The sequence below is a fragment of the Mesoplodon densirostris genome, chromosome 2 (assembly GCF_025265405.1).
Source record: "Mesoplodon densirostris isolate mMesDen1 chromosome 2, mMesDen1 primary haplotype, whole genome shotgun sequence".
NCBI classification, from domain to species: Eukaryota; Metazoa; Chordata; class Mammalia; order Artiodactyla; family Ziphiidae; genus Mesoplodon; species Mesoplodon densirostris.
The window spans coordinates 111,756,270-111,860,509 of record NC_082662.1 but is presented as its reverse complement, the minus strand read 5'-3'; the positions used below and the strand labels follow the sequence as shown (position 1 = coordinate 111,860,509).

The 104,240-nt window shown below is 45.3% G+C and overlaps 2 protein-coding genes and 1 non-coding gene across 6 annotated transcripts; all 3 read right to left on the bottom strand.

Annotated features, from left to right (window-relative positions):
* Window positions 1-870: 870 nt before the first annotated feature.
* On the bottom strand, window positions 871-45,326 carry TUFT1 (tuftelin 1). 4 transcript variants are annotated; one of them, XM_060090539.1, is made up of 13 exons: window positions 45,181-45,326; window positions 22,105-22,179; window positions 21,590-21,691; window positions 18,017-18,103; window positions 17,004-17,093; window positions 15,054-15,119; window positions 11,820-11,933; window positions 7,668-7,796; window positions 6,989-7,083; window positions 3,928-4,033; window positions 2,974-3,057; window positions 1,736-1,836; window positions 871-1,148 (listed from the first exon to the last, which is right to left on the bottom strand). In XM_060090539.1, exons 1-13 carry the CDS (start codon window positions 45,238-45,240, stop codon window positions 1,085-1,087), a joined length of 1,173 nt encoding a protein of 390 aa, XP_059946522.1. In that variant the 5' UTR covers window positions 45,241-45,326; the 3' UTR covers window positions 871-1,084. The 4 variants fall into 4 exon arrangements, with proteins under 4 accessions (XP_059946522.1, XP_059946523.1, XP_059946524.1 ...); XM_060090540.1 differs by lacking the exon at window positions 15,054-15,119; XM_060090541.1 differs by lacking the exon at window positions 22,105-22,179.
* Window positions 42,579-42,701, bottom strand: LOC132484819 (small nucleolar RNA SNORA11). Its single transcript, XR_009531366.1, has one exon. It is a non-coding gene; the product is annotated as a small nucleolar RNA SNORA11 (small nucleolar RNA).
* Window positions 45,327-47,903: 2,577 nt separating the features above from the next.
* CGN (cingulin) lies at window positions 47,904-63,462 on the bottom strand. The gene is made up of 20 exons (XM_060087393.1): window positions 62,602-63,462; window positions 61,753-61,853; window positions 61,531-61,600; window positions 61,340-61,429; window positions 59,527-59,654; window positions 58,745-58,877; window positions 58,193-58,405; window positions 57,607-57,755; window positions 57,221-57,353; window positions 54,277-54,477; window positions 53,722-53,928; window positions 53,091-53,348; window positions 51,909-52,079; window positions 51,238-51,399; window positions 50,126-50,215; window positions 49,574-49,657; window positions 49,345-49,463; window positions 48,915-49,023; window positions 48,362-48,525; window positions 47,904-48,045 (listed from the first exon to the last, which is right to left on the bottom strand). The coding sequence occupies exons 1-20, from the start codon at window positions 63,460-63,462 to the stop codon at window positions 47,904-47,906; spliced, it is 3,585 nt and encodes a 1,194-aa protein (XP_059943376.1).
* Window positions 63,463-104,240: the final 40,778 nt, after the last annotated feature.

Below are 104,240 nucleotides of genomic sequence, written 5' to 3'. Positions count from 1 at the left end.
TGATTGCTCTCTTCCCTCAAACAACAGACACTCAGACCCCGATGCTTCAGGGCGAATATATCAATACTTGCCTTCCTGAGGTTTGGAGGAGGAAGGGAAAAGCAGCAGGAAAGAGAGAAAAAGACTATGACATCATTCTGAAATCAACAAGTCCACTGGGAACACTCTCTTCCCTCTGTCGAGCAAATCCAAACACCCCAAGAGAAGGCTGCAGAACTATGAACTCTGGTATTTAATCAGTTGTGAGTTGTAAGCAAAAACACCAATAACTTAGCAAAATAAATACCATGAGAGTTTCTTCACTGAGACTGATGTAACCGAGTGAAAACAGTTTCTAGGCTCTGAGTCGAGAAGAATGAGGTGTATCTTGCTCTGCAACTTAGGGGGAAACCCTAAGAGATTCTGGGAGTCTTCACAGCAGACAGAAGTCCCCCCCGTAACTGTCCGTGGCCTCACAGAACCTTTCTGCTAAGAGCTACTGCCTGAAGGACATTCCTCCTCCCCAAAAGACAAGTCCGTCCAGTCAAAGTTGAGGTTCACAGGCCATGACAGGTAGCCCCATTGTCTGTCTGCAGGAGGCCTGGGTCAGCATGGGCTGAGGGTGGAGCAATTAGAAAAAAGAAACAGTTTGTTGCTAAGAGCCGAGCTGTGTTTAAGGAAGGAACTTCATGCCCCCGGGACACTCTCCAATCACTGCTGACATCTGTGCCTCCACCCTCTAGGGCTGAGGTAGATCTTATCACCTCTCCTGACCTGCAGAGGGCCTGGCTTCTAGGGCAGAATAACCAGCCCGGGCTACAAACTCCAGTCTACAACAGAAGGGAGGCTCTGCTACAGAGAAAAATAGTAACTATGGGAATAAGGCTACTGCCCTGGGTCCTGTGGGCAGGATATCGCTGGCCTCCAGAGGCTGCAGTGTCCAGAGGGGGAGCTCATCCCCCGTCCGCCCAGCGTAGAGGACGGGCGTTCAGAACCATGAAGGGAGCTGTCAGGAACTCAAAGTCAGGGCCGGCAGCCTCCAGGGGTGGTGGGCTGCTCCTCAGGCCAGAGGCACCAGCAACAGCAGCATCTTGTCTCCTTCAGCTCATGTTTCCACCACTCGGATGAGAGGCATGGGCTTTGGGCTGGGGGGCCTGGCGATCCTAACGCTGAAAAGGAAGTCGGAAACGCTGAGTGCCCTGTTGTTGCCCACCCTTCACAGAGCCGCCCCTCCAGTTTGCCTCTGGATTCTACCCTGCAGGGCCCGCTGATCTCTTGGTTCTAATGCCTTGAAATAGTAATTGTCAGTGCTAAGAGATGAGGGGACTGGTACTTTTGTCTGGTGGCAGGGGTGGGGAAAAGAGAAGGTGCAGCCGAACACCTTAGGAGTGGGTATGGCTATGATTCTTGATTTTTTTTCAGTCTTGGACCTTTTTGTGCATCACCTGGAAACAAAAGGCCCTCTCTCTGGAAATATGCCCTTACTACACATTCACAATTTTTGCATACAACTTCAGGGGGTTCAGACGCCTCTAGCATTGTTCATGGGCCTCTTTGGGGTTCTGGTATCAGGCTCTACTCTAATCTGGTTAGAAAGTGGTTCAGGTGGAGAATGGATCAGATTCGAGACTGAGAGAACGAAGCTGGATTTAGAAGAGCCTCATCCTGGCCTTGGCACTAAAGGCCTCCTTCCCATGGCTCTGTCCCTCTTTCCTTCACTTCCTACCTGGGGCCCACTCCATTCATGCCCACTCACCTGTCCAGGTTCTCAGTCTTGGTCTGGTTCTGGGTGCTGAAGTTGCCATGACTGACTTGTTTCTCTATCAGGTGTTCCATCCGGTCGTGCATCTCTAAATTCTGTAACACAAGTTATGAGATTAGAATTGGGCTTCCTCTGCTTTGCCCCGTGCCACATGTCACCAGCTCATGCTGGTCTCCACCTCTGTGTGCTGCTGTCACCCCCACCCCCACCGTGTGTGCCACCAGGATGCCCTCTCCCTCCAGTATTTGCTCCAGCCTCCTTCCCTGAAGGCATGTTCTCTTAATAACTGTGCAGCACTGATCATCTCCTGTAAATCCTCTCTATACATTTCCTGCATATAATTTCCTATAATCTGCTGAGATATTTACTTATGTTTGTCCATATGCTTTTCTATAAAGTATTCTTAGGTATTTTTTAAATGTATTTTATCTATAAATCTAGACTGCAATCCCCCTGGAGATAAACAACCCTGTCTCCCATGTCTTTTTTTTTTTTTTTTTTTTTTTTTTTGCGGTATGCGGGCCTCTCACTGTTGTGGCCTCCCCCGTTGCGGAGCACAGGCTCCGGACGCGCAGGCTCCGGACGCGCAGGCTCAGCGGCCATGGCTCACGGGCCCAGCCGCTCCGCGGCATATGGGATCCTCCCAGACCGGGGCACGAACCCGTATCCCCTGCATCGGCAGGCGGACTCTCAACCACTTGCGCCACCAGGGAGGCCCTCCCATGTCTTTTTATCTCTCCCACTAGCTGGGACCCTCACACAATGTCTGCAAAGCAATCTCAGGTAGTCACTCAATGGACAGGAAGGGCCCTGAGGTATGGTAGAAATCAGACCAAGAACTCATTAGCTAATCGAGCCCATCGCCTTAGCCAAGGAGAAGACTCCACCCGTAGAAGGCATCCTCCTTCAAAGCTCAGCTCCACTGTCAGCTCCTCTGCCAAGCCCATAGAGTCAGAATGAAGGGCCGGCTTCCATGCTGCTATATGGCACAGGGCTTGCACCATGAGGATATATCCTTTCAGAGTGGGGACAGGTCTTACCATTGTTTGCAACTCCCTGAAGCGTTAGAAAATGTTCATTCAGCGGAACTGAAGATCATCCAACCACCCCAGCTACTCACTTGCGAGCAGCAGCTAGACAGGATCGAGACCCCCTCCAGAATCTCTCCCTCCCTATGTCCAGTTTTTTCTTCAAGAGTCTGCTCCCTTCCCAGGGCTGCCCAGAACACACACCTCGGCTTCCAGGTAGGCAATCTTCTCCTTGAGCTCCTGGATGGCAGTGTCCTTTGACTGTATCACAGCTTTTGAATTCTGGAGCTGCAAAGATGTGGCAGACACTGGAGCTCGTTCTGAAATGACTCATTACATACTCATCGCACTTCGCCCCGCTGTGGGGGGAGCCAGCAGAGACAAAGGGCAGAGTTTTGCACCTCTCACGTGGCTGGCTTAGCTTTTCTATAAAAGCCTTGTTTCAGTCAGTGTTAAACTCTTGATTACCCCAGGTGTGGGGCCAGGGGTTTGAGGGGAACACCACCCTGATAATCCAAAGTAATGGATGATTCAAAACCCATTCCATTTGACTTTGGGTAGTACAAATTATGTATTGGTTCAAGAGATATTTATTGAGTGCTTACCATATGACAGGCCCTGTTCTAGAGAATGGGCAACAGCAATGAACAAGACAGAAAAATCCTAGTCCTCATGGAGCTGACATGCAGCAACTATGCCCTCCCCATTAGGGTATCTTAAATTCTCAAAACGATTCTACAAAATGGCATATTCTGAGTGTGTTACCCTAGCTCAGGCAAGGGAAGACAGAAAATGTGCATGAGGTGCAAAGGCTGAAAATCTACACACAGATAAGTGAGTTTATTGGGACTTAATTACTCATTGACCAGCACTCTTCAAAGTGTGGGAGAGAATAATCTTTTCCTTCTTCTCCCATGGGAACGCACAAGGCAAATAACCAATAAAGTAGGGGAAAGATGGGAGAAAAGCAAATCCCAATCACCCTAACCTAGTAATCGGTTGCCATAAATGTTTTATGGGACACTTAATGAATATAAGCCAAGATACCCAAGAGAATAAATCAATAAAGGTGTAGACTTGACAGGAAAACAGGGCTAGACAATGTGGAAACTTCCAGAGGGGGTAACCCAGAGCAGGGTAAGATCTAACCCTGCTTACCTGCTCTATCATTTGCCGGACTTTCCGCTGCTGGCTCTTAAGCATGTCATCCAAGTGGTGGATCTTCTCCCGCAACCCAGCCACTTCCTTTTCCAGGTTAGCAGCTCTGGGGATTAAGACCAGAAGGCTGAGGCAAGGGGAAAAGATGCTTTCTCCACCCAGTCACAGTAAGGGCCTTGGGCTCAGGGCATTTCGATCAGGCATGATTCCCTCTGCCTGATTCCCCAGTGGTCTGCTGTAAGAAGGAGCTGGTGGGACACCTTAGAACAACACATCAGAAGCATCACTAGAGATCATCTAGTCCAAATAAGGGAACTGAGGCTTGGAAAGGTTAGAAAGGATAAGTCATTCTGGATAGTTCTACGGATAAAACTAGAGCCAATAGGTAGATGTTTCAAGGAACGAGTTCTTTTTTTTTTTTTTTTTTTTTTTGCAGTACGCGGGCCTCTCACTGCTGTGGCCTCTCCCACCGCAGAGCACAGGCTTTGGACGCGCAGGCTCAGCGGCCATGGCTCACAGGCCCAGCCTCTCCGTGGCATGTGGGATCCTCCCGGACCGGGGCATGAACCCACGTCCCCTGCATCGGCAGGCGGACTCTCAACCACTGCGCCACCAGGGAAGCCCAAGGAAGGAGCTCTTATATTAACACAGGAAAGACTTTTTCAGTATTAAAGTTGTCAGAAAGTGGACTGCCTCGTGTGTAATGAACTCCTCCTTCCTGGAAAGATTCAAGTACAAGCTGGGATTATGATATCGTAGACCATCAAGCTTTGGCAGGGATTTTATATCAAGAGGGAGATAAGATTTGAGGACCCTTAAAGCCTCTTCACACAAGTCCGTTTCTAAGTCTCCTGATTCCCAGACACTGCTGTTTCCTTTGCCTCTTCTAAGCAAACTGGGCCAAGATCTCCAAAGGTCAGGCGGCTGGGGAGAATGCCCAGGAGTTCAGAGCACTGAAGAATTGCTGGTACCCATTACTCTCTGGGTCTGCCTGAGGAAACAGACAAGCGCCCACTGCTAGAAGATGGGCAGTGCTCGGCATGGGGGACAGTGCAATCTGAGCCTCCAAACTCATCCTTCCTAAGCTTCAAACATTCTCAGTTGTCACCCTCAGTTCTCCAGTGCCCTATTACTCAGTCTCCTTTTATTTAGAAAATCAGCATTTATGATGCATAGCTGTCACTTGCCATCCCCAAGTCTCGGTTTTGGATTAGCTGGTCTTTTGTGTTTCTCCTGCTCCTTCCACTCGGTCTCCTGCCCATGAGCACCTCAACCATTGAGGAGGGAGTGCTGAGTAATTTAAAGCAATTCTGGGGCTTCCCTGGTGGCACAGTGGTTAAGAATCCACCTGCCAATGCAGGGGACTTGGGTTCGAGCCCTGGTCCAGGACGATCCCCCATGCCATGCAGCAACTAACTCCATGCACCACAACTACTGAGCCTGTGCTCTAGAGCCCACGAGCCACAACTACTGAGCCTGTGCACCACAACTACTGAGACCATGCGCCACAACTACTGAGCCTGCACTCTAGAGCCTGTGAGCCACAACTACTGAGCCCGCGTGCCTCAACTAATGAAGCCCGTGTGCCTAGAGTCCGTGCTCCGCAACAAGAGAAGCCACCACAATGAGAAGCCTGTACGCCGCAATGAAGAGTAGCCCCCTCTCGCCGCAACTAGAGAAAGCCCGCACACAGCAACGAAAACCCAATGCAGCCAGAAATAAATAAATAAATGTATACAAAAATAAAAAATTTTAAAAAAAATCAAGCAATTCTGCTGTGAAGTCTGAAAGAAGGCTACAATAAGATGCCTGCATTTTTCATGCCAGGCAGGCCTAGATCAAGGATATCCCAAAGGAGAGAAAAGGACCCCCCAGCAGACTGAGGAGTCCAAGAAGGCAAGGATTGTGTTGGTTCATCTTGGAATTCCTTAGAAGGCCCTTCAGGTAATGTCTATTGAACTTAGAAAGGTCCAACTTATACAATGAAGTCCAGACCAATATACTAATGTTAAATTTGATTTACCGGGACTTCCCTGGTGGTTAAGAATCCACCTGCCAATGCAGGGGACACAGGTTCGATCCCTGGTCCAGGAAGATCCCACATGCTGCAGAGCAACTAAGCCTGTGCGCCACAACTACTGAGCCCACGCTCTAGAGCCTGCGAGCCGCAACTACTGAGCCCGCCCGCCATAACTACTGAAGCCTGTGAGCCTGGAGACCATGCTCCGCCACAAGAGAAGCCACCACAATGAGAAGCCCACGTACTGCAATGACGAGTAGCCCCCACTTGCTGCAACTAGAGAAAGCCTGCGTGCAGCAATTAAGACCCAACACAGCCAAAAATAAATAAATTAAATAAATAAATTTATCTTAAAAAATTTGATTTACCATCTGAGATCTTCTATATTACTTGCCAACAGCGTAAAAAATTTCTAAATTCGTGAAGGTCCAAGGGTGGCTCAATCTTTGCCCTGTAGGTTTCACTGGTCTGGGGCCTCTGATCCCCTCTGATCAGAGGGAATTCACAAAATCCTCTAAGCCTGGAGTAGAAAGGATCCCAGAGATCCCCTAGATGCCACTGCTGACAGGTGGGTCTCAGTTTCTGAGATGGTTCAGATGAAAGAAGTTCAGTAGCTCTCCACGAAGCTGCTCATTGTATTTTCATCAGCACGACTTGTGAGGAAAGTATTCAATTTTACCCTCAGATAGTTTACAGTTGGTTTTTGTTTAGCGGGGGAGTAAGCTGTGGTGTAATAATACCACTTCCACATCCAGTGTGACAACCAAAGAATGATGTGCCACAACGGCAGACACTTTACCAGCTCCTGCTTGACCCTGGCTCTAAAACCCTAGAAGCCCTTTCTTCAGGTTATTACTCCCTGGAAAATGAGCTCCTTGGAGATGGCAGCCTCCCCAACAGTATCTCCCTGGGCAGGGCCCCACACTGAGCAGACACACGGTGAGTCAGAGCTGGAAGATCTGACATCAGCACCAGCTTCCTCCCCAGGTCTGTGCCCTCCCTTCCCTGCACCCCAACCTCATGGTGAACCAGAGTCCTTACTTTTCTTGTTCTGCTCGGCAGTCAACCTTCTTGCTCCGAAGTTCCTCCAGAGCTGTCTCCCCTTCCCTGACCTTTGCCAGTAAGGCCCGATGCTCCTGGATGGGCCAAAGGGAAGAAAATCTAAGATGAGGAGATGGCGACAGTTCCTGCGTTTGGGGTGAGATGGGCACTAGGGCTAGCAGTCAGCCCCTGCTGGGCCTGGGACAGCTGCCAAAGAGCAGCAGCCCAAGCTGGTTTGATGGGGCACTCTCCCCTGTCCAGGATAACCCTTCCCACCCCAGCACATAGAAACTTCTCAGCCTCACGCAGCTGCCCAGAGGGAGAGTCTGGCCCTGCATTCTCCAGGCCCCCCTGCCAACTATGGCTACCAGTCCCCAAGAAACCAGGCTGAGTGGCTTCTGAAGAACGATCTTCAAAGGCCAAAGGGCAGCTATACAAGAACCCACCTGAAATGGAAATGCGTTCAACTCTAGTTGTCAAGGGCTAAGTTAGACAGAGAAAGACCTTCCCATTCCTTAAGGGCTGAAAGGTCCTCAAAGGTATTTGCCAAAGGAAGCTATGAAATGTGATTTTCTGGAGCTGCTCAGAGAAGGACAGTCCCTGCGACCACCTCAGTCAATCTCCAGGTGCCTTCCGGCCCAGGAGTCTGAGTGCTGAAGAGCAAGACTCCAACAGTTACCGTCTCCATTCCCAGAAAGCATCTCTGCAGCTCCCCGACTTCCGCCTCCTTCTGTTCCACTCTGTCCTCTGCTCTCTGAAGGGCCACCTGATTCTGTTCTGCTTCTCTCTGGTACCGACTGAGTGTGACCTGTGACACAGGATGGGGATGTGTTAAGCATGCAGAGGGACAAACATGGATAAAAACCTTAGGAAAAAAAAACCCAGACGGGGACTGCCCTGGTGGTCCAGTGGCTAAGACTCCGTACCCCCAGTGCAGGGGGCCTGGGTTCAATCCCTAGTCAGGGAACTAGATCCCACATGCTGCAACTAAGCGTTCGTATGCTCCAACCAAAGATCCCGCACACCACAGCTAAAAATCCCACACGCCGCAACTAAGACCCAGCACAGCCAAATAAATAAATAAATATTAAAAACAAAAAAACAGGAATCTGGGTGCAGTGATGGGAGGAGGGAGGCAACCCTGATGATCACACTGCTGTCTCCCACTCACTGTTCCAGGACCACTCAGGAGACTAGCAGATTAACTCCACTTGCGGGGTTAATTGTCGCATAGTTGATCAAGCTCTACTTTAGAGTGACACCTGGAACCCACAAGTACCGTGTTCCAGATGGTTGACTTCGTCAACATCCCCACCAGCACTCCAGTGCCACCCAAGCTTAACCCAGTGTTTCAGCTTTCCTCCTCGTGCAAACACGAAAAATCCAGGGGAGGAGATCTCCATGTCCTGCCTTCTGTCTCCCACTCTTCCTCGTCCTCACTTCCAGCAATACTGGAAAGGACAAAATGGCACCCGGTAGGGCTACTAGCACCAGGAAGAATTCGCTCTTTGTCAAAGGTGAGAAGACAAGTTGGAGAGGAGAGAAGCAGAATTTGTAGTGAAAAGGTAAGAACTTGCCTCCTTTCCTCCCACGTGCATTTTGCCAACTCCAGTCATCCTTCAGATCTCAGCTTAGACACCTCTTCTTCTAGGGAGCTCTGAGCTCGGGTGAGGAGCCCTTCCTTGTTTGTCCACAGAAGACACACAGCCCTTCCCTCTTATAGCACTGACCAGATTTTGCCCAGTCACCTGTGTGCACCCCCCAGGAGACCATCAACTTCATGACGGCGGAGACCTTGGGCACCGCTACCTTTCCAGAGCCCAGCACAACACCGAGCACACAGCCACCGCTCCATAATATCATGAATGGAATTGATGGTCATCTAGTCCAACCCTCTCCTTTCATAACACAGCCAATGAATGACAGAACCCTGTTACTTCGTCATCCATTTCAATGCATCCCAGATACCGCATGTTGACTCCCCAGTCAGTTACTACAAAATAATCCAGGTAGCCTCTGGAAAGCCTAACCAGACCTGGTAAAACAGAACACCAGCAACCAGTCTGTCTGGCTCCTCCCAAGTCAGAATCAAGGAGGAGAAAGCAAAGCACAGGATGACGTGTGATGGGATGTGTCCATGTTGCACACAGCTCTGTCCAGAGCAAACTCACGGCAAATCCCTCCTAACGGCCAGGAGCCAGTATAACGGGAAACCATGAGGTTTTCCTCATGGTAATTGACAACCTTGCCCTTCCTACCCCGCATATTCAGAAAAGGAGACCAGAAAGTCTAATTCACCAGGAGAGACAGAGAAAAGCCTTCAAATGTCTCATATTAGCCTGGAACAGGCCAGCCCCATGGGCAGGAATGTAACAATAAGGCCTCTCATTTCTGTACACAAACATTGCACCCAGGTTGATGTGTGCTCGGAGTACAGCATTAACGGACCACAGATGATCCTCACACCCAGCTGTAGGATCACAAAGGAAAAAAACACACTCCTCTGCTACATCAGTCCCATAGCTCCAGCCAGCTCTGCCCTAAGGGAACCTCTTAATCATAAGAGGGTGTGGTGACCTACCCCAATAGTGGGAGAAACCCAAGGAGCATCTCCTTTCGCAGGTGGGTGCTGCATGCCTTGGGGTTAAAGGGCAGCTCCGTGTAAGAAGCCATGGGCGTGTGGTTAACAGCTGTCAGGGGTCTTCTAGCCTTGGGCTTTTACTCAGGACACTTTTGCTCAAGCTTTGAAACCCAGGGCCAGCAGAGTCCCCCATATGCTGCTAAAACCAACCAGTACTTCACAGTGTCTCTCAATGTAGAAATTTCTTTCTAAAACTCACAGTCTGGTCAGTGCTACAGCCTCGACCTCCCCTTCCTCCTGTTCTACTCCAATAAGGTAAGGAACAGCTGGTCATTGAACCAATTCATTGTCAACCAAATTATACAAATTGTGGAATCTGAAATAGATACAACAAACTCCTTTACTGCACAGCTACTCTGTTCTGAGACAAACTAATCTTAGTATTACCCTAAGCCCAAATTATTTAGGATAGGAAAACCCATGTGTTAACTTGATCACTATGAAAAATATAGGATATTTTTTATTTCTAAAACCCTTTTGAGTAATAAATATACTTACATATATTACCTCACTCAATCCATACATCAAACCTGTGAGGTATATTTCATGACCCCTTTTTACAAAAGTTGAAATTGATGGTTAGGGAGGTTAAACTACTCACTCAGGTAAGACTTCGATTACTCTTGAGGCAGTTGATCACTCTCACTGCCCTTTGTCCTCACCCTCAATACACCTCTCAAAATTCCCTCTTAGGGAATTCCCTGGCGGTCCAGTGGTTAGGACTCCACGCCTCCACTGCCAGGGGCCCGGGTTTGATCCCTGGTCAGGGAACTAAGGTTCCACAAGCCACGTGGTGTGGCCTAAAAAAAAAATTCTCTCTCTTAGTCCACAAAACAGAAGAGTTCAGGCTGGGATTCCTCTTTCCACCAGACCCTGGCAAGCCTGGGCAGGGCAGAATCCTATGATTACATATTTCTGACCTAAGAAGTACTTTACGTGTGGGTGAACAATAGCAGATAACAGAAGGTTACTCTCACATAGAGCAGCTAGGAAAACTGCTCTGTTTGCCCAGTGTCCCTCATCTTATACCCAAAGAATTGTCTGGAAAGCATGGAAGACATCACATACTTTTAATAGTGGGGGGCTTTCTCTATATAGAGATTTTTGTATTTTTTTAAATATTCTACAATAACCTCGTATTACTTTTTTTTTTATAAATTAATTTATTTATTTTTGGCTGTGTTGGGTCTTTGTTTCTGTGCGAGGGCTTTCTCTAGTTGTGGCGAGCAGGGGCCACTCTTCATCGTGGTGTGCGGGCCTCTCACTGTTGCAGCCTCTCTTGTTGCGGAGCACAGGCTCAGTAGTTGTGGCACACGGGCCCAGTTGCTCCGTGGCATGTGGGATCTTCCCGGACCAGGGCTTGAACCCGTGTCCCCTGCACTGTCAGGCGGATCCTTAACCACTGCGCCACCAGGGAAGCCCAACCTAGTATTACTTTTATAACAATAATTGAGATACTCACTCAAGATCACAGAGCTCTGGGCAGGAGTAGGGATAAATTGGGAATTTGGGATTAACCGATACTACTACTATATATACTGTAGATAAACAGCAAGGACCTACTGTATAGCCAGGGAACTATATTCAATACCTTGAAATAACCTATAATGGAAAAGAATCTGAAAAAGAATATATATATGTGCATATAACTGAATCACTTTGCTGTACACCTAAAAACATTGTAAATCAACTATACTTCAATTTAAAAAAAAAAGATCACAGAGCTCTGTGTTGTAAAGCCAAGTCTTGATCTAAAGTCCCCTGACTCCATGGGCACAGTTCTTCCTAAGACCACACCAATTCATCCACTCATCCTGTCCACACTTAAGAGGCACCCACCTGATGCCAAGTGTTGTCCCAGACACTGGGGATGCAGTGGTGAACTTGACAGCAACAATCCTTGCCTGCATGGTGCCTAGAGCCCAGCAGTCCTTATAGAAAGGACTTCTGAAGAACCTGCTCTCCCAGACCAGCATCACCACTCTGCTCCAGTAAAGCAGAGACTCAAGAGCTAGGCTTAGACAGCAAAAACTATAAATATCCAGGAAAGGGCAAAGCAGACAGGAAGTGCTCCAGGCCGCAGAGCCTAGCCTTTCCAGTTGATGGCACTCCAGCCAGGAAGACTTCATCTGCACCTGTAACCAGTGGCCCAACCCTTAGGGCACCTTCTCCCCAGATCCCAAATCTCACCTCAAAATCCACACGGTCTGACTGGTGCTGCCGCTCAGTCTCCTGCAGCTTGACAAGCAAGTCCTGCACGGTCCTCCTCAAGCTCTCGACATCTTCATCTATATAGGTGTCCACCTGCAGCCAGAGGAGGGAAGGGAAGGTGAAGTGACTATGTCTGTGACTTGGTAAGAGAAGGTCCCCCCAACAACGCACACTTGTTTGGACCATCTTGCTCAGACTACCCTCACAAAAGAATGCACATCGCACAAGGGGAGAGTTAGTCAGTCATAGGCACCAAGGAGTTCTGAGTCATTCATATGAAAACACTCTCATACCCTAAAGAACTCAACTAGTTTCCAATCACCTGATTATTTTAGGACACACTGTAGTAATTTTTATACATGTATCAACTGATTAATGAATAGGTATGTTTATGCCGTTCTCATGTGTCTGTCCTGCTTCCATCAGACTAGAGCTCTCTGAGAGCAGGGACCATGTTTCACTTTGGACTACAGTTCCCCAAGGGCAGGGAATGTGCCACACTCATCATGAGGGGCATGTCCCAAAGGCACGTCTTCTGTGGTTCTCTGCACTTAGCACAAAGATCAGCAGACAAAGGGTTACTGACAGATGGGCAGCTTAAGGCAAAAGCACCCAATAAGTCCAGGAATCTGATTTGATGGAGGAAAAGGTGTCTCACTGAGGTTACTGTGAATCTCTCCCTCAGGCACACCCAAACTGGCATGTACGCTCTCGTCCCCATCTCTGCTACACTTCAGTTACCAGCTCCCTTGAGTCTGACAGAAAAGTCCCTCCCGGTCTTGCACAGTGGGAAATAGCAGCACCTTCAAACCAGAGCACAGAGCTCAGCTGGGAGGAGGGGACAGGGTCCCTGGGTGGCTGTGTTATCACTGAGTCCTGTGGGCCTTGCTTCTCTATCTGGGAAGCAGGGAGAAGACTCCTTACCATGCCCTGCCTTACAGCCTGCCTCAAAACTAAGATAATATCCGGTAGGGCTTGGAGCTTGTGAGAAGAAAGGCTGAACAGATAGTGCCAGGTGTTATTATAACTTGTTGCCAACAGCATATTTGCCAAATATTGTGATTCGGGGAAGGAAAACATCCAAACTGCACATCTAAAGTAAGTGGCTAGAATCACAACATTCCAAATCCAGCCGTCAGTAAGTAATCTGGTCAGTTCTCCTATGTCTGCATCTATGCTGCTGGGCAGGTGAGAATGTCTGAAAAGGCTCCTCCAGGAGCACAACTGTCACGTGTTTATTTCAAATGGCGTTCTCATAAGACTCTCTGATGACATGGAAAAATTTAATGATACAGTATGCAGACAAAAAAAGGGAGTTATAAAACATTACATGCAGGAGCTAGAGACAACAAACCAGATTTTAACACAGCAACATAGATAGAGCCTAAAAACATGATGTTGGATAAAAAAGGAAAAAACAGAAATACAGCACAAGTCCATTATGAAAATTAAAAACGGGCTTCCCTGGTGGTGGAGTGGTTAAGAATCCGCCTGCCAATGCAGGGGCACGGGCTCAAGCCCTGGCCCGGGAAGATCCCACAGCCACGGAACAACTAAGCCCGTGCACCACAACTACTGAGCCTGCGCTCTAGAGCCCGCGAGCCACAACTACTGAGCCTGCATGCCACAACTACTAAGCCCGCGTGACTAGAGCCTGTGCTCCACAACAAGAGAAGCCACCTCAGTGAGAAGCCCGTGCACCGCAACAAAGAATAGCCCCTGCTCGCTGCAACTAGAGAAAGCCTGCACGCAACAAAGAAGACCCAACACAGCCAAAAATAAAAACAAATAAATAAATTAATTTAAAAAAACATATTTAATAGGCATATTTAAATCATATATTGAATATGTTAGAGTGAGTACCTTTTGGTGGGGGAGACAAAAAAAAAAAAGTGAAAGCAGTGAGAGGTCTTTATGGGACCAATGATGACAATGAGCCCTGAACTGATGGGAAGGTCTGATTCAGCTCTGCACTTGAGAGCCAAACAAACCTAATCCAAAACTATACCTGCCCAAGCAAAGAAACAAATGCAATGAAATGCAATATACAGTCTAATCTCAATATCATAAATATATATTTGCACTAAAGGAAAAACAAACGAAATTTTACCAAACTGGCTTTTCTCTGGGTAGATTACAATTGATATTTTTTTCTTCTTTCAACTTTTCTGTGTTTCTGAATTTCCCTAATTTTCTACAATATGTGTGTCTTAAATTATTATGTAATCACAAAAAATATAATAACAAATGTCATTTTAAAAAAAAGTACAACCAGGTTTATTTGTCAATTATACTTCAATAAAGTTGGGCGGGGGGAAGAAAGTACAGCTACGGAAGGAAATACTTTGTCGTTATTCAAAAGAATGAGATAGATTTACCCATACAAATATGGAAAGAAGCCTATATATACTTTTCAGCTTAAAAAAATAAAAAAGCAAGCAAGAAATAATGTATTTATCATGACTGGAATTGTGAAAAGTATGTGCATATTATATACATACATTTATCTGTGTATGTATATATGGTGCATGTGTATATATTAGTGTATACACACACACACATACATATGGCTTTTAAATATGGTTGTCTGTGTATAGAAAAACACTCTAGAACTTTAGACTAGAATATTAGAACTAATAGGCTAAATATCAGAATCACATGAAGAGCTTTTAAAAGTCCTGATGCATAGGCCACACTTCAGACCAGTTAAATTACAGTCTCTAGGGATGGCACGCAGATATTGCATCCTTTAAAGCTCCCAAGGCCATCCTAATGGGCAATGAAGGCTGAGAAGCACTGCTCTAAAAGGACCCACCCACGGGAATTCCCTGGTGGTCCAATTAGGACTCTGCGTTTTCACTGCCAAGGGTGTAGTTTCAGTCCCTGGTCAGGGAACTAAGACCCCACAAGCCACACAGCAAGGCCAAAAAAATAAAAATTAATTAATTAATTGATTGATTGATTGATTGATTGATTGATTAAATAAAAGGACCCACCCACTTCAATCTGTTAACCTTGAATACTTACAAGGAGTGGGATTGGGGAAGGAAAATTTCCGCTTTATATATTTCTCCTTTGTTTGAATTTTTACATCAAGTAAATATTACTCTCATATTTAGTGAGAGAGAGAAAGCAATAAACAAAAGGATCAGGAAGGATTATTTCCTGCCTCTTGGCCAAGCAGTAGTTACCACTATTTTCCCTGTTACCTACCTCGGGTGGGCTGCTATGTGGGGTCAGGGGACCTTGACTAAAGCCATTTGGCTTTTCTAGCACCACCTATTCAAAGAAAAATAAAATTGGTAGTGAAAACAGTCCCAAGCAATTAACTCTGAAACATTCTTCTCCTTGTTTTTTTTTTAATTGAAGTATAGTCGATTTACAATCTTGTGTTAGTTTCAGGTGTATAGCAAAGTGATTCAGTTATACATATATATATCTATTCCCTTATAGATTCCTTTATAGATTATTAAAAATATTGATTATAGTTCCCTGTGTTATACAGTAGGTCCTTGTTGGTTATCTATTTTATATATAGTAGTGTGTATATTTTCATCCTAAACTCCTAATTTATCCCTCCTCCCTGCTTTCCCCTTTGGTAACCATAGTTTGTTTTCTATGTCTGTGGGTCTATTTCTGTTTTGTATATAAGTTCATTTGTATCATTTTTTTTAGATTCCACATATAAGCAGTATCATATATTTTTGAAACATTATTCTTCTAAGAGTTCAAATCTTAGACAGAAAGAAAGAGGAGAGAGAGAGAGAGAAGGGGGGAGGAAGAGGAAGAAGAAAAAGAAGGAAGGAAGGAAGGGAGAAAAGAAAAGAAAAAAAGACATCTAGTGCTCTGTGGGAAAATGGAGAAAAGAGGGAGTGGAGAAACATGTGCAGCCTTGAGAGGGAATACTCTATCTAGCCTTGTTGGGAGGAGGAAAGAAACCCCAGGCTAAAAACTTTCATCAGACTGGAAAATGTGCAGGCACATTCCTCACAGCCCAGGAAATACAAGCAGCTGTCTGCCATAAACAAAGAGTTTCCTTTGCCCCTCAGGGGATCCTGACAAGGTCTGAAAAAACATAAATCAAAAGGGGAAGCAGCATTTGCTGCAGTTCTTTCCAACCCAAAGCCTGATTAGTCATCTTACGACTGCCGTTTTGTGTAAACAAGGTGCCTGGACTTCTGGGCTCTGAACACATTAGGTTCTTCAGTCACTAGACAAAGCACCTCCCACCAGCCAGATGTGAGCTCAGGCAGTGAAAGTCTTACCTCTGGCCAAGGCAAAATAAATTAGGAAGAATCTACCACACAAGCCTAGCACATGACCAAGACGAAATGTAATTTTGCTGGCACTAGCTGCTAGGTCACTCTTCCCCTTAGGAGAACGAGGGCAGGACCTACTGGAGAAGGACCACTGCAACCAAACCAAAAGCAAATGAAGGAGACACAGCTTGGAATCTAAGGGAAGATGAGGGTGAAGTCATGGAAGAGATAGTTCTGCTCTCCTGGGGACATTTCTATCCTCAAATTTTTGAAGAACTGAAAAAGAGGATCCCAGGATCATCCATCCCAAGAGGGATTCTCCAATCAGTGGTCTAACAAACATTTACTGATGACCTTGTGCATCCCAGACCCTGGGCTGAGGTGTGGGGACACAGAGACGAGGGTCGGGGGGTGAACCCTAACCTGGAGGAGCTTCCTGTCCCAGGGTAGAGATGGCTATAGACACAGACAGTAATAATAGACAAGGACCAAGACTTCCAATTTACACCACAAGCATAACCAAATTAAGCAAGATCGGTTTATGAGAAGTTTGGATTTATAGGTTAATTGTCTCTTTATAAGACTTTGTATTACAAGAAGATTGATCACAGAATCCTTATATATAAGATGGCCTGCCATTAACTTAATAATTTTATTGATATAAATTCAATTTTTGCACATGTTTTAGGAACAGGTGTGCTTGTATGTAGGCTGATTAGTGTGAATACAAGTGTCCATCTGCTGAAGAGCCCTAACAATGTTGTGAGTGCTCAGAGAAGCCAGCATCACTTGTATTCTCGCCTTTCCTGGCAGCGGCATTAGATTCGGCACCCACTGGGTGACTGGTAAATGGCACAACCCCACCTCCTCAGTGGGGACCCAACCATGGACCATTTCCTATTACCTGTATCTCCTGTTGATGGAGAGAATCTCCTGGATTTCTGTCGAGCTTCCTACTTATATCCTCCCGGAGCTTCTGCAGGCAGTTCCTGGCCTGGGAGGAGAGGGCAAGAGGCTTTAGCTTTGGGAAAGAGAGCACACCAACTCACCCACCTTTGTGCCTATCCACAACCCATAGTACTGTTCTTAGTACTGGCTGGGAAAGGAGAGATTCTAGTCAAGTGGGGCTGCAATGCAGTCCCTCCTACACAAGCAACAAGATAATAAAAACCGTGCCCTGGTGTATCTAACATTTTAGTCGTGGAGACACACAACCCAAAAGACAAATAAGTAAAACATGTAATATGTCATGGTGACAAGTGCCAAGGAGAAACATGAGCCAGAGCGAGGGTTAAGAAAAGTGGGGAGGGGACTTCCCTGGTGGCCCAGTGGTAAAGAATCCGCCTTCCAATGCAGGGGACACGGGTTTGATCCCTTGTTGGGGAACTAGGATCCCACATGCTGCAGGACCCGTGAGCCTCAACTGGAGAGCCTACGTGCCGCAAACTGCAGAGCCCACATGCTCTGGAGCCCACGCGCCACAACTAGAGAAGAGAAAACCTGCATGCCACAACTAGAGAGAAGCCCACGTGCCGCAACGAAAGATCCCGCGTGCCACAACGAGGGTCCCGTGTGTCGCAACTAAGACCCTACACAGCCAAAAAAATAAATAAAAGATAAATAAATAAATATGTTTAAAAAAAAAGAAAAGTAAGGAAGCAAGGCTGGCAACTTTAGTTAGGATGACTGGGGGGACAGTGCTAGGTGCATGGTGCTTAATAAGTATTTGTTGATTAGTGGATTGGTTGATTAATGGAAGGGTCAGAAATGATATTTACACATGAGGGGGCATGGTGCTTTGGAGATACGAAGGGAGCAGAAGGGAGAAAATCAGAACCTACAAAAGAAGGGAGCCAAAAAAATGTGAGGTTCAGAGAAATGACCTAGGTCATTTCCACAAATGGAAGGGGTGCCCACCTCCTGGATATACTGGACCTCACTCTTCAGCTGGTTAATATTCTTCTCATGGATCATCTTGTCTCCGGACTTCCCCTTCAAGTACACCTGAAATAAGGAAAACAACACTAATTAAGAGACCTCCAATGGAAGCAACCTAAATGTCCATTGACAGATGAATGGATAAAGAAGATGTGGTGTATACACACACACACACACACACACACACACACACAATAGAATATTGCTCAGCCATAAGAAAGAATGAAATAATGTCATTTGCAGCAACATGGATGGACCTAGAGATTATCTTACTAAGTGAAGTAAGCCAGACAAAGAAAGACAAATATCATATAATATTATTTATATGTGGAATTTAGAAAAATAAAATGATACAAATGAACTTATATATAAAACAGAAATAGACAGAAAACAAAATTATGGTTAGCAAAGGGAAGTAGGGGGGAGAGATAAATTAGGAGGTTGGGATTAACCAACCTATATACACTACTATATAAAATAGAGGACTTCCCTGGTGGCTCAGTGGTTAGGAATTCTCCTGCCAATGCAGGGGACATGAGTTCGAGCCCTGGTCAGGAAAGATCCCACATGCCAGGGAGCAACTAATCCTGTGTGCCACAACTGCTGAGCCTGTGCTCTTGAGCCCGCGAGCCGCAACTGCTGAGCCCACGTGCAGCAACTACTGAGGCTTGCGTGCCTAGAGCCCGTGCTCCACAACAAGAGAAGCCACCACAGTGAGAAGCCTACACACTGGAATGAGGAGTAGCCGCTGCTCATCGCAGCTACAGAAAAGCTGGCACACAGCAACAAAGACCCAACACAGACAAAATAAATAAATAAATAACCAACAAGGACCTACTGTATAGCACAGGGAACTATACTCAATACTTTGTAATAACCTATAAGGAAAAAGGATGTGAATCACTTTGCTGTACACCAGAAACTAACACAACATTGTAAATCAACTATACTTCAATAAAAAGAAATCTCCAGTTAAATTAACTCCACATAGGCAGCCTCATACACTGCTGGTGGAAGGGTAAATTGTCACCACCTTTCTGGGTGGCAATTTGGTAATTCCAATCAGAAGACTTAAAACTATATTTACTCTTTGGGGGCTTCCCTGGTGACGCAGTGGTTGAGAATCCACCTGCCAATACAGGGGACATGGGTTCGATCCCTGGTCCGGGAAGATCCCACGTGCCGTGGAGCAACTAAGCCCGTGCGCCACAACTACTGAGCCTCTGTGCCATAACTGAAGCCCATGCGCCTGGAGACCGTGCTCTGCAACAAGAGAAGCCACCACAATGAGAAGCCCGCTCACCGCAATGAAGAGTAGCCCCTGTTGACCGCAACTAGAGAAAGTCCGTGCAGCAACTGAGACCCAACTAAGCCAAAAATAAATAAATTAAATTAATATTTTTTTTAAAAAAAACTATATTTACTCTTTAACCTATCAAATCTATTTCTGGAAATTCATCCTAATGAAATAAATTTAGCTAAACTAGCATAAATACTCATGTACATGTATGCAAATTCATGGAAAGGGGGTTGTAAAAGGGGATTTACACATTTTTCTCTGTATACCATGCTTGAATCTTTAACAATTGAGAAAGTATTTCTTTATCACTTGTATTATAAAGCACATTCACAAATTAGTAACACATATGCTCGACAAAATATTGTTTATGGCTGCAAAACATGGAAATAGACAAAATGTTCAACAGTGGAGGATTAAAGAAATTATGGTATGTGTATACTAGAACACTAAGCACCAATTTATGGATACAAAGATGTTATAAACTACCATTAAAGGTGGGGCAAGGGCTTCCCTGGTGGCGCAGTGGTTGAGAGTCCGCCTGCCGATGCAGGGGATGCGGGTTCGTGCCCCGGTCCGGGAAGATCCCACATGCCACGGAGCGGCTAGGCCCGTGAACCATGGCCGCTGAGCCTGCGCGTCCGGAGCCTGTGCTCCACAACGGGTGAGGCCACAACAGTGAGAGGCCCACGTACAGAAAAAAAAAAAAAAAAGGTGAAAGGTGGGGCAAGCAGGGGACTGCTCTGGTAGTGCAGTGGTTAAAACTCCGTGCTCCCAACGCAGGGAGTCTGTGTTTGATCCCTGGTCAGGGAACTAGATCCCACAGGCATGCCACAACTCAGAGTTTGCATGCCACAACTAAGGAGCCGGTGAGCCGCTACTAAGGAGCCTGCCTGCCACAGCTAAGACCTGGTGCAACCAAATAAATAAATAAATATTTTTTTTAAAAAAGAAGAAGACGAAAGAAAAAGTAAAAAAAGAAGAAAAACCCACAGAATGGGAAAAAATTAAAGACATTTTTCGAAATCATATATCTGATAAGGGTCTATTATCCAGAATATATAAAAGAACCCTTAAATTTTAACAATTAAAACATAACTGGATTTTTAAATGAGAAAAGGATTTGCATAAATATTTCTCCAAAGGAGATATACAAATGGGCAATAAGCATAAGAAAAGATGTCATCAGGGAAATGCAAATTAAAACCACAAGATATCACTTCACATCCACTAGGATGGATATAATCAAAAAGGTGAAAAATAACAAGTGTTAATGAGGATGTACAGAAACTGGAACCCTCATACATCACTGATGGGAATATAAAATGGAGCAGATGCTTTGGGAAAAAGTCCGGTAGTTTCTCAAAAGATTAAATATAAATATAGAATTACCATATGAGCTAGCAATTTCACTACTGCTAGGTATATACCAAGAGAACTGAAAACATATGTTCACCCAAAACCCTGTACATGAATATTCAGAGCAGCATTATTCACAAAAGATAGTGGAAACAACCCAAATGTCCATCAGTTGATGAATGGGTAACAAAATGTGGTATATTCATTCAAGGGAACATGATTCAGCCGTTAAAAGCAGTGAGTACTGATGTATGTTACAATGTGGCTGAACCCTGAAAATACTGTGCTAAGTAAAAGAAGCCAGATACAAAAGGCCACATGTTGTGTGATTCCATTTATATGAGATGTCTAGAAGGGGCAAATCCATAGAGAAAGAAGGTAGATTGGTGATTGCCAGGAACTAGAAGGAGTGACTGAAAATGTTCTGAAATTAGTAGTGGTGGTGGTTGCACAACTCTGTGAATATACTAAAAACCAGTGTATTGTACACTTTAACCAAGTCAATTGTATGGTATGTGAATTACATCTCAAAAAGCTGTTTTTAAAAAAGAAATAACAAAAATTGTTTTAATTTTTAAAAATAAGTTCCATAAACACACTTCCCACCGGTCTCCACAACTTCCAGCAGCTAAACATGGACAGTGGATGAGCACCTAGAAAGGTCATTCCATCCATCCCCATGCCCGGGGCCGGGTAGCACCAAAGTCACTACAGACTGACTGTGGTCTCCTGGTGTTAATTAAGATCTTTCCAGGAGATGGCCAGGAGTTAGCATCGCAGGTCTGGTTCTTCCTAGTCAAAATACAAGGTCCCTTTGACGAAGTCAGCCGTTCCCTCTCCCGTGTCTATACGGAGAAAGAGAGGAGGGAGAAACAGTGGAGGTGAACTAAGCTTACCTTAATGATCTCTTCATGTCCATCGTTGGACTCCACTAGTTCTGAGGCCAGAGAATGACCAGTTGAGCGGCCAGACACCATGGCATAGGTCTTCCTGACGGCCTACCGGAGAGAGAGAGAAAAGTAGCTCAGAAACCATACGACAAGCACAGAACTTCTGCCCCTCAACCAATGCAGAAGAATTGCTCCTCAAAAGACTTGAAGGATTAGTCCGATTTTCCTCTCCAAAAATTCATTTCAGAACCTCTACCAGAAGCCAGAGGACGAACACAGCAGCAGCAAGAACACAGGACGGGGAAAATTAGTTGAAATTGCAGGTTAGTTTTAATTTTAATGGGGGTCTCTCCATCCGCCAAAGCAGTGCACAATGCTGAGGTCAGCTGGGTGTGTCTGAAAGGAGATGCTCCCGGGCAGCAGAGAAGATGGCTCCAGCCAGCACTGGGACGAGGGGTCAGCAGCAAGGAAGGAGAACTGGTGCAGGGGAGGAGGCCTTGCCCCACCAGAAACCTCAATACCTTCTGGGCTATGCGTTCAAGTTCATCTCCTGTCAGTTCACCCTGGAGAGTCAGCCTGAGAATGTCCACGCTGCCCTAATAATGACAATGACAGCAACAATAACCTCTTACCTTTATAGTCTACTACCAGTACACATGCACTTTTGCCAGACCTGTGGAATGGGCCTTATTATCACCATTTCACAGACAAGAAAAGCTGAGGTCCGGGGAGATGACATCAGCTTGTCCAAGGTCAGTTCGATCTTAGGTGATAAGGATGTCTCCGGGGACTTTGACAGTGCTCTTTACAATGCACAGAGACTACACAGCACACTGCTCTGTGTGGTTCCAGAGGGGCTACCCTGGTCCTTGGATTACAGGAAGCACATTGCATGCACTCTCCTTTCCCCAATGCTGAAGACGGCATCCCTGGATTGGTCATCCCCAATCCAGAATTTCTGCACATGACAGCCAACCAGGTAGTTATTGATATATAAGACTAAGATATCCTTCCTGAACCAAACCACAGGAAGGTACATCAATCCAAACCCCTATTTCTATGAGCCACACAGAAATTATCCAAATGAAAGCAGGCAATACAATAGATCAGCCTAACTTCAAAGGGAAAAGCAGATGTTCTTTCATAACTCAAAGAAGTTTTAAAAAACACATTGTGAGGAAGATAGAAAACCCAAGGGGGAAAGCATGCAATAAGAGGGAAAAGTGGAGGGCTGGAGATTTGGAGATAATAACATTGAGGGAGAATCAGCAAGGCAGAGTGGACCAAATCCTGCCAATAACCCACGTTATGTGTACAGGTGGACAAGAAGCTTAGCCACTCTGGGCCTCTGGATCTCACTGGAAAAATAATGGTTGGACTAAGTATCTCTAAGGCTCCTTCCAGCCTTGATATTATGGCAGCATAAAAGAGGAGTATATGCCTCTCCCATCCAACGATGGGAAGATGGGTGCTGAACTAGCCAAGATGAAAGTGACCTTGAGGTCATCTGGTCATACCCTGCCATAAGGTCCGGAAGTATAAATGCCATCTTACTCTTAACACATTTTAAGGAACCCTCCTAACCTTCCAACTGTCTGCTGGAGAGAAAGAAAGAAGAAAGAATGGACTCTGCCCAGAGAGCTGGGAGAAGCTTTTCTGGGTAGGCAATAGTCCTTCCTACAAAAGAAAGAGTGAACTGGTGGAGAAGTAATCAGTCTCTGTAGTCAGCTACTTAACTCTCAGTGCTCTCACTATAAAATGGGAATACCATCCAACTGAGGGCTTTTTGGTTGAAGATTAACTGAAAATGTATGGAGGTTGTTCTCTGCCACATAAGAGGGAGGTACTCAAATATTAGCCTCCTCCCACTTCTTGGAATGAACCCAAATTTAAGAAAAATGGAAGACACTTCCACATGGCCCTTAAGCCTTCCCAATCCTGGCAATGTAGCTAGTTTTACAAAAACACTTAATTCCTACCAAAGAAAAGCCAGACCCTTAGTGTGGCATTTAAGGCTCTCCACAGCCTGAGTCAACTCACATCTCCTGCTACTGCTCTTCATTGCCCCTGGTCCAATACATCCCATGCCCTCCCACTTCTGTAACTTTGCTCTCATCATTTCCTTTGCCTTAAATGTTCTTTCCAATGACTATACTACCCCAAACAATCTACAGATTCAATGCAATCCCTATCAAACTACCAATGGCATTTTTCACAGAACTAGAACAAAAAATTTTACAATTTGTATGGAAACACAAAAGACCCCGAATAGCCAAAGCAATCTTGCGAAAGAAAAATGGAGCTGGAGGAATCAGGCTCCCTGACTTCAGACTATACTACAAAGCTACAGTAATCAATATGGTATGGTACTGGCACAAAAACAGAAATATAGATCAATGGAACAGGATAGAAAGCCCAGAGATAAACGCATGCACATATGGTCACCTTATTTTTGAGAAAGAAGGCAAGAATATACAATGGAGAAAAGACAGCCTCTTCAATAAGCGGTGCTGGGAAAAGTAGAACACTCCCTAACACCATACACAAAAATAAACTCAAAATGGATTAAAGACCTAAATGTAAGGCCAGACACTATCAAACTCTTAGAGGAAAACATATGAAGAGCACTCTATGACATAAATCACAGCAAGATCCTTTTTGACCCACCTCTGAAAGAAGTGGAAATAAAAACAAAAATAAACAAATGGGACTTAATGAAACTTAAAAGCTTTTGCACAGCACAGGAAATCATAAACCAGACGACAAGACAGCCCTCAGAATGGGAGAAAATATTTGCAAATGAAGCAACTGACAAAGGATTAATCTCCAAAATTTATAAGCAGCTCATGCAGCTCAATATCAAAAAACAAACAACCCAATCCAAAAATGGGCAGGAGACCTAAATAGAGATTTCTCCAAAGAACATATACAGATTGCCAACAAACACATGAAAGAATGCTCAACATCACTAATCATTAGAGAAATGCAAATCAAAACCACAGTGAGGTATCACCTCACACCAGTCAGAATGGCCATCATCAAAAAATCTACAAACAATAAATGCTGGAGGGTTTCCCTGGTGGCGCAGTGGTTGAGAGTCCACCTGCCGATGCAGGGGACGCGGGTTCGTGCCCCGGTCCGGGAAGATGGAGCGGCTGGGCCCTTGAGCCATGGCTGCTAGCCTGCACGTCCGGAGCCTGTGCTCCGCAACGGGAGAGGCCACAACGGTGAGAGGCCTGCATACCGCAAAAAAAAAAAACCAACAATAAATGCTGGAGAGGGTGTGGAGAAAAGGGAACACTCTTGCACTGTGGGTGGGAATGTAAATTGCTACAGCCACTATGGAGAACAGTATGGAAGTTCCTTAAAAAACTAAAAATAGAACTACCATACGACCCAGCAATCCCACTTTTGGGCATATACCCTGAGAAAACCATAATTCAAAAAGAGTCATGTACCACAATGTTCATTGCAGCTCTATTTACGGTAGCCAGGCCATGGAAGCAACCTAAGTGTCCATCGACAGATGAATGGATAAAGAAGATGTGGCACATATATACGACGGAATATTGCTCAGCCATAAAGAGAAATGAAATTCAGCTATTTGTAGTGAGGTGGATGGACCAAGAGTCTGTCATACAGAGTGAAGTAAGTCAGAAAGAGAAAAACAAATACCGTATGCTAACACATATATATGGAATCTAAAAAAAAAAAAATGGTTATGAAGAACCTAGGGGAAGGACAGGAATAAAGATGCAGACGTAGAGAATGGACTTGAGGACACGGGGAGGGGGCAGGGTAAGCTGGGATGAAGTGAGAGAGTGGCATGGACTTATATATACACTACTAAATGTAAAATAGATAGCCAGTGGGAAGCAGCCACATAGCACAGGGAGATCAGCTCAGTGCTTTGTGACCACCTAGAGGGATGGGAGGGAAACACAAGAGGGAGGAGATATGGGGATATATGTATATGTACAGCTGATTCACTTTGTTATAAAGCAGAAACTAACACACCATTGTAAAGCAATTATACTCCAATAAAGATGTTAAAAAGAAAAAAAGTTCTTTCCTCCCATTTTCACCAGGGGCATCTGCAAGTCCCTCAAGAGCTTGCATTCAATTGCCACATCTTCCATGACACTTCCCTACATCCTGTGGGAAACACATGCTCCCTTCCCTGAGCTCCCTCTGTATCACAGGGCCTCCGGTGGCACGTGCCTCTCCCTTATTTGTGATCCATGAGGAATTACCCCTTCTAACTGTTAACTCCTTGTGGGCAGCTGTCTGCCACAGCCCCTAACAAAGGTAAGTATTTTCTGAATGCATAGTGAGTGTTCCATGACATCTAGGTCAAGAGAACACTACAAAAGAAAGAAGAAAAAATAATTTCAAAATAGCCAGAGTGGCTGCCGACTCCTTTTCCCCAGGACACAGGCATGCATTCTGATTAAAACACAATCTCAGGAGTTCCCTGGTGGTCTAGTGGTTAGGATTTGGCGCTTTCACTGCTGTGGCCTGGGTTCAACCATGGTATTCTAATTGGAAGAGCACAGACAACTAGGCTGGATTTGGGCCCTGAGAGGTCATCTCCTTGTTCATGTCATCAGAATCCCAGTTGGAGACAAGAAAGAGAGCAAGTTGAAGAAGTACTCAAGGAAATAATGGCTGAAGCTTCCCAAATTTGGCAAAAGACGAATCTGCAGATTCAAGGAGCTCAGCAAACATGATAAACCTAAAATTCATGCCAAGATATATTGTAATTAAACTTCTGATAACTAAAGACAAAGAAAAAATCTTGAAAGCAGCCAGAGAAAAATGACACCTTACCTATAGGGGGAAAACACTTTGAATAACAACAGATTTCTCATCAGAAACCATGAAGGCCAGAAGAAAATGGGACACTATTTTTCAAGTGCTGGGAAAAAAAAAACCCTCAATAAATTTTTTCCCAGGAAAAATATTCATCAGGAATGAGGGGGAAATCAAGACATTCTTAGGTAAAGGAAAATTACGAGAATTTCTTACCAGTAGACCTACACTAAAAGAATGGCTTTGAAAGTTCTCTAAACAGAAAGGAAACAATAAAAAAGGAATCTTGGAACATTAGGAAGACAGAAACAACATGGATAGCAAAAACGTGGGTTAATCCAATAGGCTTTCCCTCTCTCCTTGAGTTTTCTAAATTATGTTTGATGATTGAAGCTAAAAATTATAATTCCGTCTGATATTATTCTAAATGCATACACAGGAAATATTTAAATTAATTATAAATGGGAGAGGGTAAAGGAATGTAAAGGAAGGCAAGGTTTCTATACCTCACTTAAACTGGTAATATTAGAGCAATCACTACAAAGTCTATACAAAGAAATAATACTCAGAAACACTATAAATGAATCAAAATGAATCCTAAAAAGTGTTCAAGTAACCCACAGAAAGGCAGGGAAAGGAAAACAGAGAAATGAAGAACAGAGAGAACAAACAACAAACAAAAATAAAATAGCAGACTTACCATACCAATAATTACACTAAATGTACATGGTCTAAATACACCAATTAAAAAACAGATTGGCTGGAATTCCCTGGCAGTCCAGTGGTTAGGACTCCACACTTACACTGCAGGGGGCCCGGATTCAATCCCTGGTTGGGGAACTAAGGTCCCGCAAGCCACGTGGCCACGGCCAAAATAAATAAATAAATAAATAAAATAAAAATAAAAAACAGATGGGCAGAATGGATTAAAAAAACCATGACTCATTATATGCTGTCTATAAGAAAGATACTTTAAATATAAAAATATAGGCTGGTTGAAGTAAAAGAATGGGAAAAGATATATCATGCAAATATTAATCAAAGGAATGCAGGAGTGCTGTATTAATATCAGATAATTTAAGCTTTCACTAGAAGAATTTAGAAAAAGAACCAAACTCAAAGCAAGCAGGAGGAAGGAGTTAATAAAGATAAGAGCATGAATAAATAAAATTTAACACAGAACAACAATAGAGAAAAACCAATGAAACAAAGAGCAGTTCTTTGAAAAGATCGATGAAAAGCATAACCTCTAGCAAGACTGACAAAGAATAAAAGAGAGAGATATAAATACCAATATCAGGAATGAAATAGGATATTTCTACACACCCTGCAGGTATTGAAAGTATAAGGTAATACTATGAAAAACTCTATGAACATAAATTTGACAATTTAGACAAAATGAATCAATTCTTAAAAAAATACAAACTACCACAGTTCATCTAATATGACATAGGTAATATGAATAGCCTTATAACTATTAAGGAAATTAAAGTCATAATTTAAAACTTCTCGGGAGTTCCCTGGTGACCTAGGGGTTAGGATTCCAGGCTTTCACTGCCGTGGCCCGGGTTCAATCCCTGGTGGGGGAACTGAGATCTCACAAACGTGTGGTGAGGCCAAAAAAAAAATTCTCAAGAAGAACTATCCGGGCCCAGATGGCTCCACTGAGAATTCTACCAAATATTTAAAAAATTAACACCAATTCTATTTCTACATCATCTCATCCAGAAAATAAGAGGAGGGAACACCTCCAAATTCATTTCATGAATCTATTCTTATTGTGTGGCACCAAGACCAGACAAAGACAATTTTAAAAAGAAAAAAACAAACACACTACAAACCAACATCTCTCATGAATACAGAGATTTTACTCTCTAACATTTTGTTAGAACATGGGTAAAAGACATGAAAAGATACTTCACTGAAGAAGATATACAGATGGCAAATAAGCATATGAAAAAATGTTCAGCATCATTAGTCATCAGGGAAATGCAAATTAAAACCACAGTGAGATACCACTACACACCTATCAGAATGATTAAAACAAAAAATACACCAAATGCTGGCAAGAATGCAGAGAAACTGGATCACTCACACATTGCCTGTGGAAATAAAAAGTGACACAGCCACTCTGAAAAATAGTTTTCAATTTCTTTAAAAACTAAACATACAACTACCATATGACCCAGCAATTATACTCCTGGGCATTTATCCAAAAGAAATGAAGACTTATGTTCACACAAAAACTTGCACACTAATGTTTATAGAAGCTTTATTTGTAATACCCCAAAACTAGAAACAACCCAGATGCCCTTCAGTAGGTGAATGGTTAAACAAACTGTGGTACAGCCATACCATGGAATGCTTACCATTCAGCAATAAAAAGGAACAAATTATTGATGCATGCAACAACAATTTCCAAAGAATTATGCTAAATGAAAGAAGTCAATCACAAAAGGTTACATACTATACGATTCCATTTATGTATTGATACTAGTCTTGAAATAACAAAATTATACAAATGGAGAACAGATTAGGGGTTGCCAGGAGTTAAGGAGAAGATGGAGATGGGAAGGAAGTGGGTGTGACTCTAAAAGGGCAACGTGAAGTATCTTTGTGGTGATGGAAATATTCTGTCCCTTGACTGTACTTATGTCACTATCCTGATTGTGACAGTGCACTATGGTTTTGCAAGATGTTACCACTGAGGAATGCTAAGTAAAGGGTACAGAGATCTCTATTATTTCTTATAACTGCATGTGAATCTACAACTGTCTTTTTTTAAAAAAGTAATACTTCCAGAGATAAAAATTAAAGAATATAATGAAAATAATTACAATCCTGGACTTCCCTGGTGGCACAGTGGTTAAGAATCCGCCTGACAATACAGGGGACATGGGTTCGATCCCTGGTCCGGGAAGATCCCACAGGCTATGGAGCAATTAAGCCCATGCGCCACAACTACTGAGCCTGAGCTCTAGAGCCCACGAGCCACAACTACTGAGCCCGCAAGCCACAGCTACTGAAACCCATGTGCCTAGAGCCCATGCACCGCAACAAAGAGTAGCCCCCGCTTGCCACAACTAGAGAAAGCCTGCGCACAGCAATGAACTCAATGCAGCAAAAAATAAATTAATTAATTAAATAAATACATTTATTAAAAAAAATAATTATTATAGTCCTACTACTCCAAAATAGCCACTATTAAAATGTTAGTGTATTCCTTATAATTTTTCTATGTATATTTTTGAAAGGCATACTACTATATACAGTTATATACTTGCTTTTTTTCCCCCTTTAATACTTCATCATTAATTTCCATCACATTAAACATTCTTCAGGGACTTCCCTGGTGGCGCAGTGGTTAAGACTCCGCAATCCCAATGCAGGGGGCCTGGGTTCGATCCCTCATCAGGGAACTAGATCCCACATGTATGCCGTAACTAAGTGTTTGAATGCTACAACTAAGGAGCCCACGTACCACAACTAAGGAGCCCTTGGGCCACAAATAAGGAGCCCACGTGCCACAACTAAGGCGCCTGCCTGCCACAACTAAGACCCAGCACAACCAAATAATAAACATTTAAAAAATAAATAAATAGTCTTCAAAATTTGCTTTTAATGGCTACTAGTATTCCACGAATAGATCAGACTAATTTATTTAGCCTACCCCCCAACCCTAGTATAGGTTCCTATCAACTTTTTTTTTGTTGTTTGTTTGTTTTTATGATATGCAGGCCTCTCACTGTTGTGGCCTCTCCCGTTGCGGAACACAGGCTCCGGACTGCAGGCCCAGCAGCCATGGTTCACGGGCCCAGCCGCCCCGCGGCATGTGGGATCTTCCCGGACCGGGGCACGAACCCGTGTCCCCTGCATCGGCAGGCGGACTCTCAACCACTGCGCCACCAGGGAAGCCCCCTATCAACTTTTTGTATTTTATTTTTTATTTTAGAAATTATATTATATTTTATTTTGATAGAATGACATGATACACAGCAGTACCTAGATCACCACCAGATTTACTGCCTGGTCCATTACTCCTCAAGCCCAACTTGATTTTCTCTCTTCTTTGCAGAAAAAGAATAGCATTTGGAACAGTTAGACCTTGGCTCAAGCACTGGCTCCAGCTTTTATTTGTTGTGTGTATTAATTTTATTCTCCCTCAGCCTTAGTTTAGTAGTTGCTAAGATGGATAGTACAACATTTAAGTGAGAACACAGTGACTAATACACAGTGAGAACACAGTGACTAATACACAGTGACTAATAGACATACAAAAAAAATTGCCAGTTCCTCAAATTTGACATAATGCTCCTCTTTAAAATATTTTCCATAAGCATATTCCATATGCTTATAGGTTAAAGTAATATGCCTTGTCATGGAAAAAAGATGCATATTAACTCCTACTTCACACTATATACAAACATTATTCCAAGTGGATTGTAGATGTAAATGTGAAAAGCAGAATAATAAAGGTTTTATAGGAGAACATCTTTATGGCCTTGGAAAGGCAAAATTTTTCTTAACCACAGCACAAAAAAATTCTCCCCATAAAAAACTGATACATTGGACTATATTAAAATTTTGAACTTTTGTTCATCAAAAGACACCACTAAGAGAGTATGACAACCCACAGAGTAGAAGATATTCACTCTATGACTATCTGACAAAGGATATTCAGAATACGTTAAGAATTTCTACAAAACAAAAAGACAAAAAAACAATGTGGTATCCTGGACTGAATCCTGGATCAGAAAAAGGACATTAGTGGAAAAGCTGGTGAAATCCAAATAAAGTCTATAATTTAGTTAATAGTATTGTATCAACATTAATGTCTTAGTTATGACAAATGCACCATGGTTATTAAGATGCTAACATTGGGGGAAACTGGGTGAAGAGTATATGAGTATTATCTTTGCAACTTTTCTGTAAATCTAAAATTATTGCAAAATAAAAAGTATAATTAAAGAAAGAAAGTGGGGAGGGAGGGAACAAGAGAGGGAGAGAGAGTGGTGCCCAACAGAAAAATGGGCAAAAGACTTCAATAGATATATTACATAAGAGGATATCCAAATGTCCAATAAACATATGAAAAGGGTTCCATCTTATTAGTCATCATCATCAAAGAACCAGAAACTAAAACCATAAGGCGATACCACAAACTACTCATCAGAATGACTAAAATGAAAAAAAAAAATACCAAGTTTCGGGGGCTGTGGAACAATCAGAACGGATGGTGGGTTTGCGCATTATCACAATCACTTTGGAAGTATCTACCAAAGATGAACACATGCATACCTTATAACACAGCAATTCCACACCTGGTTATCTACTCAACAGAAATGCATACATACTTTCCCCATAAAAAACATATACTAGAATGTTCATAGTAGCATTTGTCATGATAGCCAAAAGCTAGAAATTACCCCAATGTTTTTGGAGTAGAATGGATAAACTGTGATATACTCATACAACAGAACACTGTACAACAATGAAAAAGAATGAACTAATGTACATGCAACATGGATGAACTTTACAGAAATGTTAAGCAACAGAAGTCATACACAAAAGTATACTATATGATTCCACTTATATAAAAAGTATAAAAGCAAGCAAAACTAATATATGCTTCAGAAGTCAGGACAATGGTTACCCTTGAGGGTGGAGGGTAGGTAGTGACTAGAAGGGGACAAGAGGGGCCTTCTGGGCTTCCCTGGTGGCGCAGTGGTTGAGAGTCCGCCTGCCGATGCAGGGGACACGGGTTCGTGCCCTGGTCCGGGAAGATCCCACATGCCGCGGAGCGGCTGGGCCCGTGAGCCATGGCTGCTGAGCCTGCGCGTCCAGAGCCTGTGCTCCGCAATGGGAGAGGCCACAACAGTGAGAGGCCCGCGTACCGCAAAAAAAAAAAAAAAAAAAAAGAGGGGACTTCTGTGGTACTGGTAATGATCTGCTTCTTGATCTGGGTGATGGTTAGAGAAGTGTATCCAGTTTGTGAAAATTACTTGACTGTACATATATGATATATGCACTTTTATGTATGTATGTTATTGTTTAACATACATAAATGTATGCTTTTTTTTAAAAAAGCAAACAAAAAAATTTAAAATGTCTTACTGTAGCATTAAAGTCCCCGTATGATCAGACCTATCACAGTATATATCACATAATGTCTTGACTCCCACCAGTACCGCACCTGTACCCTACATTGGCTATCCCAAACGGTCCTGATCCAATTGCAGGAAGGCATCCAAATCCAAATTTCTATTTCTGTTGATGAGTTTTCCTATGCAATACACACTCCCACCTCCCCACAAGTGTACATGTCGTTTTCTCCTCCAGGGATACGCTTCCCTCCCTTGCCTCCTTGGAGAATTCCCAGTCAACCTTGAAGGCTCAGCTCGAAGGGTCCTACCCTAGCACTCCTTAGTCAGAGCCTGCTCCTGCAACCACTGCACCCTACATATCCTACACTGTAACACTGGCCCCCTTCCTTCATACTACTTATTCATTCATCTCCCCAATAAAATCATAAGCTCCCTGAAGACCTCGATGGCTTATTTAGTACAGTGCCTTACTTAGAGCAGGCATATCAAAGAATATGTGTTGTGTGAATTTCAGGTAATGTGGTCTGGGATTTTCCCAATTCTCTTTCTTTTGAGAACATTAGACTCCTCAGTTTAGAGAAGCGGTATGGAATACTGGAAAAAAGCAGACATGAAAAGGGGAAAACAAGAAAAAAAAATGAGCAAAGACCAAGAAAGGCAACACTAAGAAGAAATATAAGTGGCTAATAAATATATGAAAGATGCTCAACCTTACCAGTAATCAAGGAAATGCAAATTAAAATAATAATGAGTTATCATTTGGGGGGAATTTCATTAAATTCTGATTTTAAAAGTGTAAGATAAGACACATGGAAGTATGCTCACAGCAGCACTGCTTGCAATGGCAAAACACTGGAAACAACCCAAATGATGCACTGACAAGTAAATGGATGAATACAATCTGGCATATTAGTACAATGAACTACAGCTACATGCTTTGACATGAAGGAATCTCAAAATTAATGTTATGCAAAAAAGTAAGCAGTAGAATATAGATGATACCATGTATACAAAGTTCAAAACATGTCAAACTAAGCAATATATTACTTGAGCATGTAGTAAAAGTATAATAAAAAGCAAGAAAATAAACACAAAATTCACAAATTCTGTGGAGGAAGCAGAGGGGTTATGATCCAGAAAGGACCCCAGGGGGCTTCAAAAGTATTGGTAATTTCTGTTTCTTAACCTGGTTGTTCAATACACCAGGACCATTTTATTGCTATGCTTTAAAACTTCCCATATAGGGACTCCCCTGGTGGTCCAGTGGTTTAAGACTCCGTACTTCCACTGCAGGGCGCATGGCACGGTTTGATCCCTGGTCATCAGGGAACTAAGATCCCACAGGCCACATGGTGTGGCCAAAAAAAAACCCAAAAAAACAAAACAAAACAAAAAAACTTCCCATATACACAAGAATCCTTTCTTGCTTTTCAGTAAAGCGAGTGAGTTACTTAATGTGAATCCTACAGAAATATCATTTTTATTTTTTAAAATACTTATTTATTTATTTGGCTGCGTCGAGTCATAGTTGCAGCACGCGGGATCTTCATTGCAGCATGCGGGCTCTTTGTTGTGGCTCTCGGGCTCTAGAGCACGCGGGCTCAATAGTTGCAGTGCTCAGGCTCTCTAATTGTGGCGTGCAGGCTCAGTAGTTGTGGCACACTGGCTTAGTTGCCCCGCAGCATGTGGGATCTTAGTTCCCCAACCAGGGATCAAACCCCAGTTCCCTGCGTTGGAAGGCAAATTCTTAACCACTGAACCACCAGGGAAGTCGAGAAATATCATTTTTAGATCAAGTGACTGGCAAACTTTAAAGATACTGATAATACCTAGGATTGGTGAGGATTCAGGGAAAAAGACTAATCTCCCATGTATATTGTTGGAGATTATAAAAGTATTTTTAGAAACTAATTTGGCGATATTAATAAAGAGTTTGCATATTTTATAAACCCTTTGAGTAATTCCACTTTTACAAATATGGCCTATGAAAATCCATGCACATTTGCCCAAAGATATGTGTGTAAAACTGTTGACTGCAATACTCTTTACAATAAAGACGTGGAAACAGCATAAATATTCTTGAGTAAGTGAGTGTGTGAGTCAAGTATGGTAACATCCACACCATGAAATACTACACTGCTGATAAATAAACCTCTATAAATTGACAGGAAAAGACCTCCAAGACATATTAAGTGAAAAAAAAGCAAGTCACAAATTCATTCATAAAATATGACTTCTTATTTATTTGAGTACATACATATGTTCATAGTATTGGTAATTGCCGGTTCTTAACAAAGCAATTACTACATGCTGAGCCCTATTGGGCGCTAAGTGCTTTACATGTATTAACTCATTTAATCCTCACAACACAACTATATGGTAGGTATAAATTCCCATTTATAGACAAGAAAACTGAGGCACAGACGTTAAGTATCTTGCCCAAGGGCATATAACTAGTAAGGAGCAGAGCCAGGATTCAAACCCAGGCCCTGTGGCTCCAGAGTCTGTGCTCCTACCCACCATGCCACGTTGGCATTTCTTGAAAGTAAGCACAACAGAAAAGCACTGAATTCTTATACACTAAGCTAGAGAAAGTCAAGGGAGTCAAGGGACTTTCAGTCCATATACTTCTATAGTGTTTTAAACTTCTGAAACAAAAATGTATTTGTGTGACATTCCTATAATAAAATATATAAAATAAAGAGAAGGAAAGAAAAAGTACTAAACTTAGAGGTGGGATCTGAGTCCGACCCCTACTAATCCTTGAGCAAATCATTTTATTTCTCTGGGCAATTTTCCACCTACAAAATGGGGGTAATAATACCTACCTTGCCTACACTTTATGCAGGGTAGGTAGATGTATAGGAACAGTGTGAAAGTGCTTTGCAAACCATAAATCACTTCACAAAAGTAAGGCAGCATTAACTTTCCCAAGGAGTTCTGGAAAGACTGCAAGGGAGGAGAGGAGGTGAGACAAACTGTCTAAAAGAAGCCTGTGAATAAATCTAGGGTTCTCTCTGGCACCTCATCCTCTAGAACCAGAGGATCCAGTCTGTAAGGCCACAGACTTCACCCCACAACCCCAAACCATAGCCAAGAAGGAAAACCCAGGCCCCTCTCTGCTTGGTGCCATTGGTTGTTTTCTGGGGCTGGAGTGACCCCAAGGCTGCGAGCAGGCTCCAGGGAGCTTTAGGAATACCCCAAGATGTCTAGCAGGGTGGTCCCCACGGGGTACTCTCTGAACGGCAAGATAGGAAGGGGAGCCATCTTCTCTAAGGAAAAAGGAACAGATCTAATCACAAGGTAAGCCGTCTCTAACCTCACAAACATTCTTGGGGAGAAGCCCAGCCACCTCCAAATTATAGGTAGCCTCTCCACTCTGTTCAAACAAATCTCCAGCTGTGACTCACTCCTCAGAGCGGGGAGGGGGTAAACACATAGCTGAGGGCTTAGAGAGCAAGACGCTAAGGAGGAGTGACACGGAGATATATCAGGGAGGCCCCAGAGGTTCTCACATCACTGGCTCATGTGAATAGGGGAAAGATCTATGGGAAAATACGTTTCCCCAGCTCCCACTCCCCAGGCTGCTATGAGGGCCATGAGGACTGGATGGCAGGTGAGGATCAAGGGACTCCAAGAAGGAAGTAAGGGAAGTGGAAGATTGCCCCTGAGCTGCAAACCAGCATCCTTAATTTATCCTCTCCCTATAACCCACTCCTCCACCATTTTGTCCCTCAGTCCTGTTCCCTGTTCCCACCGGGAATGTACATGGTCTCTCAAGCTGCTACAGCAGCAGCCACCTCAATTTCCCCCTTCTGAGAAATGGGAATAGCCAGCACCTTGAAACAATGGTTCCCAAGAGGTCAGGATGAGGAGAGCCCCAGTAAAGTCAAAGAGGCCAGAGGCAGTGGTTGGGGGATGACCCTCTCTTGGCTGAGACTCCTAACCCACTCAGCTCACAGATCTCAGGTACCCTTTTTTTTTTTTTTTTTTTTTTTTTTTTTTTTGCGGTATGCGGGCCTCTCACTGTTGTGGCCTCCCCCGTTGCGGAGCACAGGCTCCGGACGCGCAGGCTCCGGACGCGCAGGCTCAGCGGCCATGGCTCACGGGCCCAGCCGCTCCGCGGCATATGGGATCCTCCCAGACCGGGGCACGAACCCGTATCCCCTGCATCGGCAGGCGGACTCTCAACCACTTGCGCCACCAGGGAGGCCCTCAGGTACCCTTGGTCCTGCCTTTTGCAGGGCTCTCTAGGTCAGAGGTGGCGCTTTGTTGGGGATGGCACAAAGAATCAGTCCTGCTACTCCCCACAGATCAACCAACAGAACAGGTATTTGCTTTTTGTCTGGCTACCCGCCCAGATGCATGGGCTGGACAAGCTCTATGTAGAGGGCTGACCAGGGTGACTGGGAGGTGAAATGAGAAAAAGGGATTTAGGGTGGCACCCTAAATGGGGCAGCCTTTCTCATTCCCTGGATCTCTAGCACAGGGAAATACCAGGGCCTGGAAGTGAGAGTGTGTACATAGAGGGGGGTGGGCTCCTGAACTCTCCACTCTGAGGAAGACACCCTTTTGCTCAGCCAATCTCCCTTCACGAAACCCACCTAGTGCCCAGCCAGCCTGGAATTCCCAGTTCCCCAGCACCCTCTCCCCTCTCTAGTCTCTGATTACCTTGCTTTGTGATTTTTGCTTCTTTGCCTCCAGGTCCTAGAAGACCATTTCCTCTTCTTTCCCCTGTATTTTCTTCTCCTCTTCCGCCCTGCTGGCTAGGCTTAAATCTGGGCCAACAGCCTCCCTGGCGCATACCTGTTCCCTCAACCAAACCTCCCCACCCCTAGGAGACAAAGGTGTTTCACAAGACTCTGCATCATGACCCAAAGAGGCACATACCACAATTACCAGCAGGCGAGGAAGCCTCTCCCACCTGCTCTGAGCACGCATGTGTGGAACCAAAACCATCTGCATGCACACACCGCCCCACTACTCCCACCCGGGAGAAATATGGGCAAACTTTGGCACCCAAAGCCTGGTGACTGGGTAAGCCTCCTCACCCAGATCCTCCCACAGAGCCCAGGATTCCCCAAATTCCTGGCAGGCTTGGAGACATTAGCTGTAGTGTTCCTGAAGGTGAGAACTTGGCAATGAATGGGGGAGATGGAATGGGGTGAGGAGGAATTTATGGGCTGAGCTTGAGGCAGGTCTCATGAGTGGAAGGAACAGGTAGTCACCAAGCTTGAATGGTTCCTCTGCCCAGGAGTTTCTTCCCCACCCAGGTGTCACAGAGCCAGGGCTTCCACCATTTTAGAATTCATTCATTCCTTTGGAGTAAGCATCAATGACTCCAGATGAATCCCCTTTTAAAATGCAAATATTCTCACCCAGCAATTCCAATCCTAGGTATTTCTTTCCAAGAGAAAGTAAAATGTAAGTCCACATAAAAACTTGTAAACAAATGTTCATAGCAGCATTATTCACAATAGACAAAAAGAAGAAACCACCCACTAATAAGGACCTACTGTCTAGCATAGGGAACTCTACTCAATACTCTGTAATGGGCTACATGGGAAAAGAATCTAAAACGAGTGGATATACATATATGTATAACTGATTCACTTTGCTGTACACCTGAAACTAACACAACATTGTAAATCAACTATACACCAATAAAAATTTTTAAAAAAAGAAGAAACATCCCCAAAGTCCACTAACATTTATTCACGATGAACATGTCATAATATATCCATACAATGGAATATTATTCAGCCATAAGAAGGAATGAAATACTGATTCATGTTACAACATGGATCAACCTTAAAAGCATGCTAATTGAAGGAAGCCAGTCACAAAGGATCACATGTTATATGATTACTTTTAGATAAAATATCTAGAATAAGCAAATCATAGAGAAAGGAAGTAGACTGGTGGGATTGGGGGGGTGTTGGAAGAAAACAGGGAGTGACTGCTAATGGGTCAGGATTTCTTTATGGGGTGATGAAAGTATTCTAAAATCAGTTGTCCTGATGACTATACAACTGTGAATATACTAAAACCAATGAACTGTATACTTTAAATGGGTGATATGTACAGTATGTGAATTATATCTCAATAAAGCTGTTATAAAAAGAAAATGAGGCCCACAGTAAGCCTTCAGTAAATTACAGCTTTAGTTTAAAAAAAAAAGTCGGGCTCAGGAAAGACTTGGCCTCAGGAAAGACTTGGCATGTAACTAATGCAGCTTCTGAGGTCCTAAAGGAATGACACCTATTCCAGGGTAAAGACAAAGGTTCAGACTGCAACTGACATAAAATTTCAAATCCACTCAGGCATTGAGAGAACCTCTCTGGCCTAGACTGACCAACATAAAAAAAGTAGAGAGGACTGGTGGCGGGCGGGGGAGGGGAGAGCAAATATTCTAAGGAAGGGTAACACTGATAGGATACTTAAAGGGAATCACTTTATCAGAGTCCAGTGCATCATGGGATACCAGCTGCCTTGGCCATGATTTCAGAAAAAAGAGGAGGAGGAAAGGAGCCCAGAGTGGGATGCTAAAATATGAACCCTGACTATCACTCGAAGACAGTCCTGGTTGAGTTGGGACTTGCGAAGGTTACGCAGGTCTTTACTCTGGGTCTACCTATAGGTCCCTTCTAATCCTCAAGACCCTCCACTGGCAGAGGAAAGGGGAAAGGAACATGTAAGAGCAAACATCAACATAATGAGAAGGAGCAAACCTTGACCAGACCACAGAGTTCCCAGACTCTTTCTCCATCCCTTGACCGGGGGAAGATAAAACACTCTAGCCAGTAAGTAACAGAAAATAACAACTAACATCTAAGCACCTACCATGTGCCAGGCATTGTGCTTAAGGCTTCATATGCATTCTTCACAACAACCTTATGAGAAGGGTGCAATTATTATCCCCATTTTAAGGAGGAGGAAACTGAGACTGAAGAGATAAAGGAATTTACCAAAGTGATCTTGGGCAAAGCAAACACTGAAGCCCTGACTCTAGTCCACTGGGTCAGATTCCCAGAACCAAGCTCTTAACCACAATGTTATTAATAGAATCATAGTTTAGTCAAAAATTGTAATATACCAAAAATGGGCAGAAGACCTAAACAGACATTTCTCCAAAGTAGACATACCGATTACCAACAAACACATGAAAAGATGCTCAACATCACTAATCATTAGAGAAACGCAAATCAAAACCACAATGAGGTATCACCTCACACCGGTCAGAATGGCCATCATCAAAAAATTTACAAACAAGGGCTTCCCTGGTGGCGCAGTGGTTGAGAGTCCGCCTGCCGATGCAGGGGACATGGGTTCGTGCCCCGGTCCGGGAAGATCCCACATGCCACGGAGCGGCTAGGCCCATGAGCCATGGCCACTGAGCCTGCGCGTCCGGAGCCTGTGCTCCGCAACGGGAGAGGCCACAACAGTGAGAGGCCCGCATACCGCAAAAAAAAATTTACAAATGATAAATGCTGGAGACAGTATGGAGAAAAGGGAACCCTCCTGCACTGGGGTGGGAATGTAAATTGCTACAGCCACTATGGAGAACAGTATGGAGGTTCCTTAAAAAACTAAAAACAGGGCCTCCCTGGTGGCGCAAGTGGTTGAGAGTCCGCCTGCCGATGCAGGGGATACGGGTTCGTGCCCCGGTCTGGGAGGATCCCATATGCCGCGGAGCGGCTGGGCCCGTGAGCCATGGCCGCTGAGCCTGCGCGTCCGGAGCCTGCGCGTCCGGAGCCTGTGCTCCGCAATGGGGGAGGCCACAACAGTGAGAGGCCCGCATACCGCAAAAAAAAAAAAAAAAAAAACTAAAAACAGAACTACCATATGACCCAGCAATCACACTACTGGGCATATGCCCTGAGAAAACCGTAATTCAAAAAGATACATGTATCCCAATGTTCACTGCAGCACTATTTACAATAGCCAGGACATGGAAGCAACCTAAATGTCCATTGACAGATGAATGGATAAAGAAGATGTGGCATATATACAATGGAATATTACTCAGCCATAAAAAGGAATAAAACTGAGTTATTTGTAATGAGGTGGATGGACCTAGAGTCCATACAGAGTGAAGTAAGTCAGAAAGAGAAAAACAAATACCGTATGCTAACGCACATATATGGAATCTAAAAAAACGGTAATGATGAACCTAGTGGCAGGGAAGTAATAAAGATGCAGACGTAGAGAACGGACTTGAGGATACAGGGGGAAAGGGGAAGCTGGGATGAAGTGAGAGAACAGCATTGACATATATACACTACCAAATGTAAACTAGACAGCTAGTGGGAAGCCGCCGCATAGCACAGGGAGATCAGCTCGGGGCTTTGTGACCACCTAGAGGGGTGGGATAGGAAGAGTGGGAGGGAGGCTCAAGAGGGAGGACATATGGGGATATATGTATTCATATAGCTGATTCACTTTGTTATAAAGCAGAAACTAACACAGCATTGTAAAGCAGTTATACTCCAATAATGATATAAAAAAATTGTGACATAATTTCTTTGGGAAGATGAGAGAAGGAAAGGGGAGCATGTAAGGAGTGGGAGTATAAACCTTCCTATAATTCCTACAATAGGAAGTCAATGATGTCTAAAACTGATAAATCATAAGCATACTATTTAGAAACATGGCAGTAAACACTAGAAAGAGCTAAAAGAGTTAAAAGTTAAAAGTTAAAACTTCCATGGGGCAGGCCTTGGGTAGGGAACTGCTTACAATTTTCTTTTAAAGGCCTTTTGATATTAATAGATCTTTTTAAAATCATACACATATATTCCTTTGATAAAAAATGATTAAAAAGGAAAAAGAAAGAGAATCAGAGATCATGCAAATCAAAGTCTACTGTTGCTCTTGCCACAGTTTCCATCCTCCTCCACTGATAACAGCACTTGGGTTTGGCTTTGGAGAATCTCCCTCCTTCACTGGGCAATGTGGTGGGCCTGTCAACCAAGGAACCCCAACATGCCCTGGCCAAGGTGGGGAAGGGGCCAGTGACACCCTCTTGGAATCCTGAGAAGAATGGCAAAAAGACCTAAAACAGCTGGAAACACTTCACCCAGAAGCAGAAACCCTCCATTAGTACCTTCCACTTACCCAGGCCCCAGGACTCCCTTGGTTCGGACTTTTTAAGCTCTCCCTTAAATCCTCTGAGTTGCCCATTTCCGTCTAATAAATTCCTCTTTTGCTTAAGTTAGCTGGAGCCACTCTCTGTTGCTTATAATAAGGGAACTTAATGGGAATGTCTAAAAAAAATGAGTTTGAGGTTAATCTGTGCTTTTATTTGCCAGTGTAACTTACTACAGTGGCTTGCAAACTTTTTTGACCTAAAAAATACATTTTACATCACAATGAAATAAACACACACACATATATACAATATGTATATACAGATATAACTGAAACAAAAGTTTTGCCAAAATATCTACCCTAACACTCTGAGAGTGTTAATTCTATTTCTTTTTTTAAGACTTTATTGTTTTTAGAGCAGTTTTAGGTTTACAACAAAATTAGCAGAAAGGTACAGAAATTTCTCATATACCTCCCCACACACATGCATAGCCATTAACAATATCATTCACCAGATGGTACTTTTTAACCAAAGATGAACATACATTGATACATCGTAATCACCCAACATCCACAGATCACCTTAGGGTTCACTCTAATGAAGTGAATGGTGCTGCACGTTCTATGGGTTTGGACAAAGGTATAATGACATATATCCATCGTTATAATATCATACAAAGCATTTTCACTGCCCTAAAAAAACTTCTGTACTCTGTGTATTCATCTCCCCTCTCCCCCCAGACTCCTGGCATCCATTGATCTTGTTACTGTCTCCATAGTTTTACCTTTTCCAGAATGGCATATAGTTGAAATCTCTTTCTTTCTTTTTGAAAAGAGAGTTCAAAGCCTTTATGCCTATAAGACCACTCATGGCCCACCCATGCATGGACTAGACAGGATCTAAAAGGCAAACTCTTCTAATACTGCAACTTTTCATCTAATATTGAGCCCTGTCCCACTGGTCCTGCCCAGTGGAGGTACAGGGGGACACCTGTAGGGTATTTGTTCATAGGAAGGCCACAAGTTTTGTGCCCTTTGTTACAATGATTCCTGTTGGGTGTGTTGTAAACAGAGGAACCATTTCTTCCGGCTTCCTGCTCTGAGCACATCTATTTCTTTTTTAACGCTGGTTCTGACCCACTAAGTTGATCTCAGTGATTATGTGATTATGATCAGCAGATTGAAAAAAAAACACTGGCTCCCTGTACCTGCCGCATCTAGCTCCAACAATAAAAGCAACCCAGAGAATGCATTAGCCATATTTCCATGTCCATGTGTAGTGCACGGAGGCATATGGCCTGGCTGGTGGAGAAATACCAACACAGTCCAAGGGTCCTGACATTCACTAGGACACACCAGGCAGTTAAACTGTCTACACTGCGGACACCAGAAGAAACATCTGTTCGTTTATTTATTCACTCACTCACTTTACACATGCACTGAGCACTCCTTCAATGGTGTGAATATACAAGAGGTTCCTGGACACTGTCCAGAGCCACAAATTCTATACGCAGGATGGCTCAGAGGACAGGAATCCAGGAAAAAGCTTGTCTCCTGACTGATCGATTGTTTACAATCTCCTCCCCTTCCTTAAGAGCTCAGGAATGTCTCTTAACACCAGATCTCAGCAACAGTTATGTCATTCCCACCTTTGAAGTCAAATAACTCTCAAGCCCAGCCTAGAAAGAAGGAATAAAAGGGAATTTCTGTCTCCCCCTCATTCTAGAGGTCTCTGATAAGCTTCAAACTAGTCTATGGCTGGAGATTGTCTGAATTCCTTGCTATTTTTCAATCCACTATTTTCCCCCGCCAGACAAGCAGCAAAACATCAAGGGATGGAAGAGAGTGTCAATTCATTCTCAACATTGCCAATGCCTTAGACTTAAGACTTTTCTGGATCTCTTTTCTACAGCAAGCAAAAAGAAGCCCAAACACCCCTCTCCTTTATTTTCCTCATACCCCGTTCCCTGCCTCAACCATCCCAAAACAGTGAGCAAGCTCATGGAGTAGGACTTGGGGCTGACACAATAGAGGATGGATTTTTTCCATCTACTGAAGATGAGGGATGGAGGTATTGGGGGTTGGGCAGTAGCAAGACCTGAATTGTAATGTGGTGGAAACTCTCACAGCCTGGGCGGAAACAGAGAGGGGACTGTGAACAGAATTAAGTGATCATCTATACCTTAAACTTGAAATGAGAAACTATTCAACAAATATTCTTTGAAGAGCCATAATTCAGGTGCACATGGGTTAGCTCTATCTCAAGGTCATGCTGAGAGAGGAAGAGGGGAAGGGAATCAGAATCGGAGTGGAGGGGCTTCCCTGGTGGCGCAGTGGTTGAGAGTCTGCCTGCCGATGCAGGGGACACGGGTTCGTGCCCGGGTCCGGGAAGATCCCACATGCCGCGGAGCGGCTGGGCCCGTGAGCCAAGGCCGCTGAGCCTGCGCGTCCGGAGCCTGTTGCTCCGCAACAGGAGAGGCCACAACAGTGCGAGGCCCGCGTACCGCAAAAAAAAAAAAAAAAAAAAAAAAAAAAGAATCGGAGTGGAGTGGGGAAAAGGGAGGCATACAAACGCCCCATCACCCATTCTGGGTTAAGTTCCCCAGCAGACCTAGAAAGACTCAGCCACAAGTTACCCTCCTCTGCCTCCGGAGAGGAAGCATCATACGGTCTGCTGGGGTGGGGAGGAGACCAGGTACTGGAAGCCAAGGGAGTGAAGGGAGCTGGGCAGATCGGTTACCACTGGAGCGGACGGGTGAGCACTCCTCTCTCTCCCACTCTCACTCCGTCCAGAAGCTCTCGCGTAAGGCACTTCCCTCCCCTTCTCAGCCCAGGTTCTGGCATCCCCTCCATCCACTTGCCCCGGGCTTGAAGGCTGGAGACGGAAGCAAAACCAACAACACGTCTCAGGAAGCTATCGGTTGGCCGATGGGGGGAGGGGAGCAGGAGACCCTCCATGGGGGAAAGAGGAGAAATCCTCTTTCAGCAGAGAGGTGACCCCCAAGCAGACAGCCCTATCCCCCCCTAGCGAAAGGTAAGAGTCCCAGGCCAATCTCAGCGTACCTGGAGTTCTACCGCCCCCACCCTCCAGTCCAAGCCCTAGGATTTCACTCTCTACCCTTTGTCTTGCTATTGCTCACCCAAAGCCCCATGAAGTTCTTTGAAGGGCCCCTGAGGTCACCAGGACCCACAGAAAAGCCTAATCCCCCTCGTTGGGAACCAAAGTCCAAAAGAGCACAGGGATCCCGTCCCTGGAGCTCATTCTCCTACGACGCAATCTAGCAGCGCACAGGACGCCTGAGCAGCGCGCACCCGGAGACCCGCGCTCAGTTCCGGGCAGGAGCCGCAGTGTCCTCCCAAAGGACAGGGACGCCCCTTGTCCTCGAGCCTCAAAACAGTCTTCATCCCGCAACTCCCCAGGATTCCACCGCCCGCCGAGAAGCGGCAGAAAAAGAGAAGCGCCGCGAGGAGCTGACCGCACCGAGCGCTGCACCAGGTGATGTCAGCGAACTCCTCGCTGGACACTGGAAGGGCGGAATTAGAAACCGAGAATACCGCGCGAGGGGAGGCGGTGCGGACGCTTTTTCTTACCGCGGTCTGCCCCTCCGGGTGCACATCCACCAATGTACACCAGCTATGCGTCCCGTTCATCTTCTACTGGGGTCGCAGCTGGGACCCCAACCCTGGGCCCTGCGGTCCGCCTTCTCCTAGACTGGCGCGCGCCGAACCTTCCCTTGTATAGGCGCGTCACGGGCGGAGGCACGATAGGACACGCCCCTAGGACGCCGTTCGCCAACGAGCGAGCAAAGGGATGAAGTGGGCGTGGCCTAGACGTTTCAGGGCACGCCCGTCTGCGCTCTCTCAGACTTACCTAAAGGTGGGGCTTGGGAGCTGCTTATCTGCTTAACTGAAGTTTTGCCTAGCGTTATGTATGGTTGTACCTCAAACATTAGTCTTGCCCTCTCCTTTCAACTCCAAGACCAGTATTGGTGCCCCTAGAGGATGAGGAGTTGGAAAAAAGCTTCCATACATTCTCCTCTCCCTATATATAGGCCAGCCTGTAGGCTTTGTGGAGCTATGCAAACATTTCCTCCACTGTACAGGCTCCCAAGACCAGCTCACTCAGACTGGCCTAAGCCAGTCTGGCAGGTGCCCTTCCCTGGCAGGAAGCCCAGGCCAAAGGCAAAGCTAGCTTGGCTCTGGGTGGGGCTTGTTTTGCAGAAGCTGTTATACCAAAGCTGCCCTTATATGGATGGCAGAGGTGGGACACATTGCCTTAAAAGGAATGTGCATTCTTGAGAAGGGACGAACCTCAACTTCTCCAGTGGCATTTGCTCTCTAAGCCCAGGTTAGCATCTTAAGGGCCTAGAATAGAGGATGTCCAAGCAGGACCTTGGAGCCTCTTCCAGCCCAACTGCTCTCAGCAGGTGGCTTCTCCACTGGGCTATGGTCCATATGGACACCAGACAAGAGGTCTGACCCACTCTTGAGTGGGCAGAACCCCTAAATCTGGCAATAGGCTCTGGTGAACAGCTAGCTCCCTCTCCAAGGCAATACAAGGGCAGGGATGACAGAAACTTCCCCACCTCCCATGTAGGGACTGGGTCTCATGCCTGGTAAGAATGGATGGGTGTCTTTGCGCCTGGGAGGTGCATGCTTGGGCTATCCCTATGCCCCAAAGGAATAAAACCCATTTCTGGTCTGTCTCCTTTAACCCTCAGAGAAGGCATTTACTGGCCTTGCTATTCCCAAAAGTTTCCTTAGGAAAGAATGGAGCTGCTATAAACACTTCTCGGCTCCCTAAGTTCCATCTGATCTGTTGTAAAAGGCCTCTAAAAGTGAGGTGAAGAAAACCCCAGCTTTGTACAGTAAAATGGTTTCTTCATAAAATTTAGACCTCCAAATAAGTCAGGAAAAAGAATGAGAAGACAAGTCAAGGATTTCAGTATAGATATATAATTTTAATATTTAATTTAAAATAAATTCAGTGCTAGATTGTATTGGGAGAGAATATATGATTTGCAGAATAAAGGAAAATTTTTTTAATCATGAAATTACACGTCATTGGTGAGAACAGGCTTCTCCCTCCTCTAGGCTTCTTACAGAGTCTGCTTAGAAAATAAGAGAGGTGAATCATCTCCCTTACCTCCTCCTACCAGAACATGGCTCTCCCCAAATCCCAAAGGAGGAATAAGCCCACCATTGCCTCTTCCCATTTCTATCAAGAGTCAGCCTCTAGCCCCTCTGTATCAGGTCCAAGCTCCTGAGATAATGAGGGTCCCTCGGTTCCCTACTGAGTTTGGGCACATCTGATCAGAGAAAGTTAAGGCCCTAGAGACCAAAACCTTTGCTTTTCAAACTTGCATAGACAGTTGTCAGGGTTCCCAGGTGCAACCATCTTATAAGCACATCCATAGTCAAAGAGGGAGAGGAGGAAGGATGGAAACCCTGAGCAGAAGCAGCCCCACCACCTTATCACGGCCCTCCCAAAGTCCCTCTCACAGGGCCTCATAGGCAGGGAAGCCGGTAGGTCTCTCGACCAGTCATTGGGGCAGCAGGGAAGGCAGAAGGCCCCGGTTGAGGAAAGGGTGGTCCTTGGAGAGGTATGAATGTGCAGGTAATAAAAGGCAAGAAGAGCATCCTTATCTCCTCACCCCAGCTAAGGCACTGAGAAGAAAGAAGGAACATAGAAACGGTAAAGATGGGAAGAGGAGGAGAAAGGGTCCCTTGGATCTTGGCCTGGGGAAGACAAAAAATACAGGAATGGAGACAGGTGGGGACTACCACATGGGCCCCATGACTGTGCAAAGAAGAGCCTCTGAGAAGTGGGTAGAGCCACGCCAGCATGTCCATTACCCATAATGTTCCCCTTACGCTGCTCCAGAATGGGAAGGAAAGGAGTTGCAGGAGTCAAGGGGGCAGAATCACATAGGGTATTTCCCTGAGCCTGGGGTTAAGGGCTAAAGAAATAAAGCTTTATATACATGGCAATTTCCATCCCTTCCTATCCTGCTCAATCCCCCTCAGCCTATACGCTGACGAACCTACTGCTGTGAGGGAGCAGAAGAGGGGGTCGGCACTTAAGGAGGGGGCTCAGTTGGCCTAAAATGCCCACTCCTCCAGAGGAAAGGGAAAGTCTGTCTACCGGCTTAGCGCTGATGCCTTTTTTATCACCTTCATTCACACCCCTCCCTGTCTTAGGTCTGAATAACTGGGTCCCCCACAGGGATGAGGAATCTGAGGCTGGGCAGAGCAGAGCAGGACTGGCCAGGATAGGCCTCAAGTGTGGTTCATGGGCCCTTGTGGACCACGAGCTAACAGGAGCTAGTCTGCAGGTTGCTCTCCGTAAGCAGTGAGGCGATGGAGGAAGGATCGTAGACGCTGTCAAATTCCTCATCTGAGCTCAGCCCTTCATGTTGGAGAGTTGACTCAGCAGCTGAGCGGGAAGCTTTGCGCCTGAGTCAAAGAGGAATACTGGTCAGGGAAGGAGACAGAAAGATTTAAACAGCCTCCCTTTTCATGCCAAGGAGACTCCCAGTTCTCCTAAGGCCTAAAGCTACTCACAAGATTCCCCCACTAATTAGAGATATGGGGAGATGGGGTACAGGATGGGGGCTGAGATACTAGAAGACAGTCATACTGGCTTTCATCCAGGAATGAGTGCCTGCAAAGTCCCTTCTTGGAGATCCTCCTCCCCATCCAGTTCAGGAGAGCCCATTCCCTTATTGCTCTGCTATCCCGATGGAACAGGGGGCAGAAGAGCAGCCCGTACCAGGAGTCCTTCTCCAGGACTTTGATCCGGGCCTGGAGCTGTTCATTGACCTCATGCTGTTCCTCCAGCTCACGCTGGGCCTTCTTCCTCAGGCCATCCAGTCGCTCAATTTCCTCTTCGGCTTCATCCACCTGCCGCTTCAAAGCCTTCACCCTCAGGCTTAGCTAGGCAGGATACCAAGTCCCCACATTAGAAAAGGAGCTGCTGCTACCGTGGCCTGGGATCCTCCCCTGCAGCAATCTTGACAAGGTATATACAGTTGCCCCTAGGAAAATGCTGAGACCACGGGCAAGTACCCTAACCTCTTAGGTTTGTCTTGGGGATTAAATAAGTTAATACATCACTTAGAAAGAGAGCCTAGAACATCATAAGTACTCGATACCCATGCTTACTATGACTGCTCTAATCTAGTCCTTTCACTCTAGTCTCTCTGACCTTATAGAAGGAAAGTCTAAGTTTAGAAGACCTATGAGATGGGACCTCTCTTGGCCTTCAAGCAAATGCATAGTATATACTTGCCATATGGTTGCCTGGCCCTAGCTGCCATCCTTACCTGGTCTTTCTGGTCATTCACATGCTGTCGTTCATCATCAATCTGGATGGACAGCTCTTTAACTCTCCGCTCCAGTTTTCGGTTGGTGGACTGTAGAACTGTCTTCTCCCTAAAAGGGTGGGGTAGGGGGATGTCTATGGCTGTTGTCATTTCTAAAGAAACTCCTACTTGGCCCCATACTGCCTCCAAGAACTCCAAGGGCTCAGCCATGAGCCCAACCATTAGACTGAGGAGGACCCAGGGCAGATCCAAAGAACCAGGTAGATAGATGTCATTCACATTTCAGAATTTCTGCAACTCTCTCTTTTCTCTATCAAGAGAAGAGGTCTCCCAAAAGATCAAGCCAGGTTGGCCATGTCTGAAGCAGAAGATGGAGGGACACCAGAGGAGAAAAGTCCAGAGGGAGAGAGAGAGGATGGGTTCACGTCACCTCTCTTCAGCCTGCAGCCGCTCCTGCAACTCCCGATTCTGGGACTCAAGCTGAGAGAGGCTGGCGCTGGGCTTCTGGAAGCCTTCTGAGCTGGCCAGCCGGCTCTTCAAGTCCTTGTTCTGAGAGGGACAGGAAGCATCCTTGGTTAGCACTCAACCTGCGATTGTTTCCATGGTCATTTTACCCGCCTCCTGAGGCCTATCCCCAAGACTCCCCCCCTCCCCCTCACCTGTCTCTCCAAGGAGATTTTGTCACACTCCAGGTCCTGCCGAGCAGACCTCTCCTGCATGAGCTCTGTCCTCAGCTGGTCCACCTAGTGGGGATGGGCCAGAGGAACCAGACTTAGGGAGGACTGATGATGAACCAGCAAGTTGAACGAAGTGGGGCAGAGTAGCTGGAGGGTGCTCTCTGAATCCCCCAAATTTCCAGGCAACTAAGAAATCACAGCCTACTCAGATGGGAGGGGCCACAGAATTTAAACAGGGCCTCCTCAGTCTCACCAGGAACTAACGTCCCTTCTGAAAGCAAGCAGCCCAGACTCAGATCCGCAGCCCAGGCCACCAGGATTCCTTCCTCCATTCAAACTCCCTGCTTCTTTCCACCTGAGGAAGCCCGCCAACCCCTCCCGAAAGCAGATGAGACCCTGCAGTAGAGCCGGCCACGCACCGATTCTGCAGCCAGAACTCCATATATGAAAGATGGGAAGGTAGGGTTGTTTTTGAAAGGGCCAAGAGGTTCTGTCGTCGGGGTAGACACAGATAAGGCATAAGGAAGGGGTTACCTGGTCCCGACCACGATTCATCCGTTCCGTCAGCAGCTCTACAGTGCTTCTCTCCTCATCTAACTCCACCTCCAGCCGTGAGACTTTTTCCTGTGGCAGAGGGCCAACAGGTTAATTCTGCCCCAAATGCTGGACACCAGAACGCCAAACTCTGACCAGGAGCCTCTGAGACACCAGCCTCCACAGGTTCTTTTCTCTCCCACATCCCAGAACCCATTGGTCCCTGCCCCTGCCCAGAGCCACCACGGAGCTAGCGCCCTCTGCTGCCCAAGTGAGGCATCAAGGGAAAAGGGTGGGTCCGCTCTGACCTTGGTGTCTTGGCAGGATGACAAACCCCAGAATCTATTTCTCACTGGTGCAGCCCTATTTCCCAAATGGGAAAATACAGAGAAACCCAAGTGCCCAGGCCAAGGCTGAGATAAAGAGAGTCAGAAACTGAAGCATCAGGGTACAGATTGGGGAAGCAAATTAGAGTCAGGCAGTACCATGTAGAGGCTAAGGCAAGACTGCCTGGATTTAAAAATCAGATCGACCGCTTCCTAGCAAAGGGGCCACGGACAAGTTGCTTAGCCTCTCTGTGTCTCAGTTTTCCTCATCTATAAAATGGGGAAAACAAGCCTACTCAGGCCATATGGTTATTCTCAGGATTAAATAATTCTTAAGTACCTGGCACACAGCACAATATGTAAGTGTTTACTGCTGCTGCTGCTGCTCTTATTACTATTGTTGTTGTTATTGCCAAATATAGCAAACTGAAGACCACCGTTGACTCTAAAGGGGAGAAGCCACTGCTCAGCTCCAGCCAACTGTTGCCATGCGGACAACTCAGGGCTCAAAGCCCAGTGTTATTATATTTTCCAAATGTATAAGAAAAGCCAGAAATCCAAAATTTTATGTGACATCTATACATTTCTAAACAGTGGCAACTAATTCAAAGTTGTTTACAACACTGCAGTCAAACAAAACCCATCAGCTGTCGGCTGCCAGTTTCCTATCCCAGAGGCTGGAGTGTCCTGGCTCTTTTCCCCACAGAAGTCCCACCTGTGCCAGGATCCAGACACCCTCACCTTCCCCATCCCACCCACCACCCATCACCCCCTAACTGTCCTCACCTCAAGGCCCTTGAGCTGACGGCTCCTGTCATCCTGGGAGCGTTTTTTGTTCTCTGCTTCTTGCTCCAGCCCCTGCAGTCTCTGGACCAGCAGCTCTTTGTCCAGCCGGGCAGAGTCCCGCTCAGCCTGGGATGCCTGCAGGCCCTGCCGCAGCCTCTGAGTCTGGTCAGAAGAGAAAAATGCAGCAGCTCAGATAAGGTAAGATGGAGCTTGAAGGGTGGGAGCAGTCCACCCCGTGGGGGAAAATTCTTCAACTCTGACATTCTTTAGAACTGCCAGAGCACGGTAATGATAAAAAGACTTGACTTTTAGCCCATATTCTTTATCGTCTTAAAATTCTCTACACAAGTTTAAATCACCTGAGGAGTTTTTAGACTACGGATCCTGGATCCAAGCCCCAGGGTTTATGATTTAAGCGTACAGGAGGCATCTTGGGTGTTGAGATCTTAAAAATCTCCCCAGGTGACCCTAATGTGCATCAGAGTTTGAAAATCACTGCTGTGCAGACAGTGCATCCTCTACTGTCTCTGCCTACAGTGGACAACTCCCCCCACCCTCCCCCACCGAAGTGATTAGACCTAAACCCAGGTCCCAAGATCCCTTTGTCACAGGTTAAGAGGTAATGACCTTCAAACCAAGGATGTTGGGACTCCTGCCATTTAGGCTCCTACCTCATCCTGAAGCCGGCTTAGCCCTCCAGCGGTCTTCTCAGCCTCACTGGCCCACTCCTTGGCCTGGCGCTGGGCATCCGCCACCTCCCGCCGGGCCTTTTCCTTGTAATCCTCCAGCTGGGCCTGGAGCTGCTGCAGGGCTTGCTTAGAGTCATCCCCAATCTGCTCCAGCTGAGACACAGAGAAAAGAGATTTTTCAGCACTGCATCTCTTTAACGGATGCCTCTCTCCCTTCTCTGGGCCCAGACTCCCAAGACTCTCCCAGAGCCTCCTTCCTGCCAAAGTAGCCCTCTCTTGCTCTTTCCTGGACCTAGGTCCCTAGTATGGCTGAGAGTAATATATAGATTTCCTGGGTTCAAATCCTGGCTCTACCACTTATTAGCTGTGTGACCACAGGCAAGTTATTTACCCTCTCTGGGTCTCAGTTCCCCATCTGTAAAATGGGATAATAACAGTGCACCTACATCACAAGGTTGTTGTGAGAATTATGTTAATTAATTACGTAAAGTACTTACAACAGTGCCTGATACAAAGTAAACCTTAAATGACCATATTTCAGCAAACCCAAGATACCAATGATTATTACAAAGAAAAAGAAAAATTTGCTAATTGAACTATAACATACCATCAATTATAAGACACAAATCAGTTTCAGAGACGATAAAATGTACATTTTAGAATTGATGAAATATATTAGGTGTTTGCTCCGGTTTTATAAATAAGCGATTAGGAGGAGAACCTTATCTGAAAAAAAGCAATTTATCTCCTTTTCTTCCTTTCTCCTTCCCTCCCCCAAATATAAAATTCTACCAATGAAAATTCCTGTTTTTAGGTCTTACAGACGTCTAAGGAGGGATTATAGGCCTTTTTCCTTCCCCTAAATATAAAACTCTACCAACGAAGATTCTTATGTTTAGGTCTTACAGACTTCTAAGAGGAACTCCAGGAGACATTCTCCAAGGATCAAGATCATAAAGGAATAGGATGTAGGGGGAGGTCAAGAACATTTGAGGGGAAGTAGGAAGGATGCCACTCTGCAGATATAGACTTGGCCTCCCCAACAATGAACTTGAGGAAGGCAAACACCACACGTTGTGACCCCACTCCCTCCCCTGTGCCCCCCCAGGCAAGCTTCTGTATGAGCTGAGCCTCTTCCTGAGCCCAGGCCACCCTGTGCCCCACCTCCTTGTTCAGCCGGTCCACAGTCCTGTCCAGCAAGCGCTTCTGCTCCTCCAGCTCAGCCTTGCTGCGCCGGAGCGCTTCCCGCTGCTTCCCCTCCTCCTCCAGGGCCCGGTTCAGAGCCTGCTGCTCCTGTCCCAGGCGGGCCAGCCCCCGCTGGGCCTCTTCCAGCCGTGCCTCCAGTGCCCGCTTGGCTGCTGCCAGGCTCCCCTCCTCTTCCTGAGCTGTGTTCAGGGCCTCCTCTAGCCGCTGTTTCTCTGCCTGGGAGTGGGGAAGGTGAGGGACGTTGGACTGAGGAGATGCAAAGCTTGGGCTCAAGCCATTTGGAGGTGAGCAGGTGGGAGGGAGGAGGAAGAGATGTTTATGAAAAAGGTGGGCAATGAAAACAGGCTCAGAGGAACCAGCAAAGATCAGAGAACGTGCAAAGAGTGGGAAATGGACAAAAATACCAGTGCAAAGGCTGAGACATTCACACTAAAGCACACTCCAGGAAATACACCCGAGGTTAACAGAGGACTAGGGAGGCAAACAGAAGCACGCTACAGGCAAAATCAAAATGATGGCTGAGTATTTAGCCAGGGATGAGAGGAGAGAAGGCCAGGAGGAAGCCAACAATGTCAGCAAAAGCACTGACCTCTAACCGCTGCACCTTGTCCCGAAGCCGAGCCTCCGCCACTTCCCCACCCTCCGCCAAGCCTCGTGCCTCCTTCAGCTGCTGCTCCAGACCCAGGATGCGCCTTCGGAATTCATCATTTTCCTCCTGGGTCTCCCGAAGCGTCGTTTCCACTGCTGTCCGACGCTGCCCCAGCACTGCCACTTCTGCCTCTGCTGCCATCTGAGCCTAAGGCCGGTTCAGGGAGAGGTGGCTCAGACCCCAGGGCTCAAGGTCATTGGCGACTCCCAGGAAAGCCACCCAAAAGAGAGCTCACACGAACCCAGGTGTGAAGAGGGGTAGTGCCACCAGCCAGAGGCTTCCCTGAGAATCCCACCCCTACAGAGATGCAATGGGTGTCACCAGGTAGAGCCCAACCTCCCCCTGCCACATCCTGGCTACTTTTAACCACACACCTAGGACCAAGGTATTTGGTCTATACATACCCATGATAGGTAATTTTCCACGCCCTCTGGCTCCTCAGCCCTCCAGACCCCTCAGCCTCCACCTCCTAAGCCCTGTGCCCACTCCCCTTGCCTTGGAAGCCTCTTCACAGTCTTGTCTCAGTTGCTGGAGGGTCTTTTGTAGCTGGAGGTTCTGCTGTTCCAGCCCCCGGACTCGTTCAGCCTCTACCCTCAGCTGCTTCTCCAACTCCCGCTCCCGGTGTCGCCCAGTCACCTCTTGGCTCTGTTGCTCTGCCTGCACCTCCTTAAGTTCCTCCTGTGTCCGGCGCAGCTCCTAGAAGGGAAGGGAAATGGTGACAGGGCAGAGAGAGCCAGCCTGGGATAACAGAAAGTGGAGAAACTGAAACTCTCATACACTGCTGGTAAGAATGTGAAATGGTATGGCCACTTTGGAAAACAATTTGGCAATGTCTCAGAAAGTTGACCATAAAGTTACCATATGACCCAGCAATTCCACTCCTAGGCATATACCCAAGAGAACTGTATAAACATATGTTCACAAAAATCTTGTAAGTGAATGTTCATAGCAACATTATTCATTACAGCTAAATACAGAAATGACCCAAATGTCCATCAGCTGATGAACAGATGAAAAATGTGGTATATCCATGTAGGGGAATATTATTCAGCCATAAAAAGTAATGAAGTACTGATACTTGCTACAACATGGATAAACCTTGAAAAACATTAGGCTAGGTGAAAGAAGCCAAATGTGAAAGGCCACATATTACAGGAGTCCAATTATATGAAATGTCCAGAATAGGCAAATCCATAGAGAGAGAAAGTAGATTAGTGGCTGCCAGGAGTGGGGAGGGTGACTGCTAATGGATACGGGGTTCTTTTTTGGGGTGATGAAAATGTTCTATAATTAGATAGTGGTGATGGTGTTGGTTGTACAACTCTGTGAGTGTACAAAACCCCACTAAATTGTATACTTTAAAAGGGTGAATTTTATGGCATGTGAACTAAATCTCCATTAAAAAAAATTACATGGAGTGAGAACAGATGAGGGTATGCATAAAACAGGATTGGCTATTTTTTTTAAATGTTGAAAACCAAAATATGTGACACAATAAATATTGGTGCTGCTCTGATTTCTTTCTTAAAAAATCAAAATACGATTTCTCATTCTAATTCTTTATCTATTAGCTACTTCTGAAATTCAGAAAGTATAATTAGGCTGAAAGGTTATATGTATATAGTGAGTCTTCAGTATAAGACACTAACGTACTCATTACAAAGAAAAAGAGGGTGGGCTTCCCTGGTGGCGCAGTGGTTGGGAATCTGCCTGCCAGTGCAGGGGACTCGGGTTCGAGCCCTGGTCTGGGAAGATCCCACATGCCACAGAGCGGCTAGGCCCATGTGCCACAACTACTGAGCCTGTGAGCCACAACTATGAAGCCCGTGCGCCTAGAGCCCGTGCTCTGCAACAAGAGAAGCCACTGCAGTGAGAAGCCCGTGCACCGCAACGAAAACCCAATGCCTCCAATAAACAGATAAATAAATAAATAAATTTATTTAAAAAAAAAAAAAAAGAAAAACAGGGGGCTTCCCTGGCAGTCCAGCAGTTGGGACTCCACGCTTCCCCCACAGGGGGTGAGGGTTCGATCCCTGGTCGGGGAACTAGGATCCCACATGAGGTGCGATGAAGCCAAAAATAAATAAATTTTTTAAAAAAATTTTAAATAAAGAAAAAATAGAAAAAGAAAAATAGCACAGTGTATGGTCTACAGTGGACTGGGTTAATCTATTTTCCTAATGTATATCTTATTGATTGATTAAATACTTAATAAAATTAGCTTAATATATGAGATAAATGAAACACTAGTTATTACTTTTTGCTTTTTAGCTTTACCCAGCATAATAAGTCAACTGAGATTGTCCAGAGGAATGTCCAAGTTCACTATGTCAGCTAATATAGTTAACAGACTTCAGACTATCCTTGATATTTGTTAACTTAAAAACAGTAGAGTAAAAATTAGGAGTACTTTTGATTTCACAACCACCAAAGTATGTTTGGTTAACATTTATTATCTTTTTCTCCACCAAGTATTTTGCATAAGCTCAGGCTTTTATTTATCTGGAAAATCATCATTCAGAGCTATATTTCTTTACTCATTTAAAAATATGATTACCTTGATTACAATTAGGTAGTCTTAAGAGTAAAAGCATGACAAACAAGAATTGATTGATTAATACTTGTTAACTGAGCACCTACTACATATCCAGCATAGCAAATGAAAGAATATAAACCCAGAAGGATTCTCAGGAGGCCACAAATGCCAGTTCCCTATAATTAATGAAAATATTTTCTAATTTTCAAATCATCTGAAATAATTCATTGTTTTCTTGTCCTTCATAAACTGATACCAGGAATATGAAGAAATTATTTATGTGTTCACTTCAATTTTATGACCTTATTATTCATAAAATATCCATGCATAATAAAACATTTAGCTACCTGTGTCTAGATTCTATACTCTCTAAGCAGCCTTCAAATTACAATTTGGCTTCCCATATAGGTCAGCTGGCCATGCCACTGCAAGTGTTCCATGTGACAACACTACTCACTACACCACTCGTTTTAAGTTAATAAACTGGCATTCTAACTGTAAATGTTTGTTTCGTAAGTGTAGTTAATGGGTCCCCTCTGAGAGACAGAGCAACTCTTGCCATGCTGACCAAATTAGGTCTCCAAGCTTGCAAAAATGACCCTGGAGTTTCACAAATACACCTCAATGCTGCTACCCATGAGGTCTCTTGGGAGGTAGCCAGCAGCCTCTGGCTATAACCCAACCTGGCCATTGAGAGCCCTTTCCATTAGAAACTTCTATACTGAATGAGGAGACCAGTCCTGCTAGAGTGTGTGCTGGGAAGAGATAAGGCTGAGCAGGCAGGATGAAGCCTGAAAACCAAGCACACGGGAGACAGCCACACAAGTGTGGAGGCCCTCGTGGATAGGTAAGGCAGATGCCCATCCCCCCAACCTGCCCTATTGCCCCCCAACTCCCAAGTACCTTCTTGAGCTCCTCCACCTGGCGAGTATCTCCAGCACCAGCCCGGGCCTGCCCTAATTCCCTCTGCAAGACCTCTATCTTCTCCCCAAGTTCCTCTTCCATCTCCTCCTTCTCCATCCGCAGCTGCAGGAGTCTGAGCCCAGAAAGGTGAAATGAAAGGGAAAGGGAACAGGGTGAGGCCGCCTGCCTGGGAGAGGTGAGCAGGGCAATGACAATGAAAACCACCTCCCTGGAGGCAGGACACTGGGCACCCACCCTCAGGAGGGCGGAAGGTGGGGATGGAGAAGGGCAGTTTGAGAAATGGGAAAGGAAGGAGCACAGCACTGGCAGAAAAGAGGGGGAATATAAGAACCATGGATAAGCACCCTGGGGGGCAGTGTCCTTACTCTTGCTTGGTGGCTCTAAGTTCCTCCTTGTTCTTCTGAAACAAGTTCTGCCAATGCCCTGTCTCCTCCGAGGTCTCCTCCAGCTCCCTCTGCAGCCCCCGCACCAGGACTGACATCTTCTGCCTCTCAGCCTCCAATGCTGCGTGATCCTAGGGAAGGGGAAAGTCAGGGGCCAGGAGGCTCGGAGGGAAGAGCTCACTCCAAACCAAAGTGTGAGTGTGTAGAAGGGGAGGCTCAGGTCCAGGCACCACGCCCACTGCACACCCTGACACCCGGGGCACCCGGTGCAATGCTAGCAGAAGGCTCTCTTCCCAAGACACAGTCTGCCCCTCTGTCATCTACAGGAAGCCTCCCCCAGTTATTTCCCCATGGGGCTTCGGTCACACATCCTCGTGGGACTTCTGGCCTGCACTCCTTCCCTCTGCCCTTGTAGGTTTCCTGAGCAAGGTTTTCATTACATCTCACATGTGTCTTTTAGGGGGAGTTCCGGTTATGACCATGCAAAAAATCACCAAATACCAAGACCTCAAGGCAGCCCCCTTCCCGGGGGGCGCTCTCTTTTCCCAGCCCTGCTCCTGTCACGTGCCTGGGTTGCATCCTGCACACTCCGGCGAAGCTGCTCTGCGTCCCGCTGGTACTGCTGCCGCATGTGCTCTACCTCCTGGTCGCGGGAGGCCACCTCCTCCTTCAGGGCGCCCTTCAGTGCTGTCAGCTCCCGCTCCCGCAGCCTCAGCTGCTCCTCTACCCGCTGCTTCCCCTCTAAGACCTCTTCCAGAAGCTCCCGGGTCTCTACCAGGTCCTGGGGAAAGTGAAGGTGGAAGTACAGAGGCGACCATATTAGGATCCACCTGTCCATTCATTCATCCAGTCAATCAAAACTATTTATTGAGCACCTCCTATCTGTTAGGCATGGTACCAGGTGCTCTCTGCCCTCTAAGATGCCCTGTGAGGATAAAGGAAATCTACCATCCTGGGCTCTAGTGCCACGCCGCCACTGAGTCGGCCTGAAAGCACCCTAAGGGATACCTGTAATCAGCTACCTACTCCCCATACTTTAGGGAAACTGCAGATGAGCAGACTTGAGGATGCTCTAGCTGAAAGGAAGCAGAGGCTAAGGGACCCCAATCCTACTCCCTACCTTCATTAGCACCTCTTTAGCAGGCTCAGGACCCTGGGCCTGTTTCAGCTTGTCCTGCAGCTCCATCACCTGCATCTCCAGCCCATGCCGTACCCTTTCACCCTGGTCCAGGAGGAGCTTCATGTTCTGGAGCCTAATAATTAATTATAGACAACAGTATTGAGCGCTATGTGTAAGGCCGTTTTCTAAACACTTTACTTATATTAGTTCCTATAAACCTCCTTCAAGTCTTTGTTCAAATCTTAACAAGGCCTCCCCTGACTACTTTGTTTAATATTGCAACCTGCCCCCCTACAACCCAGCCCTCCTGATCTGCTTTAGCCTATTCTACTTACCACCTTCTCATATGTAATACGTTTACTTATACAATATGTTAATTGTTTACTGTCTGTGCCCCCTCACTAGAAGCTATGCTTCATCTTTATGGTTCACTGATGAACCCCAGGAATCTAGATCAGTGCCTACTACACAGTACTCGTTGCAAAAACTTCTGCTACATGAACGATTAAATCCTCACAACAATCCAACAATGAGGTAGGTACCATTATTAATCCCATTTTACAGATTAAGTACCTGATGCACAGAGGCAAATCCAGGGAGCCTAACTCATGTGCTATTAGCATTACTGATAGAGAAGGTAAAGAGAAAGGTCCTGTCTTTAACCTTCTCTGTTGGCCCCTTTCAGCTTCTGGAGATTTCCCTGTCTCCCCCAGCCCTGGGGGAGCCTCTAACTCTGGCTGAGGCCCTCATGCAGCCCTGCGAGCACCATCAGCTGCACTCACTCCTTGGTGCTCTGCTGGGCTTCCCCATTCCTCCTCTCCAGCAGCTCCTGCAGTCGGCTGCACTCTTCTGCCTTCTCCTCTAGCTGCCGCTCCAGCCCAACACGGAATGGCTCTAGCTTCTGCCGTTTCTGGAAAGGGAAAAGAGAGTAAAACAGGTGGAGAGTAGGGAAAGCCTCTCAGAAGGACCAGGGATAATGGGAATACCTAACATCTACTGACACTCACTATGTGACAGGCACTGTACTAGGGACCTTATGTATATTATCTGCATTTAATCCTCATAACAAGCCTCAGTACTTGTAATGGTTTAAAATATGTCCACAAATTATTTGACATTTCTTTCAAAAGGTGAAGCCTCTCTCCTTGAGTATAGGCTGGACTTAATATAGGCTCCCCTTGAGTACAGGCTGTCTCTTCTAACAAATAGAAAAAGGGGGAAGTGATGTGTAGCTTCTGAGACTAGGTCAGAAAAAGGCATTGCAGCTTCCTCCTTACCTTCTCTCTTCGATCACTCACTCTGGGGGAAGGTAGCTACCATACTGTGAGGACACTCAAGCAGCACTATGAAGAGGTCCACATAGCAAGGAACTGAGACCTCCAACTAACAACCATTGAGTAAGCCACTTTAGAAGTAAATCCTCCAGTACCTGTCAAGTCTTCTAATGATTACAGCCCCAGCCAATACCTTGACTGGAAGCTCATCACAGACCCTGAGCCACAACTACCCAGTTAAGTGGCTCCCAGATCCTGGGCACTCAGATACTGGGTGATGTTTGTTTTGAGGTAATTTGTTACACAGCAAGAGATAACTAACACAGCACAATTATTATCCTCACATTACAGTTAAGGAAACAGAGGCTTAGAACATTTAAAGAATTTGCCCAAGGTCAGTTACATAGCCAACAAGTAAGAGTACCAGGATTTGAATTCAGCTTGACTCCACAGCCCACCGCCCAACCAGTACATGACCCTGCTTTTCAGGAAACGAGGGGAGTTACAATCTAACACTTACTGAGCACCACCTATATACAAGGCAATAATGTGACAGGTGTAAGCAGTATAAAAAAAGAGGAGTGGGCCTCCCTGGTGGCGCAGTGGTTGAGAGTCCGCCTGCCGATGCAGGGGACACGGGTTTGTGCCCCGGTCTGGGAAGATCCCACATGCCACGGAGCGGCTGGGTCCGTGAGCCACGGCCGCTGAGCCTGTGCGTCCGGAGCCTGTGCTCCGCAGTGGGAGAAGCCACAGCGGTGAGAGGCCCGTGTACCGAAAAAAAAAAAAAAAGAGGAGTACGTAGGCTTGAGCATAAGACTCACCTGAATTTTAACACTCCTCCTCTACAACTTACCACCTTGAGCGATTCACTTAATCTTTCTGATCTTCAACTCTCTCATCATACAAGGGTCAAGGATGCCTATTTTACAGGGTCACTGTAATTATTACATATTACTCGGGATAGTAGCTACTACAAAAATTAAACTCAATAAATGACAGCTACTATTACTGCCATCATTACTATGATGATGCCAAGAACTGAGGTAAATAATTTACTCAAGATTTATACAGCCACAGTGAGTGGCAGAGCTAGGACAGGAACTTCCAAAGGAAATGGAATGAAAAGTAGTTAGACCCCTGATGAATGTGCTCTTCCTCTCTAAGCTCCAGAGAACCCCAGAAGTCCTTCCTGGGACTAGCACATACTCTTGTCTCACAGGACACACAAGTGCTCATTCCATTACTTGGAAGGGCCAGCCCAGGCCAAGGTTCTTTCCCCCTGTGGCCCTTCATCCCTTCTGCACCTCTAATCTCTCCGCACCTTCACTTCTTCATCCAGCTTTTTCTGTAGCTCCTCCACTTTTTGGGTGAGTTCGCCCTGCCCTGCCTTAGTGGAACCAGAAGAAGCCATCTGCCAGAGACACGGGGGGAAGGAAACGAGTCCACATCCAGATCCCAAGGCCCACAAGGCCCTAACCCTGCCCCCCGCCCCACCGTGAGAAGGCCACTCACCACCAGAGGCTGCATCTGCTCCAGCACCAAACTGACCTTCCTCCTCACAGAGGTTTCACTTTCTGAGCTTCTGGAGGATAAAAGGACAGATGCAAAGGTTAGGGGAGGAAAGGGGTAGCAGAGATGAGGGAGGAAGGGTTAAGAGCAGGGAAGATGGGGAACAAAGCTACAAGGAAAAGAAGGGAGGTGTGTGACTCTGCTATTGGGAGGGTCCCCACTCACCCCTCTCTCAGGACGCCGTAGATGGTGGCCTTCACGTGGTCCACACCGCCTGGTGGGACTGCCTCCTGCTGGTCTCGGAGAAGGTCTGGAGTTGATTTGAACTACAAAAAAAGTAAACCCAGAGAAATAGGAAGACTACAAAGATTATGCCAGAAGCGTGCGTGGGGTTCAGATGGAAGAGGTGTGGCAGTTGGGAGATGAGGCCCTTCAAGCACGACGAACAAGCCTGAAGTGGGGTAAAGAGGCAACACCTCTGAGGCCGGAGCAACAGGCCAGGAAGGGGTCCAAGCAGGGTACACCTCTCACTATCACTGCAAACCAGATTTTGCTCGACAAACAGATCTCGACCAGTTGTGAGCTGTGTCACAGGTTATTTGTCGCTAATGGCAGTTAATGTACTAGAATTTGTGAATGATTTACTTTTAGAATGGGCTTAACTTTGTCTCAGACTAAAGTCACTCCCCCACTCACTCGCATTCCTGAGTGGGAGACAAAGGGGGGAGTTTTGGCAAGAGCACCAGGGAGCCACTTGTATCTTCCAAGCCTGCCTCACATTTGCTGCAGACCTAGCAAATGCTGGTGACTGAGGCACAGTTAATGGTCGGGCAATGACAAGTAACTCACCATGCTTGTGAATGGTGACTTCATAGTTACTTCCACTTCCTTTAGAATTTTGCCCATGGAAGTGTCTTGTACATATGAATACCATCTCTTAAGTAGATGGATAAAGTGGAGGACAAAAAGTAGACTTTCTGCCATAGGTCATTTGAATCAACATGGAGACCCACGTAGGTCAGGGCTGAGGAGAAGGGGCCAGGGCTTGGAAGCCACAGAGGGGTGAGGTCTGACCTGTAGCATGGGAGGGTCCTGTGCTCTCCCCCGTGGCTCCTCAAAACTTTGAAGGACCCAGTCCTGGGTCTGACGGGAACGGCTAAAGCCACCAAGACAGCTCTGGGCTGACTGTTTCAAGCTGCCCACGTGCTGGTCATGCTTTGTGCTAGGGGTCCAGCGGTTGGGGGACCAGCGCTCCCGTTCCTCAGCGGTGTCCCGTGGGAGCCGGTTGTCCAGGCTCTGGCTCCGCTTGCGCTGTTCAGGGGGCAGCATCCGCGTGCGGCGGCCAGTCCGGCCCCGGGCCTGGCCCCCATGGTGACTGTCAAACTTGTTGATGAGGGAGTCCACCGAAGACAGGGGGGCAGTGTCAATGGTGCTGCCCGGGTAGGCTCCTTGGGGGGCTAGCTCCAGCAGGCTGGTGCTCCTGTTGCTTGGACCCATAGGGGCAGGGCCTGTCAGTGAGGCCTGGGACTGGGAGCGCAGTAGCCTTCCATTCCAGTGGGCCCCGGGCTCCTCATCAGATGTGCTTCCCTGCGAGGGGGCAGGAAACTCCTTGGCCTGAGAGTAGGGGCTCTCGGGAAGTTCTGAGTCGGAGCTCAGAGCTCCTGGGGCCCCTCGATTGTTGGCCCCCTTGATCTGGACTCCAAAGGAGTCGCCACCTTTCTCTCCACTGTTGAGCACCACGAAGGGCTGCCCAGCGATGCCCTGCACACGCACGGCAACCCCATAGGTATTGGCTCTTGCATCCTTAGCTGGGCGTCGTCCACCACGATGTAGGGTGCCCATCTCTGCATCACACCCTGGCTCTGTGATGAAGCGAATCTGGACTCCGTGGTCTACAGGGCCCCGGGGCTCAGCCATGGTGGACACCTGCTCCATGGGTAGGAGGGGTCCTAGAAGAGGAAGAGTTTAAGCTGAGAGACTAGAAGTAGAAACCCAGAAACCTCCACTTGCTCAGCTTTTGTGAGGCTGATTGCCCTGCCAATCCCTTCTACATAAAATAGTGGTTCTCATACTTTATCTCAGCAGCAGAATCACCTGAAGGACCAGTTAAAACAGACCACTGGACCCTGCCCCCAGAGTATCAGATTCAGTAGGTAGCCCCACACTGAGGATTTACAGTTCTAACAAGTTCCCAGGTGGTGCTGATGCTGCTGGTCCAGATTCCACATTCTGAGACCCACTGACCCAGAAGAATCCATTTCCTCTAATACAGTCCTGGGGAGCTTGGTTTTGTCAAGAGTTTAAAGATTTTTCTTGATCTTCACACGTACACATATAGCACTACCATGTGCTTCTCCCACCCCCAGGGAAGGCAGAACCCAAGCCCCACCTGCAGACACCTCCAACCCAATGGAGAATAGGGGCCTCCAATCCCAGAGCTCATTCAAATACAGAAGACCCCAAGATATGTCATCCCATTTCTGGGAGGATACTCAAAGAAACCAATAGCAGTGATGCATCAGGGTTGGGGGAACTGAGGGCTGGGGACAGGGATGGGAGAATGACTGGCTTTCTATTATATATCTTTTTGTCCCTTTTGAATCTGGAACCATGTACTACCTATTCAAGAAAAGTTTAAGTAACATTTAAGAGTACCAGTCCAGGAGTTAGTTCCCTGGCGGTCCAGTGGTGGAACTTGGTGCTCTCACTGCTGAGGCCTGGGTTCCATCCCTGGTCAGGGAACTGAGATCCCACAAGCTGCACGGTGCAGCCAAAAAAAAAAAAGAGTATCAGGCCCCAGGACAGGCAGACTTGTCCCATCTGAGGGCCAGAGCCAAGACCACCTACAGGCTAGCTCCCTGGGTCTACATTGCCTAAGCTCAGAGTCAGCAAATGGAATGTGTTCCAGGTATTGCTTATTGCTCTGGCTCCAGGAACTTGCGGGGAGAGATTCTCCTCTAAGCAAATAAAAATCCAGCTTCCCCACCCCTTCTGCTAACCTCCACCAGGGCCTAGCACCAAACTGGAGGAGGAGCCTCTGATGTGCCAGAGACACAAACATACCCAGCTCAACCTCCCAGTGGAGCTCCGGGCCAAGGAAACTTGGCAAGGCCCCTTTCAGGGATTGTAGAAGTGCCAGGAAGCTCAGGAACCCAGGAGGGGTGGGGAAGGGAGGGGCGGGGCTCCAGGTGAGAAAGGAATTGGAGGAAGAGCATTCCTAGTAGCATTCCCAACCCCTCCCCTACAGAGGAAGATACAGGGGGGAGGAACCCCTTATCAGCAATGGTTCTTCACCTTTTTTGGTGTCTGAGAAAACAATGAAAGCAATGCACCCTTCCCCCCAGGAGACAGCCCACCCAAACTTTTACCACAGAATCTCAAGAGGTCCTTAAGGCCCACCCATGAACCCAAGGACACGATCCTTCCACTATGCAGACACTGGGGAGGACTTTAACCAACCACTGACTCAGATACCCCAGAAAGCAGTATTTTTAGTTGGCAGGGCCCTATGTTGGAATTCAAGTAAGAAATGGGACCAGAAAAGAAGCTACAAGGCAAAGGGGTAAGTTCTCCAAGCCACTCATCCAATAGAAAAGGCACTGGACTACAGTCAGGATCTGGCTTGGAATCCCAGCTTCTGACCTTCACTTGATGTATATGACCTTGGGCAAATCACTTTTCCCAGCCTGTTTCCTCATCTGTAAAATGGGTATAATAATACCTCATGAGGTAATTACCTGTGAGAATTAGATAATAACAATTATGTGGGTATACAACTGTAAAAATGTATCATGTTACACACTTAAGATTTTTGCACTTTATTTACTTAGGTTCTACTTCAATAAAAAGAGGGAAAATGTCAAGATATTAAACATGAACGCACCTAGCAGCATAATTCTGTCACAAAGCTGACAACAAATGCTATCCTGCACATATGCTGCTCCTTCCAACAGGACCTTCCTGGCTTCACCTGGCTTACAGAAGGATGTCACTTCCTAGAGAAGCCTCCTTAGCCATTCCTTCCCACAAACTAGATCAGATTCACATTGTACACTCTATAGTTGGCCTTCAGTGAGTGTGCTTCAGTTTATTTATATATTTATCAGAGTGATAATTTGTTTCCTATCTGTCTCCCTCCTCCTGGAGGGAAAAAAAACATTGCTCTCAGCTGACTCCTGTGTCCCCGGGGCCTGGCAGATGGTAGATGTCAGTATATATCTATTAAAAGTTGTATCCCAAACCAAGGCAGACTCAACACAGCAGTGGGGAGATTTCCCAAGGATCCTGCAGAGCCATTTCTTGTTTGTCCTAGTAACAGGACCTCTTCCTGGCCTGGACTCCCTGTCCTATTCAGTCATAATTTTGGAACCAGATGTGCCTAGAAGTCACATGATTTATTCATGATGCAGCTCTACCCTGACAGTACATCTACTGATCTTCCAGATCCAGGTCAAGAAGTTCCCAGCCTAGTCCCAGAGAGTGCATAGCCCTCGCCCGCCCAAGAGCACCAAGCTGCTCAGAGGCGGCACCAAGTGTACCCCTAGGTCCCAGTGACTCCCTAACCTCAACCCCCTTCAGTCCCAGGACATGTGGTTCAAGGGCCAGGAGGGCTAAAGGGATCTTTGGGGTGGGTCAGAAAGCAGGGCTCTAAATGATTCAACATGGAAAACCCGAAACCTATCCGCCTTCAGTTACAGAGGACAGCGGGGCGGGGCCAGGGGAGCAAGGCAGCTCCAGGGCCTTTTGTAAGCCCCAGAGGCAGGTAAATAGTGAGCCCTGGCAACAGGGAACCCTGAGCCTTTCCTCTCACCAGATGCCTGACCCTGCTTTTCCCACCAACTGTACTCTGAGAAGAGACTAGGCCACAAGTTAATTCAGCATCATCTTTCTGCTTCTGTCATTCCTGCCTGTAAGGAGAGGGAGAACACGGCACTTGTATCAGGCAGCCACTTCTGCCTGAGTTACTCATTAGCCTGCCCTGCCCCAATTCCATCACCTCTGGCCCAGCCATAAGTGGCTGGCTTCCAACTAGGAGTGACAGGGTCTCTGGACTCCTGGCAGGAAGTGGGGGTGGGGTGGCTCCAGGTGTGCCCAGGAAGAACTGGTATACATAGGGCCTGGCAATATGCTAGATGCTATATAATCGGCAGATGCAGAAAATGGGTGAACTAGAGGTACAGAGATTAGACTCCCCTCGGAGGAAACAAGGAAAGCAAATGGTGAAAACAGAAAAGGAGAGTTCAATGACCTTGCCCTTTCGGCTCCTATTTTCTCATAAAGAGTTAGCAAGATAAGGTTGCCCAAGGATCCAAAAAGAACCCCCCATGTGTACTCCTGGTTCAGTCCACTGGAAAAGTCAAACCTGAGCACCAGACTAGAGCTGCTTGGCCAGTGGGGAAAAAAACACAATGAGGAACTGGGCCCCTGCAAACTGGCTGGACTGGTTTGAGAGGCAAGGGAAAGGGGAGGGCCGGGGAGATTCCACTGGCAGCTTGTGAAGCAGACCAGAGAAATTCCACACCACAGAGGAGGCAGAGGGGCAAAACCATGGGCAGGGACTCCGTCCAGCTTAGATGCCAAGGCCAAGGCTCTGAAGGAAGAGGCAGAAGGTGGGGAGGGAACAGGCAGGAACAGATACACAGTGTGCCTGGTGACTGACAGACAGGCCGGTGTGTAACAGAAGACTTTGTCTCCCTCTACCCCTCCCTGTAAAGTTCCCAAGGTTGCATTCCAGATCCCACACTTAACCTGGGCCACCTCCCCGGCCCTCAGTTCTCCCCCTCCCTGGAGTGAAGAGAAGCAGCAGCCCCACCCCCTCCTCACCTCCCACATGGGTGATGGCATGCAGGTCGGCCTGGGGAAAGCAGGAAGGGTTCAGGGTTCTAGGAAGCCAGAATCCTCTTAGGGTCAGGCAAATCTCTGGATTAGCAGTCCCCTAGAGCCAGCCCCCCATTCCCGAATATCCAGGATGAAAAAAGAGGTAGAGAGGCATGTGCAGGAAGCCTGTCGACAACAGAGTGGTTGCTAATTATTTCCCAATTACAACAACTCTCCTCAGGCAGGGCATCAAAGGGGCCAAGCCAAGGCTGGCTCTGGTTCCCTCACCTGCCTAAGGCAAGGATATTTGCCTCCGAAATTTTGTCTCAGCCCTGATGTGCACCTCTCATCCAGCTTGGAGACTTAGAGGTGCTGAATCTCCTAGTCCTGTGGTCTCCTGAGGAGTCCTGCTTATTTCCTGCACCAGTGCCTATGGCTAGTCTGACAGCCATCATGGTCCAGCTGTCAGGGATGCCTGGTAGGTTTCAGGGAATAATGGGGAATTTCTGAGCGGCATCAAGGAAATTGGTTAGGCTCCCAAACCTCACCCAATGGCCCCATCTAGAACCACAAAAGTATGTATGCTTGGGGGGAGGGCTTGACATTAGCCCCCAGAAAGAGGCCTCATTAGGAAGAAGTATTTCTACACATTTTGTAGGCCTAGGGATCTAGGCTTACTCAAATCCCTCTCTTGTAGAGTACTCTCTCAAGAGGAAGAAGGAAACATTCTCCCTGGCAAGAAAGCAAAGGAGGACAAAAACTGAAAGACTTAGTTTCACACCTAGCAAAGAGATGGGGGTGCCCTCTCGCTCTACCGCTCAGTGTCTATTAATTGCACCTGTCTTGCCCTATAGATCAATGGTTAGAGAAAGATTCCGCACCTCAGAGCCACCTCAAAGCCAGAGCGAGGTATCAGCACCGGCTCAGACTGGCAGTCGGGTAAAGAACCTCAGGGAAACAGCACCTTTCCACGCCCTTTCCCTTACATATCTGAACCTCGGGCAGCAGTTCCCTTAGCCTAACTGAGACTGACTCCTTCCCCCCACCATTCCGGTCTCCGAGAGAAACTCTGCCCCGGGGACTGGCGTCTGACCTCCAGAGATATATTGGCCCTGAAACGCTTCCATGCCCTGGGAATAGCCTTAGCCCCAGGTGCCCCTCACCTGGCACCTTCCCAGGCACCTGCGTGTGACATCTTAGAGTAGGAGCCAGCTCTTAATCAGTACTCCCACCCTAACTTGACCTCCCCTCCTCCTCTCGCCAACTCAGCACCTGTGCCCTGGGTATCTCTGATCGCCTGGACTCCCGCCCCTCAAGGGTACACCTGAGGGCTCGCCTGCCTCTCAGGTGCCCTTACGCCCGCCCGGTTCACTCACCCCAGCCGGGCTCGGCGCTCCCGGGCTCGGGCTCGGGCTCGGGCTCGGGCTCGGGTAGAGCTGCACGCGTGGCTCCCGGGCCCTCCCCCTCTGTCCCTCGGCGCTCCCTCCTTCTTTCTCCCCCTCCCACCAACCTGTTACTCCCCTCCGGAGCTCCACCTCCATTGGCCGTCACCACCCGCCCCGCCTTACCCTTCCTCGGTTGGTCCGTTTCCCGCGAGGGGCGGGGCCACCGCCGCAGGGACCCGGACCCGGGGTCGCCAGCCCGGGTGGGCGGGAGGGGCCGGCCGGGTCACGTGGGCCGGCGAGCGGGGGAGTGCGGGGGCGGGGGTGGGGCTGCGAGGGGCATCGGGAGGCCATTTTGGGGACTTAGTGGTTGGCCGCCCTTGACCGGCCCTCGCCCGGCCCCTGGACCAGGAGCCTCCAGCCAGAGCATCTTCTCTCCTCAGCTGCAGAAGAGTCCCCCGCCTGCCGGGTTCTCGACGGGAATCTCTGTCCAGACTCCTTTCTGCTCTTCACCTACCTCCGCATAAGCCAGAATACTCTTCCGTCGCATTCTGCGGAAAATATCTTCCAAGTCCCCCGACGTCAGCACCTCCTCCACTTCAGCTCCGTCTCCCTTTTCCCCAACCTGAGCTGGATCCCAGTCTTGGATTGTCCACCCCTGTCTCCTGGCCTCCACAAATCATTCAGCCTGACACCTTTTTCTCGGTAGTATCACTTTCCAAATCATATAATTTAATCTAAATTCATAGTCGTCGTTTGTCTCTCGCCCTACGCTAAGTTCTACCAGGGCAAAGATCTCTTGTTTTTTTCTCTGGTTTATCCCAAACGCCTGCAAAGGGATCGGCAAATGTTAGGCGCTTAATAAATATTTGTTGAGTGAATGAATGGGAAGGGGCGGGGTGAGTTTACAGGGAACGGGAGTGACTCATTCTGAACAGAAGAGGTCTCAACCCCAGATTGTAAATCCATTTTAGGGTTTAGCCTTTCAAGAAGTGGGGAAATTGATCCCAGTACCCTGAAGAGTAAAGTCGGGGTGCTCAGCAAACTGCAGGCACTCCGCTAATCTACTAGGTGTAAACAGCGGTAAAGCTGACTTCCTAGATTTTAATCGTTGAGGTATGTAAAAAAGAGATTGACTTAATTTACGTTGTTGGGTTCTGATATTCTCATTTATTCAACAGATATTTATTGTGTACCTATTTGGGGTTGAAGAGGACTCTTACATGCTGCTGACAGTCCAGTGCTTTCTCGGGAGCTCATTTCCTTCCCCTCCCCCCAAACTTCGAAGGCTAGATGTAGGTCCTGGAGATTAAAGTCCACCTCCCAGTTCCTAGGCTGGGACGCAAAGTCTCTGCATTCCAAGGGAAGCTTTATGTAGGGATCTGAGCCATCAAACCGGCCCACGCCCCAGGGAGGAACAGCGGGCGGTGGAGTGAGGAACAGGGGGGATCGGAAAAGGAAATGTCTCTCCAGGACTACGTTATCTCCAGACCACTGGGGTGGTTCTTTAAGAGATTTTTTTTTTTTTTTGAAATGTGAGATCGTTTAATTGACCCAAATATTGGAAAAGTGGAAACTCCTAAAGTCTCCTAAGTTAACACCTCAATAATTAGTATGTTTCGTGTATTTGTAGTAAATACAAAGTTAGAGTGGCAAAGGAGACACCCCACCCCAGCACTATGAACCCAGATTACAAGAAAAAAAACAGGAGGCTTCTGAGTCACAGTCATCATCATCTGTTCCTCAAGGAAGTACTCAATCTGAGAGAGACACTATCATCAGGCACAGATGGCAAAGATGACACTAATGCCTTTTCCAGAGTGTGGTCCGTCTCCTCAAGAAATGTTACAATTTGGCAAAATTGACCAGTTTATAAATATAGCAAAGGTAGAAAATCAGAGCGAGATATAGTGTCCAGAAAGAAGAAATGAATTACATTGATACGTACTCAAGAGAGTAATTTTACTTTTGTGAAATGGTATAGGAGAGAATGTTCTAAGTAAATTGGAGACGGCTTCATGAAAGCAGTGAATTTGGAGCCAAATTCTTATCCTGCAGTTCTTTCCTCAGTTCTTTCCTGAGTTCTCCAAGACCATCACCACTACCACTAAAAACTCTACTGAAATCGTCTCAGAGATCACCTATTATTCTGTGGCCAGTTCCTAAATGGAGCAGCAGGAAGCTACACAGGAAGAGTAATTAAAGATAAATAACTGAAAGGGGGTGATGCCACTGGCTGAGATTGAAAGGACAGGAGACAGAAGAGATTTGGGGATAACCTGGAAGACGAAGAATAAAATAAATTAACTTTGGAACTTGCCATCTTGGAGAAGTAGGGGACACACACACACACAAGTCTAGCAAACAACTGGAAATGAAGCATAGAAGAGAAGCTAGGGCTAGAGACAGATCTAAGAATCATCCCCACAGAAGTGAAAATTTCTAAAGAAGACCAAAGAACAAACCTTGAGAAGTATGGGACAGAGGGAGAAAAACAAAAACCAGTGATGGAGTAGTCAGAGAGGTAGATGAAAAAGTCCATAGAAGGGACGTGTTCAAGTAGGAGAAGAGACTGGAATTTGGCATTTAGAAGTTGTGGTTGATCTTCCAGATGTCAGTTTCGGCAGAGTGGCAGACCCTTAGGTCAAACCGCAGTAACAGAAGTATATCAAGAAAAGAGGAGAAAAGGTACCTTGACTTAAAGAAAAACAGGGTGAAAGAAAGGGGAAGTTTTATGTTGGTTTTGTTTTGTTTTCAGGAAAGAGAGACTTGGTTGTATTTTGAGGATAAGCGAGAAGAGTGAGCAAGATTCAAGAAGTAAAAGAGAGAGAGAGAGAGAGCACTCAAAGCCTGGACATAGAAGAAAAGGTAAATTTTGTGTTCTAGAACTTAAATTGGAAGACCAGGTATGAAGGAGTGGGGAGTTGAGGAAGTTGAGTCAGGTAACTTTAGTTCACCAGATAGATGGACCTGCCAAAAAGAAGAGTGATTCTGAGGGCCGGAGAGTGTGTAAACAAGTTTTGAAGCTGTTGGAATTACCTATGACCCTAAAGAAGGATATGAAAAGTGCCAAATGAATGACACAAATGAAATAGTACTGAAAAGTCTTCCTTCCAACTAGAATGGGGTGGTATCTAATGTGGACCTTGAACAAACAGGTAGGTGAAGGGGAGAGGTGGGGGGAAGGCCCTTGGGGCAGGAAAGCACAATGTTTATTTTGGAACTGGAAGGAGATCCTACAGGCTGAGCACAGGGACAGGTGAGTATTGAGAAATAGACTGGAAAGGTGGATTCTGGGATAAATTTTACAAGGCCTTGAATATCAGGAAAAGGAATGTGGACTTTATTGGTAGGTCATAGAGAGCTGTTGAAGGTTTTTGAACAAGGAAGTGGCAGTACTTCAGAAGGTTAATCTAGGTTGGGATGGTAAATGGCAAGGCTTGGTTGAGGTGGCAAGCTCTACACTAGAGTGGTGACCAAGGGAGGGAAAAGAAAGGGACCAGTTACCCTGATGTCCTTTTAGCACATTACTCACCATTTCTTTACAAATTCCATTACAAATACTCCGCTCTTCAACAGCAGTAACAACCTGTAATTATACTAATGCTTGGGGCTTTTCCCGGTTGAGTAAAATTTCTATTATGGGTGTTGTTAGGGAAGATAATAAGAAATGGTCACATTATATACTCGCTTGATATACTCTTCCAATCTTTGGGTTCAGGATCTCCAAGTCCCCAAATGATCTTTCATTTTTTCTGACCCACGTCCTCCACTCTTTCCACAAGAGACTTTATGAGTGAATATCCCTGAGGTTGAGCACTGAGTCAGGAGTCAAGAGACCTATATTCTAATTTGACTTCTGAGAAAGCTGTAATCCTAGCCAAGTTTCCTAAAATCTCTGGAACTCAGTTTCTTCTGAGAAATTAAGGACATGATAGGAATTCCCTGGCAGTCTAGTGGTTAGGACTCTGCACTTTCACTGCCGAGGGCCTGAGTTCGATTCCTGGTCAGGGAACTAAGATCCCACAAGCCGCGCAATGTGGCCAAAACTAAAAATTAAAAAAAAAAAAAAAAAAAGATGATTGCAGATTCCATAATTATATTGTTTCCTTTGGCTTATTTGGGGGCGGAAGTCATTTTCTGTCTTCCAGCTCCTCTTTTTATTATCAGTTAGAAACATGAGTAAGTGTAACCATATCTGACACAAGATAACTGTTTGGGACAAAGAATTCCAAGCAACATTTTCAGCCTAATCAGAGTCACTCCTGACAAGGGAAAGACTCCTCTCCCAGCTCCTCAGGTGACCCCATACCCTTTAACCCTTCGACAGGTCCCAGCTGCCCCACCTCTAACGCTCTGAGCAACTAAATTCCATCATGTTCAGTCTCCAGCATACATTCAAAATATGAATATTATTTAAAAGGAAAAAAGAGCAAGAAGGCTACATACTTCCAATTCTAATGGTAATTAAAAGGGACAGATTCCTTCTGCATAATTTATTTTCCAAGTTGGTAAATTGCCATTCTGAGGAGACAGCCAGCCTTCCTCCACACAGCCAAACAAGAGTTGATCGTACCTCACATCCCACTTTCCTTTCCTCATCGGTGAAAGAGGCAGAAGCTAGGCAGCTTAAACCTATGCACACATTCCCGAAGCCCCACATTCTCTCACAGTCCATTGTGGCAAAGAATTTCAGCAGAGTCCCAGTCTGATTTACTTAGGTTCTTTATCTGACTGTTTCTCAAAGTTCATGTTTCAAATACAGAGGCAAGATGATATATGGACACAGCACTGGACTCGAAGACAAAATACCTTATATGGCAGCCACAGAGATATGTAGCTCAGCTCTCCCTTTAAGAAGGACTCTGGGGACTTCCCTGGTGTCTCAGTGGTTGAGAATCTGCCTGCTAGTGCAGCAGACACGGGTTCGAGCCCTGGTCCGGGAAGATCCCACACACCACAGAGCAACTAAGCCCGTGCACCACAACTACTGAGCCCGCGTGCCACAACTAGAAGCCCACGCGCCTAGAGCCCGTGCTCCACAAGAGAAGCCACTGCAATGAGAAGCCCACACACCACAACTAGGGAAAGCCTGTGGGCAGCTGCGAAGACCCAACACAGCCAAAAATAAATAAATTAATTAAAAACAAAAAAGACACTGCCATTCAACTGCCAGAGTGCTGTTAACTGTCAGCCTCCAGCTACATCACCTTTGGGATTTGTTACAGTGTTAGAGCTGAGGCCCCACTCTCACTGAGCAGCTATCAGCCTATGACTAGGCACCATGTGGACATTAGGGCTTGGCCATTTCTGCCCACTGTTGGACTCCTCTAGAGGACCCTGTTTGCTCTGGAACTTTTCACTGGGTCAACTGCAACTTGGGAGGATCTGTCTGCATCATGACTTGAGATTCTCCTTGCCCAATTTTGTATTACTATCCAAACGCTTTACTTACCCATTCCTGCTTCCTTCCCCTTGATCTTTCATAGGCATTACTACCCAATAAATCTCTTGCACTCCTAATTTTGTCTCAGCATCTGCTTGCGAGACCACCTGAACTGACTCCGTTGGTTCCAGGAGTGGTCTGAGAAGGCTGGCAGTAAGATGGGGTTTGGGAACTGCATTACTCACCGCCTGGCTGGCAATAGAACCCCTCCTGGATAGTATGTGGGGTACAGATAGTCACCGGGACTAGGTGGTGGTGCATTTGCTAAAACTTTCACTGATGGTGAAGTGGGAAAATATTCCTATGGTGCAACAATTTGGACATACGTAGTAGGTGGAGGGATAGCAGCGAATACAAGGACAATGGAATTGGCTGACTGTTATTAAGTTGCATTGAGTCCTGCCCAGAGATAATGAAAAGCTAAGAGCAGTTACCAAACATTGAAAATTGACTGTGAAGGCCAGAGAGCCTTTTTGATGGGTTACAAAGAGGCCCTTATCTATAGCAATGGGAGAGGGGGGGAAAAAAAGCTGAAGACCAAACTCAAGCCTTGAGAGTTCCAGGAGGCAGCCCTGTAATCAAGGTCAGGATCCTGGTTAGGAAAACCCAGGACCCTGACACATGGAATGGAGGTATCTAGGTGGTGCCCCCCAAAGATTTTGGCTCCCTACACTCTTCTGAGCACCTCAGAGCCTTAGAAGGGGGCCCACCCTTTCCTGTTAGGAGCTAGCACTCCCTCCATGTGTGAAGACACTGCAGAGGGCTCTCCCCCTCAGAATTTGCTTCCACCTCCTCTCCTGACTGCCAGGATCTTAATTAGGGTTAAGTGACAGCATAGTCCAGTAAGAACATGCTGGTCTTGATAAAGGACAAAAAGGACATACCACAAATTAGCTGCAAGAACTGACCAATGTGAACTAGTAAGAGTTGGGGAGTAACTATGGGATTGAGGTGTTTTTTTCGGCCTCGTTGGGTCCTCCTTGCTGCACTCAGGCTTTCTCTAGTTGCGGCAAGCGGAAGCTACTCTTTGTGGCAGTGCACGGGCATTGGAGTGGCTTCTCTTGTTGCGGAGCACGGGCTCTAGGCGCGCGGGCTTCAGTAGTTGTGGCTCGTGGGCTCTAGAGCACAGGCTCAGTAGTTGTGGCGCACGGGCTTAGTTGCTCCACGGCATGTGGGATTTTCCCGGACCAGGGCTCAAACCCGTGTCCCCTGAATTGGTAAGTGGATTCTTAACCACTGCGCCACCAGGGAAGCCCCTGGTATTGGGTTTTTGGTGATGCTTAATCAAGGGGCTGAAATACAAGACTGGATAAGGAAAAGTTTATTGACTGGGACCCCCTCCCCTGGAATAGAATTTAACTTCCTTGTAAGGACCTGCCTGTATGGCTCCTAGAAACCTGGAGGATGTGATAACTCTGCTGAGTGAAGTTCAATTGCCTGAATTGCCACAGCAGATGGGAGGGAGAAAGGATTAAATGGCTCAGTGAAGTAGCCATGCTACAGTCAATTATAAGAGGCCAGAAACCCTACCAAAGGATGTTCCATGGAAGGTCTAGAACAACCCCATTTACCAGTGCCATCAGGAATGTGCTGGTAAGAGGAGTACCAGCATTACTAAGAAGCTCAGTGTTGGCTTTCTTCTGCAAGCCAGAGCTAACAAGAGGAGATGCTGTCACAGTTTGGCTCTTCTATAACAACAGTGATAGAGGCCAAGTGGCAGCATTTAACTGCCAGAAGCCTGGGGGTTATTAGTGATCCTAATGACTGGCAAGGTCAGAGGGACAGCCCAGGAGGTTGACACAAAGAGTTGTGTAGATGAGTAATAGAACATGGCATCCCTAGGGGCAAAATAGATGGGCAGTCAAAACAAGGGTATTGCTGAATATATGAAAAGAAAGCAAAAATAGATGAGCAGAAACCTCAGGATAGAGGTCCCAGTAAAAAATCATGGTCCCTTGTCTAGTTCCCCAACCTCAGTCAGTTTCCAGACCAAGAATTCATTGATTAAAGAAGTGGCCATGTCTCCAAGACTGGCAACACCACAGTAAGTGTATACTGTAGTGATTTTCCAGTCTTTCCAAAAAGGGACTTAGGACTATTTCCTCAGGTAACTGTAGATATAGGAGAGAACACCCAGGCATTTTTGAGGACTGTTGGACACAGAATCTACGTTGACATTGACACCTGGAGACCCAAAGTGTCATTCTCACCCCTCTGTTGGAGTGGGAGCCTGTGAGAGTCGGGTGATAAGTAGAGTCCTAGCCAAAGTCCAGCTTCCAGTGGATTCACCCTACCTAGTCAGAAGCAATCTGGACTGTGTGGACATCCTGTACAACATCCCTCTGGTCCATTACATTGATGACATCATGCTGATCAGTCAGGATGAGCAAGAGGAGCTAGCACACTAAAAGCCTAGGTAAGACACACACTGGGCTTCCCTGGTGGTGCAGTGGTTGAGAATGTGCCTGCTAATGCAGGGGACATGGGTTCGGGCCCTGGTCTGGGAGGATCCCACATGCCGTGGAGCAACTAGGCCCGTGAGCCACAACTACTGAGCCTGCGCGCCTGGAGCCTGTGCTCTGCAGCAAGAGAGGCCACGATAGTGAGAGGCCCGCGCACCGCGATGAAGAGTGGCCCCCGCTTGCCACAACTAGAGAAAGCCCTCGCACAGAAACGAAGACCCCACACAGCCAAAAATAAAAAAAAAATAATAATAATAATAAAATTCAATTGTATATTAAGTGAAACTTAAAAAAAAAACCACACACACACATACTCCAGAGTGTGGAAGATAATCCCTAGAGAAGTTCTTTTTTTTTTTCTTTCACACAGAAAACATATAGTTTATTTTAAATTTAGGCAGGTCTCGGATGTGAACTCAAAAGAATAGTTAGATCCAAAATCTGTTTGCTTACCGTAAAGATTTTTTTAGAGCAATTACCGAAGTCAATTTGTCTTTTAGAAACTCCTGCATATCAACCAAGAGTGCATTACATTGTCTACAGAGAGGATTGGAATCTTCTCTCTCTTTTTTTAAATTAATTAATTAATTAATTAATTTTATTTATTTATTTTTGGCTGCATTGGGTCTTCATTGCTGTGCGCGGGCTTTCTTTAGTTGCATCAAGCAGGGGCTACTCTTCGTTGCGGTGCACGGGCTTCTCATTGCAGTGGCTTCTCCTGTTGCGGAGCATGGGCTCTAGGCACATGGGCTTCAGTAGTTGTGGCACAGTAGTTGTGGCTTGCGGGCTCTAGAGTGCAGGCTCTGTAGTTGTGGCACACGTGCTCAGTAGTTGTGGCTCGTAGGCTCTAGAGCACAGGCTCAGTAGTTGTGGCGCATGGGCTTAGATGCTCCGCAGCATGTGGGATCTTCCCAGACCAGGGATTGAACCTGTGTCCCCTGCATTGGAAGGTGGATTCTTAAACACTGGACCACGAGGGAAGCTCTGAGGTCAAGTTTTTAAAACAATTTTTCTCCATTTTGAACAGGATGCATGATTTAGCAAAAGGCTTCAACAAACACTTTTGTGGGAAGCACCTTCCAGCGCCTGCCCCCTGCCCCTCCTTCTCCCTCTCCCTGCTGCAGACCTGGGCACCCAGAAAGTCTTACATCAGTAAAGTCTTACATCAGTTAGTCTTACATCAGTAAAGTCTTTCTTACATCAGTAAAGTTCTTAAGAGTCCAGTGTTTAAGAGACATGCTAGGACATCCCTTCCAAAGTAAAAGACAGACTACTTCATCTTCCATCCCTTACCACAAAGAAAGGATCACAGACCTGGGAGGCCTCTTCAGCTTGTGAAGGCAATACTTTCCATGCTAGGAATACTGTTCTGGCCCACATACTAGGTGACAAAAAAAAAAAGTGCCAGCTCTGAGTGGGGCCTGGAGCAGGAAAGGAGTAGCCCCACAGTCTTAGCTCGTGCTGTTACGACAAAATGCCACATATCAGGTAGCTAATAAACAACAAACATTTATTTCTCATGGTTCTGGAGGCTGGGAAGTACAGCATCTTGGTATTTGGTAAGGGCTTCCTGGTTCTTAGATGTCTGTCTTTTCACTGTGTCCTCACATGGCAGAAGCAGGGAGGGGTCTCTCTTGGACCTCTTTAATAAGGACACTAATCCCATTCATGAGGGCTCTCTCTGAGGACCTAATCACCTCACAAAGGCTCCACCTCCTAACACCATCATATTGGGCATTAGGATTTCAACATATGAATTTTGGAGGGACACAGCATTCAGACAATAGCACCCACTTACCATCACTCTCAGTGACCCACTGGGGACTTTGTGCTTCCTGTTGCTGCAACTCTGGGCTCTGCAGGGTTTGAAGTTCTAATCCCCAAAGGGATATATTCTTTCCACAAGGGTAACATTGAGTTTCATGCAATGGCTGCCACCTGGGCACTTTGGACTCCTTGTATACAGAGAGCAGCAGGCAAGAAATTACCATGTTGTCAGGGGTCATTGGCTCTGATCAGGGAAGAGGTAGACTTCCTTCAGTTACCCAACTGGGGCAGGGAGGAATGTGCGCAGTGACCCACCTGGGCACCTCTTGGTACTCCCTTGCCTAGTTGTGACCATGAATGGACAAGTGTAGCAACCCTGACCTGAGAAGGTACCTCAGACCCCTCAGGAATTAGTGTTTGGGCTGCACCACTGGATAAGCCACTGAGACCAGTAGAGGTGAAGGCTGAGGGTAAAGGGGATTTAGAATGGAGGAAGGAAACAATGAGCACCAGTTGCAGCCCTGAGACCAACTGCAGCAATGGACCTGTACATTATTCCACTAACCTCCCTCAACTGAGTTTCTCCTGAGAAGAGGTCCAGGGAACACTTACTCAATATGTATGGAGAAGTGAATCCACGTGACACAAGGTGTGGACTGTAGCAGCTGGGGAGGTGCCCCACTTGGATCCCCTTCAGAAAAGTATTTCTGTTCACCTACCAGAATGCAGTGATCTCACAGCTTCCAGTTGCAACACCTTCAGGATTCACTATTATATTCCAGTTGAGACCACACTCTCCCCAGACAGCCCCCAGCCAATGACTGAGCCTGATGTGGGTACCAGGACTGGCCATTTCTGCTCCTCTAACTGGCGATCTTTATCCCAGATCTCCGTGTTGGGCTGGCTGAGACTGTCAGAGCTGCATCATGACTTAGGGCTCTCCACGCCCAATCCTGCTTCCTCTCTCTTTATCTTTTTCTTTTTTTTTTTTTTTTTGCTGTATGTGGGCCTCTCACTGTTGTGGCTCCGGACGCGCAGGCTCAGCGGCCATGGCTCACGGGCCCAGCCGCTCCGCGGCATGTGGGATCTTCCCGGACCGGGGCACGAACCCGTGTCCCCTGCATCAGCAGGCGGACTCTCAACCACTGCGCCACCAGGGAAGCCCCCTCTCTCTTTATCTTTTACAGGTGTTACCCCCAATAAACTTCTTATATTGTTAACTTTGTCTCAGCAGCTATTTCCCAAAAGACCCAAACCAACACACCCAGGCAGTAAAATAATATTAACCAGAAAAATGAAAACTATGTATATATGTAACACATACTATAATTACAAAGATTTTTTACGTTTACATAGATGAGACCTGGAAGAAGACATAGAAAAATAAAACTAGTTGATCTATTAGAGTAAAAGGATTGTGAATGAAATTTTCTTTTACCTGTCCTTTACTGTTAACATTGTTTATACATTACACAAAAATAAGGAGAAAATAAGGATATTGGTTCTGAATCTACTTTCTGCCTCTATGGGAAATTGACAACTGAGTTTTAATTTCCTTGTCTGTAATATAAGGATAATAATTGTGAAAATAAAATGAGATTAGGATTATGATCTCATTTTGCTATTGTACAACACTATGAAGTTGCAAAGTATTGTTTTTATTGTAGGCTGGGGTCTCAGATATAAGGAAGTTGGTCAATCAGTAAATGTTTGTTGAGCATCTGCTATGCATCAGGTACCATTTGTATTAGTTTTCTATGGCTGCTGTAACAAATTAGCACAAATTTAGTGGCTTAAAACAGCACAAATTTATCACCTTACAATTCTGGAGATCAGAAATCCTAAAATCAAGTTGTCACTGCGTTCCTTCTACAGGCTAGGAGAGACTCTATTCCCCTGTCTTTTCCAGCTTCTAGGAGCTGTCTATATTCCTTGGCTCCTGGCCCCTTCCTCCATCTTCCAAGCCAGCAGCACAGCATCTTCCAATCTCTCTCCCACTTTCTGACTGCTGTTTCTGTTGTCATATCTCCTTCTCTGACACTGATCCTCCTTGCCTCTTATAAAGACCCTCATGATTACATTGGGCCCACTTGGATAATCCAGGCTACTCTCCCCACTTTTAAGTCCCCATCCTTAACTTAATCAAATCTGCAAAGTCCCTTTTATGACATGAGGTAACATATTCAGGAGTTCCTAGAATTAGGAGGTGGCCGTTTTGGGGAAGCCATTATTCTACATTATTGTGGTAATACAGTGATGAACACAGGAGGTGAGATCCCTGCTCCCATGGAGATTCTCTTCCAGTGTAGGAGAGACAGAAAATAAACAGGTAAATTAATTGATAAAATGCTAATAAGTGCTATGAAGTCAATTTTATTTATTTATTTTATTTGTTTATTTATTTTTGGCTGTGTTGGGTCTTCGTTGCTGTGTGCGGGCTTTCTCTAGTTGCGGCGAGCAGGGGCTTCTCTTGTTGCAGAGCACAGGCTCTAGGTGCACGGGCTTCAGTAGCTGCAGCATGCAGGCTCAGTAGTTGCGGCACACGGGCCCTAGAGTATGTGGGCTTCAGTAGTTATGGCACGCAGGCTCAGTAGTTGTGGCGCAGGCTCTAGAGCACAGGCTCAGTAGTTGTGGCACACGGGCTTAGTTGCTCCGTGGCATGTGGGATCTTCCCAGACCAGAGATCAAACCCGTGTCCCCTGCATTGGCAGGTGGATTCTTAACCACACCACCAGGGAAGTCCCCTGAAGTCAATTTTAAAAGGGCCTCATGATGGTGACAAGGTTTGGAGAGTGGTCTGACCAAGAGAACTCCCTCTGAGGAACTGGCTTTGGAGCTAAAGCCTGAAGGATTATAAGGCAATTACTAGCACACTTGGCTCTGTTCCCCTTGGAGTCCTTTGGATATTTTTGGTGAATTTGGGGTCTGTTAGTTCAGGAAGTGTGTTGACTTTTACCATCCTCACTTATGAATGAGCTTTATTAAGCAGACCAGTTCCAACTCACAAAGTAAATATGGATTTGTGACCCCCCACCCCAGGGATTTTACTCTCTAGGCTTTCTGAATTTCAAGTCAAGATCAAGAACCAACCTGTCTCTTTAGGATTAAGAACAGCACCCAGCACTGTTTCATGTATATTGTCCGGCATAAAAGCCCTAAGGCTGCAGTGTGATGGCAGAGCCCAAAGGGGGAGTAATTTCAGTCCTTACCCAATTAAATTCAATTCCTTTGGAAATGATTTTCAAAACCTCTTCAGAAAAGTTTAAAGTAAACTGGCCTCAGCTAGGATTTGATTCACCACTGAGTCCTGGGGGCAGGGAAACCAGGTCCCAGATCCATCTATTTGGTAAGTTGTACTGGTGTCTCTCAAGTTCTGTAGTGTATCAGGAGGATGAAGCAATGGGACCCTTGGCACCAGCAGAATGGCAGAGCAACTGGCTTCCCTAGGAAAAAGCCATCTTTCTCTCCAGGCTGTGAAAGGGAGGGTTTTCTATAGATTGAAGGTTACAAGGAGAGCATGGCCTCAAGGAGAGCTGAATAAAGTATTATAAAAAGTTTATAAAAGGAACACAACATTCTCACCCCAGCTAACCAAAGACTTTTTCCTCTTCAGTTTTCACCCGAGGAGAGGGAGTGGCTAGTTTATCCTGGGATGTGGCTGGAAATCTTACAATGACACTCTTTGTATCTCGTCTCCCTGGGGTGACCTTTGTTTTCCCCCCAAATAATTATTTTATTTCAAAATAACTTTTTCTTTGATTGTAAAGATAAATTAGATAAGTTTATATATGTAATTTTAAAAATATAAATATATAAAAAATATATAAACATATGTGTGTATATATGTGTATATGTGTGTGTGTGTGTGTGTGTGTGTGTGTATATATATATATATATATATATATATATATATATATATATATATATATTCCAAACTCTGTGATCAAAAAAAATTTACACTTAAGATTCTGTTTTCCTTTTTCTAAACAGCTTGATTGAGGTATAATTGACATACAGTGAACTGCACACACGTAAATATATAATTTGATAGTTTTGACACACACACACATATATATGTATATATATATATACATATATATATATATATATATATATATATATACATCTGTGAAATCTTCACCAAAATCAAGAGGGTGAGCATACCCATCCACCAGAAATTGGGGGGAATGGGATGGGGTGGGGGTAGCTATGTTCTCTCTGGGTTTTAACCTCTTGTTATCAGCCACAAATTTGTGCTCTGAGTAATGAGACATGAATCATTCATAAAAAAAATGTTTTCTATAAAAGTGGGCAGACAGAAAAACAACTTCCCACCCACTTGGCAGATGATCAGTAGTTCATTAACCTAAATCATGTCACTGCACTGTCAGCTCCATTTCTTCATTGTGTATGGGACTCGGCTGGAATGCAAGGGCTGGGAAAAGTGCCCAGCTGGTGTCCCAGGCCAGCTCTTGGCTGCCCTGCATGGGAGCAGGAGGGGATTTTGCCCTCAGTTCCCTGCCAGACCCGCCTTCCTGCAGTCCACCTTCACTAGGTACCTTATTATTCAGCCTAGGGCTTCAGGCATGAGTTCCTTCTCCCCCTCTGGCTCCTCAGTTTTCCCTATGAGCTCAGAGGAAGAAATATTTATTTATCCTTCATTCTAAAACCAGCCTCTCCTCTTAGTGTCTAGACTTAATAATTCCTGTTCCTCTCCACTATTCAGCAATATTTATTGACTACCTACCAGGTACCAGACACTGTTCTAGGCTCCTGGAATATAACAGAAGTCAAAACAGACAGAAATCCCTGCCTTCATGAGCTTCATCCTAAGTGAAGCAGGGAAACTAAAAGCTAGAATCTTACTTCCACCAATCTCCCTTTCCTCTTTATCATTTTCAATAATTCCCTCCCTGAGTTACTTTCCTTATGCCCTGAAAATGTATAAGAGAAACTTATCCTCATCCTTTTGCAACTTCAAGCTGCTCTCCTATTTCTTTCCTTTCTATTTACTACGTCTGAGTCAAGCAATTTATCATACGAGGGTTCCAAGTCCTCTCGTCCCTCCTCTGCACGTGAGCTGAGAAACTGAAGGCCTTTTCTCAGTCCTCCCTTTACTGAGTGGCTCTTCCTCTGCTTCCTGGTTTTCCACACTCTTTTCTCCTTGGGTTCCTACACCACTGCTCTGTCCATGGTCTTCCATAGCTCCAGCCCCTCCCCTGCCTCCTTCATGGGAACTTCTTCCCCTGTTTCCTAACTGTGGACAAGGTTCTTTCCTCTGCTCCCTACTCTTCTCCCTCACTCTCATGCTTTCTACTGCCACCTCCAAAAGCAGACACCTCTCCAAGCTCCATTTTAAACACTGACCTCTCATTAGTGTATGAAATCTGTATTTCTAAATTTTTCCAGGACTTCTGCACTTGTGCAACTCACCTTTACTTAGGACACATACAAACCAGGTGCACTAAGTTCTCCAGTACCCCAGCTCTCCTTCCCAACTTCCCTGCCTCTACTAATCGTAGTCCTCATTCTCTCCAATATCAGGAGCACCTCCTTTCTTAGAATTGTACCACAGACTAGCCACTAAGAAAACCATCCAGCTACTCTGATTGAGGGGATAAACAAACAAACAATTATATAACTAAACAAATAAGGCAAATTTATGGGACTATGTGGGGGTTAATCCCTACCTTTGGCAAAGAAGGTAGAAAACAGCCTTTGATTTCAAAGGAAGACTTAACCATTGCTAGGTTGTCAGAGGTTAAGTCAGAGGGCACAGAAGGAATGCGCAGGGCACTGGAGTGAATGTAGGGGAAGTGGAGGGTGCCTGAGAAACTCAGAAAAGGGGGATTGGAAGCAGGAGGAGAGTGGGGATAGGGATCTAGAGTCAGCTATTTGCTGATTCTGTATCCTGGGCATGGCTAGTTCAGATAGGGTTTTGCTCCCATTAGTGAATTGATGTGGAATGATAATGACAAAAAGCAGGAAACTCAATTGTCACAGTCAAGAGGAGGCTAAGAAGACATTACTAATAAATATTATATGGTATGCTGGAATAGAAAAAGGTTATGAGACTAAAAACTCAGGAAATCTGAAGAAAGTATGGACTTTAGTTAATAGTAATGTGTCAATATTGGCTCATTAATTGTGATAAACATACCATGTTAATGTAATATTTTAATATATAGTAGGGAAAACTGGGTGTAGGGTATCTGAGAATCCTCTCTGCTTACTATCTTTGCAACTATTCTGTGAATCTAAAATTATTCCTAAATCATTTATTAAAAAATAAAAGCAGTAAACTCTAATGAATTCTTGATTTTGAAACTTTGGCTCCCTAAGCTCACAGGGAAGACCTATCACTGGGAGGATTCCTGCTGGAGGAGCCTGGTATGGACACTATTATTATTTCCCAAACCTAGAAACACTGGTGTTATCTTTGATGTCTTCCTCTCCCAGGCCCTTTATATCTAAGCTATCATGAAGTGATATTGATTTAATTTTTTTTTTTTTTTTTTTTTTTTGGCCACACTGCGCAGCTTGCAGGATCTTAGTTCCCATTCCAGGGATTGAACCCAGGCCCCTGCAGTGAAAGTGCCAAGTCCTAACCACTGGGATGCCAGGGAATTCCCTGATTGAAATTTAAAATATCTCTCATCTATAAGTTTCAGTGTATAACATGAAAAGCTTTGTTCCTGTATTGGAAATAAACAATGCTGCAAATAAAATCAAAAGACTCATAAGTCAAGGATAATACTTATAATTCATATAATAAGCAAAGGGTTAATTTCTTTCATTTATATAAAGAAGTACTAAAGGCAGCCTAATAGGAAAATGAACAAAGGATAGCAACAGGAAATTCAAAAACAGAGAAAAAATGATTAGTAAATAAACATACAGAAAAAATGTTCAACTTCACACATGATTAAATACATGCAAATTAAAACAACTACAAAATACCTTTTTTGCTGATCAGACTGGCAAATTCTTTTTAAGTTTGGAAACTTATGGAGTCGGCAAGCTGTATTTGAGAACAGGCATTCTCAAACTTTCTTGGTATGAGTGAAAATCAGTACAAACTTTTTAGAGAGCAACAAGGCAATAATGATCATTATTTGAAATACAAATATCCTTTGATGTAGCAGCAATTCTACTGCTAGTATAGTGTATGAATATAATTTGAAGATATGCCAAAGCATTTGTGTATGTATAACAAGGATGGTCTTTTCAGTATAATTTCTAAAAATTCATAAACAAAGTAATGTCCAGCAATAGGAGACTTGAAAAATAAATCATGATACACCTATACTATGGATGTTAAAAGGAGGAAAGTAGACTTCTATATGTCAATATGAAAATATCTCCAAAGATATAATACTGAGTTTTTTAAAAAGGAAAATAGGGCTTCCCTGGTGGCGCAGTGGTTGAGAGCCCGCCTGCCGATGCAGGGGACACGGGTTCGTGCCCCGGTCCGGGAAGATCCCACATGCCGCGGAGCGGCTGGGCCCGTGAGCCATGGCCGTTGAGCCTGCGCGTCCAGAGCCTGTGCTCCGCAACGGGAGAAGCCACAACAGCGTGAGGCCCACATACCGCAAAAAAAAAAAAAAAAAAAAGGAAAATATAAGAAAGAAAAAAGGAAGAGTATTTATAATATGATCTCATTTATGAAATAAAATATGCATACACAAACATATATACAGGACCAGATACATAATTTGTAGCCTAGTGCAAAATGAAAATGACGTGTGGTCCCTTGTTCAAAAGTTAAGAATTTCGAGGGGTGGGGGGGAAGGTATGGCATTAACAAATACATACTACTATACATAAAATAGATAAGCAACAAGCAACAAGGGTTTACTGTATAGCACAGGGAACTATATTTGATATCTTGTAATAACCTATAATGGAAAATAATCTGAAAAAACATATATATATATATAACCGAATCACTTCACTGTACATCTGAAACTAACACAATATTGTAAGTCAACTATACCTCAATTTTAAAAAAAGTTAGGAATGTCAGGACAGTAACAACAGCAGAGCATTACACCAAGCCCGGGGCCCTTCTGAATGTAGTCTCTGTGTGACTGGACAGGTCACATGACCAAGAAGCTGGTCCTCTATGTATGGTTCATCCTCATGGCTTACAGTTTCTATATTTGTCAAATTTGCCTACTTGCTAAAATTTATCTGTAACCCCCCAATCAGTAATCATAAGGCTTTCATGGTCATTCACAGATGTGTTCAGAGCAGCAAAAAATTTGAGTCATGGGATAGTGACGTTACCAACTGAGGTCCAGCAGGGCAACGCTCTACCTCCTTGTTTCAGCTCTCATCCTGTAAACAAGTGTCCTATTCATGGTCTGTTTAGGGCTATGATTTTTGCTTTTGTGTGTATGCTTTTTGTTGGTGATTTCGCTGTTTACAATGGCCCCCAACTGCAGTGCTGAAGTGCTTCCCAGGTGCAAAAGGCTGGGATGTGCCCTACAGAGGAAAAGGGTGTTAGATAAGCTTCTTTCAGGCATGATTTAGAGTGCTGTTTGTCATGAGTTCAATGTTAATGAATCAACAGTAGATATTAAATAAGGTGTCTTTAAACAGAAACACACACAAGGTTATGAATTTATCAGTTGAAAATGCTCTGATCAGAGGCTTGCAAGCACCTACCCTATCTACTGTCTGGCATGCCTTCTCACTCCCCACCTCATCTGTAACCCTGACCATGCCAGTTTCTGCCTCCATTTTTTTGCCTGGATCCGGGCCACACCTCTGCATCTTCCCAAATCCTGTCCATTATTTGGTTTCACTATTTTAGTGAAACCCTTCTTAATTTCTTTTCTCCTATGACTTCCCCATTTCTGAATTTTTATGGAGTTAAACCACAAAAGGAGTGTTTCATTTATAGGTTATCTATAAGTCTCTTAAGCATTTACTATATGCCAGACACTATTCTAATTACTTAGGCATTTACTATATGCCAGACACTATTCTAATTACTTTACAAATATTACTTCATTTAATCTTCATGATGATCTTATAAAGTAGGTGGTATTATCACCCTTGTTTTAAGCGTGGAAACCAGAGTGCAGAGAAGTTAAGTAAGTTGCTCAAGGTCACACAGTAAGTAGCAGAGGCAGAATTCACACCCAGACAGTCAGACTCTAGAGCCTTGCTCTTAACCATATAAAATTCTGTCTGCTGATTGCGCAAATGGATAAATTATATGATGAGTTCCTTGAGGGAGGGGACTATATCTTCTATTTCTTCTCTTGAGAGCCCCATATCATGCTTAAGAAAGTCTTATCAACTGTTTTCTGGGCCTCATTTTTATAGGAGGCTGACACTCCTAGCTCTGGGGATGGACTTGGTACTGGGTAGTCAGGCTAAGCATGGTTCCCTTGAACTTGGTAGCTGCCTTCCTCCTCCTTGAATACCCCATCTTTCTCCCATGGGTCGGCTGAGCTAAGCCCTTTGTTGACTTGAGCCCTCCCCTTGGGGCTTCCTATTAACTGCTTGCCAAGAGCAGTGGGTCATGTGGCCACAAGAGGGCAAGATGGATGTCGGCTCCATGGGTAAGACTCAGGATTACAGGAGAGTAAAAGGCAGGATTTCATTTATCCATCTGGTATCCCGCCCCTTCACCCTGTAGTCTACCCACATTGGGTCCTTCCAAAATGCATGGGGAAATGCACAGTTTGGGTTTTTGTTTTGTTTTGTTTTGTTTGTTTGTTTGTTTTTCCGGCCTCACCGTGCGACTTGTGGGATCTTAATTCTCCGACCAGGGATCGAACCCCGGCAGTGAAAGCGTGGAGTCCTAACCACTGAACTGCCAGGGAATTCCCAGAAATGCACAGTTTTAAGATTCATGCGGGCCCGGGTCTGAATCTTGGCTCTACCACTTACTGTGTCACCTTAAACAAGTTACCGAAGTTTTCCGATCTACAGTCAGGCCTCTGAATGCGATTATGTTATCGCTAATATGGTAATGGCTAAGAGTGGGCACTGGGACTTCCCTGGTGGCGCCTGCCAATGCAGGGGAAAGGGTTCGAGCCCTGGTCCGGGAAGATCCCACATGCCGCGGAGCAACGAAGCCCGTGCGCCACAACTACTGAGCCTGCACTCTAGAGTCCGCAAGCCACAACTACTGAGCCTGTGAGCCACAACTACTGAAGACCGCGTGCCTAGAGCCCATGCTCCGCAACAAGAGTAGCCACCGCAATGAGAAGCCCGGGCACCACAACGAAGAGTAGCCCCCACTCGCCACAACTGGAGAAAGCCCATGCACAGCAACAAAGACCCAACGCAGCCAAAAATACATAAATAAATAAATTTATACAAAATAGGCAAGACAGGCCAGATAGGGTGGCTCCATCCTATTAGGGACTCAGGCCGCTTCTGCATTTCTATTCTGCTCTCCTTAGCTCACGGCTTCCAACCTCAGGGTTGCCTCCTAGTAGCAAGATTTGCAGCTGCAGATACCACATCCATATTCTAAGCAGCAGAAATGAGGCTGAGGCAAAGGTAGAAAGGGAGACCTCTCAGCGAAGTCAGCCACCTTTAAAGGTCTTTTCCAAGAAATTCCATCATATCTCATGGCTCCTCCTAGCGACAACTGTCTAAGAGATGTCGTTTCTCAGCTAGGCCCATTGCCAATTTCAATAACATAAGGGCTCTGTTAGTAAGGAAGGATGAAATATTGGGTACTGAGGAGGCAACTAGCAGTCTCCTCTCTCTAGGCATTGAGATGTCACATCCAGTCCAAGACACCAACATTTCAGAGTCCTCTCATTTGACAGTCTTTCTGAGATCTAACTTTCATTTCTTCTGTTTTTGTGTCAACTTCTTGTCCTATCTTCCTCAAACCCTTTATTCTTAGACAGGGGGCAGACAAGAAAGAGCTTAAATGGTCCAAAGGTTCATCCTTGAATTGTCCAAAGGTCGAAAACCATTCATTCATTCACTTGACAAATCTTCACTGAGTACCAGCTCTTTATCAGAAACCATAGGAGGCACTTGAGATACATAAATGAGAACACATGTTCTTGGGCCTCATTTAGCTTATAGTCTAAGGTGGGGAGAAATACATTTTTTAGAGCGATAACTATTCTTTACCAAACAATTATGATTTTCCTGGAGGAAGGGGTGCATCACCAAGCTGAAGAGAATCAAGGAAGGTTTCACAGATGAAGTAACATTAAACTGAGAGCTGAAGGACAGGTGGGAGTGGGCCCAGGGAGGCTGCACGTCCAAGGCAAGGAGGCATGTTAGTGCATGGAGTGTGCCAGGAATAGAGGATGTCTGTAAGGCTGTGCACAGAATGCCCAGAGCACAGTGCCAGGAGATGAGGCCTAAGAGGTAGGAAGGGACTGGAATGTGAATGCCCTCATGGGGTTTTTATGACAAAAGTTAACTCAGGCTTGTGAGTGACAGGGAAATTACTGAAGCATAACATAGTGAGACTCACATATTAGATGGGGCTGAGGTGGGTAAAGATAGATGTAGGGGCCTCTGTTACAAGGCTATTTTGATAGTTTAAGAAATAACAAACTAAGTAAGGCATGGCAGGGAGAATGGAAAGAAAAGTTCGAGTGTGAGAGAAATGAGCATAGCAAATAAAGACAACATTTTTCCTTCTGACCTTAGCAGCCAAATCCTTTTGAATCGTAACTAATGCCAATAGCTGTGAGTGGTCTCCAGTCTGGACGAAAGTAGGATGGATACATTCCCCATAGCTCACCCTCATCCTGGGGGCTCAGTCCTCTCTCTCCGTTTCAAACTTCAAGTTGTGTTTCCAGGTGTGTGAGCTACATGTGCCAGAGGCTTCTAGTGCTCACCAACATCTGCCTTCTCCCCTTTTCCCTTTGCATACAGCTAGACCACGTTCCCAACCTCCACTACGGTTAGACATGACCATGAGACTAAGTTCTAGCAGAAGGTACATGGAGGGAAGGAATGTACACTAGTGCCTCTCATAACATGTGGCAAAAAAGATAAGATTTTTTTTTCTTTCTAATCCATTGTGGACCAGAACTTTTGATAAAATATACTAGCAATAAGTTAATGGAAAAATGAAATTAAGGGCTTCCCTGGTGGCGCAGTGGTTGAGAGTCCGCCTGCCGATGCAGGGGACACGAGTTCATGCCCCGGTCTGGGAAGATCCCATATGCCGCGGAACGGCTGGGCTCGAGAGCCATGGCCACTGAGCCTGCGCGTCCGGAGCCTGTGCTCCGCAATGGGAGAGGCCACAGCAGTGGGAGGCCCGCGTACCACAAAAAAAAAAAAAAAAAAAAAAAAAGAAATTAAAAACGAAGATATAAATTAAGCCCCAATTTTTTATTAAATTCAGCAGACATAAAATTACTCTATCAAAATTGCTATAAAATTTTCTAAAGGCTTACTCTCCATTTCCATACTTATCTTGTCAGGCATCAGTAACAAACTGTTTGAAAACTGACACCCATCAGTGGAGCCCATTTAGGGGGATGAACCCTCCTTCAAGGCCCATAAAACCTCCCATGTGTCTCCTCCGTGCCTTCTGCAGGCCGTCATTAACCTGGGTTCCTAAACTGCACGGAGGAGGGCTGCTCTGCCACCCTAGAAGCAAGAAATACACTTCTGTATGTGAGCCATTTTCCTTATTTGGCTCTGTTATAGCACTTATCCTAACAAATATAACATGCTTCTACTATTTCTTCCATGAGAGTAATTCTGCTCAGAAAGAAATTCTCAGTAAATCTTTGTAGTGGGAGGCTAGGAACAAGCTGTTAGGATAGAATGTGGTACAGCCTCTGGAAGCGCATGGAACAGTGGTCAAAGTTAGGAAAAATGTTTCAGGTTGTGGAGGTCCCTTAATACTAAAGTATTTCTGTCGTTGGTCCTCATGCTGCAGGATCTCATTTCAGGATAAAATTCCATTTGTGAAAAAGCTGAAGGGTTTCTCTTAGATTAAAATATTAAAATGGTGTAGTAGAAAGATGTACATGGAGCTGCCTTGTATTATGTAGTATCTATCTATTCAACAAATGCTTGCTGATTCTGACTCTGAATGCCCAAGCCTTTCCAGGGGCAGGGCCTCCCTCAGGCCAGGCCAGGGATGAGGGGGGCTCTTTCTATAACAGAAACATCTTTTCTAGGCTAAGATACTCCCTCACTTGTTTTGTGTTGGCGTTGATTATGCCTTGACAGCAGGAAGTCCTTCTTGAATTAGAACTTCCTTTCTTCCTTCTGCAGTTGCAGGATCTCTCCTTGTTCTCAGTGGAGGTAGAAAGAGTGTTGGCAACTGGCAGAGTTGTCTATGTCAGAGACATAAACAGAAAGATGAGGACACAGACGGTCGTAAATCCACTTTCTCAGAAGTACAAGGGAAGAAGAGCCCATATGCCTGGGTTGGCTGTTCCTTCAAACAAGAGAACTGATCCTCCAAAGAAAGTGTGCAGTTAAGCAAACTGCCAGCTTCCAGCACCCTGAAGGTTTATTTAATTAGGTAATTCATTTATTTATTTACCTCCACTGACACTGAATAATTAACTTGCCTCACTGCCCTACTGCCAAGAGGCAGCAGCGATCCACCTAAGAGAGGCACAGCTACGGCAGGTACCCGGGTTCTTCTGACTTGTTTCACATCACTAGAGGAGGATGCTGTGTAAACAGCTGCACTATTTTCTCCTCTACAGAACATGAAGGGGGATTGTTTTCCTCCCAAAAGAAGATAATACGTATTTTTCTATAGAAGCTCTCTATAAGAAGAGTTAAGACCATGCTGAAGTAAAAAGCATTTTAATTTAATCCTGATACAAGGTCAAGCTTTTCTGACTTTTAAAATGAAGAACTTGGGGCTTCCCTGGTGGCGCAGTGGTTGAGAATCTGCCTGCTAATGCCGAGGACACGGGTTCGAGTCCTGGTCTGGGAGGATCCCACATGCCGCGGAGCAACTAGGCCCGTGAGCCACAACTACTGAGCCTGCGCGTCTGGAGCCTGTGCTCTGCAACAAGAGAGGCCGCGATAGTGAGAGGCCCGTGCACCGTGATGAAGAGTGGCCCCCACTTGCCACAACTAGAGAAAGCCCTCGCACAGAAACGAAGACCCAACACAGCAAAAATAAATAATTAATAAACTCCTACCCCCAACATCTTCTTAAAAAAAAAAAAAATGAAGAACTTGAACCACAGAAGTACATAACTACAGCACAGATTTTGTTTCTTTGTTTGTTTTTGTCAGCTGCTCTGTGCAGCTTATGGAATGGGATCTCAGTTCCGACACCAGGGATTGAATCCGGGCCATGACAGTGAAAGCCCAGAATCCTAACCACTAGGCCACCAGGGAACTCCCTAGAGCACAAAATTTTAAACCTATTTAAATTCTATATTGTAATAAACTAAAGCATGAAGGAGAGACAAGAAAGAAGAAAGGGGAAAGCAAGAAAGAAAACAAAATTCAGATGATAAGAGACTGATAAGTGGTGGTAAGAGGAAGGAGGGGGTGAGAGGCAGATGCTTTTTCCAGAGCCAGAGAGGGAAGAGGAAGGCAGAAACAAGAAAGTGAAGGGAGACATGGGGAGAAGTAAACTTAGTGAGCAGAAGTTTTGTGCCAGGTGCTTTACGTCCATCATTTCACATTTACTCAATTCATCATCTAGTTAAGGTTTGAATCAGGGGAATGATATGATCAGATGGGCGTTTTTAAAAGATCACTAGCTGCAGAGAGAGCCATGGGTGGATGCAGGTAGACAATTTTGGATGCTGTTATGGAAGTCAAGGAGAGAGATGATGCTGGCTTGGATTAGAGTGGTGGCAGGAAGAATGCAGAGGAGCAGAGAGAAGTATGGGATTTTTAGGCAGAAGAACTGAAGGAACTAAGCCCTTTTTATATGCTCTCGTTGTACCTTATACTTCTCTCATCATTGCCTTTATTGCATCTTATTGAAATTACCTTTTTACTCATCTGTATTTCCCTCTAGACCTACGCTGCCCAATACAGTAATCACTAGTGGCATTTGAGCAGCTGAAATGTGTCTAGTGCAATGTGAGATGCTCTCGAAGCATAAAATACACACTGAATTAGAACAACAATTCAAAATAAAGAATGTAAAATATTGTATTAATAACTCCTAATTAATTACATATTAAAATTATAGTTTAGCTATATTTGGTGGAAATAAAATATCTTATTAAAATTAATTTCATTGGTTTCTCTAAAATGTCTTAATATGGCTACTAGAAAATTTTAAATGACATACGTGGCTCACATTATATTCCTATTGAACAACACTATTAGACAATATAAGAACTGAGGTATCTCCAAGGCCTAGCACTTAATAAATATGCGTTGAATGAATAAATGTATTTGGCCAAGGCACATTCAAATTCTGACTGCAGGTATGTATTAACACTGACGGCTCTCAGCTTCAGTGTTGGTTGATATTGTTGACACTGTTGGCTAAAAAAGAATGTATTTTCTAAACCAGTTAGACCCAACATTACCTAGAATTTGGCTAAAAATTTTAGAATACTTCTGCAATTCATCTACTTGTCTTGGATATCTGTCTCCTTAAAAACGTAGTTCACTTTCAGCCCAGTCAGTCACTCAGGAAACCAAGTGGCGCAGACATGGCTCCATAACTGAGGACCATCTTCAAGCGTGCATTCTAAAAGCAATGACTAAAACATGAAACATAATACCTACACATCACAATCTGTGAAGCTCTTCTGAAGCTGTGACTCCATTTTCACCCAATAGTTCAGCACCTTGCCAAATCTGTGCTTCTATTGAGCTCAGGTGCTTGAGCCAAAGGAAATAAGCACGGTGTCCAGCTGACTCCGTGGTCACAGCCAGTTCAAGTGGAACTCTTACATGTCTTTGAACACATCAGCACTACTCTTGTTTTATTCTCCTGCAGCTTTACATGCACTGTGCTCAGCTGTCATGTCACATCAATCAGAAAGAACAATTTTATGAGCCAGTAGGGGTCTGACATGTTGTATCTCTCAGAACCCTTTTAATTAATTCACTAAAGTCTTTAATCTAAGGAAACAGCTTGGTAAATCTCTTCAACAAGTTTCCACTGCTTAGCAGTCTGACAGCATTAAAATAAACTAGATCTCCATGTTCTGCTTTAACCTTTTCCAAACATGCTTACCACTGAATATGGTTAAGGGCAGAAACACAAAAGAAAATTCAGTCTTAATTCCTCCATCGAATCATGTGACTTGCAGAGCTCCCAGCCCACACTCTCCTAATGAATGATGTAATGGAAGCTGGGGCCCACTAATCACTTTTGACATGAATAACTTGAATAACATGTAGAAACCTTTTTTCCCCCCTGATTTGTGTCAAGTAAGCTTAGTTTTTCCATATTTAAGCAAACTTCTCAAGCTCTATACTGACAAGAGGTTAGGGCCTACTAGTTAAGGAAGTACACTATTTTTCCCCCGAAAATTTTAAGTGATCCACATTCCAAGGTCAAGAGAGCCTGCATCTGGTAAAAGGGCTGTAGGATAGACACCTCCACACTAAGCTTCATTGGTGAAATGAAGTCATTGTGCTACAGGGTCCCCATCCTGGTATTTTTCCTATGTGCATAGTAAGGAACATGCCATGTTTATTCATTCAACCAATATTTATTGAGGGTTTGCCATGAGCAAAGCACTTTGGAGGATATCACGGTAAATAATACTAATGGCTATCATTTAATAGTCCCTATTAAATCCTAGATCCTTTAAAATACACAACACTGCAAGGAGATCAACTCCATTTCACTGCAGAATAAAATAGGGTCTCTACATATGAGGACTTTACATTTCACAAAGATTTCTAGTATATAGCATGGTACAGACTATATGTATACATAAATGCTGTTTCTGATGAAATGGACAGGTATGTCAGATTGTTTAATCTGTAATACCCAACAGTATTCTGAGCTAAGCACTCCTCGAATGTTTGTTGACAGTACCAACAGGGAAAGAGAGAGACATTCTACCCACACTAAGAACAGCATGGCAAAAGACACTTAAAATGCATGTAGCAATAAAGCAAAATTTCCTAAATCTGAATAAGGAGAAACTAGGTAAATTACCTACATCAAGAGTTTTCAAAAATAATCCGAATTAAACATGGGCTGAGTTAGGTATAATCTTACCCACTTTTAGATGGGACATCTATTAGAATGAAGTAAAACAAAACCTCAAAGTCATAACCCATGGAAATTGTTCATTACTTACCAGGGTGATGGTTTGGGGAGTCGGCCTCCACTGGCAAAATTACTATCACATCAAAATCTTATTCTATGTATCTGGTGAGGGCAGAGGACACAGACTTGGAGACTGATCTTGGGACCTTTCAAAATGTAATTTACATCTAAATTAATTTGAGAGAGAAAGGAAGTAAGAAAACTCTTTTTTTATATCGCATTTTAATTTTTCCTCCAGGTCACCTCTTCTTCTGCACTCTTAATATGGCTCCCTTCACGCAGTCTGAGGCCAAGAGAGCATCATGACAAAAAGAAATGATCAATAAAAAAGACGGTTCTTGACAGCCCAAGCCGACTCTAGGGTTCGGGAGACCAAGGCCCCATCCTCAACTCCCCGGCAGCCAGCGCCCCCTCCCGGGCGGCGGGTGCGCAGCAAAGGAGCGCAGGCCGCCTCTGTCCTTTGCTGGACTTCAAGGCTTTCTTCCCACCCCCGCCCCCGGGTTCCTCCTGCCCCGTCCCGCCCCCGCCGCTGGCGCCTCCGCGTCCGCGTGCCGCCCAGCCCCGGGCGTTCGCCGCACCAGCTGCACCGGCTGGCGCTGCCCACCCACCCACACGTCAAACGCCCTCTTTTCCCCTGAAAAGTTTCTACACTATAGGGACTATTTTCTTCTAATGTAACCTTCCACCAAACTGGAGGGAAAAGTTGGAGGCCGGAGAAGGGCTGGGGCGCTGCAGGGGTCCTGGATTTTAAAAAAGAGGTCACTCTTCCGTGAAAATGAATAATTGCGCCTCCAAGCCAGAGCTTGGTTTGTTGGGTTAATTGTAAAAAGTGCACGATTATGCTAAATATTTAAGATGGAGGTTTTGTTTTAATTAATATATAGTAAAATAGATTGCACTAGACAAATGGTTCTTGACTTCGGACCTTGCAGTTCTTTCTATTGATTCTCATCTGTCCCCTTCCTCCCCGCCCCCTCCCAAATCCTTACGTTCAGCTATAGACAAAGCAAGGTCCCCTGGGAATGACTTCTTAAATCCTAGAGGCAAAAGTCAAACCTAGAAACTGCTCTTCTGGGAAGATGGCTGAATTCTGTCCATATTCTGGATGGGTAAACTCACCTGCAGAAATATTTAATGATTAGGAAAACCCAATAGGCCTGTATTTTTCAGATTATGAGTGGCAAAATCAGTTTGGCAAGGAGTATTAGGGAGGGAGGAAGGGAGGAAGAAAGAAAGGGAAGAAGGGACAAGGGAAGAAAGGAAGGAAAAGAAAGGAAGGAGCCGGCATAAAAGAATAGAAAAATATTACATAACTAAGGATCAATATTCTTTCATGGGAGCTTCCCTGGTGGCACAGTGGTTAAGACTCTGCCTGCCAATGCAGGGGACACAGGTTTGAGCCCTGGTCCAGGAAGATCCCACATGCGGTGGAGCCCGCGTTCCTAGAGCCCGTGAGCCACAACTACTGAGCCTGTGCTCTAGAGCCCGCGAACCACAACTACTGAGCCTGCGTGCTACAACTACTGAAGCCTGCGCGCCACAACTACTGAAGCCTGCGCGCCTAGAGCCTGTGCTCCACAACAAGAGAAGCCACCACAGTGAGAAGCCCGCGCGCCTCAAGGAAGAGTAGGCCCCGCTCGCCGCAACTAGAGAAAGCCTGCCACAGCAATGAAGACCCAATGCAGCCAAAAGTAAAATAAAGAAATTTATAAAAATTATATATATATTCTTTCGTGAAACCAGTATTATGAGAGAATACTGTCTGTTTGCATGTACCGAGTCTAGATGTAGAATATATTTCTTACTGTGTGTTATGGTCAAAAAAATTTTGAAAACCACTGCACTAGACAATGGGATTATTTTAGGAGGCTTTGATTAGAAAGGTTTGAAAAGTCATCTAATTTATTCCTCTATACTTAGACGGTATTTTATTTAAAGAATAGGCCAGAATTAATTATCCTTCTTGCTTATCATCTTCCCATCTCAACATATGCTATTAATGGTTTGTGAGTAATTTGTTTCTTGAAAGCTATTATTTCAGTAAAGAAAGCTATAGCTTAAAATATGAAGGCAATTCTGCCAAGCTCCTCTTTTCTCTATGGCTCCTCTATTACCCTGTGACCCCAGGGCCATGGACACATTCCACATGTGTCTGAAAGCACTGTCTGCAGTGCAGTCCTGGAAGCTTGGGTTGCTGGAATATCATGTACTCAAGCACTCCTGTGGATCTATTTTACTTTTATTTATGTTTACTTTAAAATAAACATTTTTCTCTTTTCTCTAATTGTTTATTAAAAAATTTTTATCATCCTATTTAGGTCATATGAAAGCCTGAAGTGATTGAATTTGACTTTGTCCCTTCTCAGTAGGGGAAGCTCTCTTTTGTGCTAATCAGGGCTGTGGTCTGTGACTGAATTTTCTATCTTTGCCCCCATTACGCACACTCACTTCATTCCTGCCATTTTCATTTGGATCAGAAGGCCCACGTGAATATGCAGGTGAAGGTGCTGATGGTAGGGAAACACTTTTCATTGTCAATAGTGGGCCACTGGCCCAGTAATAACAACAATAAAATAATAATAAAAATTATTATTAACACTTATATTTATCAACATTTATTTATCAACACTTTTCTGTGCTAAGCAAATTACATGCATTAGGTCAGTGAATTCTCCTAATAACCCTATCTCATAGTTGAAGAAACTGAGCTTAGACAAGGGTATGTAATGTGCTAGTTAGTGCCTGGCAGGACTCTTTACCCGCTGCCCCTCTCTCCTTTCATTTTGTTTTACTGACTCCCTGAATATTGGATCTGAGTGTTTTCCTCCAAAGACCTCTTGCCTAAAAGGCGATTGTGATATCAGTGAGATAGTTTATGTTCCTTGAAGTCATGCCTTGTTAACTGGCATCTGAAGTGCACCAGACACACTCCACAGATCTTGTTTACCAGGCAAGGGGGGGTCATTGCAAACGTGGATGGAGGAAGGGGAGCCCCTGGGTAAATTGTTTACAAAGCTGTGCACAGATATGCTTTGGGAGAGAAGAAGAACAAACACTGCTAACTTACTTAACTGGTTGTTATTTCCTCTACATGTTCATCATGGGTCAGGGTTGCTATTCAGCTAGTTGTTCAACATTCTGAGTATCAACCCTGGCAGTAAATCTTGGCGTTTGACCTGTTGAGGTCATGGGGCAGTTGTTGGAGCTCTATGAAGGAGAGGAACAGGGGATGGGAAGAATTTTAGTGCAATTAGAAAAGTAATCTTTTGAAAAATAGCATGCTTTCCTTTTTCCCTTTCTGAGAAAAGGACTTTATCCTTAGTTGGTCCTTGGCATCCATCCTCCCCGGGGAAATAAAGATTTGTTACAGAAGGAATGGGGGAAAAAATACTGAGATATTTGGCTTCTGACATTCAACATAGGATTTTATAGCAAGACAAGAACTTTCTAAGCCAGGTTAGTGGCTTGAAAGAGGATTTCCTAAATTGCCTTTAAAAAAAAAAAATCCTGTACCTCCTTGAAGAGCCCAGATTGGGGAACTTAACCCAGGGAGTTCACCCAAAAGGTATGACTGCCAGGCCATGTTGCCTGTGCTCAGTGGTAGAAGGACATGAAGAAGAGGAAGGCAGGCAAGCCTGTATTTTGGGCCCTGTGGGGATACTGGGAAGAAGAAGGGGAATCGAGAAATAGGGGCAAGGGGAAAACTGTCAGATGTGTGTCCCAGTTCCTCCTCTCCAGGCTTCTGTGTAGAGATGACAGAGGTGCATCATAGAATTGGAGGAAATAACAGGGACTGGTCCTATTTGGGCCCCTGTGAGGAGGCCCAGAATGCTCTATTCTCCTCTGTCACACCAGGTAAAGGTGTAGTCAGGCAGGAGGCCTTGAGGTGTAGCTTTCCTGGGAAAGCCACAGTGAGAGCCATAGTGGCTGAATGTCTGACTGAGGAGCTGGCTGGAGGGGTGACCTTAAGGGGCAAGGTGACGCTGCAGTGAAGACTGCAAAGGGAACACCCCCCTCTGCCACCCTGGGGCCACGGCCAGATGGGCCTCATAGACAAATGGGAGAAGGACCCATAGAGTCAGAGAGCTGAGGGGGAGTAGAGGGAGAGCCACGAGGCCTGAGCACCCTAAGGGAGGCCAGGTCCCTTATATCCACATGGTCTTGAACCACAAATTTCAGCTGCAAACACCAGCAGGGCAAGCAGTGGCCAGGTGGAGAGGGATATGGCCCCAAAGGCCAGAGGAGTCAAAGAACAGTTGGGGGATCTCTAGATTCTCTCCTTTGTCATGTGGCTGCATAAGCTATGCTGTCCCCTGATATACTTGGAGAAAAGCTGGGGAAGAGGGTGAAAGTCTGAGAATGCTGAGAAAACTGAGTGTTATCTTCATCAAGAGAATGAGTGTTACCTAAAGGAGTCGTTTAAATTATTTGATGAGACTTTACTTTCTTTTTTGCTTTTCATTAAATTATTTTAATAATTGTGAAATACTTAAGAACCACAAGAAGTAAGAAGTCATATAAGGAACCTATGTACCTACCACTCAGGACAAAAAAGAAAACATTACAAATACAGTTAAAATTTCCAGTGTATCACTCCACAAATGCCACTTTTATTAGGTTGAACAATATGAAATTGCCAATATTTGATTGTTTTTTACCTACAAAAAACCCCCCAGTAATGTTATATGATTCAACCTGATATTTATCCTTTATGGGTTTGATCAGTACCTTGATCATTCTGTTGCCCACTTAGAATGTTTTTCTTCCTTTCTCTTACTTGTCCACATCCTACCTGTGCTTCAAAACAAGATCTGAGCCCTACTCCTTTCAAGAAGTTTTCACTGAAGACTTGAGCCTGCATAGAGCTTTCCTTTTTCTTTCCAGAAAGTACTGTCTCACACAGCATAATTTTACATGTCATATTCTTTCATTGTCTGGATCACATGAATTAGCACTTGGCGATATTATGTTACCTGTTATGCTGTTTTCTTAATTAATGTGTGGAAGAAATAAAAGGATTTGACTCAATGTTGGTGGATTAAAGACAATATACAGCTTATTTCTTGGAAGTTATTAGTTCCAGTAATTTTATAAAAGATGCTTGAGCCCAACACCCAAACTATTTAGGAGAGATACCTTAAGGGGAGAATCTGGAAAAGAATCAGAATAGGGATCCTATCATCCATGAGTGTAGTCCAGTTTTATCATGTCCCATAAAATACTTATAGTATACTATAGGATATCTTAAGAACTAATAATAGGGACATCCCTGGTGGTCCAGTGGCTAAGACTTCACGTTCCCAATGCAGGGGGCCCGGGTTCAATCCCTGGTCAGGGAACTAGATCCCGCATGCTGCAACTAAGAGTTTGCATGCCACAACTGGGACCCGGCGCAGCCAAATAAACAAATAAAATAAATATTTTTAAAAAAGAACTAATAATAAAAGCCACTATTTATGGGGTAACTAATATAAGCCAGGTTCCATCCTAGGTATTTTATATACTATCATATCTATTATACAATAACCCTGCAATGTAGGTAATATCAAGCTCTCTCCAGTTAACCGTAATGATTCCCATTCTTAGCCATAAAAGTGTTCTGGGGGGGTCTTCCCTGGTGGCGCAGTGGTTGAGAGTCCGCCTGCTGATACAGGGGACATGGGTTCGTGCCCCGGTCCGGGAAGATCCCACATGCCGCGGAGCGGCTGGGCCCGTGAGCCATGGCTGCCGAGCCTGCGCGTCCGGAGCCTGTGCTCCGCAATGGGAGAGGCCACAACAGTGAGAGGTCCACGTACCGGGAAAAAAAAAAGTGTTCTGGGGTAATTTCTTTCTTTTTTTTTAATCCAATCTTTATACTAATGTATTTGTCAGTATAGTTAGACCATGCTGAATTAACAAATTAATCCTGGAATCTCAATGACTTAGCACAATAAAGGTTTTTTGTTGTTGTTCTGGTTAAGTCCAATGTATTTTGGGAAACTCACTAGTTCAGCTCTCCTCCCTGGGGTGACTCAGGGATCTAGGCTGTTTCCATCCTGTGGTCCTACCGTTTCTCTAAATGGGAAGAGAAGAGCCACACCAACCTTTAAGCGCTTTAAGTGGGCTGGGAGTCACCAATCACACTCATATTCCCAGTTGTCAGGACTCAATCTTGAAGCCCTACCTCAAGGCTGGGAAATACAGAGAGTACATGAATATTCAATGAATCACAGCCAATGAATCAGGTAAATGGGGCCAGGCATCCCATGAGGGTCACTGTATTTGCAGAGTTGGAGAATCAGAGATAACTTCCTCAATTCCAAAGGTATCAATTCAACTGGCTGAGGTAGCTAGACTATCTGATCATCTTTCAGGTCTTAGAGGTTAGAGGACTTTCACAGATATTGAATAACATTTTGGGCAAAGGTAAAGGAAGAAATAAGCTTATAATAGTAACAATAGTAATTAATAATAATAAGCCACTTGTCAGAATGAGAAGAATCTTTAGTTCTTTAGGCACACATGTTCATATGATTATTGAGAGCCTATCATTTCTTTGGGAACACAGAGAGTGAAGCATCTTGTCCAATGAGCCCAGGCCTGAGGTTCTTTCCCTGGGGTTCATGCACAGGCACATGAATGGGCTGTAAGCCTGAAAGTGTTTGCAAAATTTTGTGTATATGCACAAATGTGCATCTTTCTGAGGCAGATTATCCATAGCTTTCATAGAGATTTTCAAGGGGTTCATAATGTGGAAAAGGTTAAAATTCACTTCTCTAGACTAGGAATAAGATCTCTGAATAGGAGAAGCAGAGATCCCAGGCTGCCAGGAAGCAGGTGCATAGGAAAGAGGAAACTCATATTCGCACTTGACGCATAGTACTTACACACCAATGCATTTACACACAAACCTAGAAGCGAGAATTATTTCCTGGATGAATGAAGGTTAAATCATTTTCCTCCTATAAAATGATTTTAAATTGGTTAATCTTGGCACTCTCACATTTTTCAGATTTTATTACCTTTATGTTTCAGGCAATAGAAACAGCATTACAAAATGAATCCTTGGCTATCACAGGAGATGGTCTCCTTGCTACCTCTAACTCTTACTGTACATACTCAACAATAAGAAGAGACCCAAAAGGATCTGACCACTTATCTACACCAGAAAATTTTTTAATTTAAGTCTGGAGGATACCTCAGTCTCCTCATCTGTAAAACAATGATATTAATCCTCACGTCCTTCAAAAGAATGACTCAAGTTGTTTAATGTCCACAGTTGTGTTCTGGAAATTATTTATGACTACAATAAAATACAAACACCGCTAAATTAGAAAAGAATGTATCCTAGACAAAAAAAAAATTTTAATTTTACTTTGCAATCTCTTATAATGAACAAGCCACATAAACAAGTGTGTCCATAAAGTAATCCAATTCATTTTTCCGTGAAGTTTTATGGAGTCAGTTTAATTACTTGATAATCATACCTGCTCAACTCCAGAGCAACAACCTAGATGAAACAAGTATAGGTTTGCTTCTGAGTATCTCTTAAATAATATTAATTTAATTCAAAGTTTAACTAAATTATTATCTTCCATGAAATCATATAGCAACTCACTGAGAAGTCTTGATGACGGATGAGATTGCTGCTCATGCATTTCTTGAAAACTATATTTTGAAGACAGAGACCTTCAATTGCTTCTTGCTGAAAGCTAATGAGGAATTCGTCTTTGAGAAACCCAGGCTGAAAACTTCCTCCAGCTATTTCTCACCTCCTTAGAATTTTCTGAGCCCCTAGGAGAGTCCTCAGCTCCTCTAAACATAAGGAGTTAGCAAACAATATTCTTAAATACAATCTACAACAGCCTCCAAGTTCCCCATTTTTTATTTGACACTGGTCAAACATAGATCTTCACTTGTCCTTTATTTCACGATGATTTCCCTGCAAGCTAGGCATTTCCATGTCTCCTTCCCACTCCACATGTTGACTTCTTTAGACTCCTGGGCTCAGTGCAATCAGTTGTCAATCTTTTTGAGCTGGGAGATGCTCAGGTGGTGAAAATGTTTCCACTGTTTTTCTAGCTTTTCCAAAATGAGTAGCTCCCTTTGAGCTCTTGGTTTTGACGACCCTAAGTGTGTTCTGTAAGAGCGGGATGCTCATTTTTAAGGAAACCTGGCATTGGCCCCCAAGAAGCTGCTTTCTGCCTGGACTGACCTTACAATCCTCTTCAATCCCCACCCTGACACATACCGTTCAGCCTCACACTGAACCTGAGGAGTCAGGGATTGGGTCTGTACATTAACAAAGTGACAGCAGAGGAGCACCCATGGCTCACTACTTCAGAAGACATGTTGAAATCATTTGTGTCTCTGCCTTGACACTCTCCAAGTTACAGGTGGTTCCAATTTTCAGCTCGTGGCAGAAACCATAAGCCAAGGAAGCAAATAAGTGTCTCTATAAACTGTTGAAAAGAAACACTCTCCTGCTACCTAACTGTGAAATGCCCAACTTGGGACTTCCATTAACTTTTGACCTTCTTTCTTAGAAACCCATATGGAGAGGATTCAGTTTTTCTAAGTTGGCTACCGAAGACTTGGGTAGCTTTTTAGCAGCAGTATTAGGGTCCCAATTTCTTCAATATACCAAACTGGATTGGCTTTCAGACCCCACC

What these genes read in the sequence shown, in the direction of transcription:
- TUFT1 (XM_060090539.1), bottom strand. Translation starts at nt 45,240, where the DNA reads ATGAACGGGACGCATAGCTGGTGTACATTGGTGGATGTGCACCCGGAG. An exon ending in AGGTCCAGTATATCCAGGAG is followed by an intron (nt 17,094 to 18,016) that starts GTGGGCACCCCT and finishes CTCTCCTCCCAG; the next exon opens with GCCAGGAACTGCCTGCAGAA. An exon ending in TGCCGAGCAGAACAAGAAAA is followed by an intron (nt 4,034 to 6,988) that starts GTAAGGACTCTG and finishes CTTAATCCCCAG; the next exon opens with AGCTGCTAACCTGGAAAAGG.
- CGN (XM_060087393.1), bottom strand. Translation starts at nt 63,462, where the DNA reads ATGGAGCAGGTGTCCACCATGGCTGAGCCCCGGGGCCCTGTAGACCAC. An exon ending in AGGACCCTCCCATGCTACAG is followed by an intron (nt 61,854 to 62,601) that starts GTCAGACCTCAC and finishes CTTTTTTTGTAG; the next exon opens with TTCAAATCAACTCCAGACCT. An exon ending in GTCAGCTCAAGGGCCTTGAG is followed by an intron (nt 50,216 to 51,237) that starts GTGAGGACAGTT and finishes CCTCTGCCACAG; the next exon opens with GAAAAAGTCTCACGGCTGGA.